Source organism: Xenopus laevis, chromosome 9_10S, assembly GCF_017654675.1.
Source record: "Xenopus laevis strain J_2021 chromosome 9_10S, Xenopus_laevis_v10.1, whole genome shotgun sequence".
Lineage (NCBI taxonomy): Eukaryota > Metazoa > Chordata > Amphibia > Anura > Pipidae > Xenopus > Xenopus laevis.
Genome location: NC_054388.1, coordinates 18123185 through 18257124, shown reverse-complemented (window position 1 = coordinate 18257124; position 133940 = coordinate 18123185). Strand labels below are relative to the sequence as shown.

Sequence of the window (133940 nt, the reverse complement as noted above, 5' to 3'; positions counted from 1 at the left end):
AGTTTTCTAGCTGTTACAGATCTACAAATCCCAGCATCCCTTGTCAGACCTGTAGCCTGTACTACAAATCCCAGAATCCCTTGTCTGACCTGTAGCCAATAGTACAAATCCCAGAATCCCTTGTCAGACCTGTAGCCTGTAGTAAAAATCCCAGAATCCCTTGTCCGACCTGTAGCCTATAGTACAAATCCCAGAATCCCTTGTCAGACCTGTAGCCTGTAGTAAAAATCCCAGAATCCCTTGTCAGACCTGTAGCCTATAGTACAAATCCCAGCATCCCTTGTCAGACCTGTAGCCTATAGTACAAATCCCAGAATCCCTTGTCAGACCTGTAGCCTGTAGTACAAATCCCAGCATCCCTTGTCAGACCTGCAGCTTGTGGTCTTCTAGCTGTTACTGAACTTCAAATCCCAGCATCCCTTGTGAGACCTGTAGCCTGTACTACAAATCCCAGCATCCCTTGTCAGACCTGTAGCCTATAGTATAAATCCCAGCATCCCTTGTCAGACCTGCAGCCTGTAGTTTTCTAGCTGTTACTGAACTACAAATCCCAGCATCCCTTACAGACCTGCAGCCTGTACTACAAATCCCAGCATCCCTTGTCAGACCTGTAGCCTATAGTATAAATCCCAGCATCCCTTGTCAGACCTGCAGCCTGTAGTTTTCTAGCTGTTACAGATCTACAAATCCCAGCATCCCTTGTCAGACCTGTAGCCTGTACTACAAATCCCAGAATCCCTTGTCTGACCTGTAGCCAATAGTACAAATCCCAGAATCCCTTGTCAGACCTGTAGCCTGTAGTAAAAATCCCAGAATCCCTTGTCCGACCTGTAGCCTATAGTACAAATCCCAGAATCCCTTGTCAGACCTGTAGCCTGTAGTAAAAATCCCAGAATCCCTTGTCAGACCTGTAGCCTATAGTACAAATCCCAGCATCCCTTGTCAGACCTGTAGCCTATAGTACAAATCCCAGAATCCCTTGTCAGACCTGTAGCCTGTAGTACAAATCCCAGCATCCCTTGTCAGACCTGCAGCTTGTGGTCTTCTAGCTGTTACTGAACTTCAAATCCCAGCATCCCTTGTGAGACCTGTAGCCTGTACTACAAATCCCAGCATCCCTTGTCAGACCTGTAGCCTATAGTATAAATCCCAGCATCCCTTGTCAGACCTGCAGCCTGTAGTTTTCTAGCTGTTACAGATCTACAAATCCAAGCATCCCTTGTCAGACCTGCAGCTTGTGGTCTTCTAACTGTTACTGAACTACAAATCCCAGCATCACTTGTCAGACCTGCAGCCTGTAGTACAAATCACAACATGCCTTGTCAGACCTGCAGCCTGTGGTCTTCTAACTATTACTGACCTACAAATCCCAGCATCCCTTGTCAGACCTGTAGCCTGTAGTACAAATCCCAAGATCCCTTCTCAGACCTGCAGCCTATAGTACAAATCCCAGCATCCCTTGTCTGACCTGCAGCCTGTAGTTTTCTAGCTGTTACAGATCTACAAATCCCAGCATCCCTTGTCAGACCTGCAGCTTGTGGTCTTCTAACTGTTACTGAACTACAAATCCCAGCATCACTTGTCAGACCTGCAGCCTGTAGTACAAATCACAACATGCCTTGTCAGACCTGCAGCCTGTGGTCTTCTAACTATTACTGACCTACAAATCCCAGCATCCCTTGTCAGACCTGTAGCCTATAGTACAAATCCCAGAATCCCTTGTCAGACCTGTAGCGTATAGTACAAATCCCAGCATCCCTTGTCAGATCTGCAGCCTGTAGTACAAATCCCAACATCCCTTCTCAGACCTGCAGCCTATAATCTTTTAACTGTTACTGACCTACAAATCCCAGCATCCCTTGTCAGACCTGCAGCCTGTGGTATTCTAAATATATCAGGTTGTATCCAAGGACAAACTTTGGTTTCTATTCTAACTGCTACTGACCTACAAATCCCAGCATCCCTTGTCAGATCTGAAGCCTGTAGTACAAATACCAACATCCCTTCTCAGACCTGCAGCCTATAATCTTTTAACTATTACTGACCTACAAATCCCAGCATCCCTTGTTAGACATGCATCTTATAGTTTTATAGCTGTTACTGAACTACAAATCCCAGCATCCCTTGTCAGACCTGCAGCTTGTGGTCTTCTAACTGTTACTGAACTACAAATCCCAGCATGCCTTGTCAGACCTGCAGCCTGTAGTACAAATCCCAGAATCCCTTGTTAGACCTGTAGCCTATAATCTTTTAACTGTTACTGACCTACAAATCCCAGCATCCCTTGTCAGACATGCAGCTTGTAGTTTTATAGCTGTTACTGAACTACAAATCCCAGCATCCCTTGTCAGACCTGCAGCTTGTGGTCTTCTAACTGTTACTGAACTACAAATCCCAGCATCCCTTGTCTGACCTGCTGTCTATAACTTTCTAACTGTTACTGAACTATAAATCCCAGCATCGCTTATCACACCTGCAGCTTGTGGTATTCTAACTGTTACTGAACTACAAATCCCAGCATTCCTTGTCAGACCTTAAGCCTATAGTACAAATCCCAGCATTCCTTGTCAGACCTGAAACCTATAGTACAAATCCCAGAATCCCTTGTCAGACCTTGTAGCCTATAGTACAAATCCCAGCATCCCTTGTCAGACCTGTAGCCTATAGTACATATCCCAGAATCCCTTGTCAGACCTGCAGCCAATAGTACAAATCCCAGAATCCCTTGTCAGACCTGTAGCCTGTAGTAAAAATCCCAGAATCCCTTGTCAGACCTGTAGCCAATAGTACAAATCCCAGAATCCCTTGTCAGACCTGTAGCCTGTAGTAAAAATCCCAGAATCCCTTGTCAGACCTTTAGCCTGTAGTACAAATCCCAGCATCCCTTGTCAGACCTGCAGCTTGTGGTCTTCTAGCTGTTACTGAACTTCAAATCCCAGCATCCCTTGTGAGACCTGTAGCCTGTACTACAAATTCCAGCATCCCTTGTCAGACATGTAGCCAATAGTATAAATCCCAGCATCCCTTGTCAGACCTGCAGCCTGTAGTACAAATCCCAGCATCCCTTGTCAGACCTGTAGCCTATAGTATAAATACCAGCATCCCTTGTCAGACCTGTAGCCTATAGTATAAATCCCAGCATCCCTTGTCAAACCTGAAGCCTGTAGTTTTCTAGCTGTTACAGATCTACAAATCCCAGCACCCCTTGTCAGACCTGCAGCTTGTGGTCTTCTAACTGTTACTGAACTACAAATCCCAGCATCACTTGTCAGACCTGCAGCCTGTAGTACAAATCACAACATGCCTTGTCAGACCTGCAGCCTGTGGTCTTCTAACTGTTACTGAACTACAAATCCCAGCATCCCTTACAGACCTGCAGCCTGTAGCACAAATCCCAGCATCACTTGTCAGACCTGCAGCCTGTAGTACAAATCACAACATGCCTTATCAGACCTGCAGCCTGTGTTCTTCTAACTGTTACTGAACTACAAATCCCAGCATCCCTTGTCAGGCCTGTAGCCTATAGTACAAATCCCAGCATCCCTTGTCTGACCTGCAGCCTATTGTACAAATCACAACATGCCTTGTCAGACCTGCAGCCTGTGGTCTTCTAACTGTTACTGAACTACAAATCCCAGCATCCCTTACAGACCTGCAGCCTGTAGTACAAATCCCAGTATCCCTAGTCAGACCTGTAGCCTGTAGTACAAATCCCAGCATCCCTTGTCAGACATGCAGCTTGTGGTCTTCTAACTGTTACTGAACTATAAATCCCAACATCGCTTATCAGACCTGCAGCTTGTGGTATTCTAACTGTTACTGAACTACAAATCCCAGCATTCCTTGTCAGACCTGAAGCCTATAGTACAAATCCCAGCATCCCTTGTCAGACCTGTAGCCTATAGTACAAATGCCAAAATCCCTTGTCAGACCTGTAGCCTAAAGTACAAATCCCAGCATCCCTTGTCAGACCTGAAGCCTATAGTACAAATCCCAGAATCCCTTGTCAGACCTAAAGCCTATAGTACAAATCCCAGAATCCCTTGTCAGACCTGTAGCCAATAGTACAAATCCCAGAATCCCTTGTCTGACCTGTAGCCAATAGTACAAATCCCAGAATCCCTTGTCAGACCTGTAGCCTATAGTACAAATCCCAGAATCCCTTGTCAGACCTTGAGCCTATAGTACAAATCCCAGCATCTCTTGTCAGACCTGTAGCCTGTAGTACAAATCCCAGAATCCCTTGTCAGACCTGTAGCCTGTAGTACAAATCCCAGAATCCCTTGTCAGACCTGTAGCCTGTAGTACAAATCCCAGCATCCCTTGTCAGACCTTTAGCCTGTAGTACAAATCCCAGAATCCCTTGTCAGACCTGTAGCCTATAGTACAAATCCCAGAATCCTTTGTCAGACCTGTAGCCTATAGTACAAATCCCAGCATCCCTTGTCAGACCTAAAGCCTATAGTACAAATCCCAGCATCCCTTGTCAGACCTGTAGCCTGTAGTACAAATCCCAGCATCCCTTGTCAGACCTGTAGCCTATAGTACAAATCCCAGCATCCCTTGTCAGACCTGTAGCCTATAGTACAAATCCCAGCATCCCTTGTCAGACCTGTAGCCTATAGTACAAATCCCAGAATCCCTTGTCAGACCTGTAGCCTATAGTACAAATCCCAGCATCCCTTGTCAGACCTTGAGCCTATAGTACAAATCCCAGCATCCCTTGTCAGACCTGTAGCCTATAGTACAAATCCCAGCATCTCTTGTCAGACCTGCAGCTCGTGGTCTTCTAACTGTTATTGAACCTCAAATCCCAGAATCCCTTGTCAGACCTGTAGACTATAGCAGGGTCGGACTGGACATGGGGGGGCCCATCGGGTAACTATACTCCGGGCCCCCCGTGCGCATGCGCGAACGGGTCGCCGCACGCCAGCGCGCATGCGCGAACGTCTCTGCGCACGCTGGTGTGTATGCAAACGCCGGTGCGCATGCGCGAACACCAAAGCGCATGCGATACCGGCGCAACGATTAATTTTTATTTGGGTGCCAGAACATTGGGGGAGGGGGATGGGCCGGCGGGGGCCCATGAAGGCCGGGGCCCACCGGGTATTTTCCCGGTTTCCCGCCGGCCCAGTCCGACGCTGGCCTATAGTACAAATCCCAGCAACCCTTGTCAGACCTGTAGCCTATAGCACAAATCCCAGCATCCCTTGTCTGACCTGAAGCCTATACCCTTCTAAATGTTACTGACCTACAAATCCCAGCATTCCTTTGTCAGACCTGTAGCCTATAGTACAAATCCCAGAATCCCTTGTCTGACCTGCTGCCTATAACCTTCTAACTGTTACTGACCTACAAATCCCAGCATCCCTTGTCAGACATGCAGCTTGTGGTCTTCTAACTGTTACTGAACTACAAATCCCAGCATCCCTTGTCAGACCTGTAGCCTATAGTACAAATCCCAGCATCCCTTGTCAGACCTGTAGCCTATAGTACAAATCCCAGAATCCCTTGTCTGACCTGCTACCTATAACCTTCTAACTGTTACTGACCTACAAATCCCAGCATCCCTTGTCAGACCTGCAGCCTGTAGTTTTTTAGCTGTTACAGATCTACAACTCCCAAAATCCCTTTTCAGACCTGCAGCTTGTGGTCTTCTAACTGCTACTGAGCTACAAATCCCAGCATCCCTTGTCAGAACTGCAGCTTATGGTCTTCTAACTGTTACTGACCTACAAATCCCAGCATCCCTTGTCAGACCTGCAGCCTGTAGTTTTTTAGCTGTTACAGATCTACAACTCCCAAAATCCCTTTTCAGACCTGCAGCTTGTGGTCTTCTAACTGCTACTGAGCTACAAATCCCAGCATCCCTTGTCAGAACTGCAGCTTATGGTCTTCTAACTGTTACAGATCTACAAATCTCAGCACCCCTTGTCAGACCTGCAGCTTGTGGTCTTCTAAATGTTACTGAACTACAAATCCCAGCATCACTTGTCAGACCTGCAGCCTGTAGTACAAATCACAACATGCCTTGTCAGACCTGCAGCCTGTGGTCTTCTAACTGATACTGAACTACAAATCCCAGAATCCCTTACAGACCTGCAGCCTGTAGTACAAATCCCAGCATCCCTTGTCAGACCTGTAGCCTGTAGTACAAATCCCAGCATCCCTTGTCAGACATGCAGCTTGTGGTCTTCTAACTGTTACTGAACTATAAATCCCAGCATCGCTTATCAGACCTGCAGCTTGTGGTATTCTAACTGTTACTGAACTACAAATCCCAGCATTCCTTGTCAGACCTGAAGCCTATAGTACAAATGCCAAAATCCCTTGTCAGACCTGTAGCCTAACGTACAAATCCCAGCATCCCTTGTCAGACCTGAAGCCTATAGTACAAATCCCAGAATCCCTTGTCAGACCTAAAGCCTATAGTACAAATCCCAGAGTCCCTTGTCAGACCTGTAGCCAATAGTACAAATCCCAGAATCCCTTGTCTGACCTGTAGCCAATAGTACAAATCCCAGAATCCCTTGTCAGACCTGTAGCCTATAGTACAAATCCCAGAATCCCTTGTCAGACCTGTAGCCTGTAGTAAAAATCCCAGAATCCCTTGTCAGACCTGTAGCCTATAGTACAAATCCCAGCATCCCTTGTCAGACCTGTAGCCTATAGTACAAATCCCAGAATCCCTTGTCAGACCTGTAGCCTATAGTACAAATCCCAGAATCCCTTGTCAGACCTGTAGCCTGTAGTACACATCCCAGCATCCCTTGTCAGACCTGCAGCTTGTGGTCTTCTAGCTGTTACTGAACTTCAAATCCCAGCATCCCTTGTCAGACCTGTAGCCTGTACTACAAATCCCAGCATCCCTTGTCAGACCTGTAGCCAATAGTATAAATCCCAGCATCCCTTGTCAGACCTGCAGCCTGTAGTACAAATCCCAGCATCCCTTGTCAGACCTGTAGCCTATAGTATAAATCCCAGCATCCCTTGTCAGACCTGCAGCCTGTAGTTTTCTAGCTGTTACAGATCTAAAAATCCCAGTATCCCTTGTCAGACCTGTAGCCTGTACTACAAATCCCAGCATCCCTTGTCAGACCTGTAGCCTATAGTATAAATCCCAGCATCCCTTGTCAGACCTGCAGCCTGTAGTTTTCTAGCTGTTACAGATCTACAAATCCCAGCATCCCTTGTCAGACCTGCAGCCTGTAGTACAAATCCCAGCATCCCTTGTCAGACCTGTAGCCTGTAGTACAAATCCCAACATCCCTTCTCAGACCTGCAGCCTATAGTACAAATCCCAGCATCCCTTGTCTGACCTGCAGCCTGTAGTTTTCTAGCTGTTACAGATCTACAAATCCCAGCGTCCCTTGTCAGACCTGCAGCTTGTGGTCTTCTAACTGTTACTGAACTACAAATCCCAGCATCCCTTGTCAGACCTGTAGCCTATAGTACAAATCCCAGAATCCCTTGTCAGACCTGTAGCGTATAGTACAAATCCCAGCATCCCTTGTCAGATCTGCAGCCTGTAGTACATATCCCAACATCCCTTCTCAGACCTGCAGCCTATAATCTTTTAACTGTTACTGACCTACAAATCCCAGCATCCCTTGTCAGACCTGCAGCCTATAGTACAAATCCCAGCATCCCTTGTCAGACCTGTAGCCTGTAGTACAAATCCCAGAATCCCTTGTCTGACCTGCTGCCTATAACCTTCTAACTGTTACTGTCCTACAAATCCCAGCATCCCTTGTCAGACATGCAGCTTGTGGTCTTCTAACTGTTACTTAACTTCAAATCCCAGCATCCCTTGTCAGACCTGTAGCCTGTACTACAAATCCCAGCATCCCTTGTCAGACCTGTAGCCAATAGTATAAATCCCAGCATCCCTTGTCAGACCTGCAGCCTGTAGTACAAATCCCAGCATCCCTTGTCAGACCTGTAGCCTGTAGTTTTCTAGCTGTTACAGATCTACAAATCCCAGCATCCCTTGTCAGACCTGTAGCCTGTACTACAAATCCCAGCATCCCTTGTCAGACCTGTAGCCTATAGTATAAATCCCAGCATCCCTTGTCAGACCTGCAGCCTGTAGTTTTCTAGCTGTTACAGATCTACAAATCCCAGCATCCCTTGTCAGACCTGCAGCTTGTGGTCTTCTAACTGTTACTGAACTACAAATGCCAGCATCCCTTGTCAGACCTGTAACCTATAGTACAAATCCCAGAATCCCTTGTCAGACCTGTAGCGTATAGTACAAATCCCACCATCCCTTGTCAGATCTGCAGCCTGTAGTACAAATCCCAACATCCCTTCTCAGACCTGCAGCCTATAATCTTTTAACTGTTACTGACCTACAAATCCCAGCATCCCTTGTCAGACCTGCAGCCTGTGGTATTCTAACTGCTACTGACCTACAAATCCCAGCATCCCTTGTCAGATCTGCAGCCTGTAGTACAAATACCAACATCCCTTCTCAGACCTGCAGCCTATAATCTTTTAACTGTTACTGACCTACAAATCCCAGCATCCCTTGTTAGACATGCATCTTATAGTTTTATAGCTGTTACTGAACTACAAATCCCAGCATCCCTTGTCTGACCTGCTGCCTATAACTTTCTAACTGTTACTGACCTACAAATCCCAGCATCCCTTGTCAGACATGTAGCTTGTGGTCTAACTGTTACTGAACTATAAATCCCAGCATCGCTTATCACACCTGCAGCTTGTGGTATTCTAACTGTTACTGAACTACAAATCCCAGCATTCCTTGTCAGACCTGAAGCCTATAGTACAAATCTCAGAATCCCTTGTCAGACCTGTAGCCTATAGTACATATCCCAGAATCCCTTGTCAGACCTGTAGCCTGTACTAGTCCTATTACCGTGATATCATGAAGTTGAGAGGCTGCATGTCAGCAGGGACTGGTCCTCATATTATAATAGACGGAAGAATGGATGGTGCCAATATAGGGAAATGCTGCAACCTGTTTAATTTCAATTCATTTAAAGGGGAACTTTGCTTTAATGCAGTTGATGCAAAAGGAAAAACTGATGATAAATTTTGTTTTTTGCCAGTGGAAATCAGATTTTAGAATTGATGGTCAGAATAAAAATAACAGATAAAACACATAAACAATATATATATAAGTTTAGGGTTTGTTTTTGGTACAATGGGAGAATTGGTTGAGGGTGTGAATACTTATATAAGGCAGTGAATCCTGATATGTATAGCAGAGAGGGTTGGTGCATGTGAGCTTACAATCTCTTCTTTCTTTCTGTGTCCCCATACAGTGAAATTTCCGAGCGACGAAGCGTTTTCATAGCGTTTTCGAAGCGATTTTCAGAGTGATTTTCCAAGTGATTTCACAACGATTGTTTTATAGAGATATTCAGTGATATTCCATCAGATTTTTGGCGTTTGGAAAAAACACCTTTGACGTCAGCTGATATCTCTTTATAATCCAACAGCTCTTTTAAGAGCTAAAAAACTTAGGCGCAATGCTATTCTGCGCCCCCTGGAGGAAGGTAAGTCAACTGCTACTGTTTTATCTGAATTTAGGGTTTTGCTGAATAGAGAACAGGTACAGATAAAGTATAGAATGTAATAGACTCTTTCTCTTCTCCTTTGCCACAGGCGGAATCCAGACCCCTCTCCGAGACTTATGAGGTGAGTAGAAAGGAGGGTAAAACACTCCCCGCTACTGCCGGAAGTGAGACATGTTTTGTACCCTGGGGAATATTATGTTATCAATAAAATCCTTCTTTTTTCTATTTTATTTTCCAGCCTCCTGATGGTCGGCTGACCAAGGATGTGCTTGCTGGAGTGGGCGGCACTGGAGATGTCTACAAGGTAAGTTACCAACCAATTCCTAGAGAGTAGGGGAACTGAACAAGATTGTGATCACTAGACACAATCACACAATGATTTAGGCAGACATATCAAGCTTCTGGTTTGGGGGCTGCATTAGACCCTCTCTTTCCTACTTGTATATAAGTCAACCTTTCTGTCTGTATTACAGGGACGACACCATCGTAGAGGAGTGGTAGCGGTGAAGATCGCCAACATCAGCCGAGTACTGTATCTTTATAATTCCAATCACTATATATCAATCCTATTTGTGTAGATGCCTATGTGAGTTAAAGGGATTTCTATTATTCCACTCCAGGATGAAGAGTCAGTCTGCAGGGAGCTGAAATTTCTCCAGCAGTTCGGCGGCCACAAGAACATCGCCTCTTACTATGGAGCCTACTACAGGGCTCCACTCACGGAGTGCTCATCGGAGCTCTTGGAAGTAAGAAATGATTTACTGTATCATGTTCATTCCTCTTGTACCAAAGCAATCTCCACTGGAAGTGATACAATACATGACCTTAAATAATTTCTGTATATTGCAGATTGTTCTTGAATACTGTGGTGGAGGCTCTCTGTACAACCTCATCAGCAAGACCAATGGCCAATCCCTGAAGGAGACCTGGATTGGCTATGTCTGCAAGGAGGTTTTAAAGGTAAGGCCAGATTTACCCCTTAAGGACTCTTTTTTAATTGCATAAATTACATATACAATCTCTTTGTTGGGGATGTTTAGTCTTATATCTGTTATAGTCTTGTAACCTACATCTCAATCTCCCCAGGGGCTGCACCACATCCACAAGAACGGGGCCGTTCACAAAGACATCAAGAGCCCGAACATCATGCTCACAGAGACGGCCAAAGTGAAGATCAGTGAGTAAAACTTACAGTTATAAGAGTAATGGATGGTGGGGAGCTTCTGTGAATATGGAGTCAGGGGGTTTCATAATTCAGGTTTCTATCTTGTGGTTATTTTCCATGAATGGATTCTATCTGTCATTTCAGTCGACTTCGGACACAGCTGGGACCTGGACCCGCAAACTGGATTGTGCCACGAAGCGGAAGGGACTCCACACTGGATGGCACCCGAGGCCATAAGGCAGAAGGGCCAGCGCCTGGCGTACGACACCAAAGTATGTTGTACTTATAATACTTGTAACAACACGGAGCATTTACTTATCAGTGTTAATGGGACATAGAAGCAGTCATTTTCTCATTGACAGAAAGGAGTTTTTCGGAAACATTGGGTTTCTTAACTTTTTGCACAATGTGTTTGTTTTAATATATTTGCTCATTTGCATTGTGACGCTGGTGTTATGTACGGTAACTGCTATTGTTTGTAATGGAGATGTATTGCTGTATACACTTTTATATATAATAAAGCATTTTTTTACTTTTACATATACCATGGTGTGTTCATTTACTAGGCGGTGCATTTGGCTATTTTAAGTTGTATTCTGTTCTGTTTTGGCCATAATTGAGCTAAGGAGAATGGTGTGTACTTTTGCACAGATGATAATATATGTATAATTTTCTAAAAGAGAATTGTATAAGTGCAGCCTTTTTACTTAGATTTTATTAAACACCCACTAACCCAATTCTCTCCTTCTAATGCTCTTTGGTGTGTCTTTTGCAGTGTGACATCTGGTCGCTGGGGATAACCGCCATCGAAATGGCTGAAGGAAAACCACGTAAGTGAATCACAACAATTGTGGCGCTACTTTATTTTATACATTGAGCAGCAGAGGTTCTATATCAGAATGGGAGGAATTTGGGGTGATTTGCTATTTCCAGCAAACAAGAACTTTTTCTATAGATTAAATAAATAACTTCTAGACATGTTTGATGGACCTGATATATATGTTTTTCACTTTCAGCATACACAGGGCAATATCCAGTTGAGGACCTGATAATTGAAGCCCAACCACCAAAGCTTCAATCAAACACCTGGTGAGTCTGTCCCAGCTCGTGTCACTGTACATTGTACCTGTGCTTGCAGACATGCAACTCCCCACATTTTCTTATTAACACTTGGGACATTTGGCAACTCCTATAACCACTTAGCCGCTTCCACAGTCTGCCCTCACCATGCCCCTTGTCTGTACAAATTTATGATAATGGGGAGATTTCAGTCTCAGCTCAGGGGGTGTGTATTTTGTTTAAATACCTCCTAAATATAAATAGAGGGTTTGAAAGCTATAGGAGACAATAGATAGATAGAGTGACAGATAGAAAGATAGATAGAGGGATAGAGAGAGAGAGAGAGAGAGAGGGGGGATAGATTTAAAATCTCTGTTTTTTCCAGGTCACAGCATTTTGTGTCCTTCTTGGAGTCCTGTCTGAAAAAGGACCCTTTGGAGAGAGCGAGTGCTGAAGAACTCCTGCAGCACCCATTTGTCACCCAACTACCACCTAAGAAGATCATCAGGGCTGAGATTGAAGAACATCTCCGGACTCTGCAGAACCTGCCGGCCAAGAAAGGTGAGGGAATCCATTATATTTGATACGACTGCACCATCACACAGTGTAACTCAACAGCTGCAAGAGTTGCTTTTATTATAATGGCACTGGGAATAATAAACATGTTTTAAGGGGTACTTAAAGGATAAGTAAACCTTTAAAATAAGTGAATATGAAATTGATGAGAGTGCTATTCTAAGCACTTTTATAATTTACATTCATTATTTATTTAGTTTTTATTCCAAGATATTAAGGGATACATGTACTGTTAATATGAATGAATTTTGTTACAACAGCGCCACCTGCTGGTCAGTTTCCAACCAGTCTGACCACAAAGTAGTCAAGGAAGTTGTCAGGAGAAAGAAAGAGGCTGCTCTGATGTTCTTCTGCTTAGGAATACAATTAGAAACCTTTCTCACATCTTTCCTAAGCAGAAGAACATCAGAGCAGCCTCTTTCTTTCTCCTGACAACTTCCTTGACTACTTTGTTGTCAGACTGGTGGGAAAATGACCAGCAGGTGGCGCTGTTGTAAAAAAAATCATTCATACATTTATCCCTTAATATCTTGGAATAAAAACAAAACAAATAATGAATGTAAATTGCAAAAGTGCTTAGAATAGCACTCTCATCAATTTCAAATTCACTTATTTTAAAGGTTTACTTATACTTTAATATTATATTTTAGTATAATGGTGACAATGGCGTTGTAAGACAATGTGCATTTGTTCTTCAGTCTTTATTTTTTTTGTTTATGAATCATATACAAGCTCTAATTAGTATTCATGAATCACAAATATGATTTTTCCCTATACAGGACTGAAAGGAGTTGCTCTCTCAAAGCTGCGGCGTGCTTGTGACTTCTGCACACAGACATCGGCAGAACAAGAAGCAGCTCTGCAAATGGCCCTGGAGGGCTTCTCCTGTTATTGATATTGTGGCCAATAACATCAACAGCCCAGAATGAGTTTCCTGAATCACAGCCGAGGAAAAAGAAACATCCACAGGGTAAGGTCCCATCTCCATTCAGTACAATGGTTCTCAGCTGGTAGACAAATAGCAACTTGATCCCCTGCTGCCTGGTGGGTGTCTACATTGGTAGGACCCGAATCCTCACTGTGCACAAGAGGTGGGTTTCAGCTAGAAGATGCTCAAGTTTACATTTCTTGGTCACAATCCTCCCCAAAATCAAGGTTTTCTGTGCTGATGGACATTAGCCTCACTGCAGCAGCCACACAATAACACAACAGGGTAGAATGCGATTGAGAAGGCTCAGGCATTATTTCCTATTCCCATAGCCAGTGCATTTATTTCTAAAAGGAGCATCAGCCTGGGAGAAAAACTCCCTAACATGATGGAACCCCTAATGAATAAGACTTGTGCATGAATGCCATGCCTCTGAATGAGAATTAATGATGATCTATTACTGACTGATATTTTTTTCTCATACAGATCCAGTGGCGTCTGCAGCTCCACCAGCAACATCTCCTTTCAAGCTGATGCAGTTCAGCAAGTGGTAACTTCAAGATTCCTGCAACTACACCAGCAGGAACTTTATCTCCTTCTGTAGCTCTATGATTGTATTCTTTTCAGACTACCACATCTCCACCAGTGGTGTCTTTGCTTCATTTTAACTCACTCCACCCACACACATCTCCACCTCACTTTGAGGTGCCATAGTTCCATCCATCTTCCTTTTTTTGCAGACTACTACAACTCCAATATCTTGCCTTAAGCATCTACAATTCACAGAACCATAGCTCCAACATTCATATCCACCTCTACAGCTCCACTAGCAGCATTCACATTTTCAAACACCATAGCTCCACTATTAAGACCTTAATTTTCATTAGTATCCAATTACCAATCTACCCAAGGACTTTTCATTTAACTTTAGCTCCACCACCAGCCCTTATCCCATATTTTACCTCTACCCACAAGCTCTGTCCTTGTGCTAACAGACCTCCACAAATATCTTCTTTTATTTACATATCATCAAGAGTTTCTCCCTTGCCCTTCTTCCTGCACCTCCATTGGTTCTTCCATTCCACCAATACCAAGACATTTAGTCACCACCACACAGCACACACTAAACTGATGCCCCCTACACAGAGGCTTCTCTTCTCCACTTTTTTCTTTTGCCTCCCCCATGCAATCTCCTAACACCAATTTCTCTGTTCTTCTGTTCAAATTCTTTCCTTTCTAAATTCTATCCTTTCGAGCCTTCCACTCAACAACCAGTCACATCCCCTACTCTAAACCCTGATATAAACTCTTAGTACTGATACTCACATAAACTCATAGTACAAGTTGATCCAGGGACTCGTCCGATTGCCCGTTGGGAGTCAGGAAGGAATTTTTCTCCCTCTGAGGCAAATTGGCTCTGGCTTCAGATGGGGTTTTTGCCTTCCTCTGGATCAACTACTAAATAGGAAGATCCCTTTTTACACTAAAACTTGAACATAATGGATGTGAGTCCTTCCCAACTTAAATTAGTATGAATTAATCTAAAATGCATAAATATAACATCCAATTTATAAATAAATATGTTAATACACATTTCATTGGTGTTCTTGCATTTTTTATAGTTCTATAGTATTGCCAGGGAACATTACAGAGGAGGGAGACCTCTAGTGCAAGGGAAAAGGGTCACTGAAAAGTGAAGGTGGAATCAAGAGGCAAGGGTGGGAGAAATTGGTGAAAGGAGATGCTAAGGATGAATAAATATAAGAAGGGGATAAGCGAGGTCTGGACCCAGTCGAACTGATCTGCACTGATGTCAGAGGTTTGTTTAATCAATCACATACAAATGATATATAGTCAGCAGGCCTGGACTGAGAGTCAAAATAGGCCCTGGCATTTCAGGTACACAGAGGCCCAAACAGCCCCCACCAGCCCACTAAATACTGATTTTCTATGGCATCTTATAGCAGCCCCTCTGGCATTTGCCAGAACCCACAGATTGCCAGTTCGGGCCTGATAGTCAGTACAGCAGCCCCCCCTGCCCTGATATTAATCCATGCAGTTTATGTTTAGTCCTGGATTTACTTGCCCTTTAAGAGACATGGTGGTAGACAGGAATATATTCATATTCCAGTTTCTTATTCAATTCAATGCATGGTTGCCAGGGAGATTTGGACCAGATGGCTGAAACTGCAAACTGGAGAGCTGCTGAATAAAAAGCTAAATAACTGAAAATCCACAAATAATAAAAAATAATAAAAAATGAAAACCAATTGCAAATTGTCTCAGAATATCACTCTCTACGTCATACCAAAAGTTCATTTAAAGGTGAACAACCCCATGAGACAGGGAGGAAAGCAGAGAACTCAACAGCCTGATTGTGCCGGTTACTTTTATTCTTGCCCAGAGCCTGCCGGAGATGGTTCTATAGCTGAATAAGGGAACCAGACCAACTGAGAGGTTGCAGAGAGAGGCCTGGGGGAAAGAAACATCATTATTATCCTTTATAAAGCGCATGGATTCTCCAGTAGAACTGATTTTCCTATCACAGTGGCACAAGCACAGTTGGTTCCATTCAGGAGGCATCTTAAATCTCCAGGGCTTGGGCTTGAGCATGCTCAGTTTGCTCCTCTCCCTTTTCCCCTCTCCCTCCTCCCCTCCCTGCTGTAATCTGAGCTGAGGTCCACCCCTAGGAGCACTGGACGTAGGGAGGACGGTGACTGCAGGGGATCGGTGGCCAGAGAGTCAGGTGGGCCAGGCGGTGAGTCCAACAGCATGGCATCAGGGACACTCGATGCTCAAGGTTTCCTGCAAGTGCTGAAATACTTTTTAGGGAGATGGGAGGCAAGGGAGCCCCGGGAGGTGTGGGTCAGAAGTGAGGACAGGGTGGCTGGAGAGCCTAGCAGGAATGAGTCTGCGGCACCCGAGGGAAATAGGCACTCCGCTAGGACAGCAGAAGTGGTGGCGACAGAGGGAGTTGGTGTGGCTGGTCAAAGCGAGCAGGGGGTTACAGGAGTCAATGAGCAGCCGGTACTGGGAATCATTCTGGAGGCTGCCCAGAGGGGGGCTTATGTGTCCTTTGCAGGCCCCCTAGGCTCACATGTTAGGAAAGAGGTGAAAGAGAAGATTTGGAAGGGGGAATTTGTAGAAATATTTCCCCTCCTTCCTTTAGAGGAATCTGTGTAGTTCAAGGACGAGGAAAAGAAAGATGGGAAAAAAGAGGATGAGGAGAGGAGCAAGCGTTATAGGAAGATCCCCAAGACATTAGGCAACTGGCTTAGGGCATTCTGCATCTTAGCCAGCATCACTGGCGAGAAACGGCCGAAGCATTGTTCCCCTCTTTTTTGCTATGTAGATGGTATTTGGGAGGCGTACAGGGTTTACGGTGGCTTGGCTTGGTGGCATTATGACCAGCAATTTTCATCAGAGGCTGGTGGCCAAACCAGGGATGAGATGGGATCAATTGGATATGCGCTATGGTTACGTCTGATGACAGCACAGAAGGCTCACCCCTTTCAGAGAGGTGCCGGTGGGGCTTTGCAAGGAGCCTCCCCGGCAATTAACAAACCAGGCTATTGCTGGCAGTTTAATGAAGGGCAGTGTAAGTGGGCCAACGCTCAAGTATAAACATGAGTGTTCAGGTTGCGGAGGAGCCCACCCCTAAGCCAGATATTTCAAGAAGGGAAAGGGAGGGGCCAAGCTGGCCGAGGTTCACTAAGGGGAAGACCCCGGTGAACCTCGACGCGATGCGGCCGTGGTTAGACAGGTACGTTAGACGGGGTGATGCGGAGACTTTGAAGGAGGGTTTCCTCCGGGGGTTCAGGATACCGTTTCAGCCTAGGGCTGGGGGGGCAATTAATGGGAATCTTAAGTCAGTGGCTGGGCAAGCTAAATTTCGCTTGCCGGGTGATTGTGATGTGCAGGGTGTTCTGTCGCAGGCTGGGCAGATTGTTGTCTGGGGCAGTGGCACCTCATCACCATGTCCGTTTGACAAAAGAGGTCAGATGCGATTTTGGAATCTGGCGGCGTTTTTTGTACGTATTCAATGGCAAATTGATATTTCACGATCGGGAAGTAACTAGTACGAAGTTGCAATTGTTCACGGATGCAGCGGGGATTCACGGTTTTGGGGCATATTTGGAGGGGAGAGGTGCGCAGAGGAATGGCGGGGGGAGTGGGCCGGGTTAGGTCTGACGAAGAATCTTTGTTTTTTGGAGCTGTTTCCCATTGTTATTGCTCTTTTCATTTGGTGGGATAGCTTGAGCAACAGGAGAGTGATATTTGTATCGGACAATTTGGGGGTGGTCCAGGTGATCAACAGGCAGTTGGCTTCCTCGGCTGAGGTGGTGCGACTTTTGAAAGTTCTGGTTTTATGCTGCTTACAACTTAATGTGGGTTTTAGGGCAGTGCACATTCCTGGGGTTCAAAATGAGATTGCTGACACTTTGTCTCGATTCCAGTGGGACCGTTTCGACAATTGGCTCCGCTGGCGCAAGAGGAAGGACACCATTTCCCGACGTGCCTGTGGCAACTCGGGATGAAAGGATTGGAGGGTTGGTGAGATCATCAGTGGTCGAGTCCACATAGGCAGCGTATGGTAAGGTCTGGAGTGAATGGGAGCGGTTGGTACAATGGGCTTCAGGTACACACTCACCACGGGGTAGGCAGGAACTAATGCTGTGGTGGGTATGCTGGATGGCTGAGCAAGGTCGATCTGTAGCCCAGATTGGCATTCTTTGGCGCTTTTCGGATTGGGGAGTTGGTAAACCGCAGCAAACGGGCACCCGGGGGTCTTCAGAAGTGGGATGTGGAATTGTGTCAAGAGTATGTGGGACTTTGGCTCCGCAGGTCTAAGACAGATCAATTAGGCAAGGGGCAGCAAGTGGTGCTATATGCCTTAGAAGGGGGAACAATTTGCCCTTACGGTAATGTTCAACAATTTTTGGTCACTCGGCCAGGACGGGACGGCCCCTTCTTAATTCATGAAGATGGCACGCCGCTGACCAGATTTGGAGGAGTTGGGTGTGGCCCCACTGGAGTATGGATGACATTCTTTTCGAATTGGGGCTGGTACAGAGGTGGCATGTCTTGGCCAAGGTGAGGAGGTGGTAAAGAGGATTGGGAATCACGGAGATTTCGGAGTTATGTACGCCCAACATTGTTAAAATAATGTTTACTTACGGGGTTGGTTGTTGTCAAAGAATGGAGATAGAGTTAATCCACAGTTAGTTGTGGTGATTGTTATTTTTGGTGATTGTCAGCGTGTGTGGTTCGTGGGACATTCCTTTGTGAGCCAGGCAGAAAGGATAGCTGCAGTTCGGAAAAGTGGTAAGCAGCTGGGCTTCTCGGAACGCCGGGTTGAGGTAAAATGGTTTGGTTTTTTGGGTCTTCAATGGCCTGGCTTATTCGATAGACTGATGGAAACAGTAACGACAGAGGAGCACCCCCATGTTCTGGTATTACATGCAGGGGGTAATGATATGGGAATTATGAGTCAAAAAGATATGGTAAGGTTGGTTAAGTTTGATATTGATAAGATTCGTTCATTGTTCATGGGAGTGGTGGTGGTATGATCGGAGATGGTACCTCGCCTAATATGGCGGTGGGCACGGGATCATTCCGCAATGGAAAGGAGCAGGATGAAGCTGAACAAGTTGCTTAGCACCTTCATCAGAAGGTCTGGTGGGGTTGTGGTAAGACATAAGGAGTTGGACAGTGCTATGCCGAGTTATTACAGGAGGGATGGAGTACATCTGTCAGATGTGGGCATGGATATATTTACTCTTAATTTGTAGGTTGGGCTGGAAAAAGCCTTTCAGTTACTTGGTGGGGTGGCGTGGCCGGCATAAGGGGGTTAAGCCGACAGCGCAGTGGCGGTGTGGGGCTGCCCTAATGGGTAGCCAAATAAGGGGGGCTAGAGTCTTAAGGTGAGATTGGCGTGATACATCTGTAAACTCTGGGAATTTCTTGATACGAAGACCCCTGGGTATCTGACCCATCAAACCGGGGTTCACTTTCAGGAAGGGGAAGAGTCTGGGTACACAATTGTCTCCCAGTCTCTTCTCAGATGCCAATAATACTAGAAAATCCACCTGGCTGGATGTGAAAGGGTGTTATAGATGTGGGAGGCCACGGTGCCGTGTCGTTTTATGAATCCTGGCCCACGCACTTATAAGATGAACTTTTATGCAAACTGTGGCACTAAGAATGTAGTTTATCTAGTCTCATGTATATGTGGTGCACAGTACGTTGGCAAAACCATCAGACCAGTAAGGAAAAGGATTTCTGAGCACCTACGAGGTGTATCCAAAGGGGAAACTTGCTCAGAAGAGGCGAAACATTTATTAGAAGTGCATGGGGGTAAATCTTGCATTACATTTCAGATAATTGATCTAATAACCCCGGGAGTTAGAAGAGGAGATATGGAGAAGCACCTTTTAAAGAGGGAGGCTTATTGGATCTACACCTTGGGCACTATCACTCCGGTGGGTCTCAATAGGGAATGGAAGATTAGTCTTTCTGTAGATTGATGTAGTCTACACCTACACCCTCACCACATTCCATTGTTTTTCCATTTCCCAATGTCAGTTGTTCTTAATGGAACACATTCGAATATAGATGTGTGCTATTTATATTACATACATATATATTTATATTCTATATTAGTGTGGGTTAGCTTGTTCTTTAAACAATATAATTTTTATATTATAGGCTAGCACCATTTTGTTAATGTGTTCTCCAAACTGTACACTGCTATATTAACACAGCTGTATATATGTATAAATAGTCCATGGCATTTTGATATTTTGCATATTTTGTATAATTTATTATACACATTTGTCAGCAGTAATTATTATAATGATAGAGTCCTAGCCCAGAGCTATAAGTGAGCAGGGAGAGACTCAGGCAGGAAGTGATGTCACACCAAGCTAATACTGCAGCTGCTATCCTAAACAAACAGAGAGCTTCTAGTTAAATATAAATATAGTATTCTAGCTTGCACTATTGCAGCTAATCTATTGGCAATAAAATGCCTCCGTAGCTATCCATCTCCTTTAAAGGACAACGAAAACCAAAACATCAATAAAGTTCTATGTTAAAAGTCTAGTAGACTCATAACTTACAGAATGTAGTTAATGCTGTCTCCCTTGTGTTTAGTAGTAGGAATAGAGCTCTGCTCAGAATGTAGCGTTGGACTACGGTGACGTCACTGATTTTCCAGGAGCTTCCTCACTACTGCCCGAGGCAGCCTTGAGGTGCATTGGGCCCAATTATATCATATTGCGCATGCTTTAGAGGCGCAGCCTTTCACGCTCCTGGGGAAGTTTTTTTTCCACGCATGTGCAATACGTATGTAGAGGGAAAAGGATCGTCTACTCCTTTAGCAAGATGGCAGCCGCGTTTAAAAGCATGAACATGAAACCTGATTTTTTGATTTTGAATTTGCATAGGTAAGCTAAAAATATAGCGATTAAGTACAACTTTAAGAGAACTTCAGAGGGAAATAGGTAATACATTTTGCCTTTCTTTCCCCTTTAAGGTTACCTAAGAAATATTGTTTGTTAAATAAAGCAATATACATTTTCAAATAAATCAGTATTTATGTATTTTCCATGGAACAGAATGCTAACAATGCTTTTATGGATGTAGATCATAATGGGACAAGTTCACTAAAAGTTGACCTCGCAAGTATGGGCACTCCTGCATTAGGGTATCATTTAAGAAATTCCAATACACAAGGATACACAAGACCTTCTTGTGAGCTTCTTTAGATGTGGGGGGAAAAAGAGATGCATTTACTCACCATAAAAATACTTCTTTCTCCTCCAAAACAACAGGGGAAGTGTTGGAGATGAAAGTAAGGATCACATGTACATGGGGGGGGTCTGAGCTACTTACTGGCATATGACCATGGGTCGCAGTATATGAGTCAGACTAAGAGAAGCCTAAAAGTGAGATATAGGGAACATAGGTCTAAAAGAGTGATAAATTGTATGGTTTCTCAAAACATACAGTATATGTGAGGGTAAAAATGCAGATTTATAGGGAACTATAGTGACGAGAATTGGACACATTATTAGCTACAAATCCTGCTCATAATGAGATGTCTGATTTTTTAATGATTTAAACATAAGGTGTGTATTTATATATTCTAATGTTATCAATATATTGGAATATTACCTTTTCAGGTGGTTTATTTGTACTTAATGTTGACTATATATGGTTTTACTTTGCCACTTTTTTTCCTCATCATCCTTACCCGATCTTTACTGCTGAGAACTTTCACCACAAGGTTCAGGCCAGTGGACTTTTCTGTGCAGAGATGGACTTCTTCAAAGCGCCCCCTTGCACACAAACAATGACTGATTATTTCCAGGGATTTGGGCAGAATGGGAGAGAAACCATATGTGACTTTCACAGTCTGTTTAGAATATGTGTGGAATAGTAAGGCTTCACAGTAAGGCTGTGATAGGGGCTTTTGATTATAAGCTTCACTGGGACAGGGACAAGTGGGAATGTGATAGGGACCTAAGATTGTAAACTCTCAGGGGCAGGGATTGATGGTAAAGTAATAGGGGGCATAGATTGTAAGCTCACTGGGGCAGGGTAGATGGGTTATGTGATAGGGACCTTACAATGAAAGCTCCACTAGGCATGGACTGATGGGAATGGAATAGGTACCTTAGATTATAAAATCAATGGTGCAGGGAGAGATGCAAATATGATAGGGACCTAAAATTACTACATCACTGGGGCAGAGGCTTATGGAAATTTGATAGGGTCCTTCAATTGTAAGTGCCAATGGGCAGAGATAAGTAGGAATGTGATAGGGAACTTATAGATTGTAAGCTCCACTGGGCAGGGACTAGTGGGAATGTGATAGGGACCTTGGATTGTAAGATCCACTAGGCATAGACTAATGGGAATGGGATAGGGGCCTTCAATTATAAGCTTTTTGGGATAAGGACTCATGAGAATATTATACAGACTATAGATTGCAAGCTCCACTGTACAAGGACTAGTGGGAATGTGACAGGGAATTAGACTGTAAACTCCACGGGGGCAGGGACTGATGGAAATGTGACAGGGACCTCAGATTGTAAACTTCACTGGGGCAGGGACAGGAAGAAATGTATACTTGCCAAAATTTATATTTCCCTCCTGTATTTCTACTGCTTCTGCTACTAGTAGGACAGTGGAGAAAAAAAGCTTTAATAGTTTATCACCCTATTTGCGTACTGTGATAAAGTTACCTCTCTGTGCATTCTATATCCATCCCTGGTGTGTCCTGTGTTTTCCTGCCCCCACTAGGACTGGGAGAGACTGTTAGTTGTGTTCTCTGGATCTGCTCTTCCACCGTGTCCTTACAAGGCAGTAGAGGGGTCAAAGTAGAGGGACGGTTCAGTCCTCAGTGTTAGTACAACCAATTTCTTGGCTTTATGGTCTTGAGTCCTGTTGGTCCTGTAAAGCCTTCCTCCTCTGTTTGACTGGACTGGCTGGAAGGAAACCCAGTGTCTTCGAACCCAACTGTTGCCCTGTAAAACAAAATTACTTTTAGATACCTATTATTTGTATTAAATTTGGAGTGGATAGCCTCTTATAAATAACTAGTGCCATCCTGGACCTAGTACAGTAGGGGGGCATAACTGCCTGTTTCTAGTAGAACTGTGTCTAGTAATCAAGGGAATAGTATTAACTGGTTGCCCTGAGGAGAGACAATGCATTGGATTCTCACAACTTGCACCTGCCCTGGATATGTAATTTATATAATCCCTCTAATGTTTACCAGACATAGTCCATGGTCAGAGGATTCCACCTTGGCACAAAGTTTAGAGCTTGTGAATTCAATTTGTGATTGGCACAGTCACTATGTCACTTGCCCCATATATCTGGGACTCTCAGAGCTCAGAGAAATGTGATCCCCGGGAGGAGGGGGGGAAGAGGAGCAGAAGGAACCAGCATTCATGTATAAAAGCCAACATATCAGCCTTGCCTTATACACCAGATATGCAACATGGGGGGTTTCTAGGCCAAACCAAAAAGCACAGCCAGCATTTCTAGAAAATCTCTTCATTAAAAGCAGGGCATTTTAATCTGTAGGTGTTGAAACAAAACTGGGTTTAGGGTGGGTCACCATGACCCCCCTCCCCAAAATGCAGTGAGTTTTCTTTTTGCAGTAGATCATGGCACCTATAGGTACACTGATAATTATTTCTAGGAATCTAGTAATTACAAATGTGACAAACACCTTTATAGGCATAACGCCGCCTCTTCCCTCTTGATCACAAAATCAGGTAGGGCAATTTTATGGCACAGTCATAGAGTCAAGAGTGAGTGACACCTACCTCACCCTAGTAAGGCCTATATCCAGGCTGCTTAGAGTATCATGTGGGTAGGCCACTTCTGGTAGAAAAGAGGCTGCTCAGAGTTCCTCCTCAGGAATAGAATGTCATGGTATCAACAGGAGCAAATACACTGGGATTCATCCTGCTCACTATATTGATGCTGCTACAGTCCACTGTACAATGGAAGACAGGCTCTTCTTGTATTAAGTCCACTAGTAAATATAGGAGAATTGCATGTACAGCACAGTAAGGACAGTTCTAGTGGGTGGGCAAGGAGCTTGTTCAGTGAATTGATGGCAGTTCCAGTGGGTAGGCATGGAGCTTGCTCGGTGCAGTGACGGCAGTTCCAGTGGGTAGGCAAGGAGCTTGTTCAGTGAATTGATGGCAGTTCCAGTGGGTAGGCATGGAGCTTGCTCGGTGCAGTGACGGCAGTTCCAGTGGGTAGGCAAGGAGCTTGCTCAGTGCAGTGACTGCAGTTCCAGTGGGTAGGCAAGGAGCTTGTTCAGTGAATTGATGGCAGTTCCAGTGGGTAGGCATGGAGCTTGCTCGGTGCAGTGACGGCAGTTCCAGTGGGTAGGCAAGGAGCTTGCTCAGTGCAGTGACTGCAGTTCCAGTGGGCAGGCAAGGAGCTTGTTCAGTGAATTGATGGCAGTTCCAGTGGGTAGGCAAGGCGCTGCAGTTCCAGTGGGTAGGTGGAGCTTGCTCAGTGTAGTGACGGCAGTTCCAGTGGGTAGGCAAGGACCTTGTTCAGTGAATTAATGGCAGTTCCAGTGGGTAGGTGGAGCTTGCTCGGTGCAGTGACGGCAGTTCCAGTGGGTAGGTGGAGCTTGCTAAGTGCAGTGATCAACTTGCTGTTGTGGCTCTTCTGAAACAGGGGCATATTTTAGCTAGATTTTGGGTACGCCCCCGAAACGTTGTAACCTGTTTGGCTTGGCATTAAACACGGGTAATAACCCTTGAGCAGATTTCGTGTGCTGGATTCATTTTATTCGCATATTTTGGCTAGATACAATGTGGGTGGGCACTGTATCCACAGGAAACTACTGAGCTGAACCTAGGGTTGCCACCTGGCCGGTATTTTACCGGCCTGGCTGGTAAAAATGATGGTTGATCCCAATGTTATTAATCGGAAAAAGATATATATAGTATAAAAATATATAGTAAGGCCGGTATTTTTTTCCAGGAAAGGTGGCAACCCTAGCTGCACATGTTACAAGGAGATCCTGGGTGTTAGAACTTGCCATTCTTCCTGCTGAATTTACTGCCCATGTGACCAATCCACTGTAACAGGTGGATGGGTCAGGGTCTTCCTAAACCTTCCCTTGGGTTACTATCCACTGGTTTTGGTACCCGGGCAAGGGGTCCAACTCCCAGCAACTCCCGATAGGCACAATATAATTAGACTCTTTATCCTCAGGTGGGGCCCTCGCTTATGGTATGGAGGAAGGGATTACCACACTGGTATAAGCACACACAGTAGTCACTCTTGATCAATTAAACTTTGGGCGCCAGTGGTTTTTTCCCTGAGTCTAAACACTTGTGTCCCTAACCTGGCGTCAATGTCACCGCAGGGTACTAACCCTTCACTGCACTCCGCGTTGAAGCCTTAGCTGCTCACTAACTTTCCTGAAGTGATCTGTCACTCCTATAGTGACTTATTATAGTTTCTGACCTGACACTCACTTACTTCTATACTGAGGCCTACCTTCACCTCAGGCCCGAATAGCACACCTACTTCCAATGTGTGCACTGGACAGAGCCAGAACAAATGGCAACATCCCTTTTTATAACCTCTGGGGAACTACTCCCCCTCCCCTATGGGAAAAGGACCCAGCCTAGCTGGCCAACACTTTCACTGGGGCATGAAAAACCTTTACCCTTTTCTATAGTGACATCTACTGGCCAGTCAGTGAACTGCCAAAAGAATACGTTCACATTGGAATAATGAAACCAAAGAACATAAAGGTTAGCAAAACCTTTACCCTCCTACACCATCTTCCTTGAAGCACCAGTCTCCCATCCAGAGTGCTGCCCATGCAGATCCATTTCACCGTTGCTCTGCCCCACAGTCTCCACGAGAATATAAATCTCAATAATCACCCTGATCAGTATGCACAGTGTGACTGACAGTTTTGTTTACCCTGGAAGGGACGTGGGCACTGTGATATACAGAAGTAGCTGTTGCACATCATTAGTGTCCACCAGTCAGTTACTTGCCCAACCTGGGAGGGGCAGTGGCATCTTGAGGAGCTGAGGGAATGTACAACAGTCCAGGCTTCTGTTCTTACATCAAGCTAGTTCAGCTCTCTGTATTACCAACCTGTGGAAAGTGCTGCAGCTCCCCTATCATTTAGTTCCCCTATAGTGGCACATATATAAGGGGGAGTTAAGTGCAGGAAAATTGACGTCTTGTACTTTCAAGCAGAAACGACAGAACTACTCTCGTACTTGAATCTGCATTCTGCATTGCCCAAAGCTGGTAGCAACCTCACTTCTTGGGCTAATTGTGCCCCAGAGCTTGACGTTCTATTTGACAGGTAGTGACCTTTCCAAGCAGAAAGTTGGCACCAAACCATCAAGTTCCGTGGGCTGACACCTCCTCTGCTTTATATGCCCCAGATGAATTGTGTGGGGGGACCCCAATAACCCTACAGTGCACTGGCTGCTGCCAACACTGCTTAAAGGAAAACTATACCCCCAAAATTAATAATTGAGCAACAGACAGTTTATATCAAATTAAGTGGCAAATTACAGAATCTTACCAAACTGGTACATATATTTAAGTAAATATTGTCCTTTTACATCTCTTGCCTTGAACCACCATTTCGTGATGGTCTTTGTGCTGCCTTAGAGATCACATGATCAGAAATACTACAACTCTAACAAGAAGTGTGGAAGCAAAAGACAGAACTCTGTTAATTGTGACCTAACAAGTATAGCTTGTTTGGTATGTTTATGTGCACCGTGAATCATATGATCCCAGGAGGCGGCCCTTAATTTTTGAAATGGCAGTTTTCTATTTATGATTACCCAATGGCACATACTACTAAAAAAGTATATTATTATGAAAATGGTTTATTTACATGAAGAAGGGTTTTACAAGAGCAGTTTTATGCAATAAAAAAAATACATTGTTTGAGGGGTATAGTTTTCCTTTAACTGGGCCTTGGTACCTTCTTTTAGATATAAGAGCAGGACAATGCAATTCTCTCAAAGTGGGGACATCATAGAAAGGCATGTGGGCTGAATTCAAGGTCGTTCATTAGGTTATCTGCATCTGGGAGGTATGGTAGATATGTCATATATAAGGCATCCCCCTACTTCACTTTCACTATGGGGCTCTGCAACTATAGAAACACACAAGCAGCAAATCAATGAATTCACCAAGCTAACCAAGTATTGAATACCAATATTCGTGTACATAGCATCAAGTATTGGGGTTAGGATGAAAACCTTTCTGCGCTAAACCAGCTTCCATCCTCTGCAAGATGACATTTTGAAGTCAGAATGCCCTGCCTCTTCTCATTTACATAAATACAATGGAAACAAGAGGCAGACCATGTGCAGCAGTACTGAAAGCCACACTGCCCTGGCTCTTACTGGATGCAACTGCCCATTATACTACCTGAGCTGCATCGGGAAAAACTAGCTCCCTTAGATACATGCAGGGCCGCCATCAGGGGGGGCACAGGGGGTACAAGTGTACCGGGCCCGGGCCTGAAGGGGGGCCCGGCAGTGCTGAACTTTTCGAAAGAGCCGGGCCCCCCTTACAAACACCAAAGCCATGATCCGCACCTCACAGCGCCTCACAGCTACTGACTGAGCCAGAACGCGCCTGGGCTGGCGCACACCCGACTCACGCCCCTCAGCTGAGAGATCCGCCCACTACAGCACCGCGACCAATTAAGGCTGTCTTGGAGCGCCCCCGTCACGCCCACCTCAGCCATTAGGAGAGAAACTGCTTCTATTGGTCACCTCGGTATAACAGGTCTATACAAGTGTTGGCTGTTCCGCCCTATCTTATCTGCAGTCGAGGAATATGTTGCGTTACACAAGGATATTCAGCTCCGCCCATTGCAAGAGAAGTAGGTACAGGTACAGGAAATGTATCTGCTCATTGGCTCCTTCTTCTACACTGGCTGTAAATATGTGGTGAAAACGTGTCGCCAGCACCCCAAGTCTCAATGTGTTTGTGGTACCGACACCCCAATGTGTTACCAGTGATCTCCCAATAAAACCAGTTCTCTGGCCCCACCAGCTGACTGTCCAGCCGCTTCTGTGGTACCAACGCCTCAGTATAAACAGTCCGACTGCAGCCAACATTTTGTACTTCTCTGTGGTACCGACTCCCTGTATGACCAGTCTTGTGGTACCAACCCTTAGTATAACCAGTCCTGAGGTACCAGGGCCGCCATCAGGGGGGCACAGGGGGTACAAATGTACCGGGCCGGCCCTGAAGAGGGGCCCGGCAGTGCTTAGAAAAGAGCCGGGCTCCCTTACCAGCGCCAAAGCCGTGCCGCCCTTCCGAAGTCTCGAACAACTTGAATGCGGAAATGCCGAACAGTTGAAGACCAATGTCACGAAAGGGGGCGAAGTTGAAGTTCAATTCTACTGAACACCAATGTAGGTTTTTTTTATAATCCCCTGGCCACCGATGTATTATTTTAATACTCTATAGGCCCCTGCCACCAATGTGTTTTTTTTATTTTTTGGGGCCCCAATTTTTTTTATCTTGTATGGGGGGCCCTGGCGCCAAGGTTTTTTTTAAAAATATTCTTTGAGGCCCATTTTTTTTTAACTTGTAAGGGGGGCCCTGGCACCAATGTTTTTTTTTAACTTAAAAGGGGGCCCTGACCATCAATAGCTTTTTATAACTTGTGTGAGTGTGGGGGGGGGTTACCTTTTTTAGCGCGGATGTCTGTGTGGTCTTTTAACTGTGATGTGGAGAGGGGGGATCTGGGGTGGAGCTTGGGGGCATGGCCCAGGGGGCCCCAAAAATTTAGTTGTACGGGGCCCCGTGATTTCTAATGGAGGCCCTGGATACGTGACTAACATGGCTACATGTGCAGTTGACTGATGGAAGGAACCAGACAAACCCAAGACAAAAGTTGAGCAGGCAATTGACAAACTTTACATTTTCACAGTTTATTACAGGGCATAATAAAAGCATAAGTATTCACATACAGGGAGACCTAAAAACAGGCCCCTCCAAGCCATATAAAATAGTATTTATATAACCCCCCCCCCAATGAGCAGAGCTGTGCCCGGATTCATGCCACTATTTAAAGGACACTTGTTTGTACAATAGACTGTATGGTCCAGGGCATGAATAGGTAACCACCACCCAAAATCTGGATTTGCTTAGTACAGGGAGCACATCAGCACTTAAACCTGAACGAGAAGTTAGGGGATGTGGGGACAGTAAGTGGGACGTCACTGGCTTTAACTTCCACAGCTTTGAACTTCCTGATAAGCTGTGCCTTGTGCACCTGAAACACAGGAGAGAAAAAATAGTTTAATATTTGAGTGCAGTTCATAACATGCGACCCCATCTGCAGTCAGGGCAGTTCATTCTTTATGGGTGTGTTGGGTACCAATGAGCACAAGGTTAGTGGTTAATGGACAAATCAGAATTCCCATGAGGTGGTCTATACAAGGCCATTGGATGGCAAACCATCCCCACACCTAACACAGTCTTGGCTTACCCTGCCTCTACAGCATGCACAGTTATGCACTTACCAGCTCTTGCCTCAGCTGATTGATCTCTTCCCTTTCTTAATCATCCCGTTGCTTTTGGGTCTCTTCTTCCAAAAGGCTCTTTTGAGCTTCCATCTCTGCCAAGCACTTCTAAAACTCCTGGTGTATCTTGGCCCGTTTTGCTGTAGCCAGCTCAAAGCCTTCTTGAATCATGGAACCAGAAAGGCTGCAGCTGGAATATGGGCAAGCAGTCAATAGCCATGATAGGAAACGCTCATAACAAGAAAGATCAATGCCATGCTGCTGTCAACTCCAAAGTTACAGGTGTGATGGAATTTTTAAACACTGCTCCTCCAACATTTGAACTATACATTTTGTAATACGTATGAACCATACATATTGCAAGCTGCAACCATGGAGGATGTTCAGATTCACCATTTAGCTTAGGAAAGCCACAGTTTTAACTGATAGTCTGTTAAAGGAGACATTTTATACAGATCTTTTAAAATAATATCCCCCTTCAGTGCAAAGTGCAGTGATGCAAAAACAACCTTAAAAAAGAAAATCCCCTCTGAAAAACCATTATGTAAGAGCAGATGAGATACTCTAGGTTGAAATGAAGAATGGGAGTGTCTATTTTCCCACAGAAAAGTGTTTATTGACAGCCAGTACTTTTTCAGGCCTCTATTTTTACTCAGTCAGTTCTCTTATCTTTATCAGAGCTTTCTTTTATTTTTCTTGTTTTAGTATCCCCTCACCTTTTCTTTATTTTGTTTCACTGTTCTCTCTTTGTTATCAACCTCTCACTCTGATCCAGTTCACTTTTCCCTTTCTGTGCCGTTCCATTCCATTCAGGTGTTTCTCAATGGTGTGTCTCCCGGTCTGCTAAAGCTGTAGTAATATAAAGCATTTGACTTCCGGTCAGATTGGGTACTAATCTTATTCAAGGACTCTGCAATTAGAAAAGCGTGGGATCTGACCTGAAGTCAAATACTTTAGGTTATTGCAGATTAAGCAGACAGGGAGACAACAAATAAACAACGGGTAAATTTCTGCTTGTTTGTCTGACAGCTTGGACTGTCATGATTCCAGATGAAATTCTGTTAGTATAAAGAGAGCAAGTGGACTAGTCCACACAGCGATCTAGCAAGATGGGCTCCCCAGCTTAAGTCATTAGGTGCCTCCCAGCAGCATTTTTAACCGGCATTTACTTAATGGATAAATGCTGGTGTTCCTACTGAATAGGATAAGAGCGGAAGAAGGGAACCCAATTGCTATTCAGGATTTCTAACAGAAAATAAAATTGGGAGAGTATGCCAAATATAGCTCTACCTTCAATTATTAGCAATATAGTATCCATATGAATAATGTTCAAAATTAAGGTTCATGTTGAGGAAGAGTAACACCAAAAAAACAAGTGTTTTAATGGAATTCCAATACAATGTACAGTTGCCCTGCACTGATAAAAACTGTTGTATTTGCTTCAGAAACACTACTATAGCTTATATAAACAAGCTGCTGTGTATGCATGGGGGCAACAATTCAAGCACAGGACACGTAGTAGATAACAGAAGTTCTGAAAAATCCCATTGTATACTAGGGAGCTTCTGTGTATCCTGTACCTTGTCTTCTTTTTCCAGCTGGAACTATAAACTATAGTTGTGTTTCTGAAGCAAACACGCCCCAGTGCAGGGCAACACTAAATTATAGTTTTATTACTTTTAAAAACACTTTAATTTATTGGTGTTACTGTTCCTTTAAGTACAAGCTTTATTCATTGCATTCATGTTGCACAAGGGGTTTGTACTGCCCTTAAGAGGAAATACCCATTGCTACATTAATACTGCCTGGACACCCCAGAGGCTATTAAGCTCAGATTGATGAAAAGCCTGGTGTTGGCAGAGCAAGAATCTTTGAAATGTGATCTTAACCACTCAGTGAATTTCCACACCCCACTTTACAGACACAAGACTCCTCACCTGTAAAGCTGGCCATAGATGCCAAGATCTAATCGTACGAATCGAGGATTTGTTACGATTAACAGACCTTGTGTGGAGAGTCCCGACATTTTTCGTCCGGCGGAGATCGGTCGTTTGGTCGATCAGACAGGTTAAAAGATTTCTGTCGGCTGCGGGTAATATCTCTGCATGTATCGCCGATCGTACGATTTTCAGAGGGAGACTGTCGCTAGATTTGGTTGGACATAACTTTCATACGAATGCTGTCAGGGGCAGAACATCGTACTTTATTTGATCGGAATGGTTAGTGGCAGGTCGGGAGATGGGGAAGTCCGATTGTACGTTGATTCGAACGATTGGATCTTTGCGTCTGTGGCCAGCTTAAGGCTCCTACTTTCCTTCTTGGGAACAAAAGGTTCTTGGTGGACAACAGTGTTGGGCCGCGCCATAAACACAACCTTGTGTGTGCTTCAGCTCTTCTTTGATCTGACCAATAAAAATGAAGTAAGGAGGGTGCCAGCACTCTTCCCCAGCATCACTCAGATGAATGTAAGGACTATTGTGCTCGCCTGGTGCTGCCAGGGCTGCAATTTGGTGGCTGTGCGTTTGTCATCTCAAGCTGAAATGGCTCCTTCTGGATGGGCATCTTCACCTTCTTCTCAGGATGTGATCAAACTGTGGCAGCCGCTGAGCTTTGAATTTAGGGACCTCAAGGAAAAGATCCAGAGATGAGCTTTCCAAGACTTTTCCCATACTGCTCAGCTAATTGTACATGGCACACACACTCAGCAGCACAAAGGTCCATTACTGCTGTTTGCTAAGCAGATCCCACCCTTATTCTTCCACACTCACCTCCTCTTTGTGAAGTTCATCCAATCGCTTCTCTTTCTGCAGCTGCCGTTCTTGTCTCACTCACAAAAGGAAAAGGGACAAGCCTCCACTTGTTACTGTTTGAGCTTGAATGGGACCCCGTAATGTGGTAATCGAGTGGCTTTAATAACTGGCACCTCCTCTTCCTGCCAAAAACAGAAATGCTCCTAACACATAGTAAAGGTGCCCATACACTGAGAGATCCGCTCGTTTGGCAATGTCGCCAAACGAGCGGATCTCTCTCCGATATGCCCACCAACCCAACAATTGGATCCTAACGAATAGCAATGGGCGGTCGGATCGCGGGACCGCATCAACGAATAGATGCGGCCGCGATCCGACGGGATTTTTCGTCCCATCCGATCAAGATCTGGCCGACTTTCGGCCATATCTCGATCGGTGAAGCCCATCGGCGGGCCCCATACACGGGCCAATAAGCTGCCGACACGGTCTGTTGGCAGCTTTTATCGGCCCATGTATGGCCACCTTAAGACTATCATCACCATTGTGCACCCAGTGATGTTCCTCTAGCACCAGCACTAAATCCCAATACAGACAAAGCTTCCAGTCTTTTCCCACATACATAGTTTGAAGTCAGTTAATCCGCACAAATAGATTGGTATCACATTAACTGTAATTTACACTCTAGCACCCTGTACCTGGAATCAGCTCCCCAACCTCCTGCAACAGCAGCTTGAGCTGGCAACACAGATTTGTGTCTGGATCTTTTACGCTTCAGCGCAGGATCCACTAATTGAGTCCCAATGCCTCACCTTCTCTTCCTGTGCCGGAATGCGTACCCTGTTCTTCAGAGCAAAAGCAGGAGACTGAGGCACAGTCACTGGGAGAAGCTTCTTCTGGGGGAACGACAGGTTAATATTAGGTGGTCCAGGGGCAGCCACTCCATAAAGGGTGGATTTGCAACTACTCACCACCACATCTGCCAACGTCTAGAGTGGAAGGAAAAGGCCTCTTCTTCCCGTTCATCTTTCTTCTCCCGCTGCTGGATTCTCTTCTCTATTTCCAAATCAAAACCAATGGCTTTAGTGGTTTCCTTGACAGACGGCTTCTTATGGAGGACTGGACCCCCTTCCAGGATTCTAGTGTCCAGCTCCTTAGCCTTACACTTGTACCTGACACAAAGACACAAGGTCACACACTTGCCCCAGGATCATTACTGAAACATATGGTACTCTTATGTTGGGCTAATATACCGGAGAATAGTGCGCTAAACCCATAGCCAGAACAGTAGGTAATCTTGCCCCACACTTACTGATGAATCATGTCTAGTTCCTCAGCTTCCAGCTCTGCAGCACTTTTACATGTGGTTGGCCGATGATGCTGTTTGTTTTGGAGCAGTGGGGTCTTTGGGTTGGTCAGTTTTGGTTTGAGCATCTTAACTGGAGAGGGTCCTATAAGAGGAAGAGACCAGTCAACATGTACATTATAACCAGACACATTTCTTGGAGCTCCGGGGCATCCTCCGTATAATATTGCTATCATAGCACTTTATTTTACCAGAATGAAGAAAAATTTGAAAGCCCAGCCTGCCGGGTCAACTCCGAAGCCAGCTGGAGGAAAGCGCAATAAGGACATTGAAAAAATTTTTGGGAAACTGCCTGAGGATTCGGAGCATACGGAGGATTCCAATATGGCAGACGAAGCAGCCCTTGGCCCTGATACTGCGTCACTAAGCGATAAGTCCGACCAGTCCTCCCTGCAGTCATTGATTTCTGACCTACCTAATAAGTCGGATTTGGCACAGCTTTTGGTGGATATCAAATCTCTATAAAGCAGGAAGTATCCGCTTTTCAGTCAGAAATGGTAAAACTGTCCGGTCAACTTACCACACTTGAAACCTCGCAGACGGCCCTACAAGAACAACAGATATATATATATGTTGAGGAGATCTATGGAGGACATGGAGAACAGAAATCATCGTCGTAACATAAGGATTAGAGGGATATCGGAGAATGTTAGCTTGCTGGAAACCCGCCAACGCATGAAGGATCTTTTCCGACAGCTTCTAAACCTGGATAAAGAAGCTTCCATCCGAAAAGACAGGTTTCACAGAGCAGTATTGAGCAGATAAGGGAAACCCAGGGATGTTCTATGTTGCCTACACTATTTTACACAGAAGGAAGAAATTCTGCGCAAGGCCAGAGAAACGGGAGAACTAAAGATTGGAGAGGACAAGATTGAACTTTTCCAGGATTAAGCATTCTCGACCACTCTACAGCGCAGGCTCCTGAAAGATGTCACAGGAGCGCTAACAGCAAGTAAAATCCTTTACAGATTGGCACACCCGTTTGCCCTGGTGGTCCGTTACAAAGGCGATTGGCTTTACCTACGGGAACCCAATAATGTGGATCGCTTCTGCACTGCCTTGGACATTGTCAAACTGGACCTCATAGAATGGTTTGATTATGCATACGGGCCCCACTCTGCAACCACCGCCGAGGGCTAAGAGGCGTTTGTGGCCTTTTTTGTAACAGCCTTGGTAGCCAGGAGCTCGGCTGTGTCTCGAAATAGATGATTCTCTCTTTGTTCGGTAATATTGACTCTAACTTTATTCTAAGTTACGGATTTTAATATCCTGCTGTTTATTATCTGTTACTCATGAAGAGTTGCTAAGGTTTAATCACCCACTTGTTAAAATATTTAAACTGAGTTTTCTTTAGAGGATACCAACTGGTATTATTTGTGTTGATTATTATTATTGCCCTAGATCCAGCTTACCTCCTAAAGGCCTCAATGGAGGGCCCTTATTGTTTCTATTTATTGAAATAAGAGATCAGAGGGATTCATGGACAAGATCATTTGCTTCCTGGCTTGTTTTTGAATTCAGTTATTGATATGGTAATATAGATTAATGAATATGCTGGGAATTGTTATGCTTAGTATTGTGAACCAGCTACTGGTCATAGCACATATATATATATATATATATATATATATATATATATACATAAATAAATGAAAAAATAGAAACACTACAATGTTTCGATGGCAATTTGCCACGTTTCAAGCTAGAATGTACTGGAGCACCATCCTATTTCGGTTGTTATCAGATACACCACCTCAATACGCTCATTACCAGCTTATAACTATCTGGAAGTAACGGCTAGTCCTCCTTCCGTTGGTAAGAGCTTACTTACACCCTACCCCGCTTAACAGGAGGTGCTTTTCCCTCCTGATCCCACTTCTCTCTGAATTCTCATATCCTATTCCTTCTATTCTTCCATCTATACTTCCTACAATAGTACTATGAGTATGTCGAATCAATCCGTTCCTCATAAGAAACAAACACAGGTGAATATAGTCAGTATCAACGCAAATGGACTCAACTCACCTCATAAACTTATTCTTTTAAGCTCCGAACTAAGACGTCTTAAGGCACAGGTGGCCTTTGTACAGGAGACCCACTTTAAGACATCTTGTGTTCCTACATGGTCTAATAGATATTTTCCGGAAATGTATTGCAGTTTACCACAACAGTGCAAGACTAAGGGAGTGGCTATTTGATTTGGGAAAAATTTTCACTTTCAGGTTCTCTCTACAAAAAAAGATCCGGATGGGAGATTTTTTTTGTGAAGGGGACTTTGGGGACTCAGATGTTCACTTTTGCAGCCATATACCTGCCCAATGAACAACAAGATAAAGCTTTTCATATAATAACGGAGGCCTTGTTGAGTTTTATGGAAGGAATCTTGGTTCTTGGCAGGGATCTAAATGTCCCTCTTAACCCCCACATTGACTGCTCCACAAGCAAATCCAGTGTTTCTTGTGGGATTGTCAGGAATATAATTAAAGATTTACATAGGCTACAGTTAGTAGATGCTTGGCGACTACTTAAATCTCAAGAGAAAGATTACACCTTCCTCTCTACCAGGCATAACCGTTACACCAGAATAGATTATGTGTTCATTACACAACACTATTTGGGGGACCTTAGTGACGCAGATATATATACCCGCTCGTGGTCTCATGCACCAATCAGCAGGCGCATAAATGTTATATTCAGGGGATTTTAATCCAACTAGGTTCCAGGAGAAAACAAGCACACAAGCATAAATATTTATTGAAAGAAATCAGAAGGGTAGAAGCAGCTCATAAACATATGCCCAAAGCAGAGCTTTTTGCAAAATTAGTCTGTCTACCCACAGATTTAGATAATCATCATAATTTATTTGCTGATAAAGTTGTCACAAGAATGAAACATCGATTTTATGAACACGGGGATAAATGTAGTTATTGGCCTGCCTTTTAAAAGCTAGGGTAACCAGAAATCATATACATTGTTTACAGTCCCTTGAAAAGGGAAAAGTGCATAGTAGCCCTCAGATATTTCTGAAACAGATATTTTTGCAGAAGAACTTTACCAAGCAATAATTTCATCTCCGGGCGGAAAAAGCCCTGGCCCGGACGGCTATACGTCCACGTATTATAAAGAATGTTCGGAACTACTCATTCCGCACATGGTGCAGGCATTTAATGCTTTACAAAAGAAAGTTCTCACACCACTCTCTAGAAGCCCATATCTCCCTGTTCTTAAAAGCCAATAAAAACCCAGAAGATCCCGGAGGCTATAGGCCTATCTCCTTAATTAACGTAGAAGCAAAATTATTAGCCAAGATAGTCGCTTCTAGAATACAATCGGCTTTTGGCCACTTGATAGGATTGGACCAAGCAGGCTTTGTACCTGGAAGGGAAACTAGAGATAATATCAACAAATTGATTAATATTCTACATCATGCTGAGCTCAAGAAAACACCCCTTATGTTATTATCAACTGACGCCGAAAAGGCCTTTGATAGAGTCAGCTGGGCCTATATGTTTGCTTGTCTCAATAAATTTGGATTTGGGGATAGCCTTTGTCAATGGATTAAATCCCTATATAAAGGCCCAGTGGCTCGAGTCAGGGTGAATGGAGTGTTTTCGGACTATCTTACAATTAAAAATGGTCAAGGCTGCCCTCTTTCACCTACACTGTTTGTCTTGGCTCTGGAACCTTTTCTAAAAACAGATTCTTCAACACCCGGATATCCACGGGGTTAAGATAAGACATAAACATTATAAGGTAGCGGCATATGCTGATGATTTGCTATTTTTCTTAACGAATCCTAAACTTGAATAAATTATTTGAAGCTTTTGGTAAGATTAGTAACTTTAAAGTCAACTTTAATAAATCCATAGCCATGAATGTCTCTCTCTCAGAGCGTATAATTCAAGAACTTTCCCCAAACTTCCCGTACAGCTGGGCCAAAGGGCAATTTTCCTATTTAGGAATACTTATTAAAAAGGAATATAATGAGTGGGTGGAAGTTAATTGTAAAGCTCCATTTACTAGACTGAACAAAGATATACAGAACTGGACCAAACAACCTCGGTCTTGGTTAGGGAGAATCAATGTTGTAAAGATGAACGTTATGCCACGTCTATTGTATTTATTTCAGTGTGTACCATTGCCATATCCAAGCAACTGGATTAAGACTTTTCAATGCATTATGCTTAAATTTATTTGGAAGGGTCAACATCCAAGAATCAAAACCACCACGTTGTTTAGAAGCAAGGTAGAGGGGGCCTAGCACTCCCTGATGGTGCCCGTTATCTAAAGGCTGTGCAATTAGCTAGGATAATTGATTGGTCCCATCATTTAGACAACAAAGATTGGGTAAAAATTGAACAGCAATTAACTGCTACACATTTGATATATTTACCATGGATTGACAAGGTAAACCGGAGAATACTACATAATTCCCACCTCTTATTAAAAGGTACACTGGCTACATGGGACGCTGTGAAGGGGAAATCTAAATTCACCACTTTTCCCTCACCTCTCACTCCTATTACCAATAACCCAGCATTCCCCCCAGAACTTAATTGCAACGACTTTAAAGAATGGCTCGTAGAGGGTCATTTGCAATTCATACATATTATGGAAAGAGGTCAGCTTGCTGACTTAGATCTTCTTAGACAAGCTAGACCTAACAGCAACCTAAAGAATTTCCAATACTACTAACTTAGACATTTTACTCATATATGGGAGGCAATGGAAAGATGGGGAGACCCCTCTCCCCATTCGAGAAGTTATGTAATAATACTTCCCCCCCCACCGAAACATGTGATTTCCTACTTATATGATATGCCAGGTGCATTAGGAAAGAGGAAACAATTACCCTTTATAAAGTCATGGGAACAGAATCTTAAAATGGATGGAACTGAAGAAGGTATGAGACAAGGAATAGCGAATTTAATGTTTAGTTTGAGGTGTTGAAAGATTCAAGAACTAAATTACAAGCTCTTAAGTAGATGGTACTACACTCCACATAAATTGAAATCAATATATCCCGCAGTGAGTAATGTAAGTTTGAGATGCAAATCGGAGATTGGCACACTCCTTCACATTTTCTGGGAATGCCCCAACCTTACTAATTACTGGTCATCAATCCTTCAGTTGTGTGCACAGATCTTAGGTAGAGTAATACCCAAGTCACCAGCCCGAGTTCTCCTCTTTTGGGAAGAAGACCATGCAGAAAATGTTCCAGATTCTACATTAGAAAGGCATTTACTTAATGTGGTACTAATACCTAATCACTAATGTGATACTAATACATAGACTATGGAAATCTTCTACTTCTTCTAAGCCTAAAGAGTGGATAGATAAAGTGAATGAAATAGTTAGGTTTGAAGAATTATCTTCCTACAATGGGAAACAACATGCAAATTTTAGGAATGTTTGGACATGGTGGTTCTTGTTTAGGGATTCTTCTGAGTATGAAGAACTTATGAATACTTAGGAACATTGGTTTAAAATAATATTGTAACCAGGTAATAGTACACAGATTGTATAATGTCTGAAAATGTGAGATTTGTGCCATGTTCTATTGTAATACTGTTTCCCTCCCCTCCCCTCTCCTCTTTTTCCTTCTGTACCCCTACCCCATACCATAATTTTCTGAATGATCAATAACAATTTATAATACAAAAAAAAAAATGTACGTTATATATAGGGAAATTTAAACTAATCATCCCTCCATCTCCTTCTGGCGGCTGCGCAGGTGGTAACGTGCTGGAGTTCTTCTGTAGAAGGCAACCACCTGCTCAGCAGTGAAGACAAAGTCTGAAGCCTCCTCATGTTTACGTTTGCCCTTGGACAGGTTGAAGGGTTTTGGGACGGTGTGTCCTCCTTTGGTAACCTGGACTTATGGGTACAGCCCAAGAAAATTACATTTATGCTCTCCCACACCTAGGTCACAATAAATACTATAACCTCCACAGTCCTAAACTCACTGGTGATGTTGGGTGTTTTCTTAGCGCCAAAGCAAAGTCAACCTCCTTGTAGCCATCTCCCTCAGGCTGATTGCCATTACGCTTGAGTCGATCATCCATTTTAAAGTGAAAATCCACTGGTTTTGTGACTGAAATGAAGTTCTTCACTGGCTGACCTGAGACACAGAAGGCAGGGGTGATACCATGCAGTGGATGCAAAGCAAATAAGCTACATCCTCACACTCTACGGGAAACACTTCATCTCTGTTCCATATGCATACCGAGAAGGTGCATTTTGCCAAGAGAAATCTGGCTCTCGCACACCCTTGTGTGCTGTCTGGTGCACAATGGTAGAGGTTCAGCAACCCCAAATCCAATCCAGAAGTCAAGCAATCCAGAGGCACACAGAACTGATGCAAGCAAGGAAAACCTTGCACGTTTATTGCGGTATAGCAGTGCAACGTTTCGGGGTCTGGCCCCTTTATCAAGCAAGGTGTTCCTTGCTTGCATCAGTTCTGTGTGCCTCTGGATTGCTTGACTTCTGCATTTTGCCAAGACCCAGAGAAGCGGTTTTATTATAGACTCAGTTGGGCCTATGGACACTTTGTAGATTGTATCTTGTGTTTAAATCAAGCAAGAGCAGTTGATAGGGTTAATCATGATTACTCGTGGCTTACATTATTGCAATATGGCACAGCAGGATATTTTTTAAGGTGGCTTAAAGTTCTCCATGCAGTGGTTAAACTAATGGCTGACAACTTTTGAGGTGGGAGCTGTTGTAAGGCAAGGGTGCCCTTTAAAAGGAACAGTAACACCAAAAAATAAAAGTCAATATAATGTACTGGTGGCCAGCACTGACAAAACCAGTGTGTTTACTTCAGAAAAACAACTATAATTTATATAAACAAGGTTCTGTGTAGCCATGGGGGTAGTCATTCAAGCATAGGACACATAGCAGATAACAGATAAATTCTGAAAAATCCCATTTTATGTTGGATTACAATACTACGAACGGGCTCCGCAGGACGGTCGCAGGACCGCATCAACTAGCAGTTTGGTCCTTGATCATACGGAAAATCAAACTTGACCGATCGATATTTGGCTGATTTTTGGCCTGATATCGACCGGGAGGACCTGTTGGGAGACCCCACACATGGGCAGATAAGATGCCGAATCTGTCTAAAGGATCTATATCGGCAGCTTTAATCTGCCCGTTTATGGCCACCTTTACTTAGCCTTGCATTCTCCCACAACCCTCTTTTATGTGCCCACAATAAGCAATTCTCATGTTGTATTGGATCAGGGAAATATAATTACTCCCACTAATATGTACACAACTGTTCCAGATATGGCAACTTTCATGGAATGCTCATTTTTCTTGAGATTCTATAGCATTTCCTTCTGAAGCGCATGCATTTTCTCAAGCTCTTGTTCTTCTGAATTTTTAGACTTCGCCAGAATGTTCCTCCTCCTGAAAATAAACCTGTATGTCTTATGGAAATAGGTCACGGACACTTGTCCACTCTAAGGTTGAACAACTCTATGGTAAGTTTACAGTGCAAATCATAAAGGCAGGGCAGTTCAAGAAGAATCAGAAGTCAAACTTGCACTGGCAGAAACACACAACACAGTAGATTCTAAGACAGTGCTGGATGGATGTAAGCAGGGGGACCAGAGACCACGATGAGAGTATAATTTGTCTGCGTATGTTCTATGAGCGAAGTACATTGATGACTATGTGAGGCCTTGTCTGTCTAAAAGGCAATTAATTACAAGTTACCAGCAAAGTACCATGATGGACATGGATTTAATTTAAAACTCCGCTGCACAAGGAATTTCCCAGTTTCCTGCAAGTAAGCAGCCAGGGTTACTGGGCCCCAGCAAAGGATGGCATCAAATTATTCCTAAAGAATTGAAAATGTGGTCACTGGGGCTGATGCAGTTTCATTAGCCTATAGGCATACATACCCTTTTAGTTTTTTGCATGGTGAGTATTCAGTGAGTATTCATGAGCGGTTTCTGTTTCCAGATTTGTCTCCTTCATTTTTAGGAGGATCTTCTGCCGATGTTTCTTACACATCTGCCTGGCTGACCTGTTGTAGGGAGAGGCAGTGATAGAAGAGATAAATGAGAAGAGCCAGATAAGTTATGACATAGCAGAAACATTCCAGTCAGTAGTCACTGTCTTAAAGGGGAACTAGACCCCTAAACATTATAGGTCTTGAAAGATAAACCTTATGTGAAAATGCTTCATCTAAATATACAGTAGCATTCTATCCATTGATTGGACGATGGAGCCCTTTGTACTCCCACATTTTTTCCTGTTAGTCAGAGCCACCTGAAAAGAAATAACGCAGTTCTCGGAAAGGCCACCATAAAATGGGGGCTCAATGCCAAAGGGTAATATTACACACATTACAGAACAATTGAAGCATCACAATTCCATATAAAGTATGGCACTCGGAGAATTGAGCGTGCATGCAAATGTATCAAACTATTTCTCCATAAGGGCAGCACAACTACCTGAATAAATTAGACAAGCTGAAAATAGCTGTGGTATTGCTTCTTTTAGCACAACCAACAGAAATGCATTCAACTCAATCCACTAAAGTCTCAGAATTATCTAAACCTCCCAAATGGTCAAACATGCCAAGATGGGAGAGTAATTCTTATTGGCCATCAATTTGTAATTCTTTGCTTCACTGCATATCTAACAATACTGTCAGCATCACTGGGCTCCTGTACCAATATAGAGCCAGTGGTCCCCTTCCAGCAAACATGGGAATCTTAAATGAGATAAAGCATAACTAAAAATACCCCCTCAAACTTGCTGGCAATGACAGATATGGTTTCACTCTGGGTTAAAAAAAACCATATCCTATAGATGCTACAGTTTCTGCCTGTGTTTCAAATGAGCAGTGAGGTGCCTGCCAGAAGTACAGTTGGAGGAGGAGGATGATAGCCCATTACATCCCTGTTTCACACAAGCAAATACTGGCTTCAGTTCCCTATCAGGTCACACTCATATGTTTTTAATGCATTCAGGGAAATACAACCTGGAATTACAAAGGAGACAAAGGAGACACAAGTAGAGTGTGGTCAAAGTAGGAGAATGAGGGTGAGAACTCGGATGAGGTTCAATGCCTGTTAATATTAGCAATACAGGTTACAAGGACTACACCCACAAACAGCCCTATACTTATTAGTTTGTAATGCATCGCCCAATTAACTTCCAGCCTACGTGAAAAACATAGCAGCTATGTTAGTGCAAAAACATTTCTGAAGGCATGTTAGGTGGCAACTTAAAGGGTATGGCCCTGGCTTAATTCTTTAGAGAGTCAAGATCAGCACACCATCCCATCTCTTTGTACAGTTGACACCCCAAAAGTCTAACCAAAGCAAGTCAAACGCCCCATACTTCTTTAGAACATGCAAATATATTAGCACTGCACTCGGCACGGAGGTCCCTTACACTCCCAGCAGAAAAGCCAGAGTATTTGTCACTTACCAGCATTTACAGAAGTCTCGGAAAGCGGTTTCTGGTCCGGGGGAATATTTTCTGAATTGGTCACTTGGTCTAAAGAACAGGAAATGGAGACAGATGACATGTGGCAGACAACTCAATAATATGTAGCACACCCTTGAGTGTACTTTTGCTATGTATTAAGGCGGTGTGTGTGACCAGGCTAAAACTGCTTGTAGTGTGCCCCGGACCCCCACTGTACCCATGCAACTCCCTGCAACTCCCTGCAACTGGTGTAGATCAATGCAGCAGGATAATCAGCCAGACAAGTTTCTTTGCAGTAACATAAAATTGTTTATTAACAGAGAACCGTTGCAATGGAGTAGTTCACCGGTACTTAGATGTTCACAAGCATAATAGGATAGCTTCAAAGAGCAATATTCCCTCCAGGGGGTACAAGGTACAGCAGATGAGCTTATATTCAATATGTATCAAAGTTACAGCAACAAGAGACTTGGGAGATAGTTACCTCTCTCACTGGGCACTATCCCTCCGGATGAAAACTAAAGCTTGGGTTTCTCAGCCTGGGGTCTTGTATCTTGGCACCCGACTTGGTCCTCACCTCACCCACTGTATTCAGCCTGGGGTCTTGCGTCTTGGTACCCTATCTGGTCCTCAACTCACCCACTGTAGTCCCTGCTCTAGTGGTTCACATACCACGGGGTCCTAACCCCACTATTTCTCCTCATTGGAGACACATCTGCTCACTAGCTACCCTGTGCTGACTCTCACTCCTAGAAGACTATTACTGCATTCACTAACTCACACTTAACTAACATCGCCGGCAGACCTGGACCTGTAGTACCTCCCAGTGAGGCAAAGTCCCAGGACAGACCAAGACCACATGGTGCTTAACCCCTTTATCACATAGTGCCACCTAGTGGACAAACTCCGTGAACTAATGTGAACCCAGCAAAGGACATAGCTGCCTGAGTTAACTAAAGGACCCTTAGGTGTCCAAATACTAAAGGGGAACTGCCTGAGTAATTTAACCCAAATCTCAGGGTCCCTACATATAGAAAACTGTCCCATGACAAAGCCTGCCATTATGTTGAGCTTCCGTTTTTGTCAGTGTGGTTTTATTGAGGTGTGCAAGAGAGCAGGACTGCTTCTCCCAGCCTAACATTGTCCATTAGAATTAATATTCCTTATCAAAGATTCATGAGCTGATCCCCCACATCTCCTTACTGGGGTCCCACTTATCTAAACAGCATGTAAACATGTGCTGAACTTATAGCCAATCACTATCAGGATATAAACATAAAACATGATTAGCTGCAACTCACATTTTTATTTCTGGGATCAGAGGTGAGTGGAGCATTGATACACGGGGGCATTAAGGGAAATAATGGCAGAAATGAAGGAAATCGCTATTTGAGTGTGACACTGGCTAGTGCCTGGGATATTAGCCTTGGTTTTGTGTATATTCTAATAGAAAATATCATTATGGGAGGAATGGGGAAACAGGCAGACTACAGACAACTCAGGATAAATTCACAGAAGTACATCCTGGCATTTGGCCGCACGGACAACTGACAGTTAAATAACGGATTTCTCACTTTCATTTCTGGGATCAGAGGTAAGTGGATGCACAGCACACACTGGGGGACAATTTATGGAAAATAATGATATAAATGAAGAAAATCACTACTAAATTGAGTCACTAGGTGGCACCTGGGATATTAGCCTTGGTTTTGTCATTTTAATAGATTATAGGAGAGTTGGGGTTGGGGGAAGGAACAGGGATGCAGGGAGACTCCACACCTGTCAGGCTAAATACAGAAAGAATAAAATAATATTTGGGATTCCAATTGCTTTATATTTAAAACAAGTATAAAATAACATTTGGGATTCCAATTGCTTTATATTTAAAATAAGTGCAAGAAATAATAAAAGTCTGAAATCTCCTATGTTAACATATTACAGGGGTCACTATAGCAACATTTGCTGTTCAGGTTTCTCCTCTAATGCTATTAATATTTATATTTCTCTCTGTATCTCACTTTGTATATAACATTTACTTCTTAATAAAGCTGTTAAGGGAAAGTTAAGAAATTATTAAGGGGAGAAGTCAGAAATCTCCCATGTTCCCATATAACAGGGGTCACTGATAGTGTTTGGAGTGACAGTTGACAGTTGGCCACTTGCTGTTCAGGTTTCTCCTCTAATGCTATTAATATTTATATTTCTCTCTGTATCTCACTTTGTATATAACATTTACTTATTAAAAAGATTTTCAGTAAAAGTTAAGCAATTATTAAGGGCAAAAGTCTGAAATCCCCCATGTTCCCATATAACAGGGGTCACCCAGTGTTTGGAGCGACAGTTGGTCACTTGGTGTTTCACCCTCCAATACTATTAATATCCATATTTCTCTTTGCATCAAAGGAAAAAGTTTTGGAGCTGCAACTTCCCAGTCACTGTTACTCATGTCCTGAATGGCCCAGCATCCCTTGTCACACCTGCAGCCTGTTGTCTTCTAGCTCCTAATGAAATACAAATCCCAGCATCCCTTGTAAAACCTGTAGCCTATAGTACAAATCCCAGCAACCCTTGTCAGACCTGTAGCCTGTAGTACAAATCCCAGAATCCCTTGTCAGACCTGCAGCCTGTAATTTTTTAGCTGTTACTGAACTAAACATCCCAATATCCCTTGTCAGATCTGCAGCTTGTGGTCTTCTAACTGTTACTCAACTTCAAATCCCAGAATCCCTTGTCAGACCTGTAGCCTATAGTACAAATCCCAGCATCCCTTGTCACACCTGTAGCCTGTAGAACAAATCCCAGCATCCCTTGTCAGACTTGCAGCCTGTGGTACTAATCCCAGCATCCCTTGTCAGACCTGTAGCCTATGGTACATAGGCATCCTATAAGCAGCCTATAGTACATTCCAGCATCCCTTGCTGGACCTGTAGCCTGTAGTACACATCCCAACATCCCTTGTCAGATCTGCAGCTTATAATCTTCTAACTTTTACTGACCTACAAATCCCAGCATCCCTTGTCAGACCTGTAACCTATAGTACAAATCGCAGAATCCCTTGTCAGACCTGTAACCTATAGTACAAATCGCAGAATCCCTTGTCAGACCTGCAGCTTGTGGTCTTCTAACAGTTACTGAACGTCAAATCCCAGCATTACTTGTCAGACCTGCAGCTTATGGTCTTCTAACTGTTACTGACCTACAAATCCCAGCATCCCTTGTCAGACCTGCAGCCTATAGTACAAATCCCAGAATCCCTTGTCAGACCTGTATCCTGTAGTACAAATCCCAGCATCCCTTGACAGACCTGCTGCCTGTAGTACAAATCCCAGCATCCCTTGTCAGACCTGCAGCCTGTACTACAAATCCCAGCATCACTTGTCAGACCTGCAGCTTGTTGTTTTCTGTTACTGAACTACAAATCCCAGCATCCCTTGTCAGACCTGTAGCCTATAGTACAAATCCCAGAATCCCTTGTCAGACCTGTAGCCTATAATACAAATCCCAGCATCCCTTGTCAGACCTGTAACCTATAGTACAAATCCCAGAATCCCTTGTCTGACCTGCAGCTTGTGGTCTTCTAACTGTTACTGAACTTCAAATCCCAGCATTACTTGTCAGACCTGCAGCTTGTGGTCTTCTAACTGTTACTGAACTACAAATCCCAGCATTCCTTGTCAGACCTGCAGCCTGTACTACAAATCCCAACATCCCTTGTCAGACCTGAAGATTGTTGTCTTCTGTTACTGAACTACAAATCCCAGCATCCCTTGTCAGACATGCAGCTTGTTGTCTTCTGTTACTGAACTACAAATCCCAGCATCCCTTGTCAGACCTGCAGCCTGTAGTACAAATCCCAGCATCCCTTGTCAGATCTGCAGCCTATAATCGTCTAACTGTTACTGACCTACAAATCCCAGCATCCTTTGTCAGACCTGCAGCCTGTACTACAAATCCCAGCATCCCTTGTCAGATATGCAGCCTATAATCTTCTAACTGTTACTGACCTACAAATCCCAGCATCCCTTGTCAGACCTGTAGCCTATAGTACAAATCCCAGAATCCCTTGTCAGACCTGTAGCCTATAGTACAAATCCCAGCATCCCTTGTCAGACCTGTAACCTATAGTACAAATCCCAGAATCCCTTGTCAGACCTGCAGCTTGTGGTCTTCTAACTGTTACTGAACTTCAAATCCCAGCATTACTTGTCAGACCTGCAGCTTGTGGTCTTCTAAGGGTTACTGAACTTCAAATCCCAGCATCCCTTGTCAGATATGCAGCCTATAATCTTCTAACTGTTACTGAACTTCAAATCCCAGCATTACTTGTCAGACCTGCAGCTTGTGGTCTTCTAACTGTTACTGAACTACAAATCCCAGCATTCCTTGTCAGACCTGCAGCCTGTACTACAAATCCCAACATCCCTTGTCAGACCTGAAGATTGTTGTCTTCTGTTACTGAACTACAAATCCCAGCATCCCTTGTCAGACATGCAGCTTGTTGTCTTCTGTTACTGAACTACAAATCCCAGCATCCCTTGTCAGACCTGCAGCCTGTAGTACAAATCCCAGCATCCCTTGTCAGATCTGCAGCCTATAATCGTCTAACTGTTACTGACCTACAAATCCCAGCATCCTTTGTCAGACCTGCAGCCTGTACTACAAATCCCAGCATCCCTTGCCAGATATGCAGCCTATAATCTTCTAACTGTTACTGACCTACAAATCCCAGCATCCCTTGTCAGACCTGTAGCCTATAGTACAAATCCCAGAATCGCTTGTCAGACCTGTAGCCTATAGTACAAATCCCAGCATCCCTTGTCAGACCTGTAACCTATAGTACAAATCCCAGAATCCCTTGTCAGACCTGCAGCTTGTGGTCTTCTAACTGTTACTGAACTTCAAATCCCAGCATTACTTGTCAGACCTGCAGCTTGTGGTCTTCTAAGGGTTACTGAACTTCAAATCCCAGCATCCCTTGTCAGACCTGCAGCCTGTACTACAAATCCCAACATCCCTTGTCAGACCTGAAGATTGTTGTCTTCTGTTACTGAACTACAAATCCCAGCATCCCTTGTCAGACATGCAGCTTGTTGTCTTCTGTTACTGAACTACAAATCCCAGCATCCTTTGTCAGACCTGCAGCCTGTACTACAAATCCCAGCATCCCTTGTCAGATCTGCAGCCTACAATCCTCTAACTGTTACTGACCTACAAATCCCAGCATCCCTTGTTAGACCTGTAGCCTATAGTACAAATCCCAGAATCCCTTGTCAGACCTGTAGCCTATAATACAAAATCCTGCATCCCTTGTCAGACCTATAGCCTATAAAACAAATCCCAGGATCCCTTGTCAGACCTGTAGCCTATAGTACAAATCCCAGAATCCCTTGTCAGACCTGTAGCCTATAGTACAAATCCCTGCATCCCTTGTCAGACCTATAGCCTATAAAACAAATCCCAGGATCCCTTGTCAGACCTGTAGCCTATAGTACAAATCCCAGAATCCCTTGTCAGACCTGTAGCCTATAGTATAAATCCCAGAATCCCTTGTCAGATCTGTAGCTTATAGTATAAATCCCAGCATCCCTTGTCAGATCTGTAGCCTATAGTACAAATCCCAGCATCCCTTGTCAGACCTGTAGCCTATGGTACAAATCCCAGAATCCCTTGTCAGATCTATAGCCTATAGAACAAATCCCAGAATCCCTTGTCAGACCTGTAGCCTGTAGTACAAATCCCAGCATCCCTTGTCAGACCTGCAGCATGTGGTCTTCTAATTGTTACTGAACTTCAAATCCCAGCATTCCTTGTCAGACCTGCAGCTTGTGGTCTTCTAACTGTTACTGGACTACAAATCCCAGCATCCTTTGTCAGACCTGCAGCCTGTAGTACAAATCCCAGCATCCCTTGTCTTACCTGCAGCCTGTAGTTTTCTAGCTGTTACAGATCTACAAATCCCAAAATCCCTTTTCAGACCTGCAGCCTATATTACAAATCCCAGCATCCCTTGTTAGACCTGTAGCCTGTAGTACAAATCCCAGCATCCCTTGTCAGATCTGCAGCCTATAATCGTCTAACTGTTACTGACCTACAAATCCCAGCATCCTTTGTCAGACCTGCAGCCTGTACTACAAATCCCAGCATCCCTTGTCAGATATGCAGCCTATAATCTTCTAACTGTTACTGACCTACAAATCCCAGCATCCCTTGTCAGACCTGTAGCCTATAGTACAAATCCCAGAATCCCTTGTCAGACCTGTAACCTATAGTACAAATCCCAGAATCCCTTGTCAGACCTGCAGCTTGTGGTCTTCTAACTGTTACTGAACTTCAAATCCCAGCATTACTTGTCAGACCTGCAGCTTGTGGTCTTCTAAGGGTTACTGAACTTCAAATCCCAGCATCCCTTGTCAGACCTGCAGCTTGTGGTCTTCTAAGGGTTACTGAACTTCAAATCCCAGCATCCCTTGTCAGACCTGCAGCCTGTACTACAAATCCCAACATCCCTTGTCAGACCTGAAGATTGTTGTCTTCTGTTACTGAACTACAAATCCCAGCATCCCTTGTCAGACATGCAGCTTGTTGTCTTCTGTTACTGAACTACAAATCCCAGCATCCTTTGTAAGACCTGCAGCCTGTAGTACAAATCCCAGCATCCCTTGTCAGATCTGTAGCCTATATTACAAATCCCAGCATCCCTTGTTAGACCTGTAGCCTGTAGTAAGAATCCCAGCATCCCTTGTCAGATCTGCAGCCTATAATCGTCTAACTGTTACTGACCTACAAATCCCAGCATCCTTTGTCAGACCTGCAGCCTGTACTACAAATCCCAGCATCCCTTGTCAGATCTGCAGCCTACAATCCTCTAACTGTTACTGACCTACAAATCCCAGCATCCCTTGTCAGACCTGTAGCCTATAGTACAAATCCCAGAATCCCTTGTCAGACCTGTAGCCTATAATACAAAATCCTGCATCCCTTGTCAGACCTGTAGCCTATAGTACAAATCCCAGAATCCCTTGTTAGACCTGTAGCCTATTGTACAAATCCCAGCATCCCTTGTCAGACCTATAGCCTATAAAACAAATCCCAGAATCCCTTGTCAGACCTGTAGCCTATAGTACAAATCCCAGAATCCCTTGTCAGACCTGTAGCCTATAGTACAAATCCCAGAATCCCTTGTCAGACCTGTAGCCTATTGTACAAATCCCAGCATCCCTTGTCAGACCTATAGCCTATAAAACAAATCCCAGAATCCCTGGTCAGACCTGTAGCCTATAGTATAAATCCCAGAATCCCTTGTCAGATCTGTAGCTTATAGTATAAATCCCAGCATCCCTTGTCAGATCTGTAGCCTATAGTACAAATCCCAGCATCCCTTGTCAGACCTGTAGCCTATGGTCAAATCCCAGAATCCCTTGTCAGATCTATAGCCTATAGAACAAATACCAGAATCCCTTGTCAGACCTGTAGCCTGTAGTACAAATCCCAGCATCCCTTGTCAGACCTGCAGCTTGTGGTCTTCTAATTGTTACTGAACTTCAAATCCCAGCATTCCTTGTCAGACCTGCAGCTTGTGGTCTTCTAACTGTTACTGGACTACAAATCCCAGCATCCCTTGTCAGACCTGCAGCCTGTAGTACAAATCCCAGCATCCCTTGTCAGACCTGTAGCCTATAGTACAAAGCCCAGCATCCCTTGTCAGACCTGCAGCTTGTGGTCTTCTAACTGTTACTGAACTTCAAATCCCAGCATCCCTTGTCAGACCTGCAGCCTGTAGTACAAATCCCAGCATCCCTTGTCTTACCTGCAGCCTGTAGTTTTCTAGCTGTTACAGATCTACAAATCCCAAAATCCCTTTTCAGACCTGCAGCTTGTGGTCTTCTAACTGTTACTGAACTACAAATCCCAGCATCCCTTGTCACACCTGCAACCTATAATCGTTTAATTGTTACTGACCTACAAATCCCAGCATCCCTTGTCAGACCTGTAGCCTGTAGTACAAATCCCAACATCCCTTCTCAGACCTGCAGCCTATAATCTTCTAACTGTTACTGACCTACAAATCCCAGCATCCCTTGTCAGACCTGCAGCCTGTAGTACAAATCCCAGCATCCCTTGTCAGACATGCAGCTTGTAGTTTTATAGCTGTTACTGAACTACAAATCCCAGCATCCCTTGTCAGACCTGTAGCCTGTAGTACAAATCCCAGAATCCATTGTCTGACCTGCAGCCTATACCCTTCTAACTGTTACGGACCTACAAATCCCAGCATCCCTTGTCAGACCTGCAGTCTGTAGTACAAATCCCAGCATCTCTTGTCAGACCTGTAGTCTATAGTACAAATCCCAGCATCCCTTGTCAGACCTGCAGCCTATAATCTTCTAACTGATACTGACCGACAAATCCCAGCATCTCTTGTCAGACCTGCAGCCTATAATACAAATCCCATAATCCCTTGTCAGATCTGCAGCCTGTAGTACAAATCCCAGCATCCCTTGTCAGACCTGTAGCCTATAGTACAAATCCCAGAATCCCTTGTCAGACCTGTAGCCTATACTACAAATCCCAGAATCCCTTGTCTGATCTGTAGCCTTTAGTACAAATCCCAGCATCCCTTGTCAGACCTGTAGCCTATAGTACAAATCCCAGCATCCCTTGTCAGACCTGTAGCCTATAGTACAAATCCCAGCATCCCTTGTCTGACCTTGAGCCTATAGTACAAATCTCAGAATCCCTTGTCAGACCTGTAGCCTATAGTACAAATCTCAGAATCCCTTGTCAGACCTGTAGCCTGTAGTACAAATCCCAGAATCCCTTGTCAGATCTGTAGCCTATAGTACAAATCCCAGCATCCCTTGTCAGATCTGTAGCCTATAGTACAAATCCCAGCATCCCTTCTTAGACCTGTAGCCTGTAGTACAAATCCCAGAATCCCTTGTCTGACCTGTAGCCTATAATACAAATCCAAGCATCCCTTGTCAGACCTACAGCCTGTAATTTTTTTGCTGTTACCGAACTAAACATCCCAACATCCCTTGTCAGACATGCAGCTTGTGGTATTCTAACGGTTCCTTAACTACAAAACCCAGCATCGCTTAACAGACCTGCAGCTTGTGGTCTTCTAACTGTTACTGAACTACAAATCCCAGAATTCCTTAGCAGACCTGAAGCCTATAGTACAAATCCCAGCATCTTTTGTCAGACCTGTAGCCTATAATACAAATCCCAGAATCCCTTGTGAGACCTACAGCCTGTAGTACAAATTCCAGCATTCCTTGCAAGACCTGCAGCCTATAGTACAAATCCCAGCATCCCTTGTCAGACCTGTAGCCTTTAGTACAAATCATCCCTTGCAAGACCTACAGCCTATAGTACAAATCCCAGCATCCCTTGTCAGACCTGTAGCCTATAGTACAAATCCCAGCATCCCTTGTAAGACCTAAAGCCTGTAGTACAAATCTTCAACATCCCTTGTCAGACATGCAAACTGTAATTTTTCAGCTGTTTCTGAACTATACATACCAACATCCCTTGTCAGACCTGCAGCTTGTGGTCTTTTAACTGTTACTGAACTACAAATCCCAGCCTCCCTTGTCAGATCTGTAGCCTATAGTACAAATCTCAGAATCCCTTGTCAGTCCTGTAGCCTATAGTACAAATCCCAGAATCCCTTGTCTGACCTGTAGCCTGTGGTACAAATCCCAGAATCCCTTGTCAGACCTGTAGCCTGTACTAGTCCTATTACCGTGATATCATGAAGTTGAGAGGCTGCATGTCAGCAGGGACTGGGTCTCATATTATAATAGAGGGAAGAATGGATGGTGCCAATACAGGGAAATGCTGCAACCTGTTTAATTTCAATTCATTTAAAGGGGAACTTTGCTTTAATGCTGTTGATGCCAAAGGAAAAACTGATGCTAAATTTTGTTTTTTGCCAGTGGAAATCAGATTTTAGAATTGAAGGTCAGAATAAAATTAACAGATAAACAATATATATATAAGTTTAGGGTTTGTTTTTGGTACAATGGGAGAATTGGTTGAGGGTGTGAATACTTATATAAGGCAGTGAATCCTGATATGTATAGCAGAGAGGACTGGTGCATGTGAGCTTACAATCTCTTCTTTCTTTCTGTGTCCCCATACAGTGATATTTCCGAGCGACGAGGCGTTTTCATAGCGTTTTCGAAGCAATTTTCAGAGTGATTTTCCAAGAGATTTCACAGCGATTGTTTTATAGAGATATTCAGTGATATTCCATCTGATTTTTGGCGTTTGAAAAAAACACCTTTGACGTCAGCTGATATCTCTTTATAACTCAACAGCTCTTTTAAGAGCTAAAAAACGTAGGCGCAATGCTATTCTGCGCCCCATGGAGGAAGGTAAGTCAACTGCTACTGTTTTATCTGAATTTAGGGTTTTGCTGAATAGAGAACAGGTACAGATAAAGTATAGAATGTAATAGACTCTTTCTCTTCTCCTTTGCCACAGGCGGAATCCAGACCCCTCTCCGAGACTTATGAGGTGAGTAGAAAGGAGGGTAAAACACTCGCCGCTACTGCCGGAAGTGAGACATGTTTTGTACCCTGGGGAATATTATGTTATCAATAAAATCCTTCTTTTTTCTATTTTATTTTCCAGCCTCCTGATGGTCGGCTGACCAAGGATGTGCTTGTTGGAGAGGGCGGCACTGGAGACGTCTACAAGGTAAGTTACCAACCAATTCCTAGAGAGTAGGGGGACTGAACAAGATTGTGATCACTAGACACAATCACACAATGATTTAGGCAGACATATCAAGCTTCTGGTTTGGGGGCTGCATTAGACCCTCTCTTTCCTACTTGTATATAAGTCAACCTTTCTGTCTGTATTACAGGGACGACACCATCGTAGAGGAGTGGTAGCGGTGAAGATCGCCAACATCAGCCGAGTACTGTATCTTTATAATTCCAATCACTATATATCAATACTATTTGTGTAGATGTCTATGTGAGCTAAAGGGATTTCTATTATTCCACTCCAGGATGAAGAGTCAGTCTGCAGGGAGCTGAAGTTTCTCCAGCAGTTCGGCGGCCACAAGAACATTGCCTCTTACTATGGAGCCTACTACAGGGCTCCACTCACGGAGTGCTCATCAGAGCTCTTGGAAGTAAGAAATGATTTACTGTATCGTGTTCATTCCTCTTGTACCAAAGCAATCTCCACTGGAAGTGATAGAATACATGAACTTAAATAATTTCTGTATATTGCAGATTGTTCTTGAATACTGTGGTGGAGGCTCTGTCTACAACCTCATCTGCAAGACCAATGGCCAATCCCTGAAGGAGACCTGGATTGGCTATGTCTGCAAGGAGGTTTTAAAGGTAAGGCCAGATTTACCCCTTAAGGACTCTTTTTTAATTGCATAAATTACATATACAATCTCTTTGTTGGGGATGTTTAGTCTTATGTCTGTTATAGTCTTATAACCTACATCTCAATCTCCCCAGGGGCTGCACCACATCCACAAGAACGGGGCCGTTCATAAAGACATCAAGAGCCCGAACATCATGCTCACAGAGACGGCCAAAGTGAAGATCAGTGAGTAAAACTTACAGTTATAAGAGTAATGGATGGTGGGGAGCTTCTGCGAATATGGAGTCAGGGGGTTTCATAATTCAGGTTTCTATCTTGTGGTTATTTTCCATGAATGGATTCTATCTGTCATTTCAGTCGACTTCGGACACAGCTGGGACCTGGACCCGCAAACTGGATTGTGCCACGAAGCGGAAGGGACTCCACACTGGATGGCACCCGAGGCCATAAGGCAGAAGGGCCAGCGCCTGGCGTACGACACCAAAGTATGTTGTACTTATAATACTTGTAACAACACGGAGCATTTACTTATCAGTGTTAATGGGACATAGAAGCAGTCATTTTCTCATTGACAGAAAGGAGTTTTCCCGAAACATTGGGTTTCTTAACTTTTTGCACAATGTGTTTGTTTTAATATATTTGCTCATTTGCATTGTGACGCTGGTGTTATGTACAGTAACTGCTATTGTTTGTAATGGAGATGTATTGCTGTATACACTTTTATATATAATAAAGCATTTATTTACTTTTACATATACCATGGTGTGTTCATTTACTAGGGGGTGCATTGGGCTATTTTAGAAGTTGTATTCTGTTCTGTTTTGGCCATAATTGAGCTAAGGAGAATGCCGTGTACTTTTGCACAGATGATAATATATGTATAAGTTTCTAAAAGAGAATTGTATAAGCACAGCCTTTTTACTTAGATTTTATTAAACACCTACTGTATAACCCAATTCTCTCCTTCTAATGCTCTTTGGTGTGTCTTTTGCAGTGTGACATCTGGTCGCTGGGGATAACCGCCATCGAAATGGCTGAGGGAGAACCACGTAAGTGAATCATAACAATTGTGGCTACTTTATTTTATACATTGAGCAGCAGAGGTTCTATATCAGAATGGGAGGAATTTGGGATGATTTGCCATTTCCAGCAAAAAATAACTTTTTCTATAGATTAAATAAATAACTTCTAGACATGTTTGATGGACCTGATATATATGTTTTTCACTTTCAGCATACACAGGGCAATACGCAGTGGAGGACCTGATAATTGAAGCCCAACCACCAAAGCTTCAATCAAACACCTGGTGAGTCTGTCCCAGCTCGTGTCACTGTACATTGTACCTGTGCTTGCAGACATGGAACTCCCCACATTTTCTTATTAACACTTGGGACATTTGGCAACTCCTATAACCACTCAGCCGCTTCCACAGTCTGCCCTCACCATGCCTCTTGTATGTACAAATTTGGGATAATGGGGAGATTTCACTCCTAGTTCAGGGGGTGTGTATTTTGTTTAAATACCTCCTAAATATAAATAGAGGTTTTGAAAGCTATAGGAGATAGACAATAGATAGATAGAGGGACAGATAGAAAGATAGATAGAGGGATAGAGAGAGAGGGAGGATAGATAGATAGATAGATAGATAGATAGATAGATAGATAGATAGATAGATAGATAGATAGATAGATAGATAGAGGGATAGATAGATAAATAGATAGAGGGATAGATATACTGTAGATAGATAGATAGAAAGATCATAGTTAGATGATAAAGAGATAGATAGAGGAATAGATAGATAGATAGATAGATAGATAGATAGATAGATAGATAGATAGATAGATAGATAGATAGATAGATAGATGGTAAATATATGTATATTCTGGGGTATAGCTAATGGTTACTGGGTAAAAGCTTCTGGAATCTGGAAATAATGATGTGGGGATTTTTTTTGCTAGCTAAAGCTAAAATCTCAGTTTTTTCCAGGTCACAGCATTTTGTGTCCTTCTTGGAGTCCTGTCTGAAAAAGGACCCTTTGGAGAGAGCGAGTGCTGAAGAACTCCTGCAGCACCCATTCGTCACCCAACTACCACCTAAGAAGATCGTCAGGGCTGAGATTGAAGAACATCTCCGGACTCTGCAGAACCTGCCGGCCAAGAAAGGTGAGGGAATCCATTATATTTGATACGACTGCACCATCACACAGTGTAACTCAACAGCTGCAAGAGTTGGTTTCATTATAATGGCATTGGGAATAATAAACATGTTTTAAGGGGTACTTAATAATATATTTTAGTATAATGGTGACATTGGCGTTGTAAGACAATTTGCATTTGGTCTTCAGTCTTTATTTTTTTGTTTATGAATCATATACAAGCTCTAATTAGTATTCATGAATCACAAATATGATTTTTCCCTATACAGGACTGAAGGGAGTTGCTCTCTCAAAGCTGCGGCGTGCTTGTGACTTCTGCACACAGACATCGGCAGAACAAGAAGCAGCTCTGCAAATGGCCCTGGAGGGCTTCTCCTGTTATTGATATTGTGGCCAATAACATCAACAGCCCAGAATGAGTTTCCTGAATCACAGCCGAGGAAAAAGAAACATCCACAGGGTAAGGTCCCATCTCCATTCAGTACAATGGTTCTCAGCTGGTAGACAAATAACAACTTGATCCCCTGCTGCCTGGTGGGTGTCTACATTGGTAAGACCCGAATCCTCACTGTGCACAAGAGGTGGGTTTCGGCTAGAAGATGCTCAAGTTTACATTTCTTGGTCACAATCCTCCCCAAAATCAAGGTTTTCTGTGCTGATGGACATTAGCCTCACTGCAGCAGCCACACAATAACACAACAGGGTAGAATGCGATTGAGAAGGCTCAGGCATTATTTTATTATTCCCATAGCCAGTGCATTTATTTCTAAAAGGAGCATCAGCCTGGGAGAAAAACTACCTAACATGTTGGAACCCCTAATGAATAAGACTTGTGCATAAATGCCATGCCTCTGAATGAGAATTAATGATGATCTATTACTGACTGATATTTTTTTCTCATACAGATCCAGTGGCGTCTGCAGCTCCATCAGCGACATCTCCTTTCAAGTTGATGCAGTTCAGCAAATGGTAACTTCAAGATTCCTGCAACTACACCAGCAGGGACTTTATCTCCTTCTGTAGCTCCATGATCATATTCTTTTCAGACTACAACATCTCCACCAGTGGTGTCTTTGCTTCATTTTACCTTACTCCACCCACACACACCTCCACCTCACTTTGAGGTACCATAGTTCCATCCATCTCCTTTTTTTTGCAGACTACTAGAACTCCAACATCTTGCCTTAAGCATCTACATTTCTCAGAACTATAGCTCCAACATTCATATCCACCTCTACAGCTCCACTAGCAGCATTCACATTTTCAAAAACCATAGCTCCACTATTAGGACCTTAGTTTTCATTAGTATCCAATTACCAATCTACCCAAGGACTTTTCATTTAACTTTAGCTCCACCACCAGCCCTTATCCCATATTTTACCTTTAACCGCAAGCTCTGTCCTTGTGCTAACACACCTCCACCAATATCTTCTTTTATTTACATATCATCAAGAGTTTCTCCTCTTTAAAATATCTTTTAATCCTTGCCCTTCTTCCTGCACCTCCATTGGTTCTTCCATTCCACCAATACCAAGACATTTAGTGACCACCACACAGCACACACTAAAATGATGCCCCCTACACAAAGGCTTCTCTTCTCCACTTTTTTCTTTTGCCCCCCCCCCCTTACACCAATTCCTCAGTGGTTTCTCCTGTTCAAATTCTTTCCTTACTAAATTCTATCCTTTCAAGCCTTCCACTCAACAACCAGTCACATCTCCTACTCTAAACCCTGACATAAACTCTTAGTACTGATACTCACATAAACTCATAGTACAAGTTGATCCAGGGACTTGTCCGATTGCCCATTGGGAGTCAGGAAGGAATTTTTCCCCCTCTGAGGCAAATTGGCTCTGGCTTCAGATGGGGTTTTTGCCTTCCTCTGGATCAACTACTAAATAGGAAGATCCCTTTTACACTAAAACTTGAACCTAATGGATGTTAAATTAACATGAACTTAAATTAGTATGAATTAATCTAAAATGCATGAATATAACATCAATTTATTAACCAATTTATAAATAAATGTTAATACACATTTCATTGGTGTTCTTGCATTTTTTATAGTTCTAAAGTATTGCCAGGAAACATTACAGAGGAGGGAGACCTTTAGTGCAAGGGAAAAGGGTTACTGAAAAGTGAAGGTGTGGAGGCTAGGGTGGGAGAAATTGGTGAAATGAGATGCTAAGGATGAATAAATATTAGAAGGGGATAAGCCATGTCTGGACCCAGTCCTACTGATCTGCACTGATGTCAGAGGTTTGGTATATAAACATATCACTTGGATTAGTACATTATGAGACTGGGTTCAGAAGGTGCAGACTTATTAATATGTTATTTTGAGCCTAGCAGGGACTTGGATATACATGTCACTGCCATTAGTATCCTTTGGGCCAAGGAAAACTGAATCATTGGGTCTAGAAAAGAGCTGACCCATAAATATGCCACTGTCATTAGAAGATATTTGTCCCATGATAAAGTTGCCTTTGCTATTATTTGGGCATAGGAAGGGCAGGTCTGTGTATCATTGGGCATCAGTCCATCCTCTGATTGGTCTACTGATAACAGGTGGGATATTAATGGCCAATTGAAATTCAAGGAGCCCTGGGCCAAAGTAAGATGTACATAATTTACTCTACATTTTGATTTGCAGTGATTGTTTTACCATAGTACCCTGCTCCCCAGAGGTTCACTGCACATTCCCTTTGGAAAATGGGAAGAGGAGGGTCCGTCCAGACTCACCAGGAATGTTTGTTCTGCTGAAGTGGGGGGATGTAATTTACCAATGACACGGCTGAGAGGCAGTACAGCAGCCCCCTGCCCTGTTATTAATCCATGCAGTTTATGTTTAGTCCTGGATTTACTTGCCCTTTAAGAGACAGGGTGGGGGGTAGACAGAGCAATTACATAACTTTATGTAATTGCAGGGTACAGCTGTATCAAGCTTCTCAGTTATGTTGGGCCCAGGCCTTTAAGGAATCACATGTTGATCTTGTTGCCCCCCTGCTGGATGGTGTTGCCCCACCATGCTTTAGAATAAAGTAGTAGAATAGCCATGCCCACTGACATACATGAGTAGGGGAAATAGGAGACGCTGTTCGTGGGAATAAGCACCACCAACAGGTTTTCACAGTCCATTGCACTGATTTAGGCTGGGTGCCAGCACAGTCCAGTCAGCTGGAGGTATTATACTGGGCTTGTGCTGTGCCAGGTACATTATCAAACATGGGCCCTCAGAAGGTCCTGCCTGACCAATATCTAGGGTTGTCGCCATTTTGGAAAAAGAAATCTGGCTGTACAGAAAGGGGAGGGACAATGAGGGGGTGGTTCGGGAGAAATATGGTCGATATGGGAGCGGGGGATTATAGGAAGAAGGGAAAGAAGTGGAGCTGGAGGCAGTGATTGGGGAGGGGCAGGACAGGGGTGGTAAATCAGGGAATTATAAATTTATGAGAAAAGACATAGCTGGTTAAATGTGTAACACTGGTCCCAGTCTCGGCTACTATATTACTGGTTAGGCTGGTGATATACCAACCAGGTGCCAACCCCATTCATATCTGATTGAAACTCATGCCATATGAATCTGGGCACGTTTTAAATGGACCCTTGACTGAAGTAGCCACTGATCAGCTCCCAGCTCTTGTACAGTCCATTGGCCAGACTAGTCCATTTCTCAAAGAATGAGCCAGGGAGCATATTTCTGGTATCAGATCTAAGCAGGAAAAAGAATCAAACAGCAAATCCAAACACAGTTTATAGATGTATATATTCAGTAGGACATGTGGCAGGGAGTTGGGATCTGATAATGAAACATCCCACAAATGGACACACATAGAATCATCATACAAAATGTTTGTTTTTTTTGTAGAAAACGAATGACATTATTATGAATTCTACACTGAATTATGAACACGGGGGCCTGGTTTCCATCTATATATAACTGAGCAGATTTACGCCCGTAGCGGCTTCTGCACTAACCTTTTGTAGTCGTTGGTGGCTTTCTTCAGCTTCTCAAAATATTCATCCAACTTCCTTAGGAGTTTGCCCAGAATCTGCCGAAATGAACGAGAGAGAGAGAACTGTTTAGGATCAGTCAACAAACCCCTTTTACTTACATCCGTGTGCAGAATAAATACCTAGAAAATGTCCTATCAGAGGCAGTTCATTGTGTCTGGTGCAAATGGATATAAGAGGGATGACTCTACTGGGGATCAGTGATTGGAACAACTGGGGGCCCCCGACAACTCGGCACTACCCAGTGAATATAAAAATGAATTAGAACAGTTTGAAGCCTGAACAGAAGTGATTAAATGAGTGGTTCACCTTTAAGATTACTTTTAGCATGTTATAGAATGGCCTATTATAAACAACTTTTCAATTGGTCATCTACATTTATTTCTCATAGTTTTTAAGTTATTTGCCTTCTACTTCTGACTAGTTTTCAAACAGGGGTCACTGACAGCATCCAAAAACAAATGCTCTGTAAGGCTACAAATGTATTGTTATTGCTACTTTTTATTATTAAGGTCCTCTCCTATTCATATTCCAGTCTCTTATTCAATTCAATGCATGATTGCTACGGTAATTTGGACCAGATGGCTGAAACTGCAAACTGGAGCTGCTGAATAAAAAGCTACTGTAAATAACTCAAAAACCACAAATAATAAAAAATGAAAATCAATTGCAAATTGTCTCAGAATACTACTCTCTACATCAAACTAAAAATTAATTTAAAGGTGAACAACCCCTTTAACATGAGACAGGGAGGAAAACAGAGAACTCCCAGCCTGATTTTGTCGGTTACTTTAATTGATTGTATTTAGAAAGTTTCTTATTTCAGTATGATGAAGCGTATATTAATTTTTTATGTTTTTGATAGTTCCCCTTTAAATATGCTCTGCAATAAAGCATCAACACCAGCCAGTGGGAATTCTATCTGTCATGTGTATAAACCAAAGAGCTACAGGATCATGCCTATAGTTCCTTACCTTACATGGCCGGTTATATTAAATAAATGGAAAGCAGGAGGTATATATACACAAGTCTCCAATACAATGGGTGTCCAATAGGGAGGAAAGTCTTGGGCATTACTACTTGCTCACTGATGTAGGTGCCTTCAGACTCATGACAAGTCCTTAGGCAGCCGCGCAGAAGGTGTCTGATGACTTGGGTAGAATCGTTTACCCGATTTGAGTAGAAAACTGAAATACCTGGACTTATTTGCAATTAACAATTGCCAGTTGATTGGCCGCCAGCCATTCCCAATCTTCTGCGCTGTCTCCCAGCCCTGCTGCAATCGGATGCATCTGTGGGACAAGATGAAACGTTCATGTCCAGGCAAAATAAGGAAAACACAACCAAAAGCATGTCACAAACAGAATGGTTTATGGGGAGTCTGATCAGCTCGTGGCCCTCCAGCTGTACAAGGCTCAGCATCTCCTGATAGCGTTTGGGAGCTGCCGGGTGCTGAGACTTTCAACAACAGTTGATGGAAGGGATACACCTAATCCACCATTTTGGATTCGGCTGAATCCCCGAATCCTTTGTGAAAGATTCCAACGAATACTGATACCTAATTTGCATATGCAAATTCATAGGGTCTAGAAAAGGAAAAAATGTTTTTACCTTGTTTAGTGACGAAAAGTCATGTGATTTCCAGCCATGACCTTTTTTGCATATGCAAATAATAAACATTTGTTTATTATTTGGAAAGAACTATTATTATTTGGAACACTGCTATTATTTAGAATAAACTATTATTTAGAACACTGCTATTATTTGGAATAAACTATTATTATTTGGAACACTTATTATTTGGCATAAACTATTATTATTTGGAACACTGCTATTATTTGAAATAAACTTATTATTTGGAACACTGCTATTATTTGCAATAAACTATTATTTGGAACACTGCTATTATTTGGAATTAACTATTATTATTTAAACACTGCTATTATTTGGAATAAACTATTATTATTCGATTATTAATTTAATGAAAGAGTTCTGTTACCTGCAATAACTGCCGTACTGGGATTATGCTTTGCAAGAGTCAGTCGCCTCTGTGGAAGAACGTATTCATTTTCTAAATCCCGCAGCTCCAAAATTTCAATTTGACTACTGCCTGGTATAAAGAGAGAACACAAGAATAAGAGTAACTATACTGTAAATAAACAAAGTGCATTACATGAAGAACTTTTTGAGGAAAAAACCTCTTCACATTAATACTTTTTTCAATAACAAAATGTTCTATAAAGTTCTCTACTACAACTTTCAGCATCCACTGGCTCTATCAGGGATGGGGGAGGGAGTTAGTGGCTCAGCTAGAGATTATGGAGTAGATTTATCAAGGGTCGAATTTCGAAATGGAAAATACTTCGAAATTCGACCATCGAATTGAATACTACGAAATTCGAAGTCGAATTCGTAGGATTTTTTGCATCGTACGATCGTATTCCAACTGTACAATTGTACTTCGATCGCACTTCAAATCATATGATTCGAACGATTTTATCGTACGATCGTACGATTTTCCTTCGAATACAAAAAACTTAGAAATATGCTCTGGAAGGTCCCCATAGGCTAACATAGCACTTCGGCAGGTTTAAGTTGGCGAAGTATTGAAGTCAAATTTTTTTTTAAAGAGACAGTACTTCGATTATCGAATGGTCGAACGATTTTACTTCGAATCGAAGGTCGAAGTTGTAGTAGCCTATTCGATGGTCGAAGTGTCCAAAAATTACTTCGAATTTTATAACTTCGAAAATTTCACTTCGACCCTTGATAAATCTGCCCCTATATGTTGCTTGTGTTATGCAATCGAGAAGCAGAAGGACTCTGTCTATATCCTTCAAGCTCAGCCTAAAGGTGGCCATACACGGGCAGATTTTTTACTTCCAAATGACCGATTCCAAAACGTTCCGATAATATCGATAACCTATCGCATGTTTGATGGTGTACGAACGATCGTCTCGGCTGTATTGTTCGCAAAATTGATCAGATGAGTTTAAAAATTCTAGTCGTTCAGGGATAAAATCCCTCTTTGCTTATGCCAGGATTGTAGCACAAGCCAACCAACATATACGGAAGGACCCGAACGTTCTTTGCTGAAAGCTTCATTTGTAACCATATGAAATAAATTGGTGCCGACTGCAGGAATATCACCCTATAACCTCATATGTAAAAGAAGTTTATTATGCCATAGCAAGACATAAATCCATATGTCTGCATGGAGCAAGAAAGGAGAAACTGACTATATACTACAGACAGTGACACAATGCTAGCACCACTACTCGTTTGTTGAACAACGTTCATCCGTACACAAAGCAAACGATAGTTATATCTGTTCATATAATCGTTCTCCGTGGATGGCATATCGTATGGTAAAATAATCGTCAGACTATCGTTTATCGATACGATCGTTCCTCGCAGAACGATAAAAGTATGCCCGTGTATGGCCACCTTAAGTTATTAAACAACTACTCACTGGTTATTCAGAGCTCCTATTCAGAGGGGCTTCTCAAAGCAGATGTGTGCAAGTGCCTTTTCCTATTTAAAACAGTCACCTGGTGGCAAATATAGGGTCGGGTATCAGAATATTCCCCAAGATGGTGCCAGGGAATTCATTCAGTAGATTTTTTGAGAAATAGGCATGTGGCTGAGCTATTGAGGGGCAACCTAGTAAGGCCTGTAACCAGGCTGCTTAGAGTATCATGTGGGTAGGCCACTTCTGATAGAAAAGAGGCCGCTCAGAGTTCCTCCTCAGGAATAGAATGTCATGGTATCAACAGGAGCAAATACACTGGGATTCATCCTGCTCACTATATTGATGCTGCTACAGTCCACTGTACAATGTTAGACTCTAGCTTGTATTAAAGCCCCAGTAAATATAGGAGGAATGCATGTCCAGCGCAGTAAGGGTAATTCCAGTGGGTAGGCAAGGAGCTTGCTCGGTGTAGTGATGGGTGGGCTCTGTATCCCTTACACAGGAAACAACCGAGCCGCACCTGTTACAATGAGATCCTGGGTGTTAGAACTTGCCATTCTTCCTGCTGAATTCACTGCCCATGTGACCAATCCATCTTCCTTGAAGCACTAGTCTCCCACCCAGATTGCTGCCCATGCAGATCCATTTCACCGTTGCTCTGCCCTACAGTCTCCACGAGAATATGTATCTCAATAATCACCCTGATCAGTGTGCACAGTGTGACTGACAGTTTTGTTTACAGGTAGTGATTTTTCCAAGCAGAAAGTGGGCACCAAACCATCAAGTTCCCATGGCTGACACCTCCTCTGCTTTAGATGCGCCAGATGAATTGTGTGGGGGGAACCCCCAATAACCCTACAGTGCACTGCTTAAAGGAAAACTACACCCCCAAAATTAAATTAGCAACAGATATAAATTAATAAAATGAATAATTTGATATCAAATTAAGTGGCATATTAAAGAATCTTACCAAACTGGAATATATATTTAAGTAAATATTGTCCTTTTATATCTCTTGCCTTGAACCACCATTTTGTAATGGTCTTTGTGCTGCCTCAGAGATCACCTGACCAGAAATACTACAACTCTAACAAGAAGTGTGGAAGCAAAAGACAGAACTCTGTTAATTGTGATCCAACAAGTATAGTTTGTTTGGTATGTTTATGTGCACCGTGAATCATATGATCCCAGGGGGCAGCCCTTATTTTTTGAAATGGCAGTTTTCTATTTATGATTACCCAATGGCACATACTACTAAAAAGTGTATTATACAAATGGTTTATTTACATGAAGCAGGGTTTTACATGAGCAGTTTTTAACTGGGTCTTGGTACCTTCTGTTCAGGTATAAGAGCAGGACTATGCAATTCTCTCAAAGTGGGGTACATCATAGAAAGGCATGTGGGCTGAATTCAAGGCCATTCATTAGGTTAACTGCATCTTAGGGAGGTATGGAAGTTATTGAATAACAATTCGTGTACATAGCATCAAGTATTGGGGTAAGGATGTAAACAAGAGGCAGACCATGTGCAGCAGTACTGAAAGCCACACTGCCCTGGCTCTTACTGGATGCAACTGCCCATCACACTACCTGAGCAGCATCGGGAAAAACAAGCTCCCTTAGATACGTGACTAACATGGCTACATGTGCAACTGACTGATGGAAGAAACCAGACAAACCCAAGACAAAAGTTAATCAGGCAATTGACAAACGTTACATTTCCACAGTTTATTACAGGGCACAATAAAAGCATAAGTATTCGCATACAGGGAGACCTAAAAACAGGCCCCTCCAGGCCATATAATATAGTATTTACATAACACCCCGAATGAGCAGATCTTTGCCCTGATTTATGCCACTATTTTAAGGACACTTGTTTGTACAATAGACTGTATGGTCCAGGGCATGAATAGGTAACCACTACCCGAATCTGGATTTGCTTAGTACAGGGAGCACATCAGCACTTAAACCTGTCCGAGAAGTTAGGGGATGCGGGGACAGTAAGTGGGACGTCACTGGCTTTAACTTCCACAGCTTTGAACTTCCTGATAGGCTGTGCCTTATGCACCTGAAACACAGAAAAATAAAAATAAATAAAAAAAGTTTACTATTTGTGTGCAGTACATACCATGTGTCCCCGCAGCAGTCAGGTCAGCTCATTCTTTATGGGTGTGTTGGGTACCAATGAGCACAAGGTTAGTGGTTCATGGACAAATCAGAATTGACATGAGGTGGTCTAAACAAGGTCATTGGATGGCAAACCATCCCCACACCTAACAGTCTTGGCTTACCCTGCCTCTGCAGCATGCACAGTTATGCACTTACCAGCTCTTGCCTCAGCTGATTGATCTCTTCCCTTTCTTCCTCTTCCCGTTGCTTTCGGGTCTCTTCTTCCAAAAGGCTCTTTTGAGCTTCCATCTCTGCCAAGCACTTCTCAAACTCCTGGCGCTCCTTGGCCCTTTTTGCTGTAGCCAGCTCAAAGCCTTCTTGAATCATGGAACCAGAAAGGCTATCTACATTTAGAAAAGAGAAAGATGCAACTGGAATATGGGCAAGCAGTCAATAGCCATGATAGGAAACGCTCATAAGACAGATCAATGCCATGCTGCGGTCAACTCCAAAGTTACAGGTGTGATGGAATTTTTAGCCACATGGTTAAACACTGCTCCTCCAACGTATGAACTATACAGAAAGGAGCATGATCAGCTCCATCATACCAAACACTGAGCCTGTGCCCACCTTCAATGGGTACTAGCCCAGAATATATAGTATTGCAAGAAGCAACCAAGGAGGATCTTCAGATTCACCATTTAGCTTAGGTAAGCCACATTTCTCCCCCCCCCCCCACCCGCAAGACATTTTATACAGATCTTTTAAAATAATATCCCCTTTCAGTTGTGGTTCTGAAGTAAAAACATGTTTTACCAGTGCAGGGCAACACAAAATTATATTTTCATTACTTTTAAAAACACTTTCATTTATTGGTTACTGTTCCTTTAAGTACAAGCTATTTATCGCATTCATGTTGCACAAGGGGCTGTACTGCCCTTAAGAGGAAACACCCATTGCTACATTAATACTGCCTGGACACCCCAGTGGCTATTAAGCTCAGATTGATGAAAAGCCTGGTGTAGGCAGAGCAAGAATCTTGAAATCTAACCATAGCCACTCAGTGAATTCCCACACCCCACTGTACAGACACAAGACTCACCTGTAAGGCTCCTACTTTCCTTCTTGGGAACAAAAGGTTCTTGGTGGACAACAGTGTTGGGCCGCGCCTTAAACACAACCATTTCTTTTTGCTGCTTCAGCTCCTCTTTGATCTGACCAATGAAAATGAAGTAAGGAGGGTGCCAACGCTCTTCCCCAGCATCACTCAGATGAATGTAAGGACAATTTTGCTCACCTGGTGCTGCCAGCGCTGCAATTTGGTGGCTCCGCGTTTGTCAATCTCAAGCTGAAATGGCTCCTGCTGGGTGGGCATCTTCACCTTTTTCTCAGGAAGGCTGATGTGATCGAACTGTGGCAGCCGCTGAGCTTTGAATTTAGGGACCTCAAGGAAAAGATACAGAGTTGAGCTTTGCAAAACTGTACCCATACTGCTCATGGCACACACACTCAGCAGCACAAAGGTCCATTACTGCTGTGTGCTCAGCAGATCCCACCCTTATTCTTCCACACTCACCTCCTCTTTGCGAAGTTCATCCAATCGCTTCTCTTTCTGCAGCTGCCGCTCCTTGTCTCGCTCACAAAAGGAAAAGGGACAAGCCTCCACTTGTTTCTGTTCTATAAGTTTGGGCTTGAATGGGACCCCGTAGTGCGGCATTCGAGTGGCTTTAATAACTGGCACCTCCTCTTCCTGCCAGGAACAGAAATGTCCCAAAGACATAGTAAGACTACTATCATCACCATTGTGCACCCAGTGATGTACCTCTAGCACCTGCACTAAATCCCAATACAGACAAGGCTTCCAGTCTTTTCCCACATACATAGTTTGAAGTCAGTTAATCCCCACAAATAGATTGGCATGACATTAACTGTAACTTACACCCTAGCACCCTGTACCTGGAATCAGCCCCCCCCCCACAACAGCAGCTTGAGCTGGCAGCCCAGACGAGTGTCTGGATCTTTTACGCTTTAGTGCAGGATCTACTAATGGAGTCCCAGTGCCTCACCTTCTCTTCCTGTGCCGGAATGCGTACCCTGTTCTTCAGAGCAAAAGCAGGAGACTGAGGCACAGTCACTGGGAGAAGCTTCTTCTGGGGGACCCCCTGGAATAGATGCGGAATAACAGGTTAAGATTAGGTGGTCCTGGAGCACGCACTCCGTAAAGGGTGGGTTTACAACTACTCACCACCACATCTGCCAGAATTTTGGAAGGGCAAGGTCTAGAGTGGAAAGAAAAGGCCTCTTCTTCCACTTCATCTTTCTTCTCCCGCTGCTGGATTCTCTTCTCTATTTCCAAGTCAAAACCAATGGCTTTAGTGGGTTCCTTGACAGAGGGCTTCTTAGGGAGGACTGGACCCCCTTCCAGGATTCTAGTGTCCAGCTCCTGAGCCTTAAACTTGTACCTGACACAAAGACACAAGGTCACACACACACACTTGTCCCAGGATCATTAAACTGCACGATATGGTACTCTAATGTTGGGCTCATATACCGGAGAATAGAGCGCTACACCCATAGCCACAACAGTAGGTAATATTGCCCCACACTTACTGATGAATCATGTCTAGTTCCTCAGCTTCCAGCTCTGCAGCACTTTTACATGTGGTTGGCCGATGACGCTGTTTGGTTTGGAGCAGTGGGGTCTTTGGGTTGGTCAGTTTTGGTTTGAGCATCTTCACTGGAGAGGGTCCTATAAGAGGGAGAGGCCAGTCAACATGCACATTATATATAGGGAAATTTAAACTAATCATCCCTCAGCCCTGATGTGCCACATACCCTCCATCTCCTTCTGGCGGCTGCGCAGGTGGTAACGTGCTGGAGTTCTTCTGTAAAAGGCAACAACCTGCTCAGCAGTGGAGACAAAGTCTGAAGCCTCCTCATGTTTTCGTTTGCCCTTGGATAGGTTGAAGGGTTTTGGGACAGTGTGTCCTCCTTTGGTAACCTGGACCTATGGTTACAGCCCAAGAAAATTACATTTATGCTCTCCCACACCTAGGTCATAATAAATACTATAACCTCCACAGTCATAAACTCACTGGTGATGTTGGGGGTTTCCTTAGCACCGAAGCAAAGTCCACCTCCTTGTAGCCATCTCCCTCAGGCGGATTGGCATTACGCTTGAGTCGATCATCCGTTTTAAAGTGAAAATCCACTGGTTTTGTGACTGGAATGAAGTTCTTCACTGGCTGACCTGAGGCACAGAAGGGAGGGGTGATGCCATGCAGTGGATGCAAAGCAAATACATCCTCACACTCCATGAGAAACACGACACCTCTCTTCCATATGCATACCGAGAAGGTGCGTTTTGCCAAGACCCAGAAAAGTGGTTTCATTCTAGACACAGTTGGGCCTATGGAGGCTTTGTAGATTGTATCTTATGTTTAAATCAAGCAAGAGCAGTTGATAGGGTTAATCATAATTACTCATGGCTTACATTGTTGCAATATGGCACAGCAGGATATTTTGTCAGGTGGCTTGCAGTGGTTAAACGAATGGCTGACAACTTTTGAGGTGGGAGCTTTAGTAAGGCAAGGGTGCCCTTTAAAAGGAACAGCAAAACCAACGAATGAAAGTCAATATAATGTACTGGTGCCCAGCACGGACAAAACCAGTGTGTTTACTTCAGAAAAATAACGTTTATATAAACAAGGTTCTGTGTAGCCATGGAGGCAGTCATTCCAGCATAGGACACATAGTAGATAACAGATAAGTTCGGAAAAATCACATTTTTATGTTGCGTACCCTACGCCTTTTTACCTATTTCAGCTTTGAATGGCTGCCCCCATGGCTACACAGCAGCTTGTTTATATAAACTTGAAGTCTTAATTTTTCCTTCAGCCTTGGCCCCCTTGGAGGTTATCAACCTTTCCTCTGGGCCAGACTCTTCAGTTAGTAGCTTATGCAGACGATTTGATGGAGGGGGGTACCAAACGCAGAAGAGTTGCTGGTTAACCATTGCATCCAAAGTTACTCATTGATGAACCATGAAAAATCTGAGGACCTTTGGGCCATGTAAAGCAAAGTCATGGTTGAATTTGCCGGTAGTACCAGTTGAAGTTAATTTTATGGTCAAATTTGGTAAGAGATGATGCTAAGGATAATGGATATGGTATCTAAATTCTATTTACAAAGGTCCAGTATTTGAAGGGCAGGAGACAGACTTTAGAAAGAATTAAGCCAAATTCTCATGCTGTATTGGATCAGGGAAATATAGTTACTTCCACTAATATGTACACACCTGCTCCAGATATGGCAACTTTCATGGAGTGCTCATTTTTCTTGAGATTCTCTAGCATTTCCTTCTGAAGCGCTTGCATTTTCTCAAGCTCTTGTTCTTCTGAACTTTTAGACTTCGCCAGAATGTTCCTCCTCCTGAAAAAACAGAAAAAAACTGAATGACTGCCACGACACTTGTCCATTTTAAGGTTGAACAACTCTATGGTACATTTACAGTGCAAATCATGAAGGCTGAAATTAGCACTGGCACAGTGCAGACATACTTCAGCACAGTTGGAGTTGCGGGCATGGTTAGTTGGGCTTTCGGTTTTGGAGAGGTGGTGCCATGATGGCTGCTTGTGGGTTGGCCCCTGATTACTGGAGCTTGTCTGTCTTTAGTACTGGACCTGCAAAAGAAAGTAGTAGCAAATCAGTGCACCTCTTAGGCCAACAGTCACATCATATTTAGTGCCGTCTCAAGAAGAATCAGAAGTCAAACTTGCACTGGCAGAAACACAAAACACAGTAGATTCTAAGACAGTGCTGGATGGATGTAAGCAGGGGGACCAGAGACCGTGATGAGAGTATAATTTGTCTGTGTATGTTCTATGAAGGAAGTACATGGATGACTGTGAGGCTCAGCCTTGTCTGTCTAAAGGCAATTAATTACAAGTTACCAGCAAAGTACCATGATGGACATGGATTTAATTTAAAACTCCGCTGCAAAAGGAATTTCCTAGTTTCCTGAAAGTAGGCAGCCAGGGTTACTGGGCCCCAGCAAAGAATGGCAACAAATGATTCCTAAAGAATTGAAAATGTGGTCACTGGGGCTGATGCAGTTTCATTAGCCTATAGGCATTCGTACCCTTTTAGTTTTTTGCATGGTGGGTATTCAGATTGTGCCGTCTCTTTTTCCAGATGTGTCTCCTTCGTTTTTAGGAGGATCTTCTGCCGATGTTTCTTAGACATCCGCCTGGCAGACCTGTTGTAGGGAGTAGGGAGACACGGTGACAGAAGAGCCAGATAAGTTATGACATAGCATAAACATTCCAGTCAATATTTACGGTCTTAAATGGAAACTACACCGCTAAACATTATAGGTCTCGAAAGATAAGATAGCCCTTATGTGAAAATGCTTCATCTAAAAATACAGTAGCATTCTCTCCATTGATCGGACAATGGAGCCCTTTGTACTGCCACATTTTTTCCTGTTAGTCAGAGCCACCTGAAAAGAAATAACGCAGTTCTCGGGAAGCACTAAGGCCATCATAAAATGGGGCTCAATGCCAAAGGGTAATATTATACACATTACAGACCAATTGAAGCATCACAATTCCATATAAATTATGGTATTCGGAGAATTGAGCGTGCTGCAAATGAATCAAACTATTTCTCAATAAGGGCAGCCCAACTACCTGAATAAATTAGACAAGCTGAAAAATAGCTGTGGCATTGCTTCTTTTAGTACAACCAACAGAAAACAGGATTTTTTGATACTCACCGTTAAATCCTTTTCTCTGTAGTCGATAGGGGGACACAGGGACTCTTGGGGTTTAAGCGCCACCCTCCAGGAGGCAGGACACTATTAATAAAATTAAAATTAAGGGGGCGTGCCCATATAGTGGCTTAACCCCACATGCTGTAGCATTCCTTCAGTTGGTACCAAAGAGACTGCTGAAAGATAAACTGTATTAAAACAACTTGCAAAACCGGTAAACCAGAAAGACTTTTCCATAAGACCAAGTGGTCAACATTTCGCTCAGGGTTGGGAAGCCCTGTGTCTCCCTATCGACTACAGAGAAAAGGATTTAACGGTGAGTATCAAAAAATCCTGTTTTCTCTGTCGTCTAAAGGGGGACACAGGGACTCTTGGGGACTTAAAGCAGCCCCAGACAGCAGGGAGGGAGCGAATTCAGATAAGGTAGGGACACGTTACCGTACCACAGAGTGCAGTACTTTGCGGCCGAAGGCGGCTTCCGCTGATGAGAACGTGTCCAGGCTGTAGAATTTAGTGAATGTATGAACCGAAGACCAGGTGACTGCTCTGCAGATCTGGTCCAAGGAGGCCGAGTTGCGCCAAGCCCAGGAAGTTCCCAAGGATCGTGTGGAGTGAGCTCGAATCGTTGTAGGAGGAATTCTGCCCCTAGCTAGGTAGGCTTGTTTGATGGTTTGTCTGATCCAACGTGCGATGGTAGTCTTGGAAGCTGACAAGCCCCTCCGAGGCCCGGACGGAATGACAAAAAGGGCTTGAGAGCGCCGATATGACTTAGAGCGGTCAAGGTACCAGCGAAGTGCTCTGACCACATCCAGACTGTGAAGTCTCCTTTCCTTGTCATTCTTGGGTTCAGGGCAGAGAGATGGAACCACAATCTCCTGGTTCACGTGAAACAATGACACAACCTTAGGCAGGAAGGAAGGCATAGTCCGCAGGACTGCCTTGTCCCTATGGAAAACCAGCAGAGACGGATCACAAGATAAGGCACTTATTTCCGATACCCTACGAGCAGATGATATGGCAACAAGGAAGGCAGTTTTCCAGGTAAGCCACTGTTCAGAGATGACTCCCAGAGGTTCGAAGGGAGGGTCAAGGAGAGCCTCCAAAACGAGGTTGAGATCCCATCCAGAGATTGGTGAGCGATAAGGTGGAACGATATGTGTAACTCCCTGCAGGAAGGTGCGGACCGAATCGTCTAGGGCTAAGCGAGACTGGAAAAGGACCAATAGGGCAGAAACTTGGACCTTCAGTGAACTGAGCTTCAGCCCGAGTTGAAAACCTCGCTGTAGAAAGGATAAGATCCTGGGAACATTGTGTTCATGGAAGGAAAACTGACTCCTTGCACCAGTTCCAGTAGCTGTGCCAGACCCTGTGATAGGCCTTAGAAGATGTCGCTTTGCGTGACTTCAGCATGGTGGAAATCACGTCATCCGCTATACCCTTACGTCTCCAGATGGCCGCCTCAACAGCCATCCCGTCAAAGCGAACAGTCCCGGATTGTGGTGTACTATGGGACCCTGCTGGAGAAGATCACTCCTGGGAGGGAGGCGAACTGGTTGTGCTATGGACATTTCCTGAAGATCCGTAAACCACGTTCTCCTGGGCCAATACGGAGCTATCACTATGACCGTCATGCAGGATTGCTTGATTTTCTTCAGAACCCGAGGAAGCAGGGGAAACGGAGGAAAGACGTAAGCCAGATTGAACCTCCAGACTTGTGTCATGGCATCCACTCCCATCGCCGTCGGATCCCGAAAACGGGCGAAAAAGGCTGGAACTTTGCGGTTGGTTTTGGATGCCATGAGGTCGATTTGAGGACGTCCCCACCTTTTCACTAGGTCTGTGAACACTTCGGGATGAAGTTCCCATTCTCCCGGATCCAGCTGGTTCCGACTGAGAAAGTCTGCTTGCGTGTTGTCTACGCCCGGAATGTGGATGGCGGATATCCTCACGGAGCTGAGTTCCACCCAGGCTAGAATTTGTACTACCTCCGCTAGGGATGCTTTGCTGCGGGTACCTCCTTGTCTCTATGTACGCAACAGCGGTGGAGTTGTCGCTTTGTACTCGAACGGATTTGTCTTTGAGTAGGGGAGACCAATGTCTGAGGGCAAGCTTGACTGCCCGAAATTCCAGGACGTTGATGTGTAGCCTCGTTTCTTCGGGAGACCAACGGCCCTGTACTGACGAGTTGTTCCACGTTGCGCCCCACCCTAGAAGACTTGCGTCTGTAGTTATCACGGTCCAGTCCGGAGTTGCCCGTCGTTAGATTGTGGTGATTCAGCCACCAGAGGAGAGACTCTCGTGTTGCTGGCTGTAGATGAATCTGTTGGGACAGAGGACCCCCCTTCCATCCTGACAGAACGTTGGCCTGTAGTGGTCTCAAATGTATTTGAGCGAAGGGAACCGCTTCTATGGACGAGACCATCAGACCGAGTACCTTCATTGAGAGATGGACTGTGGGGCGTCGGTCTTGGAGGAGATTGACTTGTGCTCTGATCTTCCTCTGCTTGTCCAGGGGCAGCGAGACACGTTGAGTCAGTGTATCGAATTGGAGACCCAGGAATAGCATCTGGTGACTGGGCGTCATGCTGGATTTGTTCCAGTTGATGGTCCACCCGAAACTCTGAAGCAGCGAAATCGCTTGTTGTATGTCCCGTCTGCTCTTCTCTAGTGTGGAGGCCTTCAGCAAAAGGTCGTCTAGGTAAGGAGTGATCGAGATTCTGTGAAGTCGTAGAGTTGCCGCCGTCACTGCCATGAGTTTGGTGAACACCCTGGGGGCAGATGATAGGCCGAATGGGAGTGCCACAAATTGGTAATGGAGATTTCGGAATGCGAATCTGAGAAACCGGTGGTGAGGGGGCCAGATAGGAACGTGGAGATACGCGTCCTTGATGTCGAGGGACATCATCAGTTGACCTGGTTCCATTCCTCGGATGACTGACCTGAGAGTCTCCATCTTGAATCGGACTGATCGTATGTGTTTGTTGAGGAATTTCAGGTCCAATACTGGTCGGAAGGACCCGTCTTTCTTTGGAACCAGGAACAGATTGGAGTAAAAACCGCAAAATGTTTCTGACGGGGGAACTGGAATGATCACTCCATTCTGTTCCATGTTTGTGATGCAGTCCAAGAAGGCACGGGCCTTGGCTGGGTTTGAGGGGGACTCTGGACATGAGGAATTTCCTGGGAGGAAGAGAGGCGAAATCCAGGTGGTAGCCCTCGGAAATGATTTCGGTTACCCAAGCGTCTGACGAGTAACGTGTCCACACCTCCCGGAATCTCAGCAATCTTCCCCCTAATGGTTGCAGTGACCCCGGAGGGGGTGACCCGTCATCCCGAAGTGGCTTTGTCGGCTGTGGACTTGTTGTGGAATTTGTTGTTCTTCCACGATGTCCGTCCCTTGGAGCGAAACTGAGAACGGTGGGGAGGACTGTGTCGTCTGGAAAAACGTCCGGTGTGGCCACGAAAGGACCGACCTCGCCTGGAGGAAGTTGTGGGTCTTGACTTATTCTGGGGGAGGAAGGTGCTCTTCCCTCCCGTGGCCTGTGAGATGATCTTTTCGAGCTCCTCACCAAAAAGTCGCTGTCCCTTGAAGGGTAGTGAGGTAAGGGATTTCTTGGAACCGACATCCGCAGACCAGTTCTTCAGCCAAAGTGTTCTGCGTGCTGCGACGGAGAGCGCTGATGTGCGGGCGGTAATCTGTGCTGTATCCAGAGAAGCGTCGCACAAGTAAGCTGCCGCCTCCGCGATGGACTGTGCAGAGGACAGTATGTCTGTTCTGGGAATGCCATCTTGAATATCAGTAACAAGGGATTCTGCCCATGCCTGAATGGCTCCCGCTACCCTCGCTACCAAGGCAAGAGCTGGACGAAGGGTTGAGCCAGCGGATGAGTAGACAGCTCTGAGGAATCCTTCTAGAAGTCTGTCGGGTGGATCCTTGAAGGCTGCGGCGTCCGTGACTGGTAACGCTGTGGATTTGGATAATCTCGAAACGGGTGCGTCCACAGTTGGAGGCAGGGACCATTTCTCTACCAGGTCCTTGGGAAATGGGTACGATTTCGAAAATTTCCGTGTAGCTTGGAACTTGCGCTCCGGCGAATTCCATTCTTCTTGTATTATGTTAAGTAGTTGGTCATGCGAAGGAAAGCATGCAGAAGATTTGTGTTTTCTCTTAAACAGGTCAGAAGATGAAGCCTGTTGTTCAGGTGTCTGTGATTTTTAGCACGTCCATGACCCCCTTGATAATACCCTCTACATCGTGAGGGAGTTCTTTGTTTCTGGAATCTTCCTCATTTTCATCTTCTGCTTCTGAGGAAGCCTCAGAAGGTGGGAGTTCCCCCTCTGAATGAGAAAAATCCTCTCCAGCTGACGAGACGTCAGAGGGGGTATGGGTGTCACCTTTCCACTGATTTATGACCTAGTTTGGCTAGGGCTTTCCCCAAATTGGTGGCAATGGAAGGGAGGCCCTGCAGGGATGCCAGAGATTGGGAAAGCTGTATGGCCCATAGGGGGGCAGGAGGTTCTGAAGAAGTGCCCGCTACCCCATCCATCGCAGTTAAAACCTGTGCGGGTTCCCCAGGTTCAGGGACCGTTGGGATGGACCCCTGGGTGGGTGCTGGTCCCTGCCCCTTTGAGCAAGATCTGCAGAGCAGGCCAGCCTGGCCCCCGGGGATTTTTAGTTGGCAGCTTTTGCAGGTAAAATAGGTCACCTGTGCTGCTGGTGCTCTCCCCCCAGCCCTGGGAAAAAGTCCCCCTGACTTACCTTCTGCCATGTGAACAGTGACTGAGGTACCTGCTGAAGGGATGGCCGTCAGGAGGGGTGCTTGTATAAGGGACCCAGAGGTAACCCAAGACTGCTGCCTGAAAAGGAGAAGCCTAATCCCCAAAGACTGAGTGACTCCCGTGTCTCCGGTTCAATAATCAAAGCTGCTGGTAGAGTGAAGCAGGAGAGGAGGATGCGTCAGCTAAATGTGGCTGTGGGAAGTGGCGGGAGAAAGTTCCGCGCCTGCTGGAGCCTCCTCTATGCTTCGCGCCGAAAACAAAATGGCGCCTGGAATGCATCAGCGCGATGCGTTCCACTGCGCGCAGGAGAAGGGCGCGCAACGCACAAACAGCTTGCTGGTGGAAGACCGTCGGAGGAATGTGTCCCCATCTTATGCGGGTTCTCACACCTCCTGGATGCAGCTAGGTCAGGTCTGGAGGAGGGGGGGGGGGTGGGGGGAGAGCATGCCAGACCCGAGTAGAATACAAAATCATACTCACTGCTGGCGCCTCACCGGTCAGAACATCTGCTGGCCCCAGTGGGTTGCAGGGATTTTTTTTTCTGTACAGGTCGGTTATAGCCTAGAGGGCTAGAATATGACCCCGGTGAGAGATCCCTCGAGGGGGGGTTCACTCAAAGGAACAGGCAGCCCTGCCCTGGTGACACCCCATAGACATGCTTCTGTCTTGAAGCTGGTATCCATCCTCCTTGGACACTTTAAAACTGAAGGAATGCTACAGCATGTGGGGTTAAGCCACTATATGGGCACGCCCCCTTAATTTTATTAATAGTGTCCTGCCTCCTGGAGGGTGGAGCTTAAACCCCAAGAGTCCCTGTGTCCCCCTTTAGACGACAGAGAAATGCATTCAACTCAATCCACTAATGGCTCAGAATTATCTAAAGATGGGAGAGTAATTATTATTGGCCATCAACTTGTACTTCTTTGCTTCACTACATATCTAACAATACTGTCGGCATCACTGGGCTCCTGTACCAATATAGAGCCAGTGGTCCCCTTCCAACATGGGAATCTTAAAGGAGATAAAGCATAACTAAAAATCTCTCTCAAACTTACTGCAAATAACAGATATGGTTTCACTCTTGGTTAAAAAAAAAATAATCACATCCAGATGCTACAGTTCCTGCCTGTGTTTCAAATGAGCAGTGAGGTGTTCCAACGGTCCCTGCCAGAAGTACAGTAGGAGGAGGATAGCCCATTACATTCCTGCTTTCACAGAAGCAAATACAGGCTTTAGATCCCCATCAGGTCACACCCTAAAATGTGTTTTTAATGCATTCAGGGAAATATAACCTGGAATTACAAAGGAGGTACAAGTAGAGTGTGGTCAAAGTAGGAGAATGAGGGGTGAACTCTGACGAGGTTCAATACCCGTTAATGTTAGCAATACAAGTAACAAGGACTACACCCACGAACAGCCCTATACTTCGTTTGTAATGCATCACCCAATTAACTACCAGCCTACATGAAAATCATAACAGCTATGTTAGTGCAAAAACACTTGTGAATGCATGTTAGGTGGACAAGTTAAAGGGTATGACTCTGGCCTAATTCTTTGCACACCATCCCATCTCTTTGTCCAGCCAACACCCCAAAATAAAAAACATCTTTTGCCTATGCTATAAAGTGTCCCGACCGGTAGGAAAGGTTTATGCAAAAAATGACAGAAAGCACACTGCCGTGATACATAAATACAGCACTGTTCAGCACACTTACCGCTTTGTCTGAGATTTCACATCACAAACATGTGTAGTACTCTTTGAGACTTCCTCCTTTGAAGGGGTGATCATTCCTGGCTCCACCTTGCAATTCTGCTCTGTTAAACAAAACAGACCTGTCTAACTAAAGCAAGTCAAACACCCCATTCTTCTTTAGAACATGCAAATATATTAGCACTGCACTCGGCACGGAGGTCCCTTACACTCCCAGAAGAAAAGCCTGAGTATTTGTCACTTACCAGCATTTACAGAAGTCTCAGAAAGCGGTTTCTGGTCTGGGGGAATATTTTCTGCATTGGTCAATTGGTCTAAAGAGCAGGAAATGGAGACAGATTACAAATGGCAGACAACTCAAATATATAAATCTGTCCCATGACAAAGACTGTCATGTTGAGCTTCTGTTTTTGTCAGTGTGGTTTTTTTGAGGTGTGCAAGAGAGCAGGACTGCTTTTATCAGCCTAAAAAAAAAAAAAGCCAACGCTCCATGGTCATTCAGCCTAAAACACAAAGTAAAGTGTCAGAAAAGGGAGAGTACCAGAAGGCATAAAGTGAGGGGCACAGATGTGTTCAGTAAAGAGAAAGGTACAACTGTGAACATAGCGAATAAAGAAGAGACATGGCACACCGGAGTAAAGCTGGCCATAGATGCAAAGATTCGATCGTACGAATCAAGGATTCGTACGGATTTTTGGATCGAGTCCAGACATTATTCGTCCTGCGGAGATCAGTCGATCGGACAGGTTAAAAGATTTCTGTCAGCTGCTGATAATATCTCTACATGTATTGTCGATCGTATGATTTTCAGTGGGAAACTGTCACTAGCTTTTATCGGACATAACTTTCGTACGATTGCGTCAGGGGCAGAACATAGTCTGATCTGTTCTTTTACTACTTTATATGATCCGAATGGTTAGTGGCAGGTTGGGAGATGGGGCAAGTCCGATCGTTCGAGGATTTGAACGATCGGATCTTTGCTTCTATGGCCAGCTTAAGAGCTAGAAGGATTTGCAAAACAGGTATTAATTGGGTGCCTGAGTAACCCAATTATAACCTTATTATATTAAAGCATGTGGGTGTGAGGGGCCTAATCCAAGGTTAAACAATTGAGGAGTTCTGAGCAAAGAAAATCTGAGGCAGTCTGCACTAGGAAACACAGGGTGGAGTAATCACATTGCAGACACCCCCACAGTGAGCTGTAACATACAAAGGACACAGTCAGAATGTTGGGGTGCTCACCCAGGGGACAGTCCACACCTCCATCACAACAATCCCAATTCCCAGCCAATATAAGAAACAACGTCCCTCCCATTCTGGATCCCCAAGGATCTCACCAAACCAGGAGTCCGCGTTGTGGTCGTCATGGAATGAGCTAAAGTTGAAAATAGATGGGGCATCATAGGAGTAGGTGTCCTGCGCGTCTGCCATGGCGACACGGCCTTAGAACGTTCCACCGTCGCTCTGTACCTGAGGGGAGATTACACCAAGCCAGGCATTACTGGGACTGAAGGGGGGAAATCTACCAAATCCCTGAAATATTCCCACCAAACTGTGCACTCAGGTGCAAGTGTTAAGGCCATAGCACAGAACAAATTGTGGTGTGCTTGTATTCATTCTGACCTGATCCCATTGGTGTTAAAGCTGAACACACACACACGTTTAAAATGAGCGCACAAAACAATGTTTTACCCAAGCCAAGAAGGAATTAGAGGTGACAGTACCCCGCACATTTGCCACCATGCACCCCAAATACCTGTATATTCCTGTCAGATGCACATATCACTCAATTGCCCAATCAGTACTAATTATATAAATATATAAATTGCCAAGCAATACCCACCCATCACCCTATATAATAGTACATTCCAGTCAGTACCCGGTACACTCCTCTGGTTCCCACACGACCCCTCTCGCTCAGCACGCCTTGTGTAGTCCAGCCTGTCCCCAGTATATTTCCCACACCGCAGCCCAACTTACCAAGCGTAACAATCACTCTCAAAAACACCACCACCCGTTACCCATTCAAATACAGAACGTAGTCAAACTGACCAATCGAACCGCGTGACGTCACAGAGCGCACCAATTGGCGACAACTTGAAGAACTGGAAGGGGCGGTCCAACGCGCGCACAGATTGCTGGGAAATGGTGTCTGGAATTTAGTTTGTAGGTATGGGACCCCCCCTAACAACTATGTATCCCGAAAGACACTGGGCCGGGTTAATCGGGATATTGTAGTTTTGTCTCTCTCTTGTTTGATCCGCCTACAGGGCACAGTTTTATTTACCGATATTGTTTTGTATTTACATAACGCCGCAGGGGCAGAGCGGTCATGCCTTGTGCCAATATCGGACTGGGGACAGTTCTACTTAGCTTATTCATGCGTTATACCGGCAGCGAGCTGACTGAGCCAGTTATCGGGGTCACATGTACTTAATAAACGAATGGAGGCGTTTGTAACCCAGTGACGCAGGGATTGCAGACGTAAAGAAAACGGGATATCGCTGCCATGGCAACGATTGTAGGCAGCGGGAGAGAAGCTCCGATTGGTCCAAAACCGTGTCAGTCAGGTAGCACGGGAAACGGGCCTTTGGGTGTGTAGAGACTCCCGGAAAGGGAGAGAGAGCGCAGCGCCTGGCTGGGCACGGTAAGTGGCCCTACTGCTGTATGTTTATGTAATGTTATCTTATTCTCTAGCCCCATGTCCGTTTCTGTGCGTGTATTATACACTGGTAATGGCCACTGGTATAATAGGCGTTGTGTCTGTCAGGTTTAGGTGCAGCACTAATGACTCTAGCACTTATCTTGCAGTGTCAATAGCTGCCCTGCCCTCTTCCCTGAGTCTCTTATGGCGTTACTATAGCTCCAGAGTCCACAGCCAGTCATGGGCAGTCGCCTAGCTCTCACCTACTGTTCCTTCGCCCATGGGATCTGATGTGGCTCAGCACCATTCCTTGCCCTAGTGAGGCGGGGCTTTCTCCACATACATTATAGCTGCCCACCTAACCATCCCTGCTCAGCACCATTGCCTTGGCTCATTCCTATCCTTTATTTGTATCAATAGAAGACATTGGGGAGGATTGCTGAGGGCCCCAGCTTATATATATATATATATATATATATATATATATATATATATATATATATATGGGAACAGCAGCTGTGCAGGTCGTGGGAACCAATCAGTAGCTAGGCAGACCTGATAGGGAACTGACACCTGTCTTTGATTGTTTGAATTCTAGGCTGGGATTGGCTATCCCCTTCCTTCTGTGCTTTATGTAGGGACCGTTCGAACATGCCCACCCCATACTTTAAACCAGCAACCTTTACATTTTGCCCCCTCTTCCACTAAAGAAAAAGAAAAATAGTCTGGAGCCGCAAAACATAACACAGCTTATAAACCTTTAAAAGTTTTAACCTTTTTTTAATTTTAACTGTTACAACAAGAGAATACAACAAACAGAAGTGCAGTGTGTATGTGTAGGCCTACTTTGAAATAAATTAAACACTGAATAGCCCTATTAAATGCTAGTGTTCTCATCTGTTTAATGTGACTTCTGTTTCTGAAGCTCCATGCTGGCCTTCCTTCTCTTGTCTTGAGTGTGTGACCGCGGTAAGGACCACGATGAAGCATCTTGCTGTGGCTTGGTCTTGCCTATCACTCTTGGAACGTCTATACAGCCCTGGCACCTGCTGGCGGTTTCCTGAGTGTGCGACCGCTGTAAGATAACCGTTAGCTTACCGCGGCCGCACACTCAAGAAGCCGCCAGCAGGTGCGAGGGCTGTATAGACGACGTGACAGGCAGAGCCACAAGACCGAGCCGCAGCAAGCAGGATGAAGAGCCACATGAGGCTACGGAGCCGCGAGTTGCCTACCCCTTTAAACAGAGACAGGGTTTCGATAAGATTGATGGGCAGTTGTAAAGAAGGGGCCATTTTTAGAGTTAATTCCCATTTTTGCCCAGCATAAAACTGGCAACCTATATTATTATAGGCTACATGGTTAAAGGGGTTCTAAAGTAAAAAATCATAAATTTTGTATGTGTTATTTTAATCAAATAAAGTAAATCTTCAATATACACTTATTAAAAAATCTCTACAATTTATTAAGTAGAAACATTCCTATTTCACACTTCTCTCTAATTGCCTGACATTGGTTCTGCTCACTCCTGCCCTTAACCTCCACGGCCGTTGGCCATCTTATGGTGCTACTGTCCAGAGCACTGAGCAAGAATATATACCTTAATCCAATGATCCCCAACCAGTGGCTCATGAGCAGCATGTTGCTCTCCAACCCCTTGTATGGGGTTGCTCCCAGTGGCCTCAAACCAAGAGCTTATTTTTGAATTACTGACTTAGAGGCAAGTTGTTGTTGCATAAAAACCCCATATTCTGCCAAACAGAGCATCAAGTAGGTTGACAGTCCACATAGGGCATACCAAATGGCCAATCACAGCCCTTATTTGGCACCCCAAAAAACATTTTTCATGCTAGTGTTGCTCCTCAACTCATTTAACATCTGAATGTTGGCCACGGGTTCAAAGGTTTGGGGATCCCTGCCTTAATCCATCAAGTACGGTTATAGTTTCTGGAAATCTCAGTAAAAACAGACTACAGTGCTATGTACGGACATGACTTTGCTATAATCTACATTAGTCACGGTGCTGATAAGGAGCCGTCAGTCAGAAGCAGGAAAAGAGCGATACAATGGGGAGTGATACACGCCCCCTCTTCATTCGGCTGGAGACGATGAAGAGAACGGTCAGTTTAAAAGATATTTTGACTGATTTGCCATCAGAAATCTGTATTAAAAACTCGAATTCTAGAATTCTTGCCTATGTCAGGGCTACATATAATTGAAAAGTATATTGTTTGACTTTAGATCCCCTTTAAGGGGTTGTTATATAATATGGCTTATTTAAAGGAGAAGTTGTTAAAACTGTTAACAGATGGAATGAGGCATGTGACCATGAGTGCAGAATGTGTTAATACTTCTAGGTTTAAGGACTGTAGCACAAATGGCATTTTTTCTGTCAAAGTAGTGATAGAAATGAATGTGATTCACCTGTCACTGGGCATATATCAGCCAGAAATGGCAAACAGAAGCATTTGCTGCACCCTAAATTCAGTAATAGCATTCATTCCTATCACTATATACGCTGGATGATTGTGAGATGCATGAGCACAGAAACCGCTGCCTAGGGCACATGTGGTGTACAGTCTGCTTCCCTCTGCCTGCGTTTTGTAGGCAGGCAAAGAGAAGTGGAACCAATCTCATCCTTGGTTCCATGTAGCTACATTGACAGGCACAGCGTCAGCCTAAGTGCAGCTACGAAGAGCGAAGATTGAACCAAGAATGTATGCGTTTGTGATTCCTATGCAGGCTATGAAAAGCAGATCGTCTACAATATGTGACTGTGCCCTAAGGGGAAGTCCAACTTTACATGAGTGTTACAAGGTACAAATTCCTTACAATAAAAAACAGGTTTTCATCTCCAAGGAAAAGCTTTTTATTTTGTACAGATCAAAAGTAACTGGTGTGGCAGTGTGAATAAGCGTTGTGCTGGTCCAGGCTTGGATTCATAATAGGCTTTGGCGTATAAAGTACAGGAAGGCCCGATAAAAAGTGATTGTGTATGGCATTGCCAGTCTGGGCCTGGGGTTGTGTACTGGGCATAAGTAAAAATAAGTGCTGTATTTGTTGCGCATGTACTAATATACCTGCCCCCCTTTCAGCTGTTCGATTGAGCAGCGTGTGCCCTGACTACGTCGTAGGAGCAGCAGAATCCATGCGAGTGTCCAGCATCCTTTTCAGAACGCGAATGCCTCTCAGGCCTGACAATGGAGGGCAGCAGTAGAGATCTGGTGGAGAAGTTTGTTAGTAAGAAACTTTCCCAGAATGAAGCCTGCAGGAAGTTCTCCAATAATCCCCAACCCAATGCCATATCTAATGGAACTTCTACTTCAGAGCGCCCCGGGGAAGGGGCCACGCAGGGCATTGTGGAGGAGGAAGTCCTTCAAGCCCTTTTGGAAGCAACAGAGGAGTTTGAGTTGAGATATCAGCGTGCCTTCAGTGACCTGACCTCACAGCTGCACATCACCCAGGACACGGCCCAGCAGAGCTTCCAGCAAGTTATGGGAGAGTTGTTCAGGGATGGGACAAACTGGGGGAGAATTGTGGCTTTCTTCTCATTTGGGCGGGCCCTATGTGTGGAGAGTGCAAACAAGGAGATGACTGATCTGCTACCCAGAATTGTCCAGTGGATGGTGAATTATCTAGAGCACACACTGCAGCCCTGGATGCAGGAGAATGGAGGCTGGGTAAGACGGTTATTTCTGGGGAAATGTGGTTGGACGCTGGTCCAGAGAAGATTGCAATGTGGTCAGGGAATAGATAGGCTTCACATGACATACTGGGAATTTAGTGAAGAGGTCCAAAGTGTTTCCAAGATGTCTTGTCACCCAAGACTCAGGGGAGCTTTGTTTGGATCTGGAACCTAATCATGCTATAGGGACCTATACGATTATTTGAGAAAATATTATTACAGTTGTGCAGAGCTTTAAAGTTACATGACTTTTAGGGTTCCAGTTTAGTTTGACTGAACCCTCAGGACATGTCCAAATCCCGAACAGAATCCTGGATTTAATGCATCACAGAGGTCTACCAGAGCAGGTGTTGAATCTAGAGCTGACTGTTGCTTTGCAGAGAAGGCAGCAAGGGTTCAGAGATGGAGGCATGTGGGCTGAGAAGGAGACTGGTATTGAAAGGGGAACTGCTAAATAATTAAACAGAGCCTCTAAATGTGTTAGTCGTTTAGGAGCGCTCAAGTTGGTAGGTTGTAATCTACAATACTGGAGTTTTAGTAAAAGATAATGCTGGTGGAAATAAGGGTACAACTGCTACTGGATGACACATAATATGTATTGATAGTAACTAGAGATAATCAGACTGGGTAAGCATGACAGGAGGGCATCTTGCAGAGACTAATGGCAGTGTTCAGAAGGCAGATATGGCAGGAAGGCACCTCCGAGACTGTGGGCAGACATCAGCAGGGTTCACTAGGGCTATTATTAAAATGTGGTATTTGTGGCAGACAGCATGAGCATAAGTAATTTAGCATGTGGGGTAATTTTAGATTTAGGTTAGTATTTGAGTGTGCAGTAGTAGGCAGTACAGTGCTAAATGCAGACCTGGGTGGGTTTCAACAGATAGGTACACATTGTTTGGGGCAAATGCAGCCAAGATCAGACTCCTCAGGGGAATAGGGTACAAAGCAGAGTACATGAGTAGATATGGTAAATTGCAGTGCAAGTATCTGGCTGAACAGACAGTAGGTAACAGCTGATTTACAGGATAAAGGGTAGTATAGTGAGATGGGGTAAGTGGAAGGTAAAAACCATGGCAATGTTGCACCCAAGTCCTATGAGCAGCACTTTAAAGGGGAAGGAAAGGCTAAAATTAAGTAAGCTTTATCAGAAAGGTCTACATAAATACACCAGTAAACCCTCAAAGTAATGCTGCTCTGAGTCCTCTATCAAAAGAAACACCACATTTCTTTCCTTCGATTGTGTACACATGGGCTTCTGTATCAGACTTCCTGTTTTCAGCTTAAACCTCCAGGGCTAGGGCTTGAGCATGCTCAGTTTGCTCCTCCCATCCCTGCTGTAGTCTGAGCCCAGACAAACAGAGTGTCTAGAGCGGTTTACTCAGGTATGGTAAAGTATTCAGCAGAATAAATATAGCGTTCTATCTTGCACTATTGTGGCTAATCTGTTGGCAATAAACTGTCTTGGAGCTTTCCTTCTCCTTTAAGATGGGCACTTTGTACTGTCTGGTACCCTGAGGGCAAGAAACAACTATTCTTGGAATGTGACTGTTCCAGCTCTGCAGCCAATGAGTCATATTAGTCTAGGTTCCCATGGTTTATGCAGGTATAGCCTTCTGTTAATTCAGGGTTTAAGGTTTAACTCAAACCTTTCTTCTCCCCTCAGGAAGCTTTTGTTGGCCTGTATGGAAAGAATGCCGCAGCCCAGAGCAGAGAAAGCCAGGAACGATTTGGCAGGTTGCTGACTATAGTGATGCTGACTGGTGTTTTCGCATTGGTCTGCTACATGAGGCGCCGATAGAATCCTTAACTACACCCAGGAAGTTCTGCAATACACCTTTGATATGCTGTTGGCTTGCACTGGGTCGCCTATCATGGACAGACTAGTCCAGTGGCTTGGATTTTTTTTTTTTTTTTTATGGTTTTTCATTTCTTGAGGTCCCCTTTGCTCACAGCCGTTACAGGTTTTATCTTAACTGGCCTTCAGCCTGAGCTGCTACATAAGCAATGGCTTCCTGGCACTATTTAGGAACCTCTGTGTTAGGTTGTTTGTTGTTGCCTTGCGCTCAGCAATGGTTATTAAACATTATGTGTAAAATCTGGTTAAGTCATTCTTGTCCCCGCTAATTCTATACTTGTGAGATCCCTTAAAGGGGAACTATTATGAAAATGTAAAATAAGCTTCCTCATACTGAAGAAACTTTCTAAATACAATCAATTCTGCATTGTTTCTGAAATAATCAAGTTTATATTCACTATTCCTCTCTCAGCATCTGTTTCTCTTTATTCAGCATTTGGGTGTCATATGAATGATTCAATAAATCTTATAGGGGGCTCCTTTCCTAGCAAATTAGAGCTCACTAACTGATTCCAGTACAAACAAAACCTAACAAAATAACTGCCTTTTGCACAGATTCTGCATTTAAAGAGATAGGATTTTTGGTGCTTATAATAGAGAGCTCTTATACATATATACACACACACCTTCTAGGCAAAACAAAGCCCCCTATAAAATATATTGGATCATTCATCTGACATCCAACTCCTGAAAGAAGACAGAATGGAGCAGAAACTGATGCCGAGTGAGGAATAGTGAAGATTAGCTTCATTATTTCAGAAACAGGACAGTGTTTAATTTGTCATTAATCATACACTCCAGGAATAACCAGGCCTGTAACTAGCCCCTTCCTCTCTTTATACATACACATTACAAAAATGCTCTCACTACCCTTCTTTGCATCTACAGTCTATACACACACCCAATGCTCCAAGCCTATGCAAGAAACCTGGGCTCTGATTTATCACCTTTATACAGACACGAAATACATTATTTGCCTTTATTTATAGTTTATTTAGTAAGAGCCATGGAAGGTGGCAGGAGATTTGGGTACACAGTACACTGATTATGAGCAGATTACACTGGTGAGTAATGGGTATTGGCAAAGTGCAGATGCCCTGCCAGGTAAGATGTAGGTTACCTACAGGAGCAGCTTGTGCCACAGTTTGTCACTACTCCATGTGGTTGATATGCCCTGGCCCTTATTTTTGTAGCATTACATCTATTTCTTCCATTCATTCTTCTCATAGTCCCAATTGGAGGAGAAGCCCTGGATGGGGCTAACTCGCATGTCCAACATCCTGCGTATCTGCATGGCCTTCCAGTCATCTGCCAGAGTATGTGGCTGGGGAGGATAGACTGTGAAGAGAGCAGTTGGTTACACCCAGCCAAGGGTTGGCAAAATATTGAGGTATTCCATGTGCTAGAACAGAGGTCCCAAACCTTTTTTTACTCGTAATAAACAATTTAAAAAAAAAAAAAAAAAAGTTGGAGAGCAACACAAATCTGAAAAAGCCCATGGGGATGTCAAATAAGAGCTGTGATTGGCTGTTTGATAGCCCCTATATGGACTGGCAGCATACAGGAGTCTCATCTGGGTTTTATGCAATTAAAACTTGCCTCCAAGCCTGGAATTCAAAAATAAGCACCTGCTTTAAGACCACTGGGAGCAACATCCAAAGGGGTTGGTGAGCAACATGTTGCTCACGAGCTACTGGTTGGGGATCACTGTGCTAGAATATACTCACCATACACTCTCTGCCACCACACAATCAGACCTGTGAGCCCAAAGAAGATAAAGATGGCACCGAACACAGTCTTCCATTCATTGCTGGGTCTGTTAATCTCTGCATAGGTCTGGTTAAACTTGATGTGGTATACTGAGGGGGAGAGAGAAGAGTTAAGCAATACTATAGCATATACCGGTAGCTAAATTGGACTGACACTTCTAAAGGTGTCACAGCCAATACATTAGTCTTTGCTGGTGGCAAAAGCAAACAGGATATAGGTGCTGTTTATATTAAGGCCCCCATACACGGGCCAATAAAAGCTGCAGACAGTCTGTTAAAAAATCCAGTCTGTTGGCCATTTCAGATACATTATGATCTGATCGTTGGGCCCTAGGGCCCACTATTGGATCAGCAGATACCACCCACTTCAATGTGGGCATCGAGGCGAGATCCCCAAACAAACGGATCTCTACATCTATGGCCACCTGAAGTGTTTTCTGTAAAATAGATCTTTCTGTAATTTGGATTTTTATATATCAAGTCTGAGAAAATCATGTAAACATTAATTAATTTAAAGGCTGGTTTTGCTTCCAATAAGGATTAATTATATCTTAGTTTGGATTAAGTACAAGGTACTGTTTATTACATAGAAAGGGGGAATTTTTTTAAAAATTGATAAAATGGAGTCTATGGGAGACATCCTTTCCGTATTTTAGAGCTTTCTGGATAACTGATCCCATACCTGTATATTTATTTATAATGTGTATGTGTTACTTCTCTGGAAGACTTTCTGTTAGTATGAAGCAGGCAGTGAAATTTTTGTTTAATTTTGCTCTTTTTTTTTTAGCAGGGCTCCAGTTTGGGATTTAAGCAACTGGTTGCTAGGGACAGGGGGGGGTCAAGTAAAAGGTAAGGAATAAGAAACACCAATAACCTCACAGAGCAAGTAGGTTTTAGTCTGCCAGGGTCAGTGACCCAATATGACAGTTGGAAGGGGCAGATGTTAAAGAGGTCAAATAATTTAGAAACTAAAAAAAACGGAAACATTGTAACGCACTGGACTGTAAGACTAGCAGCCAACTTAAAGTTGACCTAAAAGGCTAAACTGTCTTTATTGCCCTTTTTATCATTTACTGTCTCAATGTAATTCTGCATGTACTTTTTATAAACACATTTTACAGCACTGCAAATACATGATCTAATAGCACAGCCTCTGGTTGCTAGGGGCACTTTTACACAGAAACAGTTATTTTAGATAAAAATTTACATGAAATCTTGTCCTCCTGGCTCAACTGCTTCCATGGGCCCCGCTCTCTCTCCTTTAGGGTTACTTGTTGGGAACTCAACTCCGTCTGAAAAGGAATGTCGGGCAGAGGGAAAGCTCGATGGTCGTAATACAGCAGCTCCGAGCCGTCTGACCTAGAAACTGAGCCAAATGGGAGAATTATTCCTTCCCTTAAAGCAATGTCAGTGAGTAAAATGGTTCCTCTGCATACATACATAAAATCTGCTTTTCTGGTGAGGTTGCCTAAAAGGCAATCTTTTTCTGATAGGTCCACCATGTGGCCGAGCAAGTTCCACATAAACGAACCAATCCTTTCTCAGACTGGACTTTTAATCCTGCCCAATAAATATCTGGTCTGCTTTCAGATATTATGTCTGGAAAGCCCAATGGAGGGCCCTATACACTAGTCAATATGCTGGGACATTTGTCCGCAGCTTTTATTGGCCTAGGTACAGACACCTTCAGCTCAGCAGCGATAGAAAACCAGATGCCCAAACTAGAGTCTTGCAATGGGTCACAAAATAAGCATTTGACTCCAGCCCCAGCTTTTTCAGTGATAGTAAGTCTGTTCCACTAACATAGCACATTCTGCCTCAGATCTTATCTGAATGCCCATTGTAAGCAACAGTCTTGTATTTTTTGTCTGTGCCCAATGAAGCCCCCTCCCCCACCCACTTTGTGTCACATATGCTATCTGCTGGCATCTGTAAGCAGCAATCCTGCCTTGCTTTACGGCTGATATTCAATCTGTATACAGAGCATTCCGCCACAGAGCCAATTGTAAGCAGTCCTACCCTGACTTATAACTCCAAGACTGGCTTATGAATGCTATAATTTCAGCAACAAAGCAAGGCCAGACTGCTGCTTACAATGGGGATCAGATAGGATCTGTGACTGAAATTCTAGCTATCTGTATAACAGCGCATTCTACCATAAAGCAAGGCCAGACTGCTGCTTACAATGGGCTGTGACACTAACAGAATGCTCTGTTCTAAAGATAGATTGAATCTCAGCCAAAAAGCAAGGCAGGACTTCAGCTTAAGAGTTATGGCCCCCATAGACTCGACGATTCTTCTTGCCGAACGACCGATTTTAGGGAAGCCCGACCAATCCTTCGAAATTATCGTGCGGTTAGTGGTATTCGAACGATCGTACATCTTACGATTTTTCGGCCGACATCTGTCGGGAAATTGATCGGCCAGGTCAAAAAATCTTTGTCGGTCCCAGTGCAATCTCTCTATGTTTGCAGGGCCAAGCAGGCAGCTCCCCTTTGTTTTCCTGGTAAATTGGTCTTTTTAGTTGATGGTAGATTCGTACGATCGTACGATCGTTCTGAGAAGATATTGGTCTCACGATCAGGATCTGATCTTTTAAAAGTCTCAACATCTATGGCCAGCTTTATCCGAAAGCTTAGCAAGGCACAGGAAACCACTGCATAGTAATAGGGAGTTGGGACAGTTATCACATGAAATAAAAGGTAAACATATTAAAGTAGCACATTAAGCAGATATTCCTAGGGAAGGAGAATGCATATTGAAAGAAATAGACCCTGAGCAGTTGCCCATAACAGTACCCATCAACTGAACCTTAGCACCCCCCCTCCATGCCAAGCTAAACAGTCATGCTATAATCTGCCAAGCAGCCAGTTATGGGGTACAGGAGGGACTTACCTTGTCCTTCATGTGAATGAGCTGCTCGTAGGCTGTGGGGTCCCAGAAGCCGGATCTGGGGCAGGAGGGCCGAGCGCAGGCGCAGAGCAGATAACATCTGTAAGAGTCCAGGGCACAGCTGAGGGTTACAGAGTGCAAATACTATTTTCTACTGTTATGGCTATGTACTGCTCTTTTCTGTGCCCTACAGTCTGTCTGTCTCGGATTGCCAGGCACCTCAGAAGCAGGACCTGCTTTTTGCCCAAGGGCACAGTGTTCCTAACACCACCCTCAGTGCTTGAAACTTGGCACCTCTCCCCATTCGCTATGTCTTTTAGTGCCCCATGCTGCCACCATTCCCCTGCACTCCCACCCTCTGTTCCTTCAGCACAGGGACCATAAGGTGGGGGGCACCAGACCTGCTACCAACACTGGAGGCCTTCAATTATCCCCCAATACAGACTGAAGGGTTGATTGCCCAAGAGACATCCCACCACTGCCTTTGTATCCAGGCAGGGGCCCTCATTGCTTGCAGACACCCACAGAGGCAGCCCCTAATTTGGTTGGGGCCAGTACTCACGGTCACAGGTCTCTAGACTGTTCCGACTGCAAAATGGAGACAGAGCCAGTGAGAATCTGGGACTTGTGCCAGGGGCAAACAAATCCAAGAGCAGAGAATCCTGGGAGTCCGTCAAAGCCCCCCTTTCTTCAGCCCAAGACGTGATCTGCTTCAGTCCCCCTCCCCCTCCTGAAGAAAAGGAGGTGGGGGAATTATATGGGATTATTAACCCATTATTTTCTCTTTAGCCTACGTAGCCCTTACTCAGTGCAAGTGAGCCCAGTTCCCCACTCAATCACATAATTAACATACAATTAACATTATTCCAGGGGTTAATGAGTGAAAATGTTCCTCCCTAGGCAACCCTTCTGCTGGCCAACGCTCCAGTGAACACAGTGACAAGCAGTAGGGGTAAGATATCCTGGACTTGGGGTAGGCAGAAGAGTTACCTGCCCCCCACCCCTATCATTGCACCCTCTTCTGCCTACCCCTAGTTCTGGCCCTGATATTAGCAGCTAATAAAAAGTAAAACAGGTCTGAAATCCACAAATATATAATTAATGTAAGTTACAAAAATGCTTAAAAGAGCACCCTGAGCAATTTTTTTTTTAAAGTTTACTTATTTAAAGGGATAGACACATGCACTCCAGTAATGTTTATATAGTTACTGCAAGTGCAACAGCATACCCATGGCTGCCCTACAGAAACCTGACAGTTGCACAGACTGCATGCTGCTTCTTACCTTGCCTGCAACCAAAATGAATCAGAAATAAAATGCAGCCCACCACGCCCCCAGTGGATTTATAGGGAGGCAAACTGCATGCTGGGAGCCACAAGGAGGTGGGTGGGGCACTATCATAACAAGCCTAGGGTACCACCTGTCCCCTAATGCACAACACATAAAATGATGCATGGCTTCTTAGCTAATCCTTTAATCTGACAGAAGAACAACCTGCAGTAGTTGCCTGAATTATTTGTTAATTTGCCCTGTAGTATGTAAATATTGTACTTGGACTTCTCACACTGCAGACTACACTGACTACTCAACAGCCATGCACAATATGTACCTTTAGGGCTCTTACAGACAAGCGTTTTTCTGCGTTCAGCTGCAGGGGAGCGCAGGAGTAGACGCATTACATTTTTTCCAATGGGGCTGTACTCACACAGGCGCGTGTAGGCGCCGAACACAGGAAAAATGCAGCATGTTGCGTCTCAACCTGCGTTCGGCACCTACACGCGCCTGTGTGAGTACACCCCCATTGGAAAAAATGTAATGCGTCTACTCCTGCGCTCCCCTACGGCTGAACGCAGAAAAACGGAGCGCAGGTAAAAACGCTCGTCTGTAAGAGCCCTTAAAGGGCTAGGTCACCTTTAAATAAACTGTTCGTATAATATAGATAGTGATAATCTGAGGCAAGTTGCAATTGGTCTCCAAGAGCCATTTTAAGTGTGATGTCCATTCTGAAGCGTTGAGATAAATCGCAGGCGTCACATCAGATGCGCCAAATCTAAGGCAAGTAATAAGATTGTCGGACATTGTCGATGGGTGCATCCAACACGACTGTCGGATGTGAACGATGCATGTTGCGTCTTCATCCGACAGTCGTGTAGTGTCGGATGCACGCAGCGACAACGTCCGACATTCCTATTACCTTGAAATTGCTCGGGCCTCCTGGGCCCCCCTGCAGCCGAAGGGTCTGCTTCCTCTATAGTTACACCCCTGGAACCTAAATATAGATGGGAAGCTGTTTCCTTATCCTATGTTAAAAGTATTTTCCTGGTCTGTCAGTAACTGGCCAGTAGATGTCATTGTTGTATTTATAAAAATCACATGTGCTCAGTCTATTTTAATTCCCCCACTTGCTGGAGGAGATGTGCTATGTTCCATAGGGCTTGGGATGGAAGAAGGTTCCTGTATAGGAGAAGTAAGTGTTACGTTTACAATCTAACTAGTTCACTCTCGGAGAAAAGGACAGGAGTGGGGTAATTAGTTGAATAGCCACAGGTTCCATAGAGGAGGCTAGTAACATATGGTGTCAATGCTGCCAGTTTAGGACTCAAGCCATCACACCGGACTAGATATATACCTGAGTAATACACCTCTATAAGCTTTGCCTTGGACTGGGAATTGTTCACCAAGGCAATAATTATCACCTATGGGTGTTGCAAACACTACCACTGTGATTGCGTATTTATCATTTGATTTGAGAATTAAACATTTACTGCTTAAAGGGGTTGTTCACCTTTCAATTAACTTTCAGTATGATGTAGAGAGGCTTATTTTGAGACAATGCGCTATTGGGTTTATTTTTTTTTTTTTATTATTAGTCGTGGTGTTTGTGGTATTTGCGTTATTTAGCTTTTTATTCAGCAGCTTTCCAGTTTGCAATGTCGTCAATCTGGTTGCTAGGGTCCATATTACCCTAGCAACCTCACACTGATTTGAATAAGAGATGGGAGAGGGCATGGATAGAAAGATGAGTAATAAAATGTAGCGATTTGTAGCCTTACAGAGCATTTGTTTTTTAAGACAGGTTAGTGACCCCCATTTGAAAGAAGGAAAGAGTTAAAAGAAGTAAATTCAAAAACTTTAAAAAAAAAAGGAGTGACCAATTGAAAAGTAGAATTAGCCATTCTATAACATACTAAAAGGTGAACTAAGCTTGATAAAGAGACATTTTTTTTGCTGTAGATATAAAGGCTTTTTTAATTACAATGATGGAGTGCTGCCTATAATCGTTGAAGAACTATTGAGGTTATTTGACAGATTAAGCCATGTGTGTGGAATCAGTTGGACAAACCTTTTTCCCAACAATATCGCGAGTGAGAAGAGTCACATATAACATGTGCCTTATTGGGAGTTTTACTTAACTGGGTCTGAGCTATACCAACTGAGGGTTACTGTGATTTTAAGGGTACACCACCATCATTCCCTTTTACATAAACTTATAATCAAAGTATGTCCAACAGGACAGAGTGAAGAGAGGCACTTTCATATTGATATCTGACTATACAGGTATGGGACCTGTGTCTGACCCTGACTGTAAGTTCTACAACACAGCCAATACATAGCAACCTTTCAATTGGTCTTCATTATTTATTTTTTAATAGTTTGTTTCCGTTTTTTTTCTTTCCATTTTTCAAATGTGGGTCACTGACCCCCATCTAAAATCAAATGCTCAGTAAGGCTACAAATTAAACATTATTGCTAATTTATATTACTCCTCTTGCTATTCAGGCTGTCCTTTATTTACTTTCTAATCGCTTATTCAAATTAGTGCATGGTTGCTAGTATAATTTGGACTATAGCAACTAGATTGCTGAAATTGCAATCTGGAGAACTGCTAAATAACCACAAATTAAAAATGAAAACGAATTGCAAGTCATCTCCGAATATCACTCTCTACATCATATTAAAAGTTAACGCAAATGTGAACAAGCCTTTCAAATAATCTATACTATGCACTATACATACTATTTATACTATACATGATTACTATAATATTTAACTTGTAGTTTACACAATGAAAAATTCTATCCAATGGCTAACCTCCAACTGTTCCCTTAAACCAGCCCTGGTCTTGTTTCTGCCTTATGCTAAGAAAGTGGCATCATAGCACAGTGTGTGGAATTCATTTATCGTAGTGGTGGCCACCAGGATTTGTTTTCACTATTTGCTCCTAGCCCAACCCGTGAAGATCCACCTAAGGTCTTCTACCTTCTCCAAATTTTACAGTTGACAATAGTAATTCTGTAGGGTAGTGTTCTACTTGCATCTGCTAAACGTAGTCACATCCTTCAGCTTTCAGATAATCACAATTCGTTGCTTCAGAACAAACGTCCACCGCTCAAGAATCCAACTTTTTTACCACTTCAGCCAGAGCTTGATGTTAAGCATGGTGATGTTAGAATGACTGCAAGCCTATAAAATGCCAGACTTTTTAAGAATAGTTCATGTCCTGAAATGGTTACAAAACGTCCAGAACATTTAGCTATACAGTAGAAACCCCATTTTACGTTTTTCAGGGGACCAGAAAAAAATTATGAAAAAAACAGGAAAATGTAAAATCTGGGAAATGTATTAGGCTAAGGCCACACTAGGCGATAGCGCCGCGATTTGACTCGCGGCGACTTTTCGCCGAGACTTTTAAGCCGCAATCGCTGGGGAAACTTTTGCGCTGGCGTCTATGGGGAATCGCGAAAAATCGCCAGCGTAAAAACACACGCGGCGATCTTTTCTCTACTGTCGCTCGAAATTGCCTCGCTAGGCGATTTCGAGCGACAATAGAGAAAAGATCGCCGCGTGTGTTTTTTCGCGATTCCCCATAGACGCCAGCGCAAAAGTTTCCCCATCGATTGCGGCTTAAAAGTCGTGGCGAAAAGTCGCCGCGAGTCAAATCGCGGCGCTATCGCCTAGTGTGGCCTTAGCCTTATGCATAATATATGTGTTGTTCACACCTGTAATCCATTGTGTTGTTCACACCTGTAATCCCTTGTGTTGTTCACACCTGTAATGTGCTGGGGGTTGCTGTGCTATCCACAGCGAAGGAGGAGGCATATGGATTTAAGGTTATGTCTTATCATGACATTAACTTTTTATTTACATATGAGTGATCAGTGATATCCCTGCAGTGAGCATTAACCATTTTTTTTTTGTGTGTACTTGTCTACTACCACCATCAACGTGGGTTTATCAGATCAGATCTTAATTCATATAAAATTTGAATAAATATACTGGTAAAACAAGTCAACCTGTAGACATTTTGGGGGCCTGAAAAATCTTTTGCTGTGGGGCCCAGTAATATCTAGTTACCCCACTGGCTGCTAAACCGTATATAACTGTGGTATGATAAAACCTCCAGGCAGCAGTTTGTGGTTCAGAAGTATAAAGATGGTTGCCATAAGGTTAGGGAATGCCGTAAATAAGGGCAGTTTTTAAACCGGGTAATCCGAGAATGGGAAACAAACCCAAATGTTTAGGTCATATTAGAACAGCTGCAGATTAAAGCATGATTGTGCATTTTATACTGACTCTATACTATTCTGTACAACAGGGTTAGGCACAAACCTCATCTGTCCCCCTACCCCCTTGTTCAGACCAGATAACTTCAGCCAGCGAGGGAGCTGTGGATTATCACTCTCCATCAGTGATGGGTGGGGGTAAGTAGTGACAAGTGGGGCACTACAGATTGAGGATGGCGGGGACAGCCTTAGGCACGTGTGTTACTTGGTACCTGGTTTAGATGCATGACTGCCAGTCCATAGCACTGGTAAATAATCTAAAATTTTAAACTAAAGCACCTTTAATACAAATTAACACTCCAGATGTTATTGTGGATCCTATGTTTTCATTCTGGGTGTAGGTAAAAATGATTAGGGTTGTACTGCTCCCTGGCAGTGCTGGGGCCCTAGATTTGATTCCAGCCAGGCAACTATCTGCAAGGGGGTTGTACAGTGCCGGGCCAAGTCAGCCGGGCACCCAAGGCAACCCGGCCGACTACATTGCCCCCTTGTGATATGTGCCCATGCCAACACACTAACAAACGCACAAGTCTTGGACGTGCAGACAAGCACGCGGGTGCATGCGCAGAAGTAGGGATTTATGCTATAGGTTGAGAAATAAAGGTCTGAACTAGGGGCAAGGCAGCAGAAGAGGTACAGTACCTGTCGCCCCTTCACCTTTGCGCCCTAGGCACGTGCCTCTTCTGCTTACCCCTAGTTCCGGCCCTGGGGTTGTACAGTATGTTCTCCCTGTGCTTCCTTGAGTTTTCTCTAAGGTTTCCTCCCACATCCAAAACATAAAAGCAGATTAAAAGGGTTGTTCACCTTCAAACATTTTTTTCAGTTGTTTTCATACAGTTCCCCAGAAATAAAGACTTTTTCCAATTACTTTATATTTTCTATTTGTGACTGTTTTTCTAATATTTAAGCGTAAAGTTTTTTTCACCTTCTAAAGCAGCTCTGGGAGGGGAGGGGTCGCCGACTCTGTAACTGTTCTTAATTGATACATTTAGTTGATACATTTGCTATCTTTGTCCCTGCTGAACAGAGTTTAATTAGTCAGCTGTTAGAATTGATACAATAGTTTCGAATATTCCCCAGATATTGCTGACAAATATCTAATTGTATCAGTTCAATGTAACAATTCCGATGCTCCTGTATCGCTGAGCTGCCAGACTGAAACACTAGAGAAACAAACATTGAATTCAAATTTTGGGAAAACTGTCAAAGATGGAAAGCAATTGAAAAAAGGCTGTTTAAGGTGAACAATGAAAAAAAAAAGTGTTTGGAAGGTGAGCAACCCTTTTAATTGGCTTCTTAGGATCTGAGCATAGTGTTTGGGAATGTGATAGAGCCTTAGATTGTGAGCTCCACTAGGGCAGAGACTAAAGTGACAGTGACTGCAAACCTTTATTCAATCTGCAAATCTCATGAAATTTCAGTTGCCTGAAACACAATCTCCTATAGAGGATAGAGTTCTTTCCATGAAGTCATGAACAGGTGCTCATGTTAATATTGCCTTACAGCACTGCTATTGATGCCCTGTAGAAAAAATAAATTAAATTGATGTAACATACAAAAATGCTTAGGCATTGAGCAATTTTGCATAGTTGCTTTACACAATAGCTGCTAAGGCAATACCATCAGAATTTGACGATATATCTGTTTTACTATTTCCTGTTATTGTGTTTTATTTTGGAGCTTGACTTCCCCTTTGCCAACCCCATTAGGCTTGCTTTATGATAGAAATCTAGAAATCATAATTTGTTACATCTTATTAGGCTCCATCAAATATTTCAAGACACAACAAATATGAGCACATTATTGGTTGCATGTTTTAGGTACTACCCTGAATGTACTTTCCCTTATCCCAGTTTCTTTTAGCCATTTTATAAATCCCAAATCTGCTGGTATTTGTATAATCAATTATTCTCACTCTTCTTTTTATTATTCTAGCCCTTAATAAATACATAACATAGGAGATGAAGTTGAAAAAAGGCACATTACATTCAACCAAGAAAAGCCATCCTAAGGGGTCCGTTTACTAAAGTGCGGTAAATCTGACTTTAAGTTTCCGCATGTTATTGCTGAGAATATTTTTCCGCCAGAATATTCGCAGCGACTACGTTTACTAAACAGCGATGTGCTTAGAAGTCATTGTGTTCAGAATATTTTCTGCCAGAATATTTGTAGCGACTAAGTTTACTAAACAGCGATGTGCTTAGAAGTCATTGCGTTCACTTGCGGTAACTACGTTAACGAACCAGCTTACATTAGTGGTAATTTTAGCGAGTTTTCTGACGACAAATTACGTTTTTGCAAATATTTATGCTATAAAACAGTCTTGTTTTATGGCGGTTATTATGGCAATTTTTACTGTGACATTTATGGCCAGAAATGCATCTTCAAAACTCATAAACTTTATTGACTGATAATACCATCCAACAACATTACCAGAGTAACACCAATCAAACATTTATGCATCATATAAACCCTTCTGCCAATAGAATCATATGAACAAGAAATCGTACCAGTCAATCTCTTTGCTTCATAGAAATGCACAGTTTAATGTAGCCAATCACAATGAAATAAAAAAAGCGTAGAGGCTGACGAATCCTTGGACAGTGATGCCCGCTGCTAATAATATGCCTCTGAGCTGAATTGCTGCTGTTGCAACAGATAGAAGCAGAAGCAAAAACCTGTCAGCAATAGCTGCAGATCTCTCTCCAATCAGCAAAGAATGATGGGTAAAAAATTCATTTACACGTCAATGACTGAGATCTGTTGACCCATTTGAAGATGTAACTAGCCTTCATTCATTTCATTCCAATTCAATTTGGGTTAGTATCACACGTTCTAATTTTAGACTGAGTTTTTTCTTAAATCAGATAACATTCAAGTTACATTCGGATTTATTAGAGTAAAAAAATTTTACAAATTCAAAATTCGACCAGTTGATTTTCGTTTTTTTATTATTTGTGTTTTTTTTAGTTTTATTTAGATTTTTATTCAGCAGCTCTCAAGTTAACAATTTTAGTAATCTGGTTGTTAGGGTCCAACTTACCTTAGCAACCATACATTGCTTTGAATGAGACTGGGATGTAAATAGTAGAGTTCTACTCAGTAACGTAACTAGGGGCCCAAGTGCTGGTTACGGACAACCCAAAGACCTGTAAGAACATCTTGCAGCAGATGGTGTATCTGTACATCGTTCTACAATTCAGCGTAATTTGCACAAAGAACATCTGTATGGCAAGGTAATGAGAAAGAGGCCCTTTCTGCACTCATGCAATTTGAAGTTCAATGACCCTAAACACACTTCGAAATCTACAAAGGCATGTTGGGCACCCCAACAGAGATATTACATCAATACTTAGTTGAGCCTACTTTTACAGATGTAACAGCCTCTAGACGCCTACTATAGCCTTTGATGAGTGTCTAGTTGACGGTATTTTTGACTATTCGTGAATTCGTCTATACAAAATCTCTCGAGTTCAGTTAAATTTGATGGCTGCACAAGTCTAGTGGTCTAGGAGTAGGCAGAAGAGGTAGCTGCCCAGCACCCCCCAATCGTTGCACCCTAGGCAGCAGCCTCTTCTGCCTATCCCTAGTTCCGGCCCTGGATGTACAGATAAACCATCTGCAGCAAGATGTTCCTCCAGGTCTTTGGAGGTGTCTGTTCAGCCAAATCAATGAAAACTTATTGCAGAAGCTTCCAATTAAGAGTCTGCCACAAATTTCAGACTCTACTTTTTTTTCTATGATTTTTTTTTTCTAAAAAAGCAATACAATAACCATACAGTAAAAAAGCTAAAATATTTTAATTTCAAATACAGAAAGAGCAAATTTTGTAATTTGGCTTAGATAGCTCATGTCACTCAATTTAAATATCATATTTAGCCTTTTCCAATGAAACTGATATGTTGTATGGTTCAAAGCTGCATGAAACCAGAGAAAACTTTGCTCTATCTTTAAGTATACAGTAACCTTTAATCCATGTAATCTGTTATGAGTTCCATTTGCATATCAAGGTTACATATTAATAAAGCCATTGTTATTAAGCCATCTTGAAACAGGTCCAAGATTAGCCAGGACAGTATATATTTCCCAAATCTCAACCTTATTAACCTTATTAACCTTTAATTCCCTTTAATTTAAAAAGGAAATCATGTCACTTATCCCTAGATGGATGTGGAATTCCACCAACTTGTATTGTTCTAGTCACAAACGTTTTTGCTGATCCAGTGGCCATGCACAATATTTCAATGACAAGGAAGGAAGACAAATTGAGTTTATTAAATGTATGCATTGCATTGGATATAAAGGGAATGATTAAAGATGCAATATTCTATAAACTGTACTCTTCACATATGACTAAAGATACACTTGGTCACGTTAATATATACTAAAAGGTTACCCTTATATACTGCAATAATGACATTAGACATATCTGTAGAAATAAGTCAAATAAACTGGACTTGCTGTGTTTTTCTCGAAGACGTTTCAGCAATCATCCGACTGGTTTTCTCAATTCAGAATAACTTGTACCCAAGATCTTTTGGGAATAAATACCCTGGAATGTTGCTCCAATCAGCACGATCTGTTTATCATAATCAACAAGGATGTCATGAAGTTAGGTGTTGATTGTATTAGCATGATTGGAGCTTTGAGGTGTTATCAAACCTTCCAGGGAGAGGTGCCAAAACAGCATTATATGTGGCAGACAATAGACATCGCTCCCCCACCTATTCAATCCTTGGTTTTTATGTTTTTACATATATGGCTTTATTAACACCTCTTTTGAACCAGTCGCTCTCCCGGTCTAGAATCTGGACTTGGCAGTCTTCAGATTTGTGTCCTTTAGATGTAGGTACACAAATCCTGACCAGAGGAGCTGGCTCTTCTGTGATGTGCCATATAATGCTGTTTTGGCACCTCTCCCTGGAAGGTTTGATAACACCTCAAAGCTCCAATCTTGCTAATACAATCAACACCAAACTTCATGACATCCTTGTTGATTATGATCGTGCTGATTGGAGCAACATTTCAGGGTATTTAATCCCAAAAGATCTTCGGTACAAGTCATTCTGAATTGAGAAAACCAGTCGGATGATTGCTGAAACGTCTTCAAGAAAAACACAGTATGTCCAGTTTATTTGGCTTATTTCTACAGATATGTCTTGATAAACTGATGATGCTAATTGGAGCAACATTGCAGGGTATTTATTCCAGAAATATCTTATTTACAAGTCATTCTGAATTGAGAAAGCCAGTCTTCAAAAAAAAAACACAGCAAGTCCAGTTGATTTGACTTATTTCTACAGATATACCATGACCTGGATGAATGATAATCTTCACAAAGTCATTAGACATAGTCCAAATGTGGCTTTTCAGTGTTTCTCTAATAAATGTAAATACCATAATCTGAGGATCTAAATACTGTGTGATATTTTGGAATTTTCATATATTTCATGGATAAGAAATGGCTCCAGGCTATTTGTTACAGTGTTAATATGTATGTATCTTTGTGTCTATAAAAATAATACTATAAACATTTTGTTACTTTGATATTAATATAAATGTATCTATAAAAAATGTATTTGGTATATATATGCTGCTTTACCTGTGCCTCATCTGCAGTGCTCCACACATGCTCCAATATATAGTCAATGATTAAACCATGCTGTAGTCCTGCAACATCTGGGGACCTAAAAACATGGCTGATTTTATTTGGTTACTAAATGTTGTGATTAGGGATGCACCGAATCCAGGATTCGGTTCGATATTCGATTCGGCCAGGATTCTGCCTTTTTAAGCAGGATTCGGCTGAATCCGAATCCTAATTTGCATATGCAAATTAGGGGTGGGGAGGGAAATTGTGTGACTTTGTCACAAAACAAGGAAGTAAAAAATGTTTTCCCCTTCCCACCCCTAGTTTGCATTTGCAAATTAGGGTTCAGGTTCGGTATTCGGCTGAATATTTTGTGAAGGATTCGGGGATTCGGCCAAATCCAAAATAGTGGATTCGGTGCATCCCTAGTTGTGATTAAAGGCGGTCATACATGCACCGATATTATCATACAAAATATCTTTTGTGGTCTTTTCATCTATAGGGCAGGACAGAAAATATTTGAAGGTACCCAAACATTGTAATGATAATGTTGAATCGTCAGATATACAGTAGCTAAAGAATTATTTTTGTTTTTACTTGCATATCTGGTGATTCAGCTCTTCATGTTAGTGGAGTGGATGAAAGATCTTTTGTATGGCCAATGGTCATGGGAAAGATCGTAATTGTAGTCTGTATGACCACCTTAAGCGTAGGAGAGAGTCAAAGGGAGCCTGAGATTGTCCTGAATTTTCCTCAATATCAAAGCATCTTTCTGTCTCCAGTTTGAGATTATGAAAAGTGAGAACTCAGTCCTAAATTCCTAATAAATCTTTACAGGGCGAGTAATCCTTCAAGGGGAACAATCGTGAAAATGAAAATTTAATATAAGATTCATCACGCTGAAATAAGAAACTTTCAACATTCAATCAATTAAATATTATGCATCTGAAATGATCAAGTTTATCTTCACTGTTCCTTTCTCAGCATCTGTTTCTCTTTTTTCTGTCTTCTTGCAGCAGTTGATATTCATTGAAGTTTACATTCAATATATCTTATAGGGGGGCAGCCCTTTCCTAGCAGATGTATTAGCGCTCCAGTACAAATAAAATCTAGCAAAATAACTGCTTTTTGTATTAATTCTGCATGTAGAGAGATGGGATGTCTAGTGATTTTAATATAGTGAGCTCTAATACATCTTCTAGGCAAACGGAGCCCCCCTATAAGATACAATGGGGCAAATTCACTAAGCGCGGGACGCTAGCGTTACTTTTCGCTCGCTAGCGATGTAACTACGCAAATTCACTAATGCGCGCAGTGTACTGAACGCTACCTTTTACGCTAGACTTCCTTCGCCACCTCAGACCAGGCGAAGCGCAATAGAGTAGATAGGGATTGCTTCAAAAAAAGTCAAAATTTTTTCTAAGTCCCAAAAAACGCTGGCGTGTTTTCTACATTATGAGTGATAGGCTGAAAAAGATTGAAAATTTTTTTGGGGCTCCCCTCCTTCCCCCCTACATTTCCTGACTCATGGAAACTTACCTAGACAGTGGGCACATGTGTAGGGCAAAATAAAAATTTTATTTGATGTTTTGAAGCTTTTCTAGCCATTTGTAGTGCCGATACGTATTCCTCCATTGAAATTTGAATTTGGCGCCGTATGCAAATTAGCCTTCGCTAGCGTAACTTCGCTTTACTTAGCGAAGCAACGCTAGCGCAACTTCGCAACCTTACGCTACCCCTGAGCGCAACTTCAGATTTTAGTGAATTTGCGAAGCGCTGGCAAAACTACGCCTGGCGAAGTGTGGCGAAGTGCGGCGAAGTTACGCCTGGCGCAACTACGAATCTTAGTGAATTTGCCCCATTGGATCTAACTGTCAATGATTATCTGACACCCAACATCCTGCATGAAGAGAGAATAAAGAGAAACAGATGCTGATAGAAGGATAGTGAAGATAAACTTGATTATTTCAGAAAACGAGACTGAATTTTTATTTGATTGTATTTAGAAATCTTTTTAACATAAGCTTTAGCATAGTATAATTTTTCATTTTCGCAATAGATCCCCTTTAATGTTAAATTCCTATTCTTAGCAATTTACATTATTTTTTCCATTACAGAACTTTTTAATTCTTTATGAACTGCTAGTATAATGGATTTAATAACAACGGTGCAACCTGATCAGACCATGTATTTGTACAGCCAAAGATTAAGAGATTTACTTCAGAAATAAAACAAAGTAGTGTTCTGATGTTGCTCTGCTCAGGAAAGAGATCAGAAGCTTCAGAATCCTCATTCTGGTAGTTAAACAGCCCCAGATCACAGGGTAGTTAAAATGGTAGTTAAACAGCCCCAGATCAAAGGGTAGTTAAAATCATCACTGTTATAATTTTTTTCAGTGTTTATCCTGTTGCAAATGTCACATTATATGGGCTCAGCTGTTTTGCACGGTTTAGGCAAAGAGATGAAATAGGCTCCCTTTCAAAAGGACATACAATTAATGGAGAACAAGCACCGCCTCCACCTTCACATTAATTCAAGGACTTTACATTTCCTTTCCAGTAGGACACTTTTAAATATTAAGAAAACTGATACTTAAAACCTGCCATCAACAAGTATAATATTTTGTCTTCTTAGCCAAAGGCCTCCATATATGTCCATATGTTGATGTTTTTTCAGATACTTTCGGTCCTCAGTTGTCTCCATTGAAATGTGTTGTTCAGCCCAAAGTCCTCCCTCTCCTGCTCTTTAGCCAACTCAATAAACACCTGGTTAGTGAAAGCACACCGCAAAGGGAATCATTACAATATTACAGAGACAATTTTTGCATTGCAAACAATGAGCTCTGGGTTATTAAACCCATGGGTAACCATATACACAAGAAACTGCCATCGGGAAATAGAAGGGATGATGATTTTGGTTTCTGAGTCTGAAATATGCCCCTTGAATGGATAGCCCAATGGAACACTGTTCTGCAGAATTCTAGTGAGATCACTAAACTCATACTGGTACAGCCTTAATAAATTCTTTCTGAAGAAAAAATTACAAGAGGAATTTGTCATGGATCACTTACAAATTCTAATTCAAAAAATGTCTTTTGTACCCTTGGAAAACCAATTTATCGCACCAGTGATTATAGTTTTATAAATCCCTTAAACATTATCTGGTGCTTAGAAATAAACCCTGGGGTCACACATAATCAGCCGATGCGGTCACAAACTGTATGTCCTTAACTAAAAGGAGTGGTTCACCTTTAAGGTAAATTTTATTATGTTATAGAACAACCAATTCTAAGCAACTTTTCAATTGGTTTTCATTATTTTGTATAGTTATTGGCCTTTTTCTTCGGACTCTTTGCAGCTTTCAAATGGGCGTCACTGACCCCCATCTAAAAACCAAATGTTCAGTAAAGCTACAAATGTATTGTTATTGCTACTTTTTTATTAATTATACTTCTATGCAGGCCACTCCTATTCAAATTCTAGCCTGTTATTCAAATCAGTGCATGGTTGCTAGGGTAATTTGGACCCCAGTTACCAGATTGCATAAAGGAGAATTCAACCCCTAGGCGCAAAAACCCCGGAAACTAGGGATGGGTGAATTTGATTTGTGTCGCCAAAAATTCGCCGACTGGCGAAATGTCGCGGACGCCCATTAGTCTATGGGCATCAAAAAAAATTTGTTGCACGCAAAATTTTTTGGACGCGCAACTTTTTTTTTTTTTGTATTACGCACCACACCATACAAATCTATGGGCATCATTTTTGCGGTGAAACAAGGCGAAAAAATTCACCCATCCCTAGTAGAAACCTATGCATATATTTATATTTCCGAATGCCTAAAATGTTACCTGTTCCAAGGTTGACTGGGAGAAGCTGTATTCCTCAATGTTGTAGGCACGTTTAGCTATAAGCATAAGATGGCACAATTATTGAGTGTTTTTATATGCAACTAACATATACATTTTCCCCCCTTCTGTCTTGAAATGCACAATCACAGCAAGCAGGCAGTTGACATTTTGAGGACACTGTTATTAAGGCACATTTTGGATCACCCCAAAATCTTGTGTACGTGCCAGAATGGGGGACTGATTATAGACAATGATCAGGGATGGTTTAGTATTAGGAAGGAACTCCATGATGCGGCTCGAGCAGAGTTTTCATCCGACAGTTGGATAAATGTAGTTCTTACCTGTGATTTCTCCTTCACTTCCTGTTATCTTCGGAATATCCGACACGTCGCATGCATTTCGTCGCATGGCAATGTGTCGGCTCGAGCCGCATCGTGGAGTTCCTCCCTTAATGGAAAGTAAAAGTAATAGACTGCCCTGCCTCTATGCCTGAGGCATAGAAGCAGGGCAGGCAATATGTAATTGACAGCAAATATTTTTAAATATATTTATAAATAGGTATAGTTCTTTGAATAAAAAAATTATTTTGGTTTTATATTCAATTTGCAAAGGACTTTTTGTTTGTGGGCGATAGGTCTCCTTTAAGATATATAATCTGGTGTCTGTTAACCATGTGTTTGCTAAGAGGTGCACTTTCTTACATTGCAAAATACAGTATATCAATTAAGTTCTCGTTCTGCCCTGTGGAGCTGCATGGGAGCAATCCCTAATGATGGAAGACCTCATTTTTCTGCATTCCTTTCTTATGGATTTAGACTGCAGGACAGTCCAAAATCGGTTAGACCCTGAGTTGTCATGTGATGAATGCAAACCAAAACTCTAAAAATGCAATTAGTATCTATGCTTACAGTAGTAAAAACATACAATATAGGACCTGTACCCTCATTGGTTAAAGTGCAGTGAATCATACCTTGGAGCTGGGTAATTGCAATAAAACAAAAACAGGTCACCATATGTTGTACTACATTTATGTAATTGATTTGTCATAGTTATAGGTTCTGTATCTGCCAATTCAAATGCAACACAGCAACAACTGCCAATTTTAGTGTAGTTTTTTTTAATGTATATTATATATATATTATTTTTATTCCACAATTTTTTTTAACTCAATACAAGCATTATTTTACATCAGTCTTTTCTTTTGCTGCCAGTAATTTTGTTACTGCTGAAATGTGAACAATGTTTAAGGGTTTGTGTCCAGAAAGCCTAGTTGCAAAGGCACAGGAATAGTTAGTAATTCGGATGCGAGGTTTATTTGATGGATTACCTTCCTCCAGAAGTAGAAAAGCTTGGGACAAGGAATGCACATTATCCATGGGGATCTTATAGACAAGCAGGGAAGAGAATCTGTAGGGTATGAAGACACTGTCATGTGCAATTTTTTCATTTATCTATCAAAGTCTATACAATATGTGTGTCATTGGCATAAGGAGGGGCCTCTGCTCCCTAGAAATGTAATTCAGTTAGCATAAAGAATCAGAAATATGGGACATTATGCAACACATACAGTTGGAAACTTTTGTCTAGATCAGGGGTCCCCAACCTTTTTTACCCGTGAGCCACATTCAAATGTAAAAAGAGTTGGGGAGCAACACAAGCATGAAAAAGTCCCTTGGGTGCCAAATAAGGACTGTGATTGGCTATTTGTTATCCCCTATGTGGACTGGCAGCCTACAGGAGGCTCTACTTGGCACTATACTTAGTTTTTATGCAATTAAAACTCGCTTCCAAGCCTGAAATTCAAAAATAATGGCCTACTTTGAGGCCACTGAGAGCAACATCCAAAGGGTTGGAGAGCAACATGTTGCTCACGAGCTACTGGTTGGGGATCACTGGTCTAGATTAATCACTACACCGTGCTCTCAATGTAGAAGAATGTGACGCACTGCAAAGCAAGTACTAGTGCTAGAGCATTAAAAGTTGCAAAATTGAACCCCCGAATAGCCTATAGGCTAAGAAATTGTTCATTACCTATTGGTTCGAGAACACCTTGCATGCCCTTTGTTTTCATTCCTTGCATTACATATATTATGTGCAAGAAAGGTATATGCCAGGAAATATAGACACCCAATACTTCTGCTGACCACCGCATTCCAGGAAAGGGGGACATAGTTATATATAGCCACACGAGGGCCTGCCTACTATTGGGCCTATTAAAAAGGAAGCCTGGTTCCTCAGTAGAGTAGACAAAAATTACAGTTCACAATTTCTGCTTTTTCCCCTCATCAAACAACTGACCTCTCTCTGATAATAAGGGTCCAAGCCGTAATGTCCAGTTAAATAACATCTGAAATATTTTAAGAACTAAAACTTAGTAAGATGATCCTTTAGAATACAGCTAAAAAATGTATGTAAAACAATTCTGTTCACTATGTTTTAGCAGATAAAATAGTAAACATTGAGGCAGTGCTATATGGGTTACCTGTCCTGCCTTGCTGCATGAGGGAATATCCGTATTATCTCCGTGTGAATCTGATCGACTTGGTGAGACTCTTTTACTTTAATCTCAAGAAGATAGCCTTTTCCAAACTTGCTCTTTAGCTGTTGGATTGATCCAATGCATCTGAAATCAGTATAATAAACCTCAATAAAACAAGGACATATGGAAAATATATTTTGTGTATTACGATCGAGCAAGGAGCTGTCATTTTTTATGGAATTCTCAATGCTGAACAATTAGTAGGCAGTCTCATTCTATTACATTTGCAGCTGTCATGTTTACACGGGATGAGTTAAAGCTCTCAGTAACATAACCCTTTACTGTTAACTGAACTAGGGCAATCCAAGGAAGTGTCACAATGATGGCTTTTCTTAAAGGAATTGTTCAGTGTAAAAATAAAAACTGGGTAAATAGATAGGCTGTGCAAAATAAAAAATGTTTCTAATATAGTTAGTTAGCTAAAAATGTAATGTATAAAGGCTGGAGTGATTTGATGTATAACATGTCAGTCAGAACACTACTTCCTGCTTTGCAGCTCTCTTGGTTTACATTGACTGGTTACCCTGGTTACCAGGCAGTAACCAATCAGAGACTTGAGGGGGGGACACATGGGTCATATCTATTGCTTTTGAATCTGAGCTGAATGCTGAGGATCAATTACAAACTCACTGAACAGAAATGTACCATGTGGCCCCCCTTCAAGTCGCTGACTAACTCAGAGTTATAGAGCTGAAAAGCAGGAAGTTGGATTCTGGCTGTTTTATTAGACATATGTTCACTCCAGCCTTTATATATTACATTTTCGACTAACTATATTAGAAACATTTTTTATTTTACACAGCCTGTCTATTTACACAGCTTTTATTTTCACACTGAACTATTCCTTTAAACCATATTTTAATGATGGCCTAGGCCAGTGATGGGCAAAGTGTGGCTCTCCAGCTGTTGCAAGACTACAACTCCCACCATGCCCTCAAGACTACAACTCCCACCATGCCCTGCTGTAGGCTGATAGCTGTAGGCAGTCTTTGCATGCTGGGATTTTTAGTTCTGCAACAGCTGGAGGGCCGCACTTTGCCCATCACTGGCCTAGGCCTTATTAATGCATGGATACTGTTATGTTTTGGGTAGCCGAGGATGAGTAGAGTATAACAGTGCTTTATTAGCAGAGTCACACAGTATAAGTCTGGGCACAGTGACATCTACAGGCCATTTGTATAAACACCACAGACACTATGACAAGAATAAAACATCATATTAACATCATAAACCATCTTTCACCTGAGCTTCCCAGACACCATGATGGCCACTCGGTCACAAACGGCTTCAGCTTCTTCCATGTAGTGAGTGGTCAGAATAGCCCCTCTGTCTTTATTTTTGAAAGCTGCTCTTATGGCTCTCCTTCAGCAAGAATACAGTTCAACATTAATGTTTGATCCTTCCGTGTACCAATACTGAGCAAACTGTGTTACCTTTTCATGTTGAATATTTGGATGTCAAAGAAGATTTATTTTTGGAATAAAGGCATTATCATGATGCAGCTTAAAACTAACTAACTCTTCAATGCTGTAAAAAGCAAGACCTGCAAAATTGTCCTACCATTAAACAGGTTTGGTACCAAGAGAGGACTGTATTTCTCCATACCCTTTACCAGCTTAGTTGCCCTTCTTTGGACTCTTTCCAATTCAATAACATCCCATTTGAGCACTGGAGACCAAAACAGTAAGGCATATGGTATATGGGACCGTATGAGTGCTCTGTAAAGTGTAACAATGACCTTCTCCTCCCTTACTTACCAAAGACGCTGCTGACCTTTGGGGTCCAACCCAGTAGAAGGTTCATCCAGAAGGACAATATTGGGGTTACCCAACATGCTTATGGCAAAGCACACCTATGAAAAGAGAAGTGGACATTTCGGAGGTCTAGTTGTTTTTATTAATTTAATTTGTTTTAGGCTTACAAACACAGATTACTAGAAGAAGTTATTTCTTTATATGTAGCCAGCATTTTTACAGTGCCAAAAGCTTTGCTACTGTGCTAAAGGTTCAGGTTCTAATCTGTAATTTCTCTGTCCTGCCTGTTATTAATTCAATCATAGAATATACTTTTAAGTAATAAGTCTTCAAGGTCAGATCATGCCTTAAAGCACAGGCAGCTCAGGTTATAGGTAGAAGACCTAGATAAACTGGGGAAACAGAAAAAAATAATTAAAAAATAAAATAAATTTAAATAATACACTTAGGGGGTTATTTACTAAGCTCCGAATACCCAAAATTCCCCGAAATCCGAAAAATTTGTTATTTATTTTTATAAATCGGACTTTTAAAAAAAATCACGACTTTTTCAGAATTTATTAAACCCCGAGGGCTAAAAAGCCCGAATATAAAAACACAGCATCTCAAACCGGTTGAGGTTGCATAAAAGTCAATGGGAACAGTCCCATTGATTTTTGGTTGTGTCGGGGATTTCGGGCAATTTCACAATGTTTTCGGAGCTTTCGGATGGAAATCGGAGCTTCTCCCGCAAAGCAAATTTTCGGGAGAATGTAATAATAAATAATCGTTTAAAACCCGAGCGGATTAGATCAGAGTTTGTAGCAGCCGATATAAAGATAAATTCGGACCTTGATAAATAACCCCCTAAATATATTAACCAAAGCATCAGACTCAGGTGGTGCTGGGTGCACAAAAGTATGTGTTGGCACGCAAAAATGCTGTGGGACCCAGTTCTGCCAGGAACTCCCAACATCTCTGCTAAAAATGGCACCACAGAAGCAACATTGGAATTCTGCATTTTATGTTCACCTTTCTGGACACGCCAAGAGACAGTTTTCCGGCTGCTTTTCCCATATGATCTTTCAGCTCCAAGGCTTCTGCAACTCTGGAATATTAAGGCATAGACAATAGAATGAGCTAGAGCTGTTGGTTATATTGTATTAGAAAGTATAACTACAGATCAGAAAACATGCCCATGAAGAAAAAGCAAGCAGCAGTAAATGAACATGTCCATCACAGAATTTTTCTAATATGGCATTTGGGGGGCAGTTTTAATAGTGGTTGTGCTTTATACAGATAAAACAGAGCAGTATGGCTGAAAGAAAACACACTGGGGGTAATGTATTAACACTGGGCAAATTTGGCCATGAGCAGTAACCCATGGCAATCAATCGCATTACCGCATTCATTGTTTTACTTGCAGCTGGCTTTAAAAAGCGAATCACTGATTGGTTGATATGGGTAACTGCCCATGGCCAAATTTGCCCAGTGTTGATAAATGAGCACCACTGAGACTCTTACTAAAGAAAAAAAATACACACACATTTACATGTTACTCTGCATTCAGAGTATTTCCTTGAGAAAACCAAGCAAAAAAAGTACCAATACCGTTTGATTGCAATACCAGCATCTTCCTTCTTCATGCCCTTAACAGCGGCATAGATCTCCAAATGTTCTTTCACGGTCAGATTGGGCCATAGAGGATTGTCTTGGGGACAGTAGCCAAGAAACCCAGTGGACCCAGCTGGGTCATTGCCACAAAGTATTACCTGAAAGGCATAGATTGCTTGAAAAACTATACAATAAAAAGAATGAGCCAAATATAAAAAAGAAGTCCGTGATTTACTGTATGACTTCTTCAGCAGATCAAAAGTTAATTATAACCTATGATCGTTTACTGTCTGTCTATTTCCAGCTGTATCATTGGTCCTGGATATAGAAGTTTCAACTCAATTCCAGCATCTTATAAAGATGACTAACCTTCTAATAATGGCTTTGCAAATGTGAAAGGCACCCTGGATGGTCAGCGCCACAGAGAAGGGAAAGTTTTGATGAAACACTATTGAACTGTTTTCCTGTGACCTTTTTGTCTGGAATAGTTTGCCCCAAATAAACCTTTGTTTTGCCCAAAAATGTGGTGTCCCTGTCTCTATGCTTCAGATCCTACAGTAACCTGCCTATTAAAGCTAATTCCCCAGAAAACTGCATATACAGGCAGACATGCATAAATCATTTGGAACGGATTGACTATTGGTCATTAAATCCATCATTGACACCGTAAATATTTGTGTTCTACAATAGATTCTGTCCCAACTCATGACTATGAGCAGCAACTTCCATGTGATGTACAAATAGCAAGCACTAAATTGCACCTACACTGGCACACATCAAAATTCTGGGTACTGCTATACCGATTGTTCTCCCTTTCAGTAATATAAAATACATAAGACGTTAGTGGATAATTAAGTCTAGGAGCTATGCTAGTAACAGTATTAACATGATGTATTGCCTTTATATTTCAAAAACATCTTTGACATTTTTGATGTGTGACATGTAACATAAATGGCCCTCTTTCACTGTAAGGCTATGGTTACCTCTCCAGCACTTGGTTTTACTTCTCCAGCCAGCATGTACATGGATGTGGTTTTTCCAGCTCCATTGGGCCCTAACAATCCCAGGACCTCACCTTAAAGGAACAGTAGAATCAAATGAAAATGGTAGAAAACGTGCAAGCTTTAGCAATTTGATCTCTTGTGTATAATATATGATAATATTTGATAACTCATGCATTGAACATTTTACTTAGTTGGCAGGGTACATGACCCGGGGGTCCAGGGGGTCCCGGGGGGTAACAGTAACATAACACTAATGCCCTAGATACAGATTTTTCCACTTTTCCCATATTTATTTATAAACATGAATGACTTTGTAGAAGTATGCAAAGTTTATAAACATAAGAGAAAAAAAACTGATCAAAGAAAATAGTTTAGTGTTTTTTCCCCATAGAGTATGCACATATAGGGCCGTACAGTTAAAAATCATAGGTTGGCTGTGCCTTTGCTGCAGAACACATTCCAACAACTTAAGCATGTTTTGAGCTTAAGTTCACCTTTGGGTCCCAACATTCATTCAGCCCTCCTAACCTCGTAACAGAGTTACAGATATGTAAAAATATTATTTTATCGGTCCTCTAATTTAAAATATATGGTGGATTAAAGGGGGATGAGAACCCTTTAGCCCTGCCCTTTGCTCAGAATAACCATTCAGCTAACTCAATGAGATTGGTGTCAGAGGAGGTGGTTGAGCTAGAAAAAGATGTTGCCTGAATCAGATTGGATTAAGAAATAAGGCACACTTCAAACACAGTTGCAATACCTATTTGTCTTTTAAATGCTTTTTAAATGTGATGTAATGGATATTTTAGCAGTTTTAAGGAACAATAGGGGATGGGAAAGGACCTGCCCAATTGAGATCATTCATTAGAGCTGTTGGTGCACACTCACGAAAAATATTGGCACACCTTTGGTATGTAATTGTTCTAATTGGGCTAATATTTAGCCCAAAACTCAACCCAACTGTCTTTCAAGCAGGCTTCCCACCCTCAAACAGTGTCGGACTGGGCTGGCAGGAAAAAAACGGTGGGCCCTGGCTCAGACCCTGTCCTTGCGCGGAAGTGGCTTCTGACCTCCCTTGCCCTCGGTGCAGCTGAAAGAAAAAGAAGGTAGGTGTAGGGGGCCGGATGGTGGTTGTGGCTCGGGAAGGGGGCCAGATGGTACTTTGCGTCTGGGGTGGGTGGTCGGGGTGGTAGTGGACCCCGAGGCAGCAGCCCTGGGCCCCCAGTCCAACGCTGCCTACAAACACTGGATTTTGTTGCAACCCAGTCTGTGTCCATGGTGATTCCTAGCTGGACACCCCAGGGAGCAAGATCACCACTGGAAATTTGGATAGATGGTAAATGAGGAATGCACAGCTTAAAAAGATAGTGCTAAAAAAAAGAGTCAATGTTTGGTCTATGTGTTAAAACTTATTGAGGGTGGGTTGTAAAAATTCAGGCCTAGAGTTTAAGATTAAATAAATTTAACAATCATGTGTTTCAATATATTGATATACTAAGTTGCACACTCTTACATGACCTGAGCCGATTATACAAGAATACTGACCTTTCCTGACGCAAAAGGAGATGTTTTTAGTGGCAGCTTTACTGTTCTTCTTGAAAAAGGACCCTCCTTTCTTGACTTTATACTCTTTGCGCAGACTGTCTACAATAATCACCGGTTTCTTAAAAACACAATGCAACATAAGTGAAATGAGACACGCTGGATGACAGTATTCATGTCTCTAAACTGCTCAGAGTGTTATATCTTTGACTTCCCCTCCATAATGTGGAGGGTGCTTTAGAGGTGCAAATCTATTTCAGTTCTGAGACCAGATAACAGAGGTCTCAAAGAGGGAGTGGGAGAGTTTAATTCTAAGCTAAGGAGGCTAATGATATTCTCTTGCATAACTGCTTCTTTGTGGGATTCTCTGAGGCTAATATGGGAATTGACAATACCTGCATTGTCTTTATAATAATGGAGCAGCTGCCTTTGGAGGTCTTTAAAAACTTGAGGGGTTTCTAACAAGGTACTAAATATTGGCATGTGTGTTGCATTCTTGGCTAAATGCAAGAAAGATTCTCTGTACTGGGAGACACTGTTGATACTTTGACAAGTGGAGATTCAAATGTTTAGCACTATGAAAGATCAAAGTTCCATAAAAGTGAAACTCCAAAAGCAGATCTATTCCTGTACAGATCTACTTTACTAAGTAGTATAACATTATGGGGGTTATTTACTAAGCTCCGAATACCCGAAATTCCCCGAAATCTGAAAAATGTGTGACTTTTTTTTTATGAAATCAGACTTTTAAAAAAATCACGAATTCTTGAGAATTTATTAAACCCCGAGGGCTTAAAAGCCAGAATATAAAAACACGGCATCTCAAACCTGTTGAGGTTGCATAAAAGTCAATGGGAACAGTCCCATTGATTTTTGGTTGTGTCAGGGGTTTCGGGTAATTTCAAGATGTTTTTGGAGCTTTCGGGTGAAAACTCCGAAAAATTCGGAGCTTTTGGGAAAAATTCACGGAAAAATCATGAAAATCGAAGTAATATGGGAGTTATTTACTAAGCTCCGAATACCCAAAATTCCCCGAAATCTTCTTGATTTTTTTTTATAAAATCGGACTTTTAAAAAATCACAAAATTTTTCTGAATTTATTAAACCCAGAGGGCTAAAAAGCCTGAATATAAAAACACAGAATCTCCCATAAAAGTCAATGGGAACAATCCCATTGATTTTTGGTTGTGTCAGGGTTTTCGGGCAACTTCACAATGTTTTCTGAGCTTTTGGGTGAAAACTTCGAAAAATTCGGAGATTTTGGGGAAAATTCACGAAAAAATCGTGAAAAGCTTTTCCTGCAAAGCAAATTTTCGGGTAAATGTAATAATAGATAACCGTTAAAAACCCGAGCAGGTTAGATCAGAGTTTGTAGCAGCTGATATTGAGATAAATTGTTGATAAATAACCCCCTATAAGTTCACCATGTGAACATTGAACATCCATTCTCATTAACATACAGTACATGAGAGGGTAGTGCACTAGTGCTTACCTCAAGAAATGTAAAAGGACCTTCAATTTTGAATTATTTACCTCTTCCACATTGGCAGTGGTCATTGCTTTTTTGACCCTTTCTTTTTCTGCCAGCACATCTTCATCCACATCATCACCCAGCTCCTCTGGATTTTTCTGGACAGTAATTTTTCTTCTGGACATTCTAGAAAAATGAGCATATTAATACTTTCATTGTTTAAATAATTTGTCTCCCAAGTAATGTGTACATATAAAATACATGTAAAAATCACTACTATCCAGTTACAACTTGGCTACATTAAATTTCTCAAGTCCGTGATCCCCAACCAGGGGAAACATGTTGCTCACTGACCTCTTGGATGTTGCTCCCAGTGACCTCAAAGCTGGTGCTTAATTTTGAATTCCTGGTTTGCAGGCAAGTTTTGGTTGCATAAAAACCAGCTGTACTGCCAAAAAGAGCCTCCTGTGGTTTTGCAATTTTTTGTTGGCGAAGCAAATGTGACATATTTGTTCATCTCTAATTATATGGGATAATGCATACCGTAAATTATTTTGTATTACAATTTTTCTAACCTGAATAAGGGATCTATAGTCCAGCTCCTCAATCCAAACTTCCATTCCAAAAACCAAAGTAGCCCAAAGAATATGATGAGATGCAGGTATGGCTGAAAAATAAGCACAAATAACAGTGATCTTGAAAAAGATCTATGTGTGTGTGTATATATATATATATATATATATATATATATATATATATATATATATATATATATATATATATATATATATATATATATATATATATATATATATAAGGCCTGTTTTGTGAGTTTGTTTGTTTGTTTTGAATATCTACTTAGTGGTTTAAATAAAGGAAAAATAAATACAAATCACTGGTGAGGGGTGCAGCTTAATTAGGTCCCTCCAGTGAACAAAGGGCCCACCTCTTGTTGATAATATATATTGTCCAAAGGTATTGATGCTGCCATTTGCACTGCTCCCAGGCATCCCTTGCAACATCCTTGGTGGCCCATGTGTTGGGGATTACTGTACTACGTGTGCAGAGCCTGAAGGCCTGTGCAGTTTGGACTAGTCAGGAATCGGTTTCAACTCTGCATGCACCTGCAGGCTCCATGTCAGAATCCGAATAGACAGAAAATGGCACAGAGGGACTTTGCTGCTCTGTTTTTGAGCTCAGGATTCCAAATAATAGTGCAAATCTAGGTAATACACTGTGCAAGGAGGGTGGGGTAAAGGAGGAAGATAGAGGGCAGTTGAGGGGGGGGGGGCTGTTGAACATCGGGGGTTTAGCAGGGCCAGATTTCAGCGGCGGATGCCCCTAGGCCGCGGCCCCTAGCTGCCAGCAGTGCTGTAGTGAGCGCAGGCACACCGGAGCATTGGGGAGCTGCGCATCCCCGGTGCTCCCTATAGAGCGGCTGAGTGGCAAGCAGCCCCTAGGAATAGTCAGGAAGAAATGTTTTTCCCCTCTGACACAAATTGTCGAATCTAACTGCCAGCTGCCTTCCTCTGGATCTACCAAGTTAGCTAGGTTGAACCTGATGGACAAGTATCCTTTTGTTTGGGCAGAAAAGTGTTAGCGCTGCATATAACTAAACTTTATTGTTCAAATGAATTATATTTATTGATGGGAACTGGAATATTCTTGAATATAAAAAGATAAAACAACTTACCATAAACAGCAAGATAATCTCTGTACGGTTTATTTCATCTGGATAAACCTGAAGGTCGTGCTTAAAGAGAAAAATGAAAACACAGAGACATTAGAGGGGCACCTTTTATGCACGAACAGCAAATGCCTTAAAGGGGTTGTTCACCTTTGTAACAAATTGACAAATCTAACAGCTCACATGAATAGAACAAACTCTGTTCCATAGAAATAGTTAACAGAAAAAGTACAGTTCAAGAGATATTCACCTCAGAAGTGTCCCTGTACTAATCCTTCAGTTCCACACAGACCCTGTGCTGGGAGGGGGTCACTGACCCCCAAAAGCACTACAGTGTTCACTTCCTCTTCCTTATATGACATCACACATTGTACTGGCAGCTAACTTAACTCCTATTGGCTATGTCTGCTGTCACTCTGCCACTGCTTCCTGTGCTGGGGAATTTGAGCAGCATTCAGGTACTGAAGAGAAACTGTTACAAGTTTGTGAGAGGGAGGGGGAGTGTGGGCTGTGTACTGCAGACAGGGCCGCCATTAGAAATCACGGGGCCCCGTACAACAAAATTTTTGGGGCCCCCTGGGCCCCGCCCACACTGACGACCAAGCTCCGCCCCATATCCCGCCCACATCGCAGTTAAAAGACCACACAGACATCAGCGCTAAAAAAGTAACCCCCCCCCCACACAAGTTGTAAAAAGCTATTGATGGTCAGGGCCCCCTTATAAAAAAAATTGGGGCCCCAAAAAAAAAAAATTAAAATTTGTTTTTTTTTAAAAACATTGGTGGCAGGGGCCCCCTGTTAAAAAAAACTTGGGGCCCCAACAAAAAAAAATGTAAAAAAAACTAAAAAATAAACAAACATTGGTGGCAGGGGCCCCCTTCTAAGTTAAAAACAAATTGGGGCCCCAAAAAAAAATTAGAAAAAAAATTAATTTTTTTTTGAAAAAAAAAAAAAACATTGGCGGCAGGGGCCCCCTTATAAGTTAAAAACAAATTGGGGCCCCAAAAAAAAAATTGAAAAAAAATTAATTTTTTTTTGAAAAAAAAAAAAAAAACATTGGCGGCAGGGGCCCCCTTATAAGTTAAAAACAAATTGGGGCCCCAAAAAAAAATTTGGAGAAAAAAAATTTTTTTTGAAAAAAAAAAAAATGGTGGCAGGGGCCCCCTTACAAGTTAAAAACAAATTGGGGCCCCAAAAAAAATTTAAAAAAAAATAATTTTTTTTTGAAAAAAAAAAAAAAAACTGGTGGCAGGGGCCCCCTTACAAGTTAAAAAAATTTGGGGCCACCAAAAAGAAAATTTTTTTTTTAAAAAAAAACCCCAAAAAAAAACAATGGTGGCAAGGGGCCCCTTACGAGTTAAAAAAAAAATTGGGGCCCCAAAAACAAAAGTTTTAAAAAAAAGATTGGTGGCAGGGGCCTATAGAATATTAAAATAATACATTGGTGGCCAGGGGATTAAAAAAAAAAAAAAACACAAACTGGTGTTCAGTAGAATTGAACTCATGGCTTCAGTACTTCAACTTCGCCTCCTTTCGTGACTTCGGGTCTTTTCACCGCTTCAGGACTTCGGCTTCGGCTGTTTTCGTGACTTCGGGTCTTTGCGCTGCTTCAGGACTTCGGCTTCGGCTGTTTTCGTGACTTCGGGTCTTTTCGGCGCTTCGTGACTTCGGGACTTCGGCTTTTTCCGTGACTTCGGGTCTTTTCGTCGCATCGGCTTCGGCTTTTCGGCACTTCCGCATTCGGCACTGAAGAGGCAAGACGTACGGCTCGGGCGCTCGTAAGGGGGGCCCGGATCTTCAAAAAAATGCAGCGCTGCCGGGCCCCCCTTCATGCCCGGGCCCGGTACGCTTGTCCCCCCTGTCCCCCCCTGATGGCGGCCCTGACTGCAGAGACTTCAACTGTGCAGATGGGGGGGATCGAGGTGCTTGGGACCTGGAGTTTTCTGGATAATGGATCTTTCCATAATTTGGATCTTCATACCTTAAGTCTACTAGAAAATCATGTAAACATTAAATAAACCCAATAGGCTGGTTTTGCTTCCAATAAGGATTAATTATATCTTAGTTGGGATCAAGTACAAGGTACAGGTATGGCATCTGTTATACAGAATGCTTGCGACCTGGGGTCTTCCGGATAGCAGATCTTTCTGTAATTTGGATCTTAGTACTAGAAAATGGTGTAAACACTAAATAAAGCCAATAGGCTGGTTTTGCTTCCAATAAGGATTAATTATATCTTAGTTGGGATCAAGTACAAGTTACTGTTTTATTATTACACCGGAAAAAGATATCATTTTTAAAAATTTGAATTATTGGATTATAATGGCTACTATGGGAGATGACACTTGTACTTTCCAGAAATATATTATTATTTTTTTTGGGGGGGTCCATGTATTATTTTGTGTATTTACCTCATAAAAAAGGTAAAATATTTTTCTGGTATAGATCCCTATATCATGAAAAATATAACTTTTTCATTTTTTGGTATTTAGAGCTCTAAATCTTGTTCCAGAAGTGGAACACTTAAAAAAGGTATCGTTTTCCTAGGTAAATTACCGCCCCCCCTGGGAGAGCGCACAAAATGTTCAAAAAACGTACCTGCCCTCATCACTGCTCTGCCTGTCACTTAGGGCTGCACCTCATCCTTTTAAAACCAAACACATATGAAATCCACAGCCTGCATGGCTAATTGGCAATTCATTTAGATGCATGATACATGGCTGCACAGAAATCAGTTCAGTCTGCAGCATCTAAATGAGTTGATAATTAGCCATGCAGGCTGTGGATTTCATATGTGTTTGGTATTAAAAGGGTGAGGTGGCAGCCCTACTGTCCCTGCTAGATGTGTAAGTTACATACGTTTCTAAGCAAGTCACTGCTGGTTTTGTTGCAATTTTGTAAATAACTGACATTATGCTTAATGCCAAAGGTTGCCAAACAATGTTGCTCCTTCCTTTTCTGCAGTATTTGTCTGCATGGCTGTGTGATTGTTTGTTGCAAGGCAGGTTTGTTTATATGCTGCATCTGTTAACCTCTGCCATTACAATTGAATAATCAACCAATGACCATTCAAATTATGTGACTGGTTACAGTTCACAAGCACCCAATAAATTACTAGGAGGAGGGCAGTATCAACATCCAATAGGAAACAAGTAAGGGCAAATCCTGGGCATGATGATGTCATCATATAGGAAGTTCTTGGTGTGTCAGGTTCAAAATAGGCCACTCCCATCACTTCAGAAAACTAGTCAGAGAGACAGGAGAAGGACTGAGTTAATAGGTATAAAAATTAGCTTTTACAATGGCATTTTTACTTTTTGTTATGGAAAATGGTTTTTCTAACACATTGAGAGCATTGTTAGTGGTTTCATAAGATTTGTACATTGAAGGTGAACAACCCCTTTAATGCCTTCAATTAAACAATGCCATAGAGCCTTAAATTCCTCACTACACCACTCATCATTCATCATGACTGAAAGAAAACAACAGTGGGACCAAGGACCCTTCTCATCGCCGGATTCGCTGGGCGGGCGCCCCTAGGTTGTGCGCTCCGCGCGGTCCTATCGCCCACCCGCACTACCACACGCTGGCGCAAAAGCACTGCGCCGGAGCACTGGGGAGCACAGGCTCCCCACAGAGCGGCTGGGCGGCATGCCGCCCCCAAAAATGTGCCACCCTAGGCCCGGGCCTATGTGGCCTCACCACAAATCCGGGCCTGACCCTTCTTGAGCTCTTACTTGTTTCCAGTGCTAAGGAAAACGATTATGATTGATGGATTGGTTTATACCTGTGTTTTTTCACAGCAAGGTTTCCACAAAAAAGGCACATTTCTATTTATATATTTCTTTCATGAGCAACCCAAAACACAAAAGTAAATAATTCATTTCACTCACAGCGTATTCCATGATTCCATTTAGTGCGCTCCAAGGAAAAATAAAGAAGTATAAATAAAACAGGCGAAACATCATAATATCCGTAAAAATATTAGGCACAAAAGAAATCTGAAGGGAAAAATGAGAGGTAGATAAACAATATTAAACTATATGAAATCATTTTGCGCAATATATTACTTACTGACTAAATTAGAAAAGCTTTAATGGTGAAAGGCTTTATACAGTCATACACTACTTTGACACTTGCCATAGAAGCTGTGGAGAGAGCAACAAATGGCATGGCAAGATCAAAGAGAATTAAATTATTAATGCAAATTTAACAGTAGCCCAGTGATCTCCAACCAGTGGCTTATGAACTACATGTTGCTCACTAACCCCTTGGATGTTAGGACATGCACACACATGTGGTTTTCAGTGCGGTAATGTGGCTCGGTTTTCAAAAAAGCCGACTGCCAAGTAAATAAGCTGACCTAGTGTGCCATTGCCTAAGCGTGAAACCACTTAGCGTATTTACGTATCAGTCGGCTTTTTTAAATACCATGCTGCTTTATCGCACCGTAAAACCACATGTGTGTTCATGCCCCTACTCCCAGTGACCTCAAAGCTGGTGCTTATGTTTAAATTCCTGGCTTTGGAGGCAAGTTTTGGTTGCATAAAAACCAGGTGTACTGCCAAACAGACCCTCCTGTAGGCTGCCAGTCCACTTATTTTGCACCACCCAGGAACATTTTTAATCTATAACAAACAAGGGAAAGTTGTGCTCACCACAAATTTTTAAAACCATTAGGCGGGGGTGCAATGATGCTGTGACCACAAAATTCACATAGACAAATACAAGAGTCCTCTGCACTCAACCCATTATCAATATATTTAGGACATTAAGACATTTTGTGCCATAAGCTACTAAAAAATGCCTTACCCTTTAAACAAAACAGGGATTGTTTGTCCATATATTGCAATATATTTAAGCTGACCAACTACATCAAAGTCATCCCTGGTATGGCCAGTCCTACACTCAACTTGCATCTGATTCATTAAGAATTCTATTGCTTCAATTTTATACAGGGACTAAAGCTCCCATAGACGCGACGATTCTTCTTGCCGAACGACCGATTTTAGGGAAGTCCGACCAATCCTTCAAAATTATCGTGGGATTCGAACGATCATACATCTTACGATTTTTCGGCCGACATCTGTCAGGAAATTGATCGGCCAGGTCAAAAAATCTTTATCGGTCCCAGTGCAATCTATCTATGTTTGCAGGGCCAAGCAGGCAGCTCCCCTTTGTTTTCCTGGCAAATTGGTCTTTTTAGTTGATGGTCAATTCGTACGATCGTTCCGAAAAAATCGTGGTCTCAAGATGAGGATCTGATCTTTTAAAAATCTCAACATCTATGGCCAGCTTTAGTTTTACCTGAAACTTGCTGCTTTCAAGGTTATAACTCCCAAACTTGGCTGCCCTTTTATTAGACACCAGTGGGATCACCTGACTATAGGTGGGAAGGGTGGGAGCTACAACATGGAACTGGTCACTGCGCCTATATAAATTATAACAAACAAGGGAAAGTTGTGCTCACCACTCATTTTTAAAACCATTAGGTGACCCCTCACAGCTATAGTCAGGTGATCCCAGTGGTGGCCAATAAAAGGGCAACCATGTTTGGGAGTTTTAATGCTTGTGTCGCTTCCCAACACTTTTTACATCTGAATGTGGCTTACGGGTAAAAAAGGTTGGGGACCCCCGCACATCTGGAATCCCTGAAAAATTTCCCATTTCATATCGGCAAATGCTGGTACTCAGTATGTCATCACAGCCCCCAAGAGCTAGGCCAGTTCAGCAATGTCACTGCTGAGTAATTGGTGCATACATAACACAAAACATACAGGGTCATATGATACATCAGACCCCTCGACTCGCTTGGAGGCAAGTTTTGGTTGCATAAAAAAGAGGTGTACTGCCAAGCAGAGCCTCCTGTAGGCTGCCAGTCCACTTATTTTGCAGCACCCAGGAACGTTTTTTATGCTTGTAGTGCTTCCCAACACTTTTTTATATCTGAATGTGGCTTATGGGTAAAAAGGTTGGGGACCCCCGCAAATCTGGAATCCCCATCTTATATGGGCAAGTGGTGGTACTCAGTATGTTGGCACTGCCCCCAAGAGATAGGCCAGTTTAGCAATGTCACTGCTGAGAAATTGGTGCATGCATAACACAATAGATATTCCATGTATTCAGCATACAGGGTCATATGATACATCAGACCACTCGACTGCTGTGGGGTCTGGGGGACAGGGTAGTGATGGTTGGAGCATTGGGGGAAGGGGTGGTGATTGGAGTTGGGCGAATAAGGAGGGGAATGCATTGCCAGCTTTTCTACGTTATGCCATGGAATGCATTTTTATGGAAAAAAAGGGGAAAGTTACAAGAGTATTTTGGCCACAAACATTCTGCAAACTTTTTCTAAGGGAATGAGAGGCACCAGGAGCAGTTTGTTGTGCTTTGGGCTGAAATACACCAACAAAGAATACACCGAATATCGCAGAAGCCTTTATGGCCTTCAACTGAAACTAGTCTAGTTATACTTACTATAACAAAGAATAATGACCAGCTGTCGTGGTGACTTTTTCCTTTTCCAAAAATAAAAGAGATGACATAAACACAAAGGATCATTGACGTGCCATATCCAATGATGCCGGTGATCTACAATGGCAAAAGAATTGCCAAAATGATTTTCTTTCTCTTGACATAAACCAAGTTTCATTAAAATGAGAGCACATTTATTTTAATATAAATAATCCCCAGGTATGGGATCTTTTATATAGAATACTCAGGACCTGGTAAAGGCTCTTTCTGTAATTCGGATCTCCATACTTTAATTCTGCTAACAATCATTTAAACATTGAACAAGCCCAAGAGGATTGTTTTCCTTCAATATAGATGCATGCAACTTAGTTAGGATCAAATACAAGTTACTGCTTTATTATTACAGAGAAAAAGGCAATAAGTTAAAAAATATAAATTATTTGTTTAAAATGCACATGGAAGATGGCTTTCTTATAATTCAGAGCTTTTTGGGCAATGGGTTTCCAGATAAGGCATCCCATGCCAGTTTTAATCCCATACCTTTATTAACTATAACTTTAACCCTTTTTAAAATAGTTCAACTTAAAAAATGATATAAGGATTTTAATATACTTTAGAAAATTATATTCTGACAATTTGCAAAAAGTCTTTATTTTTTACTTTGTGATGTTTGAATTAATTTTTTCCCCCAAATCTCCAGTTTGGAGATTTAGCATAATGCTTGTTGCTAGCAACCATGCAGTGGTTTCATTTGGAACCTACTGTAGATGGAAAGAAAGAACTTAGAAATTTAGAAACAGACAAATCCAACATAAATGTTTTTTAAAAAAAGAACAAATATAGAAGAAAAGGTATAACATATGGAACAGAAAATGGTACAATGCAACATACAGTTATAGAAAACGACATTATACATATGGAATAGAGAAGTTATAACATATGGAAGAGAAAATAAACTACCAGCTGTAAAAAGGTGAAATGTTATCAACATATGTTCCATATTCTCTGTCACCTTGTCTAGTGACAATAATAGTAATTATAGTAATATAATTCAAATATCTTAAAGAGCCAGTACAGTGTTCAAGTGACCCTTACCATCACCATAGAAGGAACAAAACCCAATAGAATGTAGCTGTTGAATGCAAAGAATATGGCCAACATCATGAAGAGTAAAATCCAATAGAGAATGACATCCACAAGCGCTTGGCCAAACCAGTATGCAGATGGAAAGAGACTGGAAATCCTCAACTGAGTACGGGCATTGATCTAAATAAAGCAAAACGAGTTGGAACAGTAATGCCATGCAAAAATATCTACTTGCCCACTTGCTGGCTACATGTTTAACAAAATTATGGAGAGTCCATTAGAGAGAATTGGAGAAAAAAAACATATAGTCACAATTAAAGTTAACAATCTATTCCATTAAGAAAGAAATGTAAGAGGGTTAAAGGGGAAGAAAGTCTAAAATAGAAAGTCTAAAATAGAAATGCTGTATTTTGTATACTAAACATAAACATGGACTTACTGCACCAGAAACCGAATAAAACAAATGATTTATGCTTTCAAAGTTGGCCACAGGGGGTCACCATCTTGTAACTTTTTTAAACATCTTTGCAAGACCAAGACTGTGCACATGCTCTGTATGGTCTGGGCTGCTTAGGGATCGTCATAAATAATCAAAACAGCACAAGTCAAATAATATCTGCCAGAAGCCGATACAGCAAGACTGATTAATAATTAGAATAGGCAGATTGAACTTGGTCCTGTGTTGTTATGTACCGTATATTCTCGAGTATAAGCCGATCCGAGTATAAGCCGAGGTACCTAATTTTACCTACGAAAACTGGGAAAACTTATTGACTCTAGTATAAGCCTAGACACAACTACAGCCCTGTCTCCCAACAGCCCACCTTCCGCCAAAGAGACTCCCCCAGCGATCAACCGGACTTCTTTGCAAAGTTGATGGTGACAGAGAATTGTGCAGAGAGTGCTGTGTGATATTGCCATCACTGTTAATCTTTCGTATAACCAACAGAGGGTGCTGTGTGATATTGCCATCACTGTTAATCCTTTATACAACCAACAGAGGGCGCTGTGTGATATTGCAGTCACTGTTATTCTTTCATATACTGTAACCAACAGTGGGCACTGTGTGATATTGCAGTCACTGTTATTCTTTGATATAACCAACAGATGGCGCTGTGTGATATTGCAGTTACTGTTATTCTTTGATATATACCAACAGATGGCGCTGTGTGATATTGCAGTTACTGTTATTCTTTGATATAACCAACAGATGGCGCTGTGTGATATTACAGTCACTGTTATTCTTTGATATAACCAACAGATGGCGCTGTGTGATATTGCAGTTACTGTTATTCTTTGATATAACCAACAGATGGCGCTGTGTGATATTGCAGTTACTGTTATTCTTTGATATAACCAACAGATGGCGCTGTGTGATATTGCAGTCACTGTTATTCTTTGATATAACCAACAGATGGCGCTGTGTGATATTGCAGTCACTGTTATTCTTTGATATAACCAACAGATGGCGCTGTGTGATATTGCAGTTACTGTTATTCTTTGATATAACCAACAGATGGCGCTGTGTGATATTGCAGTCACTGTTATTCTTTGATATAACCAACAGATGACGCTGTGTGATATTGCAGTTACTGTTATTCTTTTATATAACCAACAGATGGCGCTGTGTGATATTGCAGTCACTGTTATTCTTTGATATAACCAACAGATGGCGCTGTGTGAAATTGCAGTTACTGTTATTCTTTCATATAACCAACAGAGGGCGCACTGTTATTCTTTGATATAACCAACAGAGGGTGCTGTGTGATATTGCAGTCACTGTTATTCTTTGATATAACCAACAGATGGCGCTGTGGGATATTGCAGTCACTGTTATTCTTTCATATAACCAACAGAGGGCGCACTGTTATTCTTTCATAAAACCAACAGAGGGCATTGTGGGATATTGCAGTCTCTCCCCAAGTGTACTGTTGGTATAGGAATGATTAAAAGTGACTGCAATCTCAGCTACTGCCCGCTGACCCGAGTATAAGCCGAGGTAGACTTTTTCAGCACATTTTGGATGCTGAAAAACTCGGTTTATACTCAAGTATATACGGTAATCTAATGTGGATTTCATAGTTTTTGTATTGTTTAATACAAACTTTATCCAACTCTGCAGAACCAGTGGCTGCAGCAAAATAATCCTCCAAATAGAATCTCAGTTTATATGGCTCCATGATCTCTGTCCCTGCAGCTGGTGTTGGAAACAGTAAAGGGGATGTAAAGGCAAAAATAAAAATCCATTACAAATCTCTACACAGTCCCCGACTGCTCTACAGGAAAACAAACAAAGCTGCTTGAGTTCTGCATGGCTGGGAAGTAAGGCGGGGGCTCCCTCTGCTGTTCATAAGTATGATTGTTTCTCTGCAGAGCAGTTAGGGACCGTCTGACAATTCCTATCCCCAGCAGTTAATGAAGGGGGAATTTCACTGCATACAGTCAGGTTTCTTATAAAAATGGTACACATTTTTTAATTAAAGTATATTGGAGATAGGTTTCTTTTTAATTAAAGAAAGTAAAAATTGGATTTTATTTTTTTGCCTTTACATGCCCTTTAAAACACAAGGCTGCTTACTAAATGAGAACTGTACTCTATTTTTCAAAAAGGAGGTTTGGCCCATCCATGACTCTTTATTTACTTTCATCACCTTATTCTGGTTTCTGCATTTGTTTTGTAAGGAAGGTGTGGAGAGCAGCTTTCAGGGTACAATTAGACTAACAGGCGTCAGCATAATATCCCTTGGGCCCACTGCAGTCCTTGGGTGCCATGATTACTGAAATAAAGTCTCAGTTGAAGTCCTGGTTATTGATGCACCGATTCTAGGGCATGTATCTTAATCTTTACCAGCATAATAAAGCAAATGGAGCTTGTTTTAGACATAAAAATGATGGCTGAACACAGTTTGTTATCAGCTGTGTTTAAACATCATTTAAATGTCTAAACAAAGTTCCATTCAATCTGCTATGTTCAGTGAAGGTGAAGATACATACCCAGATTTGTTAAGTCACTTTAAACCCCTACTGTCTGGACATGTTGGATAGAAAGAAGTTGTTTCAGGGGCCCAGTGACTGCTGAGGAAATAGGAAGGAATTTCTACTAACGTGGAGGAAGTAGATCAGGGTGGAATATCATTAGATAGCTGTCAGGAAAAGGGTTAAAATTGAGTCTAGCCAATATTATGATTATTATACGTCTGCCATGATCTAACCTGAAGGAAATATAATTCTCATTGGCAAGTTTATAGAACAAATTCTTCATTACTCACCCTGTTGTCTTCAGTGCTGCTCATTGCAATGTGAGGCGAAAGACCCGATGCAAAAATCAATAAAAAAACAATTGATATATATGCTGTTTGATAGTTATAATTTTCATCCTGGAGAAAGCAAATTTAGATAAAAATGAAATTGCCTGAAAACACACAAGAAACAGACATTTCTTTTTCTGTCAGGGTTTCATTCTTATTTGATTTGGCACTTTTAGGGACACCACCACACTCCTCACTAACCTCAGTCAGACTAATAGGCTCTTTAGTCTACAGCAGTTTGTTGAGGAGTAGTATAACTAGGTAAAAAAAAAAGCTTGAGAACCCAACTAGCAGGAAGAATGAACTTTACTAGACCAATACCTACTCTTCTAAACCTCGGGCTGAAATGATCAAAAAAGGTATATTTGGCCAATGTTGTGTATTGTTAACTCAAGACAACCTTCATTAAGATAAGCAAGAAGGAACATTCCCTCAAGGGACAGAAAAGTCCCTAAATACAGGTGATAATTGATTTTTTTCCCCCGCCATTTTAAAGTCCAATGAATGCTCCAAATTTTTTCGTTTTATATTACATGTACATACATATGCTCTTGAAGGTCCTTATTGCTACTTCTGGTTTATAAAATGCCCTTAATGATAATTCAAGCACAGAATACATTTTTTACCCTTCATTGGGTAAGAATATTCAATTGTAGTATTACTGGAAGTTCCTAATATTTTATCATAACTACCCCCATCGCTTATCTGTTTTGTGGGTGACAGTAATGTACCTAACAGCCTCTGGGCCTGGGCACAGGATGTGCACCTGGACCCCCACCCCTCTAAATGCGCTAGACACATGGTTTTTGCCTTACAGTCGCGCTGCAGTGCATTCAGTATTTATCTAGAACAGGGGTGTTGAATCTTTTGGCTTGCCGGGCCACATTGGAAAAAAAAAATTGTCTGGGGCCACATATAAAATACACTTTTAATTGTAAAAATAAAGTAAATACACAGAAAAGAACTACAATGCCAGTTGGATAACCAGATGGAGCTATCACTGGAATATGGGACACCTGGATAATAAATAGACGTATTATTATATTATTATTACTAACTGGGCAATGGGCAGAGACCCCCTCCTCCTATTTCCTCTGGAACCAAGAGTTTCAAGATGGGCCGCATTCATATGCATCCTGGGCCGCATGTGGCCCTCGGGCCGCAGTTTGGACACCCCTGATCTAGAATCAGTGATCCCCAACCAGTAGCTCGTGAGCAACATGTTGCTCTCCAACCCCTTGGATGTTGCTCTCAGTGGCCTCAAAGCAGGTGCTTATTTTTAAATTCCAGGCAAGTTTTGGTTGTATAAAAACCAGGTACATTGCCAAACAGAGCCTCAATGTAGGTTGACAGTCCACATAGGGGCTACCAAATGGCCAATCACAGCACTTATTTGGCACCCCAAGAACATTTTTCATGTTAGTGTTGCACCCCAACTCCTTTTACTTCTGAATGTTGCTCACGGGTTCAAAAGGTTGGGGATCCCTGATCTAGATCTTACCATAGACAAACACCACCCTTAGTACAACACAAAACTATAGAAAAGGCTATAGTATGAAAATACTATATTATTAATATAATATATTTATATATATTTCACTCACTCGTAGAATTAACATCTCTAAAATTATATATCTTCCCAAACTCTTATATATCCTCAGTATATCCCTAAATCCACATTACAAATAATAGATCACACACAGCCACACTTTGTCTGGGTCCAAAAAAATCCAGCAGTAGCCCCAATCCTGCAACTGTATTTAGCCATGCCTAACTGAACTTTACTATTTGGCAGCTCAAACCATACAGGCTTCTAATTGGAAAACATTTGACACTGAAAACCCAGCTTCCACTTCAGAAGCGCTCCACTTTGGCGGTTTTTGATTTTTTAATTGGGCGTTTTTTTGCGACTTTTTTGTCTTGGCAACAATTTTGCTTTGGCGACTTTTTTGTCGCAGCAAAATGTGGCAGATTTTTGCCACATTTTCACAAATAAATTTGCAGATGGAGAAACGCAGAATTTGCTCATCACTATTGATAGGTAACTCAAGCCTTGAAGCTAAATTCCTTCCTGTATGTCTGCAGGATCTAAATATGATCTAGCACAAGATAAAGGCACCACCCAGTATTAAATTGGTGAAGATAAAACTACACTCACCTTAGATATAGGGTGGTTCCACACACGGATGTGTTCTGAGACCTTGAAGTCCTTCAAAAGAGCATTGCTGATGATATTTAGAAGCACTGGTAGTGAGTTATGTGCTTTGGGGTTTGCCACAATGGTAAAATTGTAACCTTGTATCTGTAAAAAGTAAATAATATTTAATTTATCAACCTATATTGTTCATGAAAAACATTTTTTTTTAGTTTTAAGTGTTTTTGTAACATATTTTGCATTCTTTGAAGTGTGTATACAGTATTAAGCCTGTCTAAAAACATAAAAGTTTCACCAAAAACAGTTGGACTCTCCTGTCCTATCACAAATGATAAATTTGTGGCCATTTCTAACATTAAGGGGCAGATTTTTCAAGGGTCGAATTTCGAAGTACAAAAAATTTTGACGTGAATTCGACATTTTTTTCACCGAATTTGGCAATCCTACGATCGAATAAAAATCGTTCAAACGATTTTAGCGTACAATCGAAGGATTTTTATTCGATGTGTAAAGACTTAGAAAAAGTTTGTAGAAGGTCCCCATAGGCTAACATAGCAATTTGGCAGGTTTAATTTGGTGAAGTATTGAAGTCGAAGTTTTTTTTAAAGAGACAGTACTTTGATTATCGAATGGTCGAATATTCGAAAGATTTTTACTTCGAATCGAAATCGAAGTAAATTCGAGGTCGTAGTATCCTATTCGATGGTCGAAGTATCCAAAAAATTACTTCGAAATTCGAGCTTATTGTACTTCGAAAATTCACTCGAACCTTAGTAAATCTGCCCCTTACTTACTATAGACCTTTTTAAAAGTCTTAAAGAGTGATTTTATACTCCTATGGCATAAATTTATTTAGTATTCTTACTCCAACAAAAAATAAAAGGGTTATTGTCATTACAATTGTCTTGTTTTGGAAAAAAAACCTTTATATTTTAAGGTAAGGCATATATACTGTATCTTGACTGCAATGTCCATAAGACCAAAACCATGAATCTTTATTTAATTTCAGATTTACATTACTAAAAGTCCAATCACCTCTTTGGCCTGAGAGACTTCAATGGCTCCTCTGTACTTTACAGTGTCCATGTCATATGTGCCACTGATCACGTTGACTGCAATATTCTGTTCCTTCACTGCACCAACAAAGTCGTCAATAGATGAACCTGCCTCAGATATAAATATCTGAAGTTTATACTCAGATATGTAAATGAAACTAACAATGTTATTGCCTTTAAATTGCACTTCAGTGTTTTGAATTAGTTTAAAGAACTCATAAACATTCTGCCTGGGTGACAGTTTGCCTTGTAGAAAAGTGTCATGCAAATGTCTATTTAAAGATGGAGACTTGACAGACCAGAATCATCTTTTGGACAGACACAGGGTATGTCCGGGCATATTGAATACGCTCTTGTCTTTTGAATAGTATTTTATATTGTGTTGTTTTATATTTTTTCCTATAGCCATCAGAAGGAAATCCCTTACCAGTGTTGTTATGAATCAGCAGATCCGTGTAGTATTTGTTTAGTCGACTTCCAGGACTTTGAAAGTAGAGACTCGGGGTGAGTTCCCAAGAATCATATTTACTGGCAATGTTAGACAATATACTGCTTAAAATCGGAGGTAAAATAATAAGAACCAGAAGTAACAATCTAAAAAAAAAAAAAAAAAAATCTTAATATGGAATCTGAAAATAAACATATCACAATGTGGCCATTAATAGCAAAACAGAAGAAACTGCAGCACCTCTTATTTGAAAAAATGTGAAGAATTTATTATAGTTGGTCAGTAACAGAGGACTACAGATCAGGACAAGTCTATCGCTGGACAGAGGGAGAGAGCAGCCCGCGCACATCTGAGCCGCGTGACGTCATCACACAGCGCCAACCCAACTCACAGCAGCAGCTGCCGTACAGGCAATACCAGAGAGGGAGAGGACAACATCGCAGACCGAAACGCTGGGGGAGCAGACCGCTGAATTACAGCAGCGAGGAGCTGTCAGGAGGCGAATCTAGCACAGAGGCTTTTTTAGGAGAAGGCCCCCAGGACCACCGAGGCACCAGAGAAGAGGGGGCAAAAGGCACCAACGTTCTAAGAAACAGCCAAGCACAGAGACAGCAACCTGGACGGACAGCACGCCAACAACCAAAACGTTAGTACATAATATTTCCTCCTTTCCCCTCTCTGAACAGCAAATAACTTTACTAAACAAAGGTTTATCATTCTGTCCAACCAATCGGTGTGATGCTTTCACCCTAGACATTGACATGGAGAGGTTTTTCAGAAGTCTAAGACTGAAGTCCTTCTTTAATGTACCCAGGCCATTTGAATCCACATACTGTAATACTGGGTTAGGACACTCTCAACTTAGTTTGAAAAAACTTGGCCTACGTAATAAAAGCACATTTGTTCCCCCACCAGGTGATAATGCTGTGGAAACATACATTAAGTTGGTTAAAAATGATATTGATGTGGTCAAAAAAAACAATATTGATATCACTCCTGCAAATGTAAGATATAATATGTCTAGGAATGAACAACGAGAATTACGCACTTTAATGAGCAAACCTGACATAATCTTTAAACCAGCAGACAAAGGGGGCGCCCTAGTGGTAATGGATAAGGACCAATACATACAGGAGATTACAAACCAGCTGAGTAATGAGGAGGTATATAAAAAAGTCAGCAAGGACCCCCTCCCTGAGATACAAAAACGTATAACACAGGTCATTGACCAAGGAGTGGAGGATGGTATAATTGAGAAAGACACAGAAAAATTTCTGATAAAAGAACATCCTATGACACCAGTTTTTTACACGCTGCCTAAAATACATAAAGATCCCACTCACCCACCAGGTAGACCCATAGTGGCAGGCACTGATTCAGTATTCTCCCCTCTAGCAACCTATCTAGATAGGGTTTTACAGCCACTGGTGGTCAATACTAGATCATATCTAAAGGACAATATGCAACTGCTCAATCAACTACATGATATCATCCTACCAAGTACGGAGGTCTATTTGGTAAGCTTGGATGTAGGCAGCTTGTATACTTCAATATCCCATGAGATGGGGATAAAAGCAGTAAGTGACAGTCTCCAGAACACTGACCATAGCGAGTCAGAACAATCTTTTCTGATTGATCTTCTAAAATAGTGTTGTATGAGAACTATTTTTTATTTGGAGACTCATATTAC

General features: G+C 42.5%; 5 protein-coding genes, 4 long non-coding RNA genes and 1 pseudogene across 19 annotated transcripts in view; 5 read left to right on the top strand and 5 right to left on the bottom strand.

Annotated features, from left to right (window-relative positions):
- Positions 1-11290: 11290 nt before the first annotated feature.
- Positions 11291-13938, top strand: LOC121398823 (serine/threonine-protein kinase 3-like). Its single transcript, XM_041578168.1, has 5 exons — positions 11291-11540; positions 11727-11799; positions 12155-12330; positions 13125-13315; positions 13760-13938. The coding sequence occupies exons 1-4, from the start codon at positions 11522-11524 to the stop codon at positions 13238-13240; spliced, it is 384 nt and encodes a 127-aa protein (XP_041434102.1). The 5' UTR covers positions 11291-11521; the 3' UTR covers positions 13241-13315; positions 13760-13938.
- A 14634-nt stretch (positions 13939-28572) lies between these two features.
- On the bottom strand, positions 28573-33654 carry LOC108702685 (annotated as a pseudogene).
- A 21274-nt stretch (positions 33655-54928) lies between these two features.
- Positions 54929-57419, top strand: LOC121398825. The gene is made up of 4 exons (XR_005964530.1): positions 54929-55582; positions 56263-56438; positions 56701-56891; positions 57337-57419. It is a non-coding gene; the product is annotated as an uncharacterized LOC121398825 (long non-coding RNA).
- A 999-nt stretch (positions 57420-58418) lies between these two features.
- Positions 58419-63017, bottom strand: LOC108702688. The gene is made up of 3 exons (XR_001933344.2): positions 62445-63017; positions 61642-61737; positions 58419-60483 (listed from the first exon to the last, which is right to left on the bottom strand). It is a non-coding gene; the product is annotated as an uncharacterized LOC108702688 (long non-coding RNA).
- A 2609-nt stretch (positions 63018-65626) lies between these two features.
- On the bottom strand, positions 65627-80475 carry tpx2.S (TPX2, microtubule-associated S homeolog). 5 transcript variants are annotated; one of them, XM_018237516.2, is made up of 17 exons: positions 80342-80475; positions 79627-79759; positions 78535-78603; positions 78294-78393; positions 71167-71283; positions 70586-70708; positions 70324-70457; positions 69122-69276; positions 68862-69033; positions 68637-68775; positions 68272-68488; positions 68093-68188; positions 67603-67776; positions 67324-67470; positions 67129-67240; positions 66243-66430; positions 65631-65985 (listed from the first exon to the last, which is right to left on the bottom strand). In XM_018237516.2, exons 2-17 carry the CDS (start codon positions 79718-79720, stop codon positions 65875-65877), a joined length of 2148 nt encoding a protein of 715 aa, XP_018093005.1. In that variant the 5' UTR covers positions 79721-79759; positions 80342-80475; the 3' UTR covers positions 65631-65874.
- On the top strand, positions 80388-86713 carry bcl2l1.S (BCL2 like 1 S homeolog). 2 transcript variants are annotated; one of them, XM_018237338.2, is made up of 3 exons: positions 80388-80459; positions 84026-84610; positions 86282-86713. In XM_018237338.2, exons 2-3 carry the CDS (start codon positions 84131-84133, stop codon positions 86414-86416), a joined length of 615 nt encoding a protein of 204 aa, XP_018092827.1. In that variant the 5' UTR covers positions 80388-80459; positions 84026-84130; the 3' UTR covers positions 86417-86713. The 2 variants fall into 2 exon arrangements, with proteins under 2 accessions (XP_018092827.1, XP_018092826.1); XM_018237337.2 differs by lacking the exon at positions 80388-80459 and adding an exon at positions 80800-80936.
- Positions 86714-87445: 732 nt separating this feature from the next.
- On the bottom strand, positions 87446-92463 carry cox4i2.S (cytochrome c oxidase subunit 4I2 S homeolog). 3 transcript variants are annotated; one of them, XM_018237506.2, is made up of 5 exons: positions 92418-92463; positions 91138-91234; positions 89450-89608; positions 88201-88332; positions 87446-87811 (listed from the first exon to the last, which is right to left on the bottom strand). In XM_018237506.2, the coding sequence occupies exons 2-5, from the start codon at positions 91232-91234 to the stop codon at positions 87675-87677; spliced, it is 525 nt and encodes a 174-aa protein (XP_018092995.1). In that variant the 5' UTR covers positions 92418-92463; the 3' UTR covers positions 87446-87674.
- An 11935-nt stretch (positions 92464-104398) lies between these two features.
- LOC108702681 (ABC-type organic anion transporter ABCA8) overlaps positions 104399-133940 on the bottom strand; it is a 107373-nt gene continuing 77831 nt past the window's right edge. For 3 of the 4 annotated variants that reach the window (XM_018238291.2, XM_018238290.2, XM_041578220.1), the window contains 20 exons: positions 132230-132396; positions 131783-131910; positions 130751-130894; positions 128554-128661; positions 125294-125464; positions 124202-124315; positions 121618-121725; positions 117731-117790; positions 116613-116704; positions 116100-116223; positions 114570-114687; positions 113004-113095; positions 112018-112178; positions 111439-111514; positions 110431-110525; positions 109916-110035; positions 108617-108757; positions 107462-107541; positions 106135-106190; positions 104399-105052 (listed from right to left, as the gene is read on the bottom strand). In XM_018238291.2, the coding sequence (XP_018093780.1) occupies positions 104960-105052; positions 106135-106190; positions 107462-107541; positions 108617-108757; positions 109916-110035; positions 110431-110525; positions 111439-111514; positions 112018-112178; positions 113004-113095; positions 114570-114687; positions 116100-116223; positions 116613-116704; positions 117731-117790; positions 121618-121725; positions 124202-124315; positions 125294-125464; positions 128554-128661; positions 130751-130894; positions 131783-131910; positions 132230-132396 (2248 nt within the window). In that variant the 3' untranslated portion in view covers positions 104399-104959. Of the gene's footprint in view, positions 105053-106134; positions 106191-107461; positions 107542-108351; positions 108482-108616; positions 108758-109915; positions 110036-110430; positions 110526-111438; positions 111515-112017; positions 112179-113003; positions 113096-114569; positions 114688-116099; positions 116224-116612; positions 116705-117730; positions 117791-121617; positions 121726-124201; positions 124316-125293; positions 125465-128553; positions 128662-130750; positions 130895-131782; positions 131911-132229; positions 132397-133940 lie in introns of those variants that run through there. The other variant, XM_041578221.1, reaches the window with a different exon arrangement.
- LOC121398834 overlaps positions 132208-133940 on the top strand; it is an 11104-nt gene continuing 9371 nt past the window's right edge. Inside the window, exon 1 of the long non-coding RNA XR_005964541.1 lies at positions 132208-132306. This is a non-coding gene — a long non-coding RNA (uncharacterized LOC121398834). The remainder of the gene's footprint in view (positions 132307-133940) is intronic.
- LOC121398835 overlaps positions 132543-133940 on the top strand; it is a 2843-nt gene continuing 1445 nt past the window's right edge. Inside the window, exon 1 of the long non-coding RNA XR_005964542.1 lies at positions 132543-132896. This is a non-coding gene — a long non-coding RNA (uncharacterized LOC121398835). The remainder of the gene's footprint in view (positions 132897-133940) is intronic.

What these genes read in the sequence shown, in the direction of transcription:
- cox4i2.S (XM_018237506.2), bottom strand. Translation starts at nt 91,234, where the DNA reads ATGTTATCTGCTCTGCGCCTGCGCTCGGCCCTCCTGCCCCAGATCCGG. An exon ending in CCAGGAGGACAAGATTTCAT is followed by an intron (nt 88,333 to 89,449) that starts GTAAATTTTTAT and finishes TCTCCCCCTCAG; the next exon opens with TATACCACATCAAGTTTAAC. An exon ending in GTGGTGGCAGAGAGTGTATG is followed by an intron (nt 87,812 to 88,200) that starts GTGAGTATATTC and finishes CTCTCTTCACAG; the next exon opens with TCTATCCTCCCCAGCCACAT.
- bcl2l1.S (XM_018237338.2), top strand. Translation starts at nt 84,131, where the DNA reads ATGGAGGGCAGCAGTAGAGATCTGGTGGAGAAGTTTGTTAGTAAGAAA. An exon ending in TGCAGGAGAATGGAGGCTGG is followed by an intron (nt 84,611 to 86,281) that starts GTAAGACGGTTA and finishes TTCTCCCCTCAG; the next exon opens with GAAGCTTTTGTTGGCCTGTA.
- tpx2.S (XM_018237516.2), bottom strand. Translation starts at nt 79,720, where the DNA reads ATGGCAGACGCGCAGGACACCTACTCCTATGATGCCCCATCTATTTTC. An exon ending in GGAAAGTAGGAGCCTTACAG is followed by an intron (nt 66,431 to 67,128) that starts GTGAGTCTTGTG and finishes TTCTAAATGTAG; the next exon opens with ATAGCCTTTCTGGTTCCATG. An exon ending in ATCAGCTGAGGCAAGAGCTG is followed by an intron (nt 65,986 to 66,242) that starts GTAAGTGCATAA and finishes TCTGTGTTTCAG; the next exon opens with GTGCATAAGGCACAGCCTAT.
- LOC121398823 (XM_041578168.1), top strand. An exon ending in AAGCTTCAATCAAACACCTG is followed by an intron (nt 11,800 to 12,154) that starts GTGAGTCTGTCC and finishes TGTTTTTTCCAG; the next exon opens with GTCACAGCATTTTGTGTCCT. An exon ending in GAACCTGCCGGCCAAGAAAG is followed by an intron (nt 12,331 to 13,124) that starts GTGAGGGAATCC and finishes TTCCCTATACAG; the next exon opens with GACTGAAAGGAGTTGCTCTC.